At 41.5% G+C, this 142,553-nt stretch overlaps 9 protein-coding genes across 17 annotated transcripts; 6 read left to right on the forward strand and 3 right to left on the reverse strand.

The window, feature by feature from the left end:
• Nucleotides 1-11,977: 11,977 nt before the first annotated feature.
• cbfa2t3 (CBFA2/RUNX1 partner transcriptional co-repressor 3) lies at nucleotides 11,978-55,680 on the forward strand. Of its 6 annotated transcripts, none has more exons than XM_069173454.1 (12): nucleotides 11,978-12,803; nucleotides 34,954-35,109; nucleotides 39,177-39,418; nucleotides 39,765-39,854; nucleotides 40,616-40,797; nucleotides 43,203-43,486; nucleotides 44,424-44,509; nucleotides 45,636-45,927; nucleotides 46,394-46,462; nucleotides 47,221-47,274; nucleotides 48,957-49,147; nucleotides 50,058-55,680. In XM_069173454.1, exons 1-12 carry the CDS (start codon nucleotides 12,539-12,541, stop codon nucleotides 50,439-50,441), a joined length of 2,295 nt encoding a protein of 764 aa, XP_069029555.1. In that variant the 5' UTR covers nucleotides 11,978-12,538; the 3' UTR covers nucleotides 50,442-55,680. The 6 variants fall into 6 exon arrangements, with proteins under 6 accessions (XP_069029555.1, XP_069029557.1, XP_069029556.1 ...); XM_069173456.1 differs by having other exon boundaries at nucleotides 45,636-45,771; XM_069173455.1 differs by having other exon boundaries at nucleotides 44,427-44,509.
• A 2,400-nt stretch (nucleotides 55,681-58,080) lies between these two features.
• On the forward strand, nucleotides 58,081-61,908 carry pabpn1l (PABPN1 like, cytoplasmic). 2 transcript variants are annotated; one of them, XM_069173703.1, is made up of 6 exons: nucleotides 58,081-58,369; nucleotides 59,277-59,397; nucleotides 59,927-59,994; nucleotides 60,078-60,184; nucleotides 60,294-60,381; nucleotides 61,214-61,908. In XM_069173703.1, exons 1-6 carry the CDS (start codon nucleotides 58,298-58,300, stop codon nucleotides 61,541-61,543), a joined length of 786 nt encoding a protein of 261 aa, XP_069029804.1. In that variant the 5' UTR covers nucleotides 58,081-58,297; the 3' UTR covers nucleotides 61,544-61,908. The 2 variants fall into 2 exon arrangements, with proteins under 2 accessions (XP_069029804.1, XP_069029805.1); XM_069173704.1 differs by lacking the exon at nucleotides 59,277-59,397.
• A 35-nt stretch (nucleotides 61,909-61,943) lies between these two features.
• Nucleotides 61,944-64,154, reverse strand: trappc2l (trafficking protein particle complex subunit 2L). The gene is made up of 5 exons (XM_069173705.1): nucleotides 64,073-64,154; nucleotides 63,596-63,768; nucleotides 62,545-62,632; nucleotides 62,202-62,281; nucleotides 61,944-62,105 (listed from the first exon to the last, which is right to left on the reverse strand). The coding sequence occupies exons 1-5, from the start codon at nucleotides 64,103-64,105 to the stop codon at nucleotides 62,060-62,062; spliced, it is 420 nt and encodes a 139-aa protein (XP_069029806.1). The 5' UTR covers nucleotides 64,106-64,154; the 3' UTR covers nucleotides 61,944-62,059.
• Nucleotides 64,155-64,607: 453 nt separating this feature from the next.
• Nucleotides 64,608-82,833, forward strand: galns (galactosamine (N-acetyl)-6-sulfatase). Of its 2 annotated transcripts, XM_069173706.1 has the most exons (14): nucleotides 64,608-64,744; nucleotides 64,900-65,023; nucleotides 65,531-65,605; nucleotides 65,751-65,853; nucleotides 66,561-66,704; nucleotides 67,523-67,589; nucleotides 68,582-68,709; nucleotides 68,821-68,960; nucleotides 69,062-69,165; nucleotides 72,119-72,261; nucleotides 72,978-73,080; nucleotides 77,077-77,198; nucleotides 80,936-81,053; nucleotides 82,303-82,833. In XM_069173706.1, exons 1-14 carry the CDS (start codon nucleotides 64,637-64,639, stop codon nucleotides 82,387-82,389), a joined length of 1,566 nt encoding a protein of 521 aa, XP_069029807.1. In that variant the 5' UTR covers nucleotides 64,608-64,636; the 3' UTR covers nucleotides 82,390-82,833. The 2 variants fall into 2 exon arrangements, with proteins under 2 accessions (XP_069029807.1, XP_069029808.1); XM_069173707.1 differs by lacking the exons at nucleotides 80,936-81,053; nucleotides 82,303-82,833 and adding an exon at nucleotides 78,965-80,927 and having other exon boundaries at nucleotides 77,077-77,193.
• Nucleotides 82,834-82,907: 74 nt separating this feature from the next.
• On the forward strand, nucleotides 82,908-84,889 carry LOC138212965 (proteolipid protein 2). Its single transcript, XM_069173708.1, has 4 exons — nucleotides 82,908-83,348; nucleotides 83,844-83,999; nucleotides 84,141-84,236; nucleotides 84,495-84,889. The coding sequence occupies exons 1-4, from the start codon at nucleotides 83,289-83,291 to the stop codon at nucleotides 84,603-84,605; spliced, it is 423 nt and encodes a 140-aa protein (XP_069029809.1). The 5' UTR covers nucleotides 82,908-83,288; the 3' UTR covers nucleotides 84,606-84,889.
• An 85-nt stretch (nucleotides 84,890-84,974) lies between these two features.
• cmtm3 (CKLF-like MARVEL transmembrane domain containing 3) lies at nucleotides 84,975-90,226 on the forward strand. Its single transcript, XM_069173731.1, has 5 exons — nucleotides 84,975-85,278; nucleotides 88,096-88,251; nucleotides 88,363-88,458; nucleotides 88,616-88,733; nucleotides 89,527-90,226. Exons 1-5 carry the CDS (start codon nucleotides 85,162-85,164, stop codon nucleotides 89,553-89,555), a joined length of 516 nt encoding a protein of 171 aa, XP_069029832.1. The 5' UTR covers nucleotides 84,975-85,161; the 3' UTR covers nucleotides 89,556-90,226.
• A 1,368-nt stretch (nucleotides 90,227-91,594) lies between these two features.
• cmtm4 (CKLF-like MARVEL transmembrane domain containing 4) lies at nucleotides 91,595-110,815 on the reverse strand. The gene is made up of 4 exons (XM_069173730.1): nucleotides 109,901-110,815; nucleotides 100,917-101,093; nucleotides 94,288-94,386; nucleotides 91,595-93,814 (listed from the first exon to the last, which is right to left on the reverse strand). The coding sequence occupies exons 1-4, from the start codon at nucleotides 110,084-110,086 to the stop codon at nucleotides 93,650-93,652; spliced, it is 627 nt and encodes a 208-aa protein (XP_069029831.1). The 5' UTR covers nucleotides 110,087-110,815; the 3' UTR covers nucleotides 91,595-93,649.
• Nucleotides 110,816-112,935: 2,120 nt separating this feature from the next.
• On the reverse strand, nucleotides 112,936-127,720 carry dync1li2 (dynein, cytoplasmic 1, light intermediate chain 2). Of its 2 annotated transcripts, none has more exons than XM_069173435.1 (13): nucleotides 127,592-127,720; nucleotides 126,748-126,821; nucleotides 126,204-126,320; nucleotides 125,845-126,075; nucleotides 121,515-121,678; nucleotides 120,000-120,093; nucleotides 119,664-119,799; nucleotides 119,291-119,402; nucleotides 119,093-119,152; nucleotides 118,578-118,622; nucleotides 118,334-118,451; nucleotides 117,254-117,382; nucleotides 112,936-116,416 (listed from the first exon to the last, which is right to left on the reverse strand). In XM_069173435.1, the coding sequence occupies exons 1-13, from the start codon at nucleotides 127,672-127,674 to the stop codon at nucleotides 116,304-116,306; spliced, it is 1,476 nt and encodes a 491-aa protein (XP_069029536.1). In that variant the 5' UTR covers nucleotides 127,675-127,720; the 3' UTR covers nucleotides 112,936-116,303. The 2 variants fall into 2 exon arrangements, with proteins under 2 accessions (XP_069029536.1, XP_069029537.1); XM_069173436.1 differs by having other exon boundaries at nucleotides 116,205-116,411.
• A 4,157-nt stretch (nucleotides 127,721-131,877) lies between these two features.
• Nucleotides 131,878-137,049, forward strand: LOC138213161 (protein bangles and beads). Its single transcript, XM_069174081.1, has 2 exons — nucleotides 131,878-132,044; nucleotides 134,639-137,049. The coding sequence occupies exon 2, from the start codon at nucleotides 134,647-134,649 to the stop codon at nucleotides 136,474-136,476; it is 1,830 nt and encodes a 609-aa protein (XP_069030182.1). The 5' UTR covers nucleotides 131,878-132,044; nucleotides 134,639-134,646; the 3' UTR covers nucleotides 136,477-137,049.
• Nucleotides 137,050-142,553: the final 5,504 nt, after the last annotated feature.

Here is a 142,553-nt window from a genome sequence, read left to right on the forward strand (position 1 = left end):
CAGAAATGCTTAACTGCCATACCTTTGACAAGAATATCAGTAACAGACTTCAACTTTTGAGTTAAATTAAAATCCCAACAGTCTCCTCTCCTCTCCTCTCCTCTCCTCTCCTCTCCTCTCCTCTCCTCTCCTCTCCTCTCCTCTCCTCTTCTCTCCTAAGGGAAGGACATTCAGGGACATTCAGATTCCTCTAGTGATGGCTGCCTCTTCTCCTGACTGCAACCTTCATGGCAGTTTTTTTTTGTTTTATCTCTCTACTCCATGCGGGGTATGCTGAGGGGCTCGAGGCGCACTATGCTGCATGCCATGCCACGAGGTGGGATAAGGAGCAAACAAACACATGGGCAGTGCAGAGCAACCCAGATCACAGTGTCTGCCAAGGTCCTGATAAGCTGACAGGCAGGAGAGGACACCAAGAGGTGGAAGGAGATGGTTGTGGGGACATAAGGCTCTTGACAAAGGAGGGTACTGTCTGAGCATTAATGGCCATGAATATCAGGACAGCCTCCCAGAAATATTTATTTATATTCAGAAGGTCCTGTTTCATACACAGAGAAAGAACCCTGTTTCTAAATCATGTGTCCCTGATTTGCTGTCTCGGAGAAAAGTGCATTTTAGTGCATTCAGATTGAACAGTGAGCACATTTTCCCCTCACTTCATTTTTGCGGAAAAAGATTACAGTGGCAGTTTTGTTTATCTGTATGTACCGACTGTATTCTGTGGGTTTGGAGTTTTCCTGTCTGTGTATGTTGCATCATCCTCTTCAAATATGAAAGTGATAAATGACTACAGAATATATGCTAACATCTTCCCCTCTGCAGTAGCAGTATGTAAATATGGAGAATGAGGACAAATAATTCATTAATGACAGATATGTTATAAATGCTTGCATTACACGCCAGTCCATTCTCATTCACAGGGCATCAAATACTGCTGTTTTGTCACAGCCATTGATCAGAGAGATACACACACGCAACCTCGGCGGATCAGAAAAGGTCATGAAACAAACTAAAAAGGGGTGAAGTCTGTGGAAGGAGGAGGTTGTGGGTGGTTGAATGGAACAAACTAGACTTTCACCCAAGAAACTGCTGTTTGAGTCTGTGATAAAATAAAACTCAGCATGGGTTTCTTATAAGCAATCCAAACCGTCATCTTTTCCCAAGCCGAAACCAAGTCGTTTTTGTGCCTAACCCTGAACACACGGCGACTGCCTCACATTTAACCAGTGGTGGCTGGTGCTAAAAACTTTTGGGGAGGTACAAAGTTGGGGGGGGGGGGGCAACAATCTAAAGCCAGACTTCAGCTAAGTCAAAAACAATCCAAAAACCACACAACACACTAATGTTGCCTAAACACTAGCCAGTAGCACTAGAATATACGTTTTGCCCTCCTCTCCTTCTGGTCTGCAAATATATCAATGTCTCTCTGGTTAAAGTCAGTCATCTCAGTCACCAGCATCTTTTCCACTGACAGCATGGTCAGTGTGTCTCAGGAATAGACTATATGCTGCAGCTCTGTGTAAACGAGGAGGCGGGGCTCTGTGTGTAGCTGCCCCGATGTGTGCACACAGTTAGTGTCTGTTAAATGCCTTCATCAACACAGATATTGACACATTTACTCGGATGATTTACTCATCAAAAGTATTTTATCCGTACCGAATACTTGTTTCAACCGAGTACTCGTCTCATCCTAGTGATAACCGAATTTTCCGCAGTTCCACTTTAAGCTGCCGGTCAGACAGAAAGAAGCAGGAGTAACCGTGTGATTACATAATGGAAGATATGAAGTGAACTCAAAAGACCGGGTCGAGAGTTGTCCAATCACATTAGACAGAAAAAGGTAAAACAATACTGATTCGCTGCCAGTAAAAGAGGGAGGGTCCGGAAAAACTGATACAACCAATTGAAGAGCAGCCTCTGATCCCGTGGTTGACAAAAGTTGAAGGACTTGCATTCACTGTCATTTGGCCGGCGCCCTGCACCGGGAAAGATATGTATTTACACAGAAAATAACTAACTACAATTTGTAAACAGCTTTTATTGAATGCTTATAGACGCTGACAGACGATCATGTGCACCTTACAAGCAAACTATTATTATATAATTCATTTATGTTTTACATGTTAAAGTAGTCTTTTTCTCGTCATTGGTGGGGGCAGCACCCCGTATTAACAAACTGTCACTGCATTTAACCCAAACCATGATCTTTTCTGAACCATAACTAAGTTGTTTTTTGTGGCTAAATGTAAAGCACCTTGTGTGTCTCATATAGACGCCGAGGGGCACAACACCTTGTGATTCTACATGACACCACAATGGAGCATCGTCTGTGCCTTTATGAAACGTCAGTATTTGATGCCTTGAAAATGGCATTATTTGTTGACGCACTGGGAATGAGAACACGTTGGCTGAATGCAAAGAGACCAAACTTGAACTAGGATGAATAACTTCACTGCAATTATTACATTTCAGATTGGTCACCCTTACACGTCTCATTACCCCCCCAAAATAATCACATTACTGTCAAGTGTTACCCAACACGTCAGCTGAGTGAATGCTAAGAAAGTAGAAGAATTTAATCTAAACCACAAATTTGTCTTCCATGTTTTTACCATCACTACATATTGAACTGTATTGCAGGGTTGGCCTTGTGCCTGTTTTTATCTTTAGTGGGATTTAATCCTGTTCAATCCTCTTGTGATGTCTCATTTTTTTTTACATGGGACATTTTTGTAAGACACAATTTCATGAAATTAGGTAAGATTACCTCTTTCCCTCCTCACCTGAATTTAACCTCATTGCAGTGCCCTACAGTTCAAGAGTTATACAAGCTATGTAGTGTACCCCGCTGGGATATTAAAGGATGTGTATATTTCCCACAACCAAATGCGAATTTTCATTTTACTGTTTAACTATCTGAACATCTGCCTGTCTTTTGATGGTTGGTCAGTCCATCTGTCTGCTGATTAGTACACATCTGTCTATCTGTCCATCTGCCAGCTTTTGGAGTCAAGGTGTGGGGGACATGAGCAGCATCACCATCCTGGTATACAGCAGTGCAGAGAGAAGACAGAAGAGGATGAAGAGAGTGACGCATAAATAAAAACTACTAGAGGACACCTGCACAGCATGTTTTTTTTTCCCCATTTCAATTAGATTCAGACACATGTTGCACACAACAGGACACCGTCTGTGTCAGATGTGTTCTTACTTTTCCATTTGGTTTAGGCGAGGGGTGGCGATTGAGTTAGAGGGAGAACATGATGCAAAAAGGACATTGGGGAAACTAAACTTCAATAGCACCATATTTTGCAGTTGTTTTCACTCTGGATTTTTGTGGTCAACGACTGGATGGCGATGCCCTTTGAGTGCTTTTAGTTTTCTGTTCACCTGCACTTTGACTCGTATTGTGCTGCAGTCGCATAGCCATATTGGTCATAGACAAACAAGTCTCTTGATGTCTCTTGAATTTGTCTGACGATCTGAGTGGTGGCCCTTATGGACAGAAGTCCCTGAATCTCGCCAACTCTTCAGTTTGACATTTTTGTTTAAATGATTAGTTTTCTTCCCTGGACAAATGTGTGGTTACCCTGACCTTGACCTTTGACCTTTCTTAAGATATTGCGTTCACGAGCCTTTGATGTACGTGTGTACATACATTCAAATGGACAAAAGGACAGATAAGCCAAAAACAAAATGTCTGCGGCCACATCTGTTTCCAGCACAGAGGCACCAGAAATCTTTGTCCATCTCACTGCCTTATTAAATTTTAATCTTGAAATTAGATCGGTCTTATATTCTAAAGCCCTTTACACACCAGGCGCATTTTTTTCATGTGATTAATTCGCACGTCAATATATTTTTTTTTTTTACATTTTTGGCCATTATCCCTTTCACACAGAGCATGAATATTGCACTCACAAAAAAAACATTTAATTTTTTCAGAAGGAGGTCGATCTGTCTGAGCTTTTGCACCGCAACAGATTGTTCATCTGACATGACTTCTTGTGTTTTCACTCACACACACACACACACACACACACACACACACACACACACACACACACACACACACACACACACACACACACACACACACACACACACACACACACACACTTAACCCAAAATATTTCCCTTTGTAGAGCACAGCATGTTGAACTGTTGTACATCATGTTATAGCATCTTTGTGTCAAAGAAACGTTTTCCTCCTACAGTGGAATCTTAATACCTTAATACCAGCCATGCCGACCTTAAAAATATATTTTTGGCGTTTTCAATGCATACATTTTTCTGAAGAATGAGCTGATGCAAATTTATTTGAACTTTTTTTGTTGGAAAAAAACTCACAACTGTCGCAACATTGTGACATTGCTGCCGGTGCAAATAGTTTTGATGCAAAACATTTGCCAGTGAGTATTTAGCATTTTTGTGTTGTTTATTCGTCACGGCCCCGATGACCTTTATTTCCGGTGACCATTATTTATTTAAGAAAGCAGTGTTGTTTGCCAAAATGTGGAAGTATTACAAAAAAAAAAAAAGACATTATTCATTGAAATTTTGGCAATAATAATTTAATAATAATAATTTTCCAGGAACTATTATTTCCCAACATGTATGAATTTCACAAAAGCACTGTAGTTGTATTTGAGTGTCCTGAACATGTGTTTGTCACTCTAGACAAACCATATGACTCTGAAAAAGAATAAACAAAGCACAGAAAGTATTTGCAAATACTATTTGACCCAGGTCTGTTTACAGATCAATGAACCTTAATTGGCATTGTCTGCCCGTGGCTCACTTCCAGCCTATCCATTTCAATACTGAGACAATAACAACATTATGGAGCTCAATGGCTCATATTCCTATGTGGCAATAATATCTAGATCCCGCCTCTTCTCTGTGCAAATCAATGGAGAGAGATGGCCTTTGGCTTCATTTTTCATCTTTAATATTGATTGCTGTTCTACTTTGGAGTGCACTGTCAGTCCAATTACAGAGAATTTAATTGATTTTTCCTCACAAGCTGGGCTAGATTGGATTGGTTTATGTAAAGCAGATCAAACAGAAGTACTCCCTGGACTCCCTTCTATGTGTAAAATACAACTCTAATGAGCAGGAGCATCCCGACACTCTCACATGTCACCCCACTGTCCCTCTGATTCTGTCTCTCAGCACGAAGTGATGCGCGCACACACACACACACACACACACACACACACACACACACACACACACACACACACACACACACACACACACACACACACACACACTCCTAGATAACAACATCAACTCAGTGTAGCAGCAGCAGTAAAATATTGTAAGAAACCATTATGATGCCAACATTGTTACATGACTAATCATCTTCAGTAAAGTGTAACTGCCAAAAATCATCATGTTCAATAGAGTGGATGGCTCTAGACTATCCCTATTGTATTTCCCCCCAGAGAGAGTTGAAACTTGGGCAAAGAGTTGATAATTCATACAATTATATGTGATGAATAAAGCAGGTGTCTCTTCATTTGAAAATTCCACAATGACCTTTACAGGAAGCCTCCTCTCATGAAATATACATGACCCTGAGCACAATATGTCAGACAGCTAGACAAGGCTAATTAGCTGCAGGTAAATTCTGAAAGCCTTGCTCTCTCTTCTGCTCACATGTGCACACACACACACACACACACACACACACACACACACACACACACACACACACACACACACACACACACACACCTTGGTTCAAAGCACTTGGATCCTCGGTGCCATGTGACTGTGACTCACAGGTCTGGGAGTATTGACTTCACAACATTTTAAAATAGTTTTGGTTGCCAGCTAAATAAGATTTTGATCAGTAAATGAAGTCCTGACAAAGAAATTGTCCTTAACATAACCTCATTTTTGCACTTCATGAATTAAACAAGCATGATGTAGCACGTTAATTAGTGAGTGTTAGAGGTTCTGGTGATATTGTTATGTGCAGAGGGAGTCTTGCTGTTTACTCCTGTTTCCAGTGTTTATACCTGGCTTAGCTAACCGGCTGCTGGCTGCAATTTCATATTTATCAGACAGATAAGAGAACGGAATAAATAGTCTCATCTAACTATCAGTAAGAATAACCATACTTCTTGAAATGTCAAACTTTTGCTTTAAATGCTAAGTGAGATGGAGAGTTTTAGTAATCTTATAGTGCTGAAAATGGCTATCTGGAAATTTTTATAACTGATTTAACTGCTACATAGTCACAACAGGATATTCCTACAGTACCCAGAACCACTTTATTTCCCACTTACTTATTATTTGCGGCAGATCAATCTGCTAATATTTGTATAAGTCTTTTTCCCACTGTGGGATTAATAAAGTCTTAACCTATCTTATCTTATCTTGAGGCATGTGTTAGTGTCTCTATTTGTTTGGTTGCCATAGAGCAAAGGAAATGTGTTGCGTTATAGCTGTCTATTACTTGTCTCCTCACTTAAATCTCTACTTTCACATTCCTGCAGGCTGGTATTGGAGCTAACACCCCTCCTCTTTGCACCTTTGCACAGCCTGTGAATGTGTGTGTGTGTGTGTATGTGTGTGTGTGTGTGTGTGTGTGTGTGTGTGTGTGTGTGTGTGTGTGTGTGTGTGTGTGTGTGTGTGTGTGTGTGTGTGTGTGTGTGTGTGTGTGTGTGTGTGTGTGTGTATTGTGGGGTGTGTGTGTGTGTGTTGTGGGAGGGAGGGAGTGAGACGGTGATGGTGCTGTCTTCTGTTTCTCTGGGTGCCCCCTTGCTGAGCTGTCATCACTCCCTGGCACTGGGTACACAGCACAGCTGCAGGGGAACCACTCTGCAGGGAACCTTCGTTTCCATCTGTCTCCAATTCACAGTGGCACCTATTTAGAGCAGCTCAGCGGCTGTGCATGCCACAAGCCACAAGAGAGGGTTCGACTAAGGGGGGTCAAGAGAGTTGGGCATCAATAGATCACATGTTGGAGTTTAGGGCAATAGGATTACAGGGTTATATTTTAATGAGGCACAATACATCGTTTATATAACTAATATTAATACAGCAGTCTCAATGTAACATTGTATTTTTCATTTATCATCAGTTTGTCATCAGATGTCAGTTATTGTTTGAGAGTCATGAAAGGAGGAAACACAACTTTCAAAATAAACTGACTGAAGAACAACACAGTACTTTACTGCAGTCAAAACAGCCTACATGAAAAAAACACATGCATTATAAACAATATCACCAGTAACCCTATCCAAGCCTTATCAGTTTAATATATCTGCATATATCAGCAGCTCCGTGTCTGTGAACACAATTATGTTTGTCCAGCATGTGCGTACTCCTGAACTTGTGTTTGTGTCTGTGTGCGTATGGAGCTCGGCTTAATTTAGCAGGTGTGCTTTGACAGTTCTTGAATGAGTGCCAAGTCTGCTGTAAGAAGGATAGGAAAGAGGAGGCGCTCAATGTGCATCTGTGTGCAGCTCGACTGTGACAGATGGGGACGGTTTAACTTATAGAGTTCTGTTAAGATCTGGAGGTTTTTCTGAAGCTGTCTATGCCAAACAGGTGTGTATTCTAAACACGCCGCAGACAGAAAAGGTGAACATGCCTCGGCTGACTTATTTGTCTGGTAGTGATGTTTCCATTGACAGAAGGAGGTTGTCGGTGTATTGTGTGTTTTTATTTTACTCCCATTGTAATACGTCCTTGCCTGTAGCATTTTCTCATTCGTCCTTTCTCACTGTTAGCTAATGAAAACAAATCCTCCATAAACCGTTTACTGTCAACTGAGGCTTTAGTATAAAAAAGTGAATTGCAACGTATCAGTTCTGAGGGAAGCAACGTGATTTTATTTAGACCATCTGAGTGTTAAGATAATGACGAATTTTAGCTTCAGGTTCTGCTCACAAGAAATGTCTTCATAGGTAGGTAGGTAGGTAGGTATATACTTTATTAATCCCCGAGGGGAAATTTTTTTCGCCACAGCAGCATACATACAGAAGCAATAATAGAAACAATAGAATAAAATAATAGAATAGAATATATAATAGAAAAGCAATAAAATAAAATAGCAGTAAATAGCAGTAAAAAATATAAATATAAAATATAAAATGCACAGTATATACAGTATATATACAGTACATTAAATATCTATATATATTATACACAACAAACCAATAAACACAGTCAACATATATATATATATACATACAGTACAGTATATATCTATATATATAATATACATATAATATACAAGCAACCAAGAAACACAGTCAACAGTGTTATTGTACTGTGATGGATTTTGCCAGAGGTGAGTTATTGTAAAGTCTTATGGCAGTGGGCAGGAATGATCTCCTGTATCTGTCCTTGTGACAGCGGAGCTGGAGGAATCTTTTAGAGAAAGTGCTCCGCTGTCCCTGCAGCAGGTGGTTGAGAGGGTGGACAGGATTATCCAAGATGGACAATAGTTTGTTCAGCGTCCTCCTCTCCACCACCTTTTCCAGACTATCTAGTTTGTAGCCGATGATGGAGCCGGCCTTCTTAACCAGCTTGTTAAGTTTGTTGGTGTCACCAGCTCCAATGCTGCTCCCCCAGCAGACCCCAGCGAAGTACAAAGCACTGGCCACAACAGACAACAGACAACAGACATACACAGTCTTATATCAAGTGAAGATAATAATTCCAAATATCGTTGTGATATTAAGATGTGAATTCATCAAGTGGGTCAGGTGGGAATTTGTTCCATATTCTCCGTTGTACAATTAGTTTCAAGGGATTTTGTGTTTCCTGAGTCTGCGTACAGACAATAAGAATATGTTCTATCAGAAAAACATTTAACAAACTTCAAATGTTGTACAACACTGTAGGATCTGTTGGCTCCAAATGCTATAAGAATGGCTGCAGAGTTGAAAAGTTCAGCCTGTTAGTGGTGGCCAGGTGGCAGGCAAGACGCTTCACCATATGGCTGCTTCTCACCACCAGACGCCAGCCGTCCCAACCACTGACTTTCACATGCTTTACTTTTGCTGTAAGGTGAAGAGTTGAATCCTGTCTGAATGCTGACCAACATGCTGTAAGAAACTCTGTGTATATGTGTTTAAGTTCACCAAGAAGAGAAACCTGTTCCATCAGCGTTTGGAAAGTGTGTTGGTATTTCAATTGGACAATAAATAACCTGGCGAGAAAACAAAAATGACAAATTTGTATGCATTCCCACCAGTTTTCTGATACACCAACAAAGTTGCAGATTATTTAGCTTCTCTCCTGCATGCTGATTGGAGTTTTAAAGAGGTAATGAAGTCCTGGTGTGTCCTCCTGCTGCGTTTGTATTTGGTGAGGGTGCCTGTGTGTCGCTGATAGAGGGATCTCTCTGACACGGCTGCTCTGGCCCGCCGCATCTGGAAGCCAGTAGCGGCAGCCGCTGGGGGGAGATAAGGCGAGGCTAGCCGTTCGCCTGTGACTCACGTTTTGCCCCCCTCTGCCCTGTTCTCCTCTCCTCCTCTGCTCCTCCCTCCCATCATCCCCCTGACCTTATCTCGGGGGAGAAGGCACCACTGGGTCGCTACTGTGATAGCACCTGCCAGAACCAGAGCTGGCCTCTGGTGATTATGGGGGAATCATTATCTCTCGCTCCCCAAAAACTCATTTTATACCTGCCAACATCTGAGGGGGGGAGGGGGAGGGGGGCAAAGGAGCAAAGGATTCTATAACAGGTAACGCACAGAAAATTGTGTGTGTTCACGTGTATCAGGAGAGGAGGTTAGGTGACATGAGGGAAAGGTAAAAATACATGCAGCAAAAACTCTTCATGGAATTTAATATAAATGTGATTCGACACAGATTAAGTTTGATGCTGGTTGATCTTGTGTTTCAGCCTGGTACTATACATGCTTATGTTATGTAGGCCTATTTTTTATGGCGGAGTTACGTCATTATCGTCATAAATTAGATTTCTAAGTTCAGTGAGGGTGAAGCAACTTTTGTTAAATCACGTTCTGCTTGATGTAATTTTGGATATACGTGACAGATTTAGTTTTTTTAATTTTCAGTTGATATGGACATTCCACTCTGCTGCTTTTACTCTGCCATTATTTGCTGCCTTTGATTAATTCAGCTGCTCATCTTTGCTCCTTCCTCGCATAGAAATTAAAGGTCCTACAAATCATTTTAAAATGGTGGAGCCAAATCCCTCCTGGCTCACATCATCCAATCAAGAGAGCTTAAAACTTTCTGTCCTCTCCATACAGTGATCATTATGTCCCTAATTTCTGCCCCTTCTCTGACATACCCCGTCATCTTCTCCTGTATCTTTTCTTGTAATGTTCCCAAATTAGTGATGAACATCCATTCTCCAACCACCCTACCACCTCATATGTTCTTACATCACTTCATATCCTTTAATAAGGAAATGTTTTCATTTTCATTTTGTCAACTTCTGTAGGGCTTTTCCACTTAATCATAAAACATATTCCATACCAAAATGTTTCTTTTGTCAGGGAATTCAACTCCTAAATTCAATGTAATTTACACTTTGAATTCGGTATCATTTCCCATTTATATTGACTTAACAACTGAATGTCCTATTCAGGGACATTTGTAAATGTGGGAAATCCCAATGCTGGGGGAAAAAAAACACCTACATTCACAAGCTCCAAATACTGTGGCTTTACAGAGAAATCACTCCTCTATCTCGTTCTCTCCATCCATCCCCCACGCTCAAAGACAGAGAAAGCAACACAAGTTTCTCTCACTTCCTCTCTGCTGATGACCATCTGTGTTGGTTTCAGCCAGCCACTTGGCACATCTGTGTACTCACATCCCCTCTCACTTCTCTCATCAGCACACTACTTGCACCAACAAAAATGTGTGTGTGTGTGTCCGTGTGTTGCTGTGAGGACACACACATACACACCGGCCACTCTGTTAGGGTTAGGGCTATTTTGAGTCCTGAGGGGTCAGAGGTCAAGGAGGTGACGGCTACAATGTTGCTAGAGTTTCATCGCTTCTTCTCTTCTTAGAGCTGGCAGCTTGCTATCAAACACTCAATGTAGTGTCGTGGAAGTGGATGAAAGTTAGTGGCTTATCTCATCAAAAAGTTGTCATGACCCGATCTTTGATTAAACCAATCACACAAAGGACACCATCTTTTAAGCATGCATACCGGCAAAGAGCATATTAACACAATACACTTTTTTAGTCAGACTGGCTGTGGTGGCTACGCTAACATTAACTCTGTTAACTAAGGACAGCTGTAATGCAAGTTGATGCAAAGGATCATTGTTAGTGAAAGGCAATAACGATGATATTGAGAGCTTGTGGAGTATATCGTTGGTAATATGCTAACTTTGAGGATGCTATTGACTTTATAATTGGTCAACTGACACTTGAAGCAGGTGCAGTGCACTTCATACTTAGAGGAGGAAGCCTGTTGTCCTGTGCTGTCTCTCTTTTTATAAACGTATCTCGAATTAATTAAAACATTTAATTTATATTTTGTGCGCATCATTTTTTGTTGTCTCAATGGCCACTCCCGGGCTCCGTACTCACACACAAACCCAAAGGATAAGCAGAAGGATGAACAAGAAGGATGAGTGTTTGGCTAAGGGTCAACAGAAAGCATCATTATGGCCACCAGGCAAGGTGCGCAGAAGTAAATACAGAGAGGTACCTTCGAACGGAGGATGCAAGAGGGGAAGGAGTGGCTGCTGGCCGACACAGCTGGTTCCTGACAGAGGAAACCCAGATGGAGGCCCAGGGTCCTGCTGCTGTCTGCCGCTATCACCGCAAGCAACATTGCTGCTCAGCCTCCCCAGGGGCGGCAGCCCTGCAACACCCAAAAAACACACCCACACAAACTGTAACACCCAAACACACACTTCTCTTTTGAGCTGCAGTGGCAGGCAGAGCAGGAGGAGGGTTCAGACAAGAGCACAACCCCTCAGCCAGAGCCACAAGACAAACTGACCTGCCACTGCCACTCACTCACTCACTCACTCACACACACTCTTGATTACCTCACAACCACTCCGCTGGAAAGGAGAGAAGAGAGATCGGAGACCCAGGCCAACAGACCAGAAAAAAGGAAGAGGAATTTACATGCAAGATGTGCTGAAAGGGGCCTGCCAAAGAAACTGTTCTTTGTGGGTATTAACTTACGACTTTAATACATTTCACCAATGCAAAACTGTAAGCAGACGAGAAGCATAAAGAAATACCAGAAGATTCCAGGAATAATACAACTAGGATACAATTCTTCAGTGAGGACGTGAAAGGAAGACGAGGAAATACCCCTGGCTGTTTCTTTTTATTTCACTATTTGGAGCTTTAAGTGCAGCAAAGTCTTTATTCTTAGCAGCAGTTCAGTAGGTCATGTAATGATCTACTGGGGCCTCAAAGGCGAAGAAGGTGACATTTATAAAAAGAACCATGGAAGGCCTTAAGCACACTCGATGACAAAAAACATTCAGCAAGAAAATCTTCTAAACATTTGGCGCTAATAAGGATTTTGCTTCCCTATTTGGACCTACGAGTTGCCAGCATGCACCACAGTGTCTCAGTGTGTCACTTAAGCTCCAAGCAGGAGCTAGGAAGTCCGAACATGTCTGCAGAGGTCCATTTGGAGCGGCAGAAGAAGGCCGACATGAGAGCTGTGTCCTCCTCTGCTCCGGCGCTGGCTCCACGGGTCCCCACGGTGACACTGATCAGCCGTCGGGAGCTGAGGGATAAACACGGTGCCTACAAGCTCCAGCCTGGAAGCCTCAGTCACAACCTGGCAGCCAGCAGCCATTACAGATGTAGTGAAGGTAGGAGCTTGTCATCTCACAGGACCTGTTTTATGAAATCCTTTGGCAGTGTGTTAACCATGATGAGTGATGGAGGGTCCCACAGCTGTCAGGTCTGCTCATTAAGTTGAAGTGATTGATGGATAATCAGTTTATGTTGACTTTGCGCCGCATGCTATAAGGGCAGTGTGAGGTTTCTTGCAAGTAGACCTGCTATTTAATGACTGAAGGAAGGGTTTCAAGGTTACGATGACATCAAACAATACCATCTAAATTACTTTTATTGTCTATAATGATTATGTGCATCATGGCCTTAGACTATTTTTGTAGTGCATTTATTGAATATATATAAAAACAAATTCACTTTAGAGATACATTTCAATCACGACGTTAGGATTAAGTTGCCCTCCTTAACAGCATGCTTTTATTGTCATGTCTTCATATAAGCTGTCAAGCACAAATAAACTTGTCATTATTGTTAACAAGCCCAGTGGAGCACACTTGTCCTGTGGCTGTGGAAAGGAAAGGGAAAGAGGTTTTTAGAGTATTGGGTGGGTGGGGGATCTTCCTCTGGGCTTCCCCATACAGCTGCGGGGAGCAGTACTCCATTCTAGAGTTTCACTGTTCGGTTTCAGCAGTTTTATAACACACACACATGCAGGTCAATGAGGGTGCATCACGGTTAATGACTGAAGGAAAACTTGACAAATGAGGAATACTTGAAAGACACTGAGGAAAAAAGGAAAAGAAAATGTAATTGATTCATAAAGAAGTGAAAACACTGAAGCAGTGCCTTGAGGTAAAAATGAAAACCTTCACTTAAATCAGCAAAGTGTTTGAGCAGGGAGATGCATTAGGAATCAGACATTAAAAGCCTAATTTTATAGACTCTAAATATGTAGAAACGGTAAGCCAGTGCGAGGACTAATACCCAACGTAGTGAATTACCTGCAGCGCATACCGTCTCTTGGCAGTAATGAGCTTTGTGAACGTTGCACCGATAAGGCCTCTATAATTAGGCTTAGTCATAAGCATCCCCCCTGTAATTCTGTGATAAAAACCCAGTAGAACTCTGGCGTTGGTGCTCCAACCCATTCATCACACGCAAACACACATGCATGGACTGAGGAAATCAAAATGTGCCATTGAGAAATGTAAACACAGCTTTTTGTCTCGAGTAGTTTACCTGATGTAACTGTATGTGTGTGTGTGTGTGTGTGCGTGCGTGCGTGCGTGTGTGTGTGTGTGTGTGAGGGGGGTGTACAGTCCAGCAATATGTTCACACTGTATGGAGAAGCAGCAGTAAAGCGCGTGTTTGTGCATGTGCTCATTGTGTGTGTGTGTGTGTGTGTGTGTGTGTGTGTGTGTGTGTGTGTGTGTGTGTGTGTGTGGTGTTGTGAGCCGCAGCATAGGCTTCCTGTGAGGGAGCAGATGTCGCAGAGCTCAGGCACAGCTGCGACGGGCGATAACCGCGGTGGCAAGAATATGTCGGCACGCTGGCTCTTCTCCCTGGGTCTTATCAGCCGCACACAGCACACAGACTCACACACATATACACACACACACACACACACACACACACACACACACACACACACATACACGCGCGCACACTCGTATAGAAACTCTACAATAAGGAACTGCCACCCAGCACTCGCACACCCTCGCAGCAGGCCCAGATAGAGCCGGCAAGGCAAGGAGAGAGATGGAAAGAGGAAGAAAAGGAGCAAGGACTAAATCAAGGGACTTTGATGGAAAAGGTGCAGAGAATCCTTAACAAAGCCTTGGCTCGTGTCTGCTGTATCATAGACTTCATAATTTTGTGCCAATCCTAATCCTCTATAGCTATGAATAGGCTATTCTTTACAATTTTCTCTGACAAAAAGAGGCATGTCGCCAGTAATAACTTTCATATAACCATACAAGTACATACCTTTGTCCCTTTCCCCATCTTGATGACACTCTGGTGTATCATCAACATTGTGTGTCCAGGTGTGCAAAGAACTGTTTGCACAATGACTCATCTAAAATAGACTTTTAGATCATAAATAATTTGTTACCAGTACTCTTCATCTATAAATTTCTTCTTCTTTTTTTTTTTTTTTTTTTTTTTTTTACCAAGTTCAAGCTCATTACAATCTCACAAATTTAGGGGTTGGAATAGCTATCAGACATTTTTGAGCACATGCACAAGTTTTATAGATCTGTGGATGATTTCTTCTTTTTTTTTCTTCTTCCTAAGTGCTTGGTCTTGCAGTTTTGCCATGTCAGTTTTATCTCAGCAGTTTAGCTGATTAATAATGTTATGACAACCAGAGTAACAGGGTGAAATTCGACACGTTTTGTAATAATACTTTACAAATTTACTGTACACAGGGAAATGTTGTGTCCACTTTTTCACTGATTCATTGCTTAATGATTACATCACTGTATGTCGGGCTCACATATGAGCAAATGAAATGTAGCATTGATCATCCAAAATGTGGGAAAAGATGGATGTTGATAATGATGCAAGAAGAGGGAATGTGAGTAAATAAGGAGTGGAAAAAAGTGAGGAGCATGTGTGGAAGGAAAAGCAAGGTGGTGATGAGATGTGTGTGTGTGTGTGTGAGAGAGAGAGAGAGAGAGAGAGAGAGAGAGAGAGAGAGAGAGAAAGAGAGTGAGCAGTTATCCTCTTTATTTCCTCAGCACCAGCTTTGTGGTTTCTATGAGGAACAGATGTTCACAACTTGATACAGTGCCTCATCCCCCTCTACTCACTATCTCCTGCGCCAGCACCACCAACTGTCTGCACACACACAAGAACACACACACAGACACACACAGACACACACACACACACACACACACACACACACACACACAGACACACACACACACACACACACACACACACACACACACACACATATTGTCTCCTGGGAAACACATTCATACAGTATATAGCTTGGATTTTCTCATGTGAGTGTACAGGGCGTACTCACCTGCATGCAGAGGACTTTTTCCTGTCCGTTTCCTTCTGCGTTCGCGCTGCGTATCCTGTTCTTGAGTCAACACTTGATTTAATCAGGTGTCACTTCCTCCTTTGTCAGTTTTCACTTCTGTTGGTCAGGTGTGACCATGTGCTCACTGCTCTTACTCAGTCTAGCCGTCTGGTCAAAGAAAACACACAGATCATCTCAATATTTATGCCAGTACGTAATTTATCCTCTGTATAACCCTTCTCATCAAAGCGTGTCACGGTGTTTGCTTCCTATCACCTTATTTAGTAGGAGGGCTATAAATGCATATAATACAATAATTTAGGCTAAATTTCAATGCAATCAAACCTCATTTTCAGTGTTCTACTTCATGTCTTGGGAAATAGGAGATGGGCCATGAATGTCAAATATTTCAAAGGACATTATTGTACCTAGAGCATGGATTGAATTATAATTCCCAACATGTGTGGGTGATTCAAACAGCCGACACTTTGCTGTTCGACTGCAAACAAAATGTCAGTGGGTCTATGGGCGCAATTTGTAAAAGCAGCATTCCAGCGTGTGTGCTTGAGTGGGTGGGTCAATGATCCGTTACACCACGCCATATTACAGTAAGACTCTCTCTTTCCATCTCATCCTCTTTCATAATATAATGGAGCAGCTTGAGGACACGCACAAACAAAGGATGCTAACATGTAAAGTGAGAGATGAACATTCTCTCAAGTGCACTATCAGAATTTAAATTCATATTTAGGGAGGATGCACGTGACTCAAAGGGAAATTTGTCAATACAAACCCAATCATTACGATCAGTATTTCAATCAGCATAACACAACACAGTTTTGTCTCTCTTTTTTGATCCAGTGAGATGTACTCTTTCCCCTTTCATGACCGCCTGGAACCTACACGGTTGACGTTAATGGCAGCTCCGTAAGAGTGTGGTCTGTTGAATGTGCACGAGAGAGGAAAGGATAGTAGAAGAGAGAAGAGCGCAGGAACACAATGGGTCTAACGTTCCTTTCAGTCGGCTCAGGGCCTTATCTCCTTTCAGCACACTAGCCTGTGACTGCCACTATAGGAAAGGATTTACAATGTGTGAGTGGAGGAAAGGCTGCAAACTTCTCTCTTTCTCTGGTGCTTTTACTCTGACACACATATATATACACACACACACACACACGCGCGCACACACACACACACACACACACACACACACACACACACACACACACACACACACACACACATGCAGAAATAGTCATTTCCATAGCAGGACAATGACCAAACCTAGTTCTTGTATCTCAGTGAGTGCTCAACCATCCAGGAGATGCTGTCAACATAATAGAGTCCAGAGCAGGGTGGGGGTGTGCTTGTGAGGTGACAGAGAGATAGAGGACTGAAAAGAAAGGGGAGACAAAGCTGTTTTAGTCATTAATGCCATCAAAGGGACTTCCAGTCACAGTATTATGGCACAGAGAGTTCATCGAGGCGAGTTCCTACCTTGTGTGCGTTTCATTGTGCAGTTTATCAGGCCGGCCACATGGAGTGTAAGAGGTAACCTGGTGGCTGCTCAACAAAAGGCCAAATTAAGAGGAGTGAGAGGCTATCGTACGGGGAGGCTGACAGGTTGACTGACGCCGTTCCCTAGGAGAATAGCATCCTGTCAATCTTGGAGCTGTCACCTTGACAGGAATCCGTTCTTTGGATGCAACCCCCATCGCCAACCTTTCTGTCACTCAAGGCCACACAGACACACACACACACCTCTTCCATTTTCAGTACATTGCACTGTGAGCAAATAAGCCACCTACAGTAACATACTAAGGAGACGCATACACAATGCTGCATGTGTACAAAGCCACTCAGAGCTGTAACCCTGAGAGAGAAATACAAAGAGTGACTTTTACACTCCATCTGTTTGAGAACTGTACTTCCACGGTGGTGCACTACACATTCTGATAGATCCAGCTTGTAATGGCCTGTGCATCTGATTATGTGTGTAAGTGTATTTCACTGTGTGTATAAGTTTCTGTTTGACTGGCAGTGGTTCGAACAAAAACATTGGCACTGGACCTGAAGTTACCTAAAGTTACACCTTCTCGTTGGCCGTGCAGGAAACTGTTTGGTTGCAACCAAAGAGCTGTGGGGCTCCCCCCTGCACGCTTGTTCACATTATTTAATCAGCACTGGAGTGGTTTTCAGAAGTCCTCCCGTCTCCATATGAAGGCAGCATTTGTGTTGAACGTCAGCGAGGCTGGTGAGACTGGAGTCGGGGCACAGCAGCTGTCTGTGTGTACTTTACAAGCTGGTTCTGTTTGTTCTGTAGACACAGGAGGGGTCAGGAGGGTGTCAGCTTTGTCTTCTGTCCCTTCCATGGTTATGTGTGTGTCTGTCTGTCTGTCTATCTGTCTGTGTGTGTGTGTGTGTGTGTGTGTGTGTGTGTGTGTGTGTGTGTGTGTGTGTGTGTGTGTGTGCTACAAGGAGAGAGAGGACTGGTGGGTGGGGCAAAGGACAAACAGACCCGTGTGGACAGGTGTAGGATTCTCACCAGATGTACTGTACCTGCCATTTTCTGTCTCTTTATGCATTTCTGTCTGCCAACATAAGTTTTTTTTTAATCAATACTTGTTTATCTATTTAGAGGAAGTTCACATTAATAAACATTCTTGTCAACAAAACTTTTGTTGACTAACGGGAAATTAAATTTGAGAAGAAAAATGAAAAATCCATCGCTTCCTCCAACCTCTCAAAAGGAAGAATTTTTGGCTTTTCTCAGCTTTATAACTTTCAATTTTGGACACATAATCAAGAAAACTAAGAAATCTAAAGGGCTTCTCTTGTCTCTGGAAACTTGTAACAGGCATTTTTCTGAATTTACTGACATTTCATCGACAAAGTTTTTTTTAATTATATGCATCCTAGTAAAAGAAAAGTAGAAGCAGTCATTTAAACTTTCAGCAATAACAAAATGGAAATATCAGTGTTATCAAACACAATAGTTTTTCAACACTGTACTACAATAAAAACGAGCTGCAGCATATGCTTAAATTCTCCATCTTTCCATCTTCAAATCAGTCCACCAACCTGACTACCCGTAAAAACAAGGAAAACGAAATATTGTATTACTGGTGCATGTTCACATGCTGACAGACACATTATTTTGCATTTATTGTATTAAGCTATCAGAAAGCTGTTCCTGTATTTTGTCAGGAGTTAAGTAAAGTAAATGAAGTCTGCAGGATTCTGCTTTCCGTGCTGCCCTCGTCGTCCTGTTATGAGGAAACAGCGGCCCCCACGGGCAGACAGGGGGACAGTCAAACAGTTCACTCAGCTCTCATTGCTTTTTGATTGGAGCCGTTTGGTTTCTGACATAATACGATGGGCTGCAACTTGTTTGTTTGTAGAGTACACACAGCCACATCATTTATACCGTTTGGACTGCTTATTCTGCATTTTGTTTTTTACATGCATTTTATTGTAAAAAAAAAAACCAAAAAAAACATTTTTTTTTTTTAAAACCAAATTTCACTGATTGAGTCCTTCAGGCACTGGTGCAGGTAAGGTTCTGTAATATAGTGCGGAATATGTCTGCTAATTCTAATCATTTTGTACCAATATGGGGTTTGTACTCTTCAAGTTGGATGTTTTTCAATTTCGAAAGGATTCCGGTGCGATAGCTGCCAGCTCTAGTCTCTGATGGTACCCGAGAGAGAGAGAGAGAGAGAGAGAGAGAGAGAGAGAGAGAGAGGTTAGGAGCTCCAGATGGTGTTTAAACGCAGACAGAAGGCTACAGCGAGGACAGAGAGAGAGAGGAGGAGGAGGAGAGAGCCGCGGTAACTGTGCACAGTGGGCCCGGAGCTCACTCATCAGTGAAGACAAAACAAGTCCGACAAACCCAAATTGTGAATTTACTGGGAAATGAAACCATCAAACATGCTAAGCTGAATGTGATTTTCTTCTGGAGAAGTGAAGCTTTTGCAACAACCATCTGAAGACTGCTCGACGGAGGATCGGCGGCGCGTCGGAGAAGTACCGTACACAGAGAAACGTGGTGGTGGAGTAGCCTGTCCGCAGGCTGTAAAGAAACTGTGTCTAAAACAACAACAAAAAAGAAGATACCTTTATCTCCTCGGATGTAGAAGGACTTGCTCCTGACACCACGGACTGTGGCTGAACTGTGAACTATAGAAGAGGGTTTTAAAGTTGTCACTGGAGGAATAATAGACGCACCCTGCAGACCAAAGGATCCGCATCTTTAACAGACAGAATTTGAGTCTTTGCATGGGGGTGTGCGAGGATTTGTGGACTTACAGTAAGAAATAGTAACTGCTTCATAGTTTTGTCTAATTAAAATAACAGGAAAGACTTTTTTTGGCAGTTGAAAGTGTACTGTTTTTTTTTTTGTTTTTTTTTTGTATTCCTCTGTCTCGGATGGTTAAAATGAGCAAGAGATCGGATTTACATGGCTGGGACAAGTTCTGATTTTTTTTTCAACACAAGAAGCTGATTGCTTTAAAAACAAACAAAAAAAACTCAGACTTCAAAACCAAAGACGTCAATTTGCTTAAGGATCCAAGCGCCCTGGCTTTGATTTTATTTCTTCTTTGTTCGATATAACTGAGAAGAGAAATACCTCATAATTTATTAAACCTGGAAAGTCAAGATCCAATTTAAACTCCCAAAGGAAAGTTAAAATGTTTTTGTTAGACTGTCTCTCTTTCCTCTGAATATTTCAAAGACAGAAAAAAAGGAATAACACAGCAAAGGCTTTCTTATTTTCTTTCCAAATGATGAGGATTGAGACGATATAAAAACCTGTTGTAGAAACCATTTGGTGTGGATTATCACCACGGCAGTTACCTCAGCTTGACCTCGACCTTCACAAAGTAAGTACAATCTGCACACTCGCCTGTATTGAAACAAATCACGCCAAAATATTCAGCTCTTTATTTGTCTAAATTGTTTTTAATTGCACCAGGGGTTGGCAGGAACATACAGAAGATGTGTTTCATATTTGGAGGCTTAGACTGGAAAAATATCTTCAGTTTTAACTTTCATATTCTGATCAACATTGTGTTGCTTTGTGTGTGAGGTCTGTTATTTTGAGGGTGGAGCATTTATCTGATTTGAACATCTTTATTGTTGCTTTCTGTAAATATATACATGTGACTGTCATTGTTTAAGTCTTCTTCAGTTGGTTTGGGATGTTTTATATATAAACACTATGCAAGTGAACGTTTCTTATTATTTAATTGTTGCTTATAAGTGATAAAGAAATATGACTGGAGAAGGCATATTAACCTGTATCTGATAAGAGAGAGGGACAAACAGAAAAAGAGACTATAATAACAACAGCATTTATAAGATGAGGTGCACTTATCTTTTTTCACATATCTTTTTTTGTTACTTTTGTAATAGCAAGCTATTTTTAAGCGCCGAGGTAGTGAAAGAGAAAAAGAGACATGGGGGTGTAGTGAGGTGTTTGCCCCATGAGTCTGTGCCGCACATCAAAGTGATGTTGAGACAAAGTGATGACACACAATCTTTGGTCTCTGGGATTTTGGTGTCCATCTGGACTGGATGAAGGCGACGGGTGTGAAGGGATACATTTAGACATTTAACCTCAACTGAACTGAGCTGCGTGGTGCCTCAAAATAGCCTCTTCACCTTGTTGCACGATACTACAGTGCATCCTCAGCGTCTGCTTTTGTGTAAGGAGAATGGAGAAACTTGAAGACCAATCCTTTCTGGTGAGGGCAGGGTGTGTGCATGACTGTGATTATACCGTTTTGTGGAGACGTTAAAGAAGGATGTAGCGGAAGCGCTTATTAGGAATACTTTGGCAACCAAAGCAAATAACCACAATTGAAAAATCTGAAATCATAGCGGTTGATTTATAACCACCCTTGTGAGGGTGGAGACGCTCCCTCAGAAGAAACAAGTCCAGTCAAAGGTTTCTACCCGCACTTGAACAGCCTCAGCAGCGCACTCTTCCGCATGTGAGTGCAACAGTAAAACACTCTGGCCATTTTCTCTGCAGGATACGGCCCTGTATAATTGGCCCTGGTAAATATCATCTGAATAATTGAACAGTTGATAATAGTCCTGAACAATGGATGGGGGGTTGCAGAGGTGAAACCGCAGTGCAGACACCCTGCCTCACCGCACATTATATCTCCATCACCACCAAGTGAGCAGCTCGTCCTGGCTCCTTCCAAAGGTGGCCGCCCCACTGCTCTGATCAGCAGGGCCTGCCGCCTGCTCAGGCAGATGTCCCCACTTCATCATTAAGTAGCTCTCCTAAAAGGCAGGCCATTCATTATGACCCCAGCCTGCCAAGTATTTATTCACTTCCCATTTACCACAGGTGCATGGGATGTTTTCTGTTTTATATACAGAAAGAAACATACCGCAGAATGTGAGGAGTAGATTCTGTTTTCTTTCATAGACACGCCATCAAGCCAGCAGAGAGTCTCTGCTGCTCAGTGACAAGTAGAGGAGACACGCACTTTACTTTCCTTTACTTCATGATGGGTGTTTGTTGTGGTTTTTTTTTTTGTGTGTGTGGTGTATTGCTGCTATTTCAAAGACATCATGACTGTTCTGCCACCTAGGTACTTGCATGACCCAGTGTTAACTAGATAGTTTATCAGAGAGTTACATATCTGGACAGCAGAAATGAGGGAGATGGTGAAAGTCTTGTGCAGGTGAAAAGGCTCCCCGTCTACACTGTCTCGATGCTGCAGGATCAGGGAACAGCTTACATGTTTACTATACGAGTGTGTGGGCTTGGTGAGTGTGGTTTGTGCGAGTGTGTGTGTGGTAATTATTGTGATCTAAATGTGGGCAGTGCAGGTGAAGCTGGCTGTCTAATTAATGAGTGGAGCAGATGGCCTCGGGTGGGCGGAAGCTGCGAGCGCACAGCGAGCCGGTCAGGTGGTCAACACGACACAGACACCTGGGCCATCACAGACAGGACAAGTCAAGCAGCTGACACAAGCCAAAGGTATCAGGCCTGTGTGTGTGCAACTGTTTACATGTCTGTGTATGTATGGCCCTCCTGTAAGTCAACAAACAGATATGCACAGTATTATATCTGATATCGTTTGACCCATTCAAGGAGAGCAGTATCTACTCGCAGCCCCTCTTCGTGTGTTGTACATTTATTAGTTACGAACCGTTGAACCAAATACGTTTAAGCAGTTTAAACTATACAGGAAAGAGAAAAAATAAAAACATTACAGAAACGGCAGCTTGAAAAAAAATATACAATTTTATGAGACAGAATGTTTTTTATTGCTTTATTGATTTTTTGCCAACCACTTATAAAACCCCGACCCCCAAGTTTGAAGCATTAATGTAGAGCATGTTTACATCACTGCGTTCTAAGTTCTAACAGACACAAAGTTAAACAGTGCATGTGCAGTCTATTATGATGTTTATATGTATGAATGACTTCCTCACTACAGAGAACCTCTGCTTACATATTACCTTAATACAACCACTTCAATAACACTTTATTCTTTATCAAACAGGATACCAAATGACTCAAAACTAGTTCACAGTACAGACTTTTTATATGAACTGTTTGACATGTGTAAATATGTTTCAGGTATCAGTACAACACAATTGTTGTTTCTGTTTCTGTTGTCGAAATAGTCTACTTATTTGTGAGACAATTCTTCTCTGAAGAACAGGAGACTATTTTGTCTCTGATTAACCGATTGTAAGAAGTCACAATGACTTCCCTCCAGGTTGAGAAAATCATCCTTCATAAAAGAGGGCAGAGTACACCATCTGTTTAGTTTGTTTATGAACAAATAGCTACAGTAGCACACAAACTGTAGAAGCTGCCAAAGCCATAATTGTTGGGAATGGAAGTGTTGTAATTGTTGCAACCCTGTTGCCCGTCTGTGTGTTTGTTCAAGTAGTGCAAAGCACGGAGGTCGATTGAATGGGGATGGTTTTCAAAGGGGAGATTTGTGTGGTTCATTTTACTGTTTGTTGTTCTTTGGTTGTTCAGGAAGAATACATTTCCAGCAGTCATTAGCAGAGCTGATGCTGACATCAGAAACACAGTGTCTTTACTCTACAGTTAAATTGAGTTTGATACAATCAATGTGTAAATTTGTGTATTTTTAAGAGCAAGCGACAAAGTAACTTTCACAGTGCAGAGTCTAAAACATAGTGGGAAAGACCAGTGTGGTTCTGGCTGCCTCCTGCTCCTTCCTCCGTCTTGTGTGTGTGTGTGTGTGTGTGTGTGTGTGTGTGTGTGTGTGTGTGTGTGTGTGTGTGTGTGTGTGTGTGTGTGTGTGTGTGTGTGTGTGTGTTGGTTTGCTCTGCCCTGGTCTGTTCCACATGTGTTTGACATTACTGTGACAAGGCAGCCCAGCCTCTCTGGGGAGATGGAGAATGTCAGAGACTAGAGTCGAGAAGCGAGTAGCTTCCCAACATCTGATGGAATGAGAAACACACTCGCTGGCCGGCTGACGCCACAGCGTGGGAGCAGAGCAGAGGGTGGAGACCAAGTAAAACCACAATTGTGTGTTTGAAATATCACTCGTTCTCTTCCCTACATGTGTACCTATCCACTCACACTCTCAACAATAAAACCCACACACTGTCCATGCTTCTTCACTGCTGGTATCAACAGTTTTCGGTCACTGGATTTAACAGATGACTTTTCTCCAGATTTCGAAAGAAAAGCAAATTAAATATCAAATATTCTTCTCTGTAACATTCAAGGGTGAAATCTCACCTCTTATGGTTGAACCTTTCTAAAAATTATTTGTTGAATTGACTCTTCAATTTACTAAAATGCATCAAAGTATACAGCATTGACAAATTGCACCCTCGATTATGTATTTCTATAGTGAAGCACATTCTCAGCTCACAGAAATGCTCAGTCATGAATGCAGTTGCAAACAAATGTCATGTACAATATGTAGCTGAATTGCTGACAGCTACAACGGAGAAAAAACACTTCCTCCTCCTCCCTTCCTTGTCTTGTGCCTATTTCACCTCCTGCCCTCCCTCCTCACCTTTTACTTCCCCGCTTGCCCACTGACCTCTGACCTTCGTTTGACCTTCTTCTCTTCCTTGTCCCATTCTCCCTGCTGCACCTCCTCACCTCCCACCCCTGCTACTTCACGGTAGGAAGTGTGCTGAGATCGGAGTTAGACACAGGAAACAGCTGGGCTAATCTACAGTAGCGCTCAGCTCCGTTTTAATCAAGCCAAGTGGACAGGCCAACAGAGAAAATGGGAAGTACATATCGCCACCGCTGCCTGATATAATGAATCCCTCCCTTTCCTTCTGCCCCACACCGAGCCCTTTATCACAGGCACGGAGTAAACAAGCACAAAGGAACACAGACTGACGTTATTAAGGCCTCCACTCCAAAGCCGTCCTCTCTGGACGTCTGGGGAAGTGCTGCAGCGGAGGAGCGTACAGGCAGAGATTGGGAAGGAAGGCATGTCTCTCACATTTGCTCTCTCTCTCTCTCCTTACAGTATTTGTGAAATTATGTCGTTATCTCCTGGAAACAGATCCTGTACCACACAGATGGTTCCGTCTCTCTTCAAATGGGAGGCTGAGCCACTCAGTGCCGTTGTGTTACCAGTTAGTTGTTCAGACCTTAATCTCGGCTCCAGCCTTCCTTCCTCTTCCTCTCTGTGTCTCCACACACACACACACACACACACACACACACACACAAATTCGACCCCTATAGATAAAAGTATTGCTCGTGTAAAGTACAAATTTTGCTTGGAAATGGATATTTTAGCTTCTCCGAGATATTTGAAGTGTAGAGAGAGGAAGGTCAGAGATGTTCTTGATATGTCAAAGAGCAGTGGTCACTTTGAGGAGCGAGTTATCGCTGGACATTTCAAGTCTCCAGCCTCAGCGGGGTAAAGGGGTTGTGTCTGATGGTTTCCATTCAGTCTTTCAAGTACTACTTCAGACAGAAATCATTCCATTAGTAAAATGCTCTGACCTCTATGAGTTGTCATTAGGGAGGTCTGTACATACTTCCATAGGTGATGTGTTAAATTACGTTTGTGACGGTAGACTTAAGTTTTGTAAATACAGGACCTTCTGTTGATATTAATCACAGGTTTGCGAAGCATTGAATTGGAACTCCTGATCATTCTGCATCAATACATGAGGCAAATAAACCTCTATGGATATCAATAGATGTTTTTGAGAGGCTTATTATGTTGGAGGTCATTATTTAGTTTGCTATACTAGAGGAAAAAACATCATTACTCAAAATAGTACAACAAAAGATGTGGGAGGATCAAATAGACTGATATCACTCACTAATCTTTTCAAAATCCTCAGGAACAATAACGAATACAAAATCACATTTTCTATTTTTCTAAACTTTATTCCACAAGATCTCTTTGAAGCATTTATCATGTGGTGTCGCTAAAGATTTAAACGTTCACATGCAGAATTAAAATGAGAGACTAAGGGATCTTTTTGTTATTGTTAATTTATTTGGTGTGTTCAGATCTTGTCTGCAAGGTTGAACTATACTTACATTTACCGTAGCTTTTACTGGCAGGCATTAGAGAAATTTTATTTACTCATGATTTATTGGCAAAGTTCATATCTTTAGTCTTTGAAATGAAGGAAATTGGCCATTAAGAAAAAGACAATCAATATTAAGTGTAGCTGTTTGTCTTAAAATGACATTGAACCCACTAATACAGTAATGGAATTTCTTATATTTCTATCATCACTGCCATAAAAGATAATGCCAGTGAAGCATAGTACATTTTCACTTTAGATTCACCTAAATCACCAAAGAACAGTTCCTTTAGAGCATACTTACTTTCCACTTTCTTTGACCGTGACATGACAGCAGGTCATCTTAATTTGCCAATTAGCTCACATAATCAGCATGTTATTGGCACAGCAGTCGCTCTCTTTCTTCATCCAGCCGCTCTGTTTTTGTGGCGGCGTCCTGTAGTCGGCTTGTGTCCCAGAGGAGTAGCTGGTATTTATTTCGGCAGCTTCCAGCATGAGCTGGCTGTAGGCTAAATGGAGAAACTGTCAAAGCTTCTCTCTAACCTGTCACATGAATGTTCCCCCCTCCGCCACATTCGGTTTCCCAGTGTTTTGTGTGTGTATGTGTGAAGCCTATGGGGTCCTGCAGGATAATACAGAACACCCTCCCCGTGCCTGGCTAATGTCAGGAGCTTTTGTTGCTGTGCCTGCGGGCCAAATGAAGAGGTATGAGAGCGCTGGCAGGCTGGGGAGCAGTTCAGGCTACAGACAGTTTTGTCAGCGCTGACAGCTCCATAATGACAGAGCAGACATTTAACACTGAATGAAATGAAATACAAGACATCAAGCAGGAGAATGACTAATCTCCTGTTTGTTTTCCTATCTTAGCTGTAAGTGACAGCTCAGTGTCAGGATTGTAACGATGCACAAAGCATAAGAGTGAGAGACACGGGAAGAAAAATAAGCAGCCACTGCGTTCTGTTTAAGGCACATAAATGCAAAGAGTCAGGATCTATGACGAGGAAGAGACGGAGAGGCTGCATTTGCTGTGGTGTGTGTGAGCGCATGCTGCCAGGGTCAAATCTAAGTCTTTTGTGCTCCATAAATCAGCAGGCAGTCGCGGTGACGTAAGAACAAACAGAGCTGCTCTATGCTGCAGCTGGCTGGACCGAGGGAGAAACAGGAGAGAGGAATACAGAGAGGGAAAGAGAGAACAGGACAGCAGCTGTCAGGCCTCCATCGCACACCTGTCACACAGGAAGTGAACGCCGGCCACCGTTTCCTGGATACACCTCCTCAAACACTGCTCCTGGAAGAAATGGAGGGAGGACATCTGCTGTGGGAGAGAGACAGACAGGCAGTCACACACATACTTTAAAAGATCAATAGATAAATTTGCCAAGTATTAGGGATAAATGTGTAATAACATGAGAAGAAAAAGAAATACCGAGTTTCCCATGCCTGTGTTGCCTTTCTCATGTCACCCGCCTTTCAGTCTTATTTGCGTGTGTGTGTGTGTGTGTGTGTGTGTGTGTGTGTGTGTGTGTGTGTGTGTGTGTGTGTGTCCAGCCTGTACAGTTAAGAGGATGTTTGTGTTATCGCAGAGCTGTGACAGACAGGTCACTCTGCGTAGACTCCAGCCTAACTCTCCCACAAATACAATAAGCCCACATGCCCTAAACTTAACAGTGGGACATTCCCACGCTAGCTCCTCTCACCCACCCCTCCAGCCTCCAGCCCACCCCAGCCTCTCTCCCTCCTGTGACCAATATGAACTAATCCAGATGTAGTGTAGCCACTCACAGATGTAAGCATAACTCACTTTACATGGCCCTGCTCCTTTCTCCCCTCAGCTCCTTTCCCCAGCCTCCCTCATCACTCAGTTCACAGTCTCGGCCTCCAAGCCTAACCGATCAGAGCAGGAAGTGATGTCACTCGGTGCTGCAGCACTGCTGATGAGGCACATGGAGCTTTTCTGTCTCCAGTTTTGCTTCTCCTCCCAGCCTCCAGAGCTGCTCTGTTGTGGCTGCTGTTGGTAGCAAACCTTCTTTTTGTTTGTCAGGCTTGTCAGGCTGGGTCCTCAGGAGGCCCCCTTGCCCTATTCCCAGGCTGCCCTTCATGCTGCCTGTATGCAATTAACAGAGTAATTAAAAGCCTGATGAGCTAATTGGTGCTGGGTGAGGCTGCAGGTGTTTGGATCTGGCAGCTTATCAATGTGAGCGTCCTTACTGTGACTATCTGATAATTTTCAAACATGCTTTTCTGTTTTACTGTAATTTAAATATAGGAATTCATGGCATTGGTAGTTAATCGTCATTATAATCAATGCCAGAAACTTTAGATGATCCATATCCATATGACCCAATGTCATTTCTTAATTAGATCTATTCACAGAGTTCTGCTCCCTGACCCAAAACCAGACACTTAGCGGGACCTTTCATGCTGTGTCATGCAGCAGAACTCTTGTTGTGTTCAATCTCAATTTACCCTCGCTCCATCTCTTTCTTGCTGTGCCAATCGTCTGAGTTGATGCATGCTACAGGAAAAGTTCTAGGCTTCTGCAGAACTGTATTTCACACCAGAGTACTGATATTAAAATGAATTATGTCATTTCTGATGGAGCCCAATAACTGAGCTCATCAGAAAGACGAAAGAAAGTCTGATCTGATGTTGCTTCGTGGCAGCCTGAGGCTAAGCTCTCAGCTGGCAAAATTAGGCACACGGCTGACAGGATGAGGAAAAGAAGATGTCGATGAGTGGAAACAAAGGAGAGTTTTCAGGCAGAGCAGAAGCCACATGTAAATTCTTCTCTCTGCTCATGTTGGCCTGCCTGTGTCTGGCCCATTCCCAGATGTACAGTACATGCACAGTCACTTCCTCATGTGTGTGTCTCTTACTTGTCTCCTACTTCCTCCCCCATATCTCTGCTCTGCTCTGCTCTGCTATCTCTCTCTCTCTCTAGCCCCGCCCCCACCCCTCTATCTGTGGCAGCTGTGCTGGTGATGGCTGTGTGCCCATGGTGCAAGCTGGCTGTGGGGTCCCAGGTGGCCCACATGACAGTTATTGATGTTCAGGTGTTCAGCTCCTCTCACACAGGGACCCTGGAGCCACACACACACACACACACACACACACACACACACACACACACACACACACACACACACACACACACACACACACACACACACACACACACACACACGCATGCATGCAAACACAGACATGCAGAAGCACAAAACACATGCATATCTCCCAGTGTAGTTCACATGCATACACATATACGTGCAAGTAGTCATGTACTTGCACAGTTTCCCATATAAACTGCGTATTACTCTATTGTTTCTGAGGAAGTGTAAACAACACACTAACAAGTACAACAGAGAATTTGTGCATACAGCTGCTGGGCTGTCTGGAGAGCAACAAGACTTACAGTTTTCAATGTGAGATGAAAACAACCAGCTTTGTGATGCAGTCTGGTTTATATGTGTCCTATGACCTGGTATTTGGGACTATTCTCTGTGTGTGTATGTGTGATGGGATAGCCAGTGTCAGTACCAGTGCCCAGTGCAGCCCTAACACACTCCAGATGTGTCTGGCTAGCCAGAGAGTTGTTCTTGGCACAGCCTGCCCCGGCCGAATGTCACAAATACTTTCCTTTATTTAGGAATGGCTCTGGGTTAGTGGCTGGAGAGAAAGTCGGAGGCGAGGATGGATGAATGGGGGGGGGGATGGGGATGGGGGGGGGGGGGGGGGTAAGAGGGGACAGGAGGGGGGGGAGCAAAGGGAGGAGAGCTAGATGAAAAGAATGAAATAAATAATTAGCAACATAGAAGGACAGGAGAGAATGAAGAGGAGGGGGGAGACTAAGAGAAGAGATGGAGAAGGATAGAAGATGGAGAGGGAGGAGAGAAGGAGGCGGGAGTGAGGCAGGAACAGCTCCAGTCTAGCATCTGGATTTTATTAGCAGCCGTTGGGAAAATCTGAAAAGGAAGTTTTTTCTCTGTGAGCACGTCGGCAGCAGTGATATGCTGCACATAACCACTTCACTGCCGACGAGAGGAGCCAGGCCCTCCCAAAGGAGAACAGATGGTCGCTAGAACTTCAATACAATTACATCAACAGCTTTCACAGATATAAGCTGTAAGACAGGATCCCTGCAGCTCAGAGAGACAGTAATACAACTCCTCTAACCTTAGCACCTCTGGCCCTGAATGAATTGTCTTTTATCCATCCTTGCTCCCTGCTTGTCATCAAGTTATTGTTGCTTTTCTCGCCAGTTTAACCATTTAAAAGGAAACATTGATGCTTTTGACTTTAAAAAGCTGGTGACCTGTCAATGGTTTGCTTATGGTAATCTGATCAAAGACAGGATGGTTTTTGTCAGCGCTTATTAAGGAGAAACAATGACCTCCCTCCAACCCCTGCCCCTCATTCCCCATTCCCCAGTTTGGTTTTCGTTCAACATGTTTGTTCAGCGGTCATTGCATGTGTACGATCACAGAGATTCTCAAATAACATAGAGGAAAATGTCTGCGTTTATGTCCGCAGCGTGAACATATTCATTCTGCAAACTTGTGAGCATGTGTGAATGCATCTGTGTGTCTGTTTCTGTGTGTGTGTTCTTGCTCGTCTGCAATTTGTGAGGACAAATTTAAGTTTTAGACCATGGGGGTGAGGACATTTCTGCAAAGTGAAGACATTTTGCGGCATCTTTAGATTTACCTTCACAGGGTTGTTTGAGTGTTAAGACTTGCGATTACAATTAGATTTAGGTTAAAGTTAGGGCAAGGGGCTAGGGAACACATTATGGCAGTAAGAGTCCTCGTGACGATAGAAGCACAAACGTGTGTGTGTGTGTGTGTGTGTGTGTGTGTGTGTGTGTGTGTGTGTGTGTGTGTGTGCACTGTACTGGCCTCTGTCTCCCACCCTGTCATTAGTGAGGGCTTCAAAGCCTCTGAACTCTAAATCAGCTCAAGATGAAGTGGAGTCTGGGATCTGTCTGCAGAAGCAGCCTCTGTGCTGACACACAAATACAAATATACACACACGTACACACACATTTTCATCTTACCTGTGACACAGTTCACGCTGACAACGAGGCAAATATCAAAATATAGGACAAGTAGGCACACAGACTGAAAACATCGTCTTGGTTTGTTCTAGGTCGCAGGAAGCTGACATTTACTTTATGTTAATGATGTTAGCGATCTTTCTTTTGAATGGTGTATGAGCTGGTAGTATGAGAATGGATGGTGCTGTATCCCTAAATCCCAGGTCTTGGGGCACAAGACTACAATCCCCAATGTTTTGATATAAAGGCCTGGTGGGGGGCTGGGGGCCAGGGGCTCAGGCTCTGTTTGTGTGGACTCCACAGCGGCCTGATAGGGAACAGATGTGGAAAGGCAGGCGGCTGGGCAGCCAGCCAGAGCAGCTGGGAGAAATTAAAAACAACAGCATTCCTGGAGACTGGGGGAATTACAGTGGGAGGGAGGGAGCAAGAGACAGAGGGAGAGTTTTAGGGCTATGTGGTCACTGACGAGAGTCTCTGCGGAGTAAGAGAGATTGAATAGACAGGGGGGATTTAAGGGGACTGTGGTTAGCTAAAGCTAATAAGTTGCAGCTGTATTTCCAGTGGAAGCGCAAATGCACACGCAAACATTCATATACACACAGTCAACACAGACTTATGCCAATGTAAAATGAAACCAAAAATGCACTAAGAACATCTGAATGGCCCTTTAATATCTTGGTGGGATGTATTTGTGTATGTATGTTTGTTTTAAGGGGCTTTAATGAAAGCGTACGTCCTTAAATCTATAATGACACCCTAAAAGGAGTTTAGAAAGTTCGACAAACCGCTGCACTGTGTATGTGCGGTTGTACAGTATGTTGTCGGTGGTTTGTGTAACTTGCAGTGAGTTGTTTTTCATCTTGTTTCATCATGGCACAAGGGGAGAGAAGAAGACAGGGAACATTTTTAGAACTCCGACTGGAGACTGTTTCTTTGGTGAGCAATCTTTTAGCCCCGATTACATCAAACATACAGACATACAGCTGTTGAGAGAGTCTGAGAAACAGACAAACACACCCAGACAGCAGCAGGCAAGGTGGGTAATGATTGTATCATCTTTTATTTTCACCAGAATATTCAGTAGTATTTAGGATAGACAGCAACCCTGTACCCTGAGCAGATCTATTCTCAGCTGTATTGTTCCCAAAGTGGCTCCTGTCAGACACTCAGATGTGTGGGGAAATAACAATTTACAGACAGTAGTGTAGTCCAGACTGATCTCTGTCTTTATACTTCTTTTGGTATAAATGTTTTGTCCTTCAGCACAAAACACAAAGGGAGGACAGATGGTCACAGATGGGGTTGCAGACCTAACAGACTTCCTAATGTATTAAAAGTAAAATCCTGAGCATGGTGTGTATGTGTATGTGTGTGCCCTGTCCCTGTAGCTGGTCAGATTAAACAGCTGTCCATAATCCCACGGTGGGAGCAGACAGACAGCATGGTCCTCTTATCATCCTCCTCTCCTCTCCTCTCCTCTCCTCTCCTCTCCTCTCCTCTCCTGTTTTTATGTCCACCACTTTTCAGTATGAGAGGACAAGTGGACTCTACAGTCTTGAAAATAACTTATCTGACTGGTTATCATAATGTTTGTCAAGAAATGTCATACTGTCCTCCATTCCCCACTGCATATAGAGGCCGAGTATATTTGATGAAAGAGGAGGCTTACAGAAGCATATAGCTGCCTCCATACTGGAATTAGCCCACTGATTCAGCAGCACGGAGAGCTTGTTTGTGTGTCTAGAGATCTATAGAAGAGATGGTTGCATCTATTTATACCACACCAGCACCATCTGACTCTATCTACAACCTTGTGTGTTTATGTTCAGAGCGTCTGGCATGGGGCAAACAGCAGAGTGCCCCTCGTGTTCTCGAGGATCACTGTGTCAATGGCCCTCGTACAGCATACTCCAATGTGGCACCCTTTAAATACAGACACCAGCTGTTGAACGCTTCTACATGAGCTCTCAGAAATAGGCTAACACCAAGGACTGAGGCCAGCCGAGGCAGGGTTTGGTGGAGAAAAACATTTCACAGGAATGAAATTAAAAAAACAAGGGATGTGACAGTGATTTGATATGTTACCCAGTGCAGTTACCCATACAATGCATGGCCACAGAGGGCTTTCAATTTTACTTCAGGGGGTACAGTTTCTATTATCTTTTATATTCGTAGTACAAGACATTTTCACTTGTAACTAAGTGGAGTCTCAGGACGCAGCTGTAAAGGCAAGAAATGTTTGTTTCTCCTGTTTTCCTCCTCTAATACGTTAAGAAATATCTGACGAGGATGCAGTAAGAGTTATTAAGAATCAACGAATGCCACAGAAGGTCTTCAGTGTGGTTTACATCCACCTCAAGTATAGAAGAAGGCCTTCTCTCCTTAGTCTTTTATTATAAATGTACTTGTTTGCTATAGAACAGAGGTGAGTAGTACTCAAACAGAAACACATTTCTGTACTCGTACATAAGCTCTGTGGCATTTAGATTTCATTGTGTTTCATTGCATAGTGCACATTTATTGCACTATGCAACTGCCAGTTATACACATCCTTAAAAGCGATCTTCTCACTGGCTGAAAAAGTCATCAGACTCTCAGCTCAGGTTTACATTGCAGAAGGATCTAGTTCCAGCAGCTGCAATGACAGACAGACGCAGAAAGACAGTCAACACTCATACATAGAAAGATAGAGTCTGACTTTTTACATGCAGTTTTGTGTGTGACAGTGTTTTTGTGGAAAACACTGCATGAGTGTATACATTGCATGAGGCCCTCTGCCTCTAGCACACAATGTAGTACATCAGTCCTCACACATGCTTGTGGTCACGGCACATCCACCCAGTGTCGTGTTGTCTTCTCATGTCCCTTGCTGTACCATCCATTCCCTTCATGCTACAGAGCTTGGCCTTGCCTTGTTTGGTCCTGGTGGGGTGTCTGGCAGAGGACAGTGAAGCCTGTGGTAGCAGGACAGAGCTCTGCTGAAAGCCAGTCCACGGTGACGGACAGCAGCAGATCCAGCTGCACTTGTCACTGGCTGTCAGGCCGGCTGTCTGAACTCGGGGAACGAGAAGGGACAGGCGGGCAGGACTGTGTGCATGTGAATGTGTGTGTGTGTGTGTGTGTGTGTGTGTGTGTGTGTGTGTGTGTGTGTGTGTGTGTGTGTGTGTGTGTGTCAGGGGGGGGGGGGGGGGGGTTGGAGGTTACAGTGGAGGGGCACTGATTGGGATGTCATAGCTACATGGATTGTGTATGTGTAAAGGAAAGAGAGCGAGAGGGAAGAGAAGGGGGATCTCAGTCAGCAGCAGCTGAGCAAGTGAGCAGGTGTTACTGTATGTCTCCCGGGCCCATGAATCTCCAACAAGAAAGACAATACAAGTTTGGATTCATTTCCACTCAGTGCATTGATTTGTTTTGGTTCTTTATATGGGGCTTTTGTTTTGAGGAAACAATCGATGGCTCCCAGGTGAAAATGTCAGTGCTCTGTTCCTTAACCAGCTGTCTCCACTTTGAAAGTTTGATTTTTTTTTTTTTTTTTCTTCAGCTGCAGCTCTGTCTTGATAACTCTCTGCTGTCTCTGTCTTTTTCTCCTTTCATGTCACAGGTAGCAGAGTGCAGAAGGTTGGAACAATGCCAGATTCACCTGCGGATGTGAAAACCCAGCCCAGGTCCACCCCACCCACCATGCCTCCTCCACCCCCGGCTGTCAGCCAAGCAACCAATCGCAATGCTTCTTTCACCCCTACCACCAGTAAATCAAGTAAGGACCCTTTGAATTTCTAAGTAAGAATAACGACACATTAAGTCAACATAAACTGTGAAATATACAGTATATGCATTTACTATTTTTGTTGTCCATGTTTTCTTTAACTTAAAGATAATCCTTTTGTGTTGAAGTGTCATGTCATCAGGCAGTTACCCGGGCAGGTGTGAGAAAAACATTGAGCTTGGAGGCATGCTGTATCAGTGACCCAGGAGGAACAGCTCTAAGTGTTCCTTTTCATTGTGGGCATTCGAAAAGATGGCAAAAGTTGTGTAAGCTGGTATCTACAGCAATATTCCTCCATAGAGCTCGTATGCATATTTAAGCATAGATTTAGTAATTTGTCAGTCAAATGGGATTTTGGCATTCAGGTTAAAACTTTACCAAGCTGAGGCAACCAAAGGTTAAGATGTAAATTTTATAAAAAAAAAAATAAATTTAAAAAAAAGATGCATGTAATATACTGTGATCACAATGTTCATGTTTTGATTCCTGTCAGGGACTTTTGTTGCTTGTCATTCTCTGTCTCTCTCGCGCTCATTTCCTGTCAACAACTCTTAACCGCCAAATAAAAGCAAAAGTCTTTGTAAAAAAGATGGTAAAATGGTTTTAGATTTACTTGATAGAGTTAGTTACATGCAATTCTTAATGCAACTGCATTTCAATAAAAAAAAATGTGCCCTGTGTTGAGACCTGTTATATGTTAATGAAATTATTCACCAATGTCTTTGTGTTAAATTACACAACTTGTTACATTTCTGCAGTACCTCAGAAGTCATCTACAATACATCTACACAGCCATGTGTTCTTCTTATATCAACTGTCACTTTATATGCTTGTGCAAAGGGAGAGAAATTCCAAATATGTGTTTCTCCCCTGTTCTGGTGAACAAGTGTTGAAGTCACTTGTGTGTCAGGTGTGTGTCTCTGCAGGCATATGTGTGTGTGTGTGTGTGTGTGTGTGTGTGTGTGTGTGTGTGTGTGTGTGTGTGTGTGTGTGTGTGTATTTTGGTGAGCATAACGCCCTTGCTGGCTGGACAAGTGTCTTGAAGTGCATGCATTAGTGTGACTGTGGCACTGCGCAAGCATGTGTGTCTGTGTTGTTTACCAGCTGGTCAGGCGGCGGTCGGTAGAGAGGACATCAGCCGGGATGGTGTTGCCGTGTGTAGACTACTTTCTTCCCTATATAGCAATGACAGGCCATGTTGTTTCACCTGTTGTGGCGGGCAGTCAGCAGTGAAGCTCTCTCCTTGCACCTCTCCCTCTCTCTCTAAAACCAGAACACAAGTGCTGCCTGTTGGGATCACATGGGTTAGTCCATATGTGTGCAGGCCCTCGACCCATGGATTAGAGCAACAAGCATGCCAGAGAGGAACCACAGAAACTGGACCAGTGGACAACTGAACTGCTTTTAGTCTTTGCTTTATTCATGTATGAGGACCAAGTATAGCTTTACAATCAACAGAGGCTCTCTGTAAAGGTCTCTAAATACATTTTGAAATGATTAAGTTGCTGCATCGGAAATAAAATTATACTTTGAATGCTGTGGTCAGAGTTAAGTGCCTGCATACTGTAGTCTGTTATCATGAAATAAGTTATGATGAAATTGAACTCCAGATATAGCAGTTCACACAGAAAGAGACAACCATGTTACATTTTGTCATCATTAGTTACTCCAGCACACATATAATGCATGCAAACACACACACACACACACACACACACACACACACACACACACACACACACACACACACACACACACACACAAAGATATATGTTTATTTACATACTACAGTGGTGTGAAAAAGTGTTTGCCCCTTCCTGATTTCTTTTTTTTTTTTGCATGTTTGTCACACTTAAATGTTTCAGATCATCAAACAAATTTAAATATTAGTCAAAGATAACACAAGTAAACACAGAATGCAGTTTTTAAATGAAGGTTTTTATTATTAAGGGAGAAACAAAATCCAAACCCACATGGCCCTGTGTGAAAAAGTGTTTGCCCCCTAAACCTAATAACTGGTTGGGCCACCCTTATCAGCAACAACTGCAATCAAGCGTTTGCGATAACTTGTAATGAGTCTTTTACAGCGCTGTGTTTTTAAGGTCATGCCACAGCATTTCAATAGGATTCAGGTCAGGACTTTGACTAGGCCACTCCAAAGTCTTCATTTTGTTTTTCTTCAGCCATTCAGAGGTGGACTTGCTGGTGTGTTTTGGATCATTGTCCTGCTGCAGAACCCAAGTTGGCTTCAGCTTGAGGTCACGAACAGATGGCCGGACATTCTCCTTCAGGATTTTTTGGTAGACAGTAGAATTCATGGTTCCATTTATCGCAACAAGTCTTCCAGGTCCTGAAGCAGCAAAACAGCCCCAGACCATCACACTACCACCACCATATTTTACTGTTGGTATGATGTTCTTTTTCTGAAATGCGGTGTTACTTTTACGCCAGATGTAACGGGACACACACCTTCCAAAAAGTTCAACTTTTGTCTCATCAGTCCACAGAGTATTTTCCCAAAAGTCTTGGGGATCATCAAGATGTTTTCTGTCAAAAATGAGACGAGCCTTAATGTTCTTTTTGCTCAGCGGTGGTTTTGGTCTTGGAACTCTGCCATGCAGGCCATTTTTGCCCAGTCTCTTTCTTATGGTGGAGTCATGAACACTGACCTTAACTGAGGCAAGTGAGGCCTGCAGTTCTTTGGATGTTGTTGTGGGATCTTTTGTGACCTCTCGGCTGAGTCGTCGCTGCGCTCTTGGGGTAATTTTGGTAGGCCGACCACTCCTGGGAAGGTTCACCACTGTTCCATGTTTTCTCCATTTGTGGATAATGGCTCTCACTGTGGTTCTCTGGAGTCCCAAAGCTTTAGAAATGGCTTTATAACCTTTTCCAGACTGATAAGATCTCAATTACTTTCTTTCTCATTTGTTCCTGAATTTCTTTGGATCTCAGCATGATGTCTAGCTTTTGAAGATCTTTTGGTCTACTTCACTTTGTCAGGCAGGTCCTATTTAAGTGATTTCTTGATTGAGAACAGGTGTGGCAGTAATCAGGCCTGGGTGTGGCTAGAGAAATTGAACTCAGGTGTGATAAACCACAGTTAAGTTATGTTTTAACAGGAGGGGGCAAACACTTTTTCACACAGGGCCATGTGGGTTTGGATTTTTTTTCTCCCTTAATAATAAAAACTGCATTTTGTGTTTACTTGTGTTATCTTTGACTAACATTTAAATGTGTTTGATGATCTGAAACATTTAAGTGTGACAGACATGCAAAAAAATTGGAAATCAGGAAGGGGGCAAACACTTTTTCACACCACTGTATATGGCATCCGATTGAAGAAGAGCATTTCGGGGGAAAGGTCAAACGTGAGTGTGTGAGCTCCTGTGTATTTATGAGTTTGTTTGTGGCTGCATTAAGAAGAATATGTGAGTGATTATATATGTGTATGAATGCTGTGTCTATTCTGAAGCTTAAAGCTGGAAATCTACTTTCAGCTGGTGGACATGTGCAGGGCCAGATTTAGCTACACACCTGCTACTGGAATAAATGTAACACAGGCCACAGGACTATTTTTGGCACCTCTTTAACAAGTTCCTCTTATAGTTGTGTCCGAGTGAGTGAGTGAGTGAGTGAGTGAGTGAGTGAGTGAGTGAGTGAGTGAGTGAGTGAGTGAGTGAGTGAGGAGCAGGGTGGAATAGACTGATACACGGGGAGATGGGGAAGGGGGGTGGGGTGGGGTGGGGGGCCAAATGGTACCACTTGTGAGACAGCTGAAGTTACTGCAAACACACACACACCAACACACTTGCAGCCCTCAGAGAAACAAACAGAAAATTGCATCACTATAGCCAATTTGTGCATCAAATATTGAAGACATGGTGTCATAATCTATTGTGTGCTTTACTCATTTTTCATCTTAACAACACACTCTTTTATCAGCAGGATTTAAGGGCTTCTGCCCTCGTCCTGTCCCCAGATCTGTCATATGCCCCTCAGGCTCCTTCAAAACTACTGACCCAATTCACTGTTTCATCCTTCTGTCTGTTTATCTGCAGTGCTGAATGGGAGCAGCCACTCTCCCACATCATTAAACGGTGCCCCTTCCACTCCTAACGGCTTCAGCAACGGGCCAGCCATGTCCTCGACAGCCTCGTTGTCCAACCAACAGCTCCCCCCAGCTTGTGGCGCCCGGCAACTCTGCAAGCTGAAGCGCTTTCTGACCACGCTGCAGCAGTTTGGCAACGACATATCGCCTGAGATTGGAGAGAGAGTGCGCAGCCTTGTGTTGGGACTGGTGGTATGTTGTGATTATGTTTATCTTTCCAACAAGACTACAGTCCACCCACTCGTAGCAGCTCAGTATCCTTGTATTTTTTTTAATTCTTTATCATAGCATTAGGTTAATTAATGTGTTGTAGAATATTTTACATATTCTAAATTTGTCTTTTACAACTAGCAGAACTAAAACAATCAACAAGCAACTTGTCAAGATATTTATCTTGGTCGAAGTTGTGATAATAATAACATAAAGAAATTACATTTTGGGGAATTTGTATAGCTCCTGTTATTAAAGTTATTGAAGTTTGCTTCTTGGTGGCCCTTGTTTCCTCTCTTTCTCAAACACTTCCTGTTGTCTTGGACAGAATTCCACGCTCACCATCGAAGAGTTTCACTCCAAACTTCACGAGGCCACCAACTTCCCTCTGAGGCCTTTTGTCATTCCTTTCCTAAAGGTAAATGCCTGTTTGAAGATTTTCTGTAAAATAAATCAAGCCTGCTGTCTTCCGTTGACATGCACGAACTTAACCATTCCATATGGCCAGTGTTTTTGTGTGTGAGTGGATATTTCTTTCTACTGTGCTCCTTCCTATCTGCCTCCAAACAGAACGGGTTGCTAGCGAGGTGGGAAGGGAAACCTAGTCTTTACTGGAAATCTATAGGTGTCAGTGTGTTAGTCATCATATTGAATTTAGATAGTGGAAGGATGTGCATGTAAATATCTGGTAAAAAAAAATAAAAATAAAGAATGTGTGTGAATCTGTCAGACCTCCTGGTGTGCCATGATCTTCCACATCTGGGACATTGCAGGAATAGCTGTGTTATATCAACCAGACAGGTCTGAGAGAGCTATTTGACAACACTGTTACACACACACACACACACACACACACACACACACACACACACACACACACACACACACACACACACACACCTCAGAGAGAGCGTGAGACACATGGTAGAGGAATGTGTCGAGAGACCTGTCTTATCTCATCCTGTCTCTTCATCTATCACTTTCTCCCCCCCCTCATCTGGCATTATTTCACTCTCACCCCATCTATCTATTGTTCCACCGTGAGTTTCTATCTCTCCTCATGTCCACTTAACACTCTTCTCTACATTTACATTGGCTCAATAAATCTATGTCCGTCCTACAACAACTTATTTCATTCCTAATCAGAGATGTCTGTCTTTCCTCTTTTTACCACTGAAGGCAAACCTGCCTCTGCTGCAGAGAGAATTGCTCCACTGTGCCAGGTTGGCCAAACAGACTCCAGCTCAGTATCTTGCCCAACACGAGCAGCTACTCCTGGACGCCAATGCCAGCTCGCCCCTCGACTCCTCCGAGATCATGCTGGAGATGAATGAGCATGGCAAGAGAAGGACCCCTGACAGGTAGCATCTCTCCATTAAACTCCGGAAAACACAGATGTCAGAAGTGCACATACATTGGCAGACTCTCACACAGACTGGTATATGAATTATTTTAGGGTATTTCTGAATGCCAAGCGACAAAAGAGGCTGCAAATCCTCTGTGCGGGAGGCGGAAGTCTGGACAGCCCTGATGCCAGACTGGCTCTGCCAGCTGTCTGGGAGGGTGGAGGGAGATAAATGCAGAGTAGGAAAGGAAAAAGAGAGGCTGAGCAGCAAATGACAGAGACAGAGCCAAAGATGAGAGTGCAAGGAGCGTAGTATAGTAGGTGTCCTCAGCATAACCCAAACACAGACAAGAAGACCAGCAGTGCAAGGGTTTGCTATTGTCCCACATTTCTCCCGAGCGCTCTGCTTTATTCTCGCAGCTAAGAAGTTAACACAAGAGAATTAACTGGCATTTGTCCTTTTTCATTTCCTCCTTCTTCTCTTACTGGCGCTGTCCTTCTTTTCTCTTCACTTCTTCACCCTTCTCACTCGCCCTCCCTCTCGCTCCCTCCGCCTGCCTGACCTGTGGGCTCCCAGCAGCTGTCCATATGTCAGGGATGTGTCCAGATGGTGATGTGGTGACCGTAATACTGAGCACATCCTGAGCTGGGTGTGGGGAGGTGGATGGTGGCGGTTTGTATGGAACTTGGGGTTGGAGCTGGATGTGCAATCCCACTGTAATCCGCACACCGCCGCCTCCCGACCTCTGGTTTATACACAGCAGGCAGGACTCAGTGGAGGAGGAGGGTGGGGTGGGGGGTTCAGCTGGGGCAGGGCCTACGTTGTGCCAGCTGTTCCTCTGATTTGTTGGTGACTACAGCCAGAGATGTGGATGACTATATGCACAAATATACACATGGATAACCGAGAATGAGCCACACACTTCACACACATCATCAACATGGGGTAGTGTTGCATTCATTCGCCTTTGATCCCCGGGAAGATAAAGAGTGATTTCCATCTGAATGCCTGGCAATAGCCATCCAGCTAAACAGATTAATATCAACACTCCCATTTAAACTGTCCAGATGGCTAGAAAACACAACCTCTCACACAAGCACAGATACACACTCACTTAAAGTACACAGACACAAATGTGTGTTACAAAACATCTGGCAAATGCACAGCATTCAGCCCATATTGCCCCTTAAGCCCGAGAGCAGGGTGGGAGGGAGAGGGAGAAATACTTGCAAACTAAGAGTAGGCCGAGGGATATTCAGATTAAGAGCTTGAGATGCAGGGTGTACAGTTGGACTTGGTTTTGTTTTATACATATGGTGTACAGCTGTGCAAAAGCTTTGGAGAGGCACTGCCTTACTGTAACTGAACAACAAGCAGCTCTCAGCAGGGATACATAAACATGTGTATTTGTGAGTAACTATGTTGGTATACATATGGGAGTTGTTGAACTTCAAAAAAAAAACTTGTGTTTTGTGTTTCACAACATTCGATGCTCTCGTCTGTAACTCTTGAACGTTGTCTTTGTTTAAAAAAGCACAGCTTTTCATTTCTACTCCTGAGTTTCCTTTTAATAATCATCCATCTTAGTTTGGAGTTGTTACCATGTGTTACTTTACAATATACTGAATACACAGAAACTCTACACTGGTAACAGACGCAGTACTATCATGATATCATGACATGAATCATATCGGCCTATTTGTTTTAGCGGTAAGAATTTTCCCACCTTGCATGTTTTTCTGAACTATGAAGTCATACACTGGCATTGTATAATTAGCCTGGTGAAGCCATCGCACAGTTTTCACATCGTGGTCTGACGAAGACAGGGAGGGACAAACTGGAGAAAGATCCAGTAGGCTGCTTAAAAGTTTATATTCTTCCTTCAGACGTCAACGTGGTGTTAAAACTTAGTTGTAAAAATCGGAGGCAAGAAATGTTCACAAATGAGGGTAGTCGTGTTAGCAGCAGAATAATTTCTAATTGGTCAAGCATTTGTCTAAAGTTGTGTCAGCATGGCTTATGAGCCTGGCTGTGCAAGGCCACTGAATATTGGCAAATAAACACTAAATTGCACAATAACAATGTTTTGTTGTAGATCATTATATACTATGCATCCCACACTTCCCACTGCAGGAAAACCCTGCAGGCTTTAGTCTCTAGTCTGATTTCAATTCTTCATGGGATGTTTCATTTCTTTGTTGACACAGCAGTTTGCTTTTTCATACTTTATACTGTAAACTGTGAGGTACTGACATTATCCAGGACCTGGATACATTTTCTGATTCCAAAAAAATAGTTGTTGAACTAAATAGTGCTGTTGTAAACAACAACATTATTTTTGAACTCCATTTTACTTACAAGCAGCTGAGTGTGTTAACATTCAGTCGTGTTTTAACGTATTCCCCTCTCTGCCTCCACAGGACCAAAGACAGCTCAGAGAGAGATGGGTTGCATGCGGAGCACCTGGCTAAGAGACCCTGCACCATCAGCCCCAGTCAACGTTTCAGCCCCAGCACGGGTCTTCCTGCTCACCCGCCTCCCAACGGCCTCTCCACGCACCCTCCCAATGGGCTGCCCCACCCACCCAACCCCCAAGTGGGACCCCAGCACTATCGTTTAGAAGACATGGCCCTGGCACACCAATACAGAGATGCCTACAGACATAATGAACACCGCGACGCCCGAGACAGGCACCGGCAGACAGGTAGGACAGCTGTAAAGCACTGTTAGATGAATCTATAGATCTACAGTCACGTAGTACTCAGTTATATGGTCAAGACTAAATGAACTTGAAGTGTATATATAAGTGGGGTGTATGTAGAGAACAAAGGCCAGTTGTCAGTTCAGTGAGAAAATCCTTGTGGCAGTGCATCTATATAAAGACCACAGCCATACATGCCCATGTGGCCATCTGTGGCACCCATATATGCCTTCCTTCTGCTTTCCCAAAAGGAAAGAGATGAATTCTTAGCCAAATTGTCTCACTCATTAGACATGAGGCTGTTGTATAACCACGAGTGAGTCTCACTTTCTATTTGGTTTTAAAAAAAAATTAATAATAAAAAGTTGGATGGATGCTGGAGGTTTTATTCATGTTATATTTGGAAAGCCTGGTGCAAATTCTCAATAAATTACATAGATATATAAAGCATATTTAAAGCAAATAAACTCAGTATTCTTTGCAGCAACAAGTAAAATAGCATGTATAGAAAAATATAATAAATTATATTCAAAAGAATGTAATCCATCCATCCTACAGACACAGATATACATAGTTGGTAATCAAAGGCTAATTAAATCAAGAAGTTATTGGTTTATCATGTGGACACAATCATAAAAAAATGTCCAGGTTATAAAGCCGTTTGTTCCAGATGACACAACTATAGTAAAACAAACAAACTCTAACAATATCTATGTCTATGTCACCTATTTGATGATATATCTGTGAAGATTGTCATTGCTCCGGGTCGTGGTCAATGTAGGTGTTATTGAAAGGCAACTGGGCAACAGAGACCACAATGTGACACAAACTCCCTCACAGTCAGCACTGTCAGTGTTCGGGGTTAGAAATTGTCAAAAGTGTGTTTTAAACTGAACTGCGCATGAGTTTACCCGAGTTGTCCCGTATGTTTTTGTTGCAGCAGTTCTTGGAGCTCGCCAAGAGGAGGTAATCGACCACCGTCTTACAGATCGAGAGTGGGCAGAGGAATGGAAGCACCTTGATAATGTAAGTATCTGCATGGTAGCCGTGTTTAATATCAACCACCTCTTTGTTTCACTCATATTAAGCAGTGTAAAAAGAAAAAGGAGCTAAGAGGGTCAGCAGGTGATTAAAGTTAGTTTTAGTGCTAAGGATGGCATGCAGATGACAGGGACAGGAACTGTTGACAGACTGAACAGCCTTCGTCCCAGCTGAGTTGGCAGTTGATGGACAGCTGACCTTAGGAGGTCTGTGTCAGTGCGGTGCATAAACAACTGACAGATACCTATCTGGATTTCCAGCACCCAACTCCATGAAGAGAAAATAAGACAGACACACAAACACACACACACAGAGTGAGTGAGAGAGAGGGAGTGAGGGAGAGAAACAGAGCCCCAGATGGAGCTCAGGACCCAGCAGAGAGGAGCTCCAGCTGGGGAGAGCAGCTGAGACAAGAGCTGCAGTCATGGAGAGAACCGGCCAGGCCTGGACCCCTGCCAAATTAGAAACACTTCACTGAAATAAATATAGCTAACTCAGAGGGGAGGGAGGTGGTGGAGAGAGAAAGGAGGCAGTGACAGAGAGAGGGAAAGATGAATGGGAATAATGATATGGATTGAATGTCAACCATGTTAAACCCATTTAGTAAACCTTGCCGGGTCTGGAAAGACTGGCCACTGTGGAAAAAAGGGACACTGTTTACAACGGGAGGGGAAAAACAGAGAGGAAATCTGTTGAGTTGGCAGGGAACGGAGCAGAAGGGTGGAAGAAATTGGCTCAACTTTTTCATCAGCAGCCCAGCTGTTACCTTATCACTGTTGTAATGCTCTTAGACACTGAAATTCACTGACAAGCATACAATCCATGAAGCAAGACACAGTCACATGCAAACACACTCGTCTGTTAGGTGAGATTTAAATAATGTGTAGACTTACAGACTCGTTTTGTTCCCGTGATCTTTGGATTGATCAAGTTTTGTTCATTTCAAACTCTCTACTGTAGAAATTTGAGCTTTTTTTTAGATCGATTTGTAGGAACCAGAGAATGTGTTTGTGGAGAAAAGATTTACATTTTTAAAAACATGGAGCACTGCCAAACTTCTCCCTACTTTCATTTATCACTTTAACATAGCCTTAATCTTTTGCCTTTGCAGCTTCTGAACTGCATCATGGACATGGTAGAGAAGACGCGCCGCTCTCTGACAGTGCTGCGCCGCTGCCAGGAGGCCGACCGGGAAGAGATGAATCACTGGATTCGGCGCTACAGTGACGTAGAGGAGATGAAAAAAGGTGGGAGCAACGGACAGCACTGCCTTCCTCCTCCTCCTCCTCCTCTTCCTCCTCCTCCTCCTCACCACAACTCCTCCTCCAACACAGCTAGCAGCAGCGAGTCACTGCCCATAGGAACTTCCTCGGCTGCTGAAAGGCATTCAGGCAGACAGACAGGTAGACAAACACACACAGGGTATGTTTGGCAAATCAAAACACTCACAGCAAGGTAGGGCTTACTTGACATGCTGAAAATGCCTTAATATATCAATTTAAACATAAAAAGTCTGTTCAATGATCATGTTTTTCTGCAGATTTACAAATTCTAGCTCATACTGTGAAGCAATACAAATCTAGTTGCAACATCTTTTAACCAACTGATTGCACTCTTATGTCGACAGCATGCTCATTCATAATTAAGATTTGTATTCACTTCTAACTCCCGTGTTCCCATTTCTTCCCAGAAATGGTTGAAAAAGTTGATGACAGCTTATTTACCGATGTTGCCACACTCATAGTTCCCAAAAATAGAATTGAAACTGCAGGGGAAACTTGAATGGATGTGTGTTCATGCAGATCAAGAGTGTTGTCACTGTGTGCGTGTAACCAACACCGAGTGTGTGACCGTGTGTGTGTGTTTCAGAGATCCACCGAGACTTCTTGCACAGGCCTCCCTCAGGGTACCTGCCAGAAGAAATCTGGAGGAAAGCTGGTAAGAGCCAGGCATCCCCTTCTTCTCTCTATTGTCTTCATGATTGACCTCACACAGACTAACAAAACACACACACACACACACACACACACACACACACACACACACACACACACACACACACACACACACACACACACACACACACACACAACCACCATCATCAGTCTTCATGGCCCTCACCCTGGCTACCAACACACAGACAAAACAGAGGCCTTACAGCTGTAGGTCCATCAGGCCAGAGGATTGGAGGCCCTCTGTGTCATTAGGGCTAAATGCCCTCCATCTGTCACCACTATGAAGGCCACTGCAGTTAAAGCTGCAGTGAAAATGCAGTCACCGGGCCTACGGTAGGCCACAGCAGCGCTGCACAGGGTGGAGTTAACTGTCCTGAAAAACACATAATCTCAAGTTTCACATCACGTTTCAAACACAAACCGATGACTGAAATAAATACAGCACAGACACATTAGAGAAACAGACCAAACATATTGACCATTGTTATTATTTTTGACTCTGTACGTGAAGCAGGTGGTAGCGTTGCATTGCACGGGCCTTCTCGTATACTGCATGTTAGACAGAGCCCATCCCAGGAGTCGTCTAGTTCAGCCCTTGTTCCACCTCAGTCCCAGCTCTATTATGTTGCACTCATACTCCAATACCCTGTGGAGGAAAGATGCTGCTGCTGTCGGCAAAATACTCTGCTGCATTTTCACCAGCAGAAAAAGCTCTTTTAATTTCAGTTGTTTTTCATACAGGTACTACAAGCATCCCGCTCTCCCCAGCACTAAAGCACCTCCAAAACAAGCAGGGTGAGTAACATATCTAACTCCCAACATCTCACCTCCAGTGTTTGTGTCTGTGTATGTGCGTGTGTCACCTCTATCTCGGCAGCCAGGTAGCATGCCTGGTGAAGCTGCAGCACCTCTTGCTTTTAATTAAAACCAGACACGTATTCTCTGGTCTGGTTCAGGTTGAGAGACTGCGGTGCTTTTGAAAAATAAGATCTGAAGTGTGAAAAAGCAGACAGAAATAACACGTCTCAGGGACTTGCCAAATCCCTGTGGAATTAAAACGTTAATATTGCTGCCCCCGTGTTTTCCATTAAGTGCTAATTGCCCCAGCATCTGCTATGCAGTCTCCTTGATAAGAATTAATTAAATTTGCAAACTAATCTTAGTGGTGCATGCATTAGGCCAGATAATTGAGAAGCTTGGAATAATGCAGATAGTGTTTGCAAGAGAAGAAGAAAGAGGCGGGGAAGGAGGAGAAGTAGGAGGAATAGAAAAAAGGAGTAGAAATGAAATGAGGGACAAAGGTAGGAGGGAAACCATCGAGACATGCGTCTAAGTGCGACTATATGTTTACAAGAGTGATAGAATGCTAACTTTTTAGCATATGAGCATAGGAACCAAGCATGTGCACAAGCTCACATAGACATATGCTGTGACTGCACCCACAGCCATACACACAGCAGAGTGTGGATAAGGCTCCCCCCACCACCTATCTTTTTGCACGGTAGTTTGAAACAACTGGAGTGGAGCGGCGAGGAAAAGTGACAGTTATTTATGAGTTCCCTCTCAAACAAACACTGACTGGAGGAAATGGGGAGCAGTGGAGAGAACAGCCGCAGCCTCACCTCCTACTTGGTTGGTCTAACACACCTGGCAATCCACTCGTATGTGTGTCATTTGTGTCTTTATGTGTGTGCGTATTTGTGTACTTGGCACATCTGGAGGAGATTGAGCAAGAAGGACGAATCTTATTTAGTGATGTTGCTGTCTCTGATGGCAGACCTTTTAGAGGAGTTTATATCTCGTGATTACAACATACAGCATTAGTATTTGATTTATAAATCGTGTATATCTGGCAGCCTATATTCTCTGGTAAATCAAGTCCTATGAGAAATCGTGCTGTGCATTTGTGAGGCCAATAATGAAAGACGGTAAAATGTAATCACTCCTGCCTCCTACTGAGAAGGGACTACAGGAAGTTTCTATTTTAGACTGCCATCTGGAGAGGAGTCGACACACCTGCCTGTTATAAAACACAGCCTCCTCACTCATACAGGGTGCTTGTGCTAGTCTAGTGATAAAAATCGACATTGTGGGAAGTCCTGCAGTGGAGACACTGGATGTGTTCGCTGCTGTGAAAATAATTCACTTTTCACTGTCAAACAAATGCAATTTAAATTATTCTCATGACAAGATGGCAATCATGCAAACAGAGAATCTCCGGATGTTGAATGAACAGCCAAGTTGCTGACATCTGCTGTTGTCAGCACTGAAAATTATTGTGACCACACGGGTTTGAATTAATCATTGAAGTCTGGCTGTTTCACTTTTCTGGCAGAAAGTTTTAAATCTTAGATGATGTACATCTGTTTGCTGAGATGCAACAAGATGGCAGCTTAAAGAGACTTAATAAAGGATGACAGAGCAGGCAGGATGGGACGATGGCCATAAGCACTCACACCTCTCTTTCTCTCTCTCAGAGGAGGCAGTGAATGAGGTGAAGCGACAGGCGATGTCAGAGCTGCAGAAGGCAGTGTCAGACGCCGAGAGGAAGGCTCATGAGATGATTTCTGCTGAACGCTCTAAAATGGAGAGGGCGCTGGCCGAGGCCAAGAGGCAAGCCTCAGAGGATGCACTAACAGTCATCAACCAGCAGGAAGACTCCAGTGAAGTGAGTATCACAGACTCCCCACAGATGTTTTGCCTCGTTTTCCTCTTACTTAATCTGTAATTCCTTACTCAGTCACTCACTCAGAGTTTCTTGTAAAGGCTCCCTTCGTCCGTTCATAAGGGGACCAGATCACAAAAGGGTAAAAAGTATTTTTGTAAGGGACAAGTTTTTAATTTAAAAAAAATGGTCTTATTACCACAGTCTGCTGACCTGTATGATCAGGAGTGCTGCACAGTGTGGTTAACAGTCTTATTTCAGCCGCTGTTTCCTTATCCATCTGGCAATGACTTTGGGGTTTTAAGTGGGAATGTTGAATGAAAAAAAGACTTTTTTTAAGAAAGCGTCTGTCCCACAGTGCTGACTTTTGAAAACTAGAGCAAATAAAAATGTTGATAATCGTCCTAATAGATGGGATGCAGGACAAGGGATGAAAATGCTGTGCAGTCCCACATAAAGTTGGACACCTGGTCACCCTATTTGTCCATTACCCTCCACTTTGTTCCCTCCATCTTGTATTGTGTAATCCATGCAGCTGGCTGCTCTGGGTTTGGTGCTGCAGCATGTTGTCATCATTATTGCAGAAGCAGTCCAGTTGTCTGTGTAAATAAAAGCAGACAGACGCAGATGGTTGTAGCAGAGTGCCAGGTTGAGATCATTACAGAGCAGTTGACCACCACCTGCTGGTAACACAAATGAGTGGCCTTGGACCAAGACTTTAATCCATAACATCTAATCCCTCTGCAAAGAGTAACAGGAAAATGAGGGTCAGACACATGAACTAGATTATAAAAATGACTTGTTTTAGGTTTCAACATGTATTTATTATTTTATTTTATTTAAAACTCTACTATCCTGGGTCACAAAAGAGACTTATTTTTATCAACCCACTCTCTCCCTACTGTCTCAACAGAGCTGCTGGAACTGCGGGAGGAAAGCCAGCGAGACGTGCAGCGGCTGCAACACAGCTCGCTACTGCGGCTCCTTCTGCCAACACAAAGACTGGGAGAAGCACCACCATGTCTGTGGTCAAGGCCTACAAGGGATGCCGGGGGGCAGCAGTGTCCCTCTAGGTACCCCCCCCTCCTCCTCCTCAGCGTCCTCCAGTGCACCCCCCACCCACTCCGAGAGCACCCCTCCAGGACCCCTGTCCCTGGCAGGCCAGACCAGTATTGCGGGAGGGGCTGGCAGCAACAGTGGAAGTGTCTCCGCCAGCCCCAAAGAGAGCAGTTCCAGCAGTGCCTCTCGCTCCACGACTCCAGCTACCCCCGCCCTACTGGACGCCACCTCTCGCTGACGTCTGACCCTCGTCCCCTTCCTGACAGTGCCCACACTCCACACAGAACCAAACTGAGGAATCTTCATCGCACACTGCTCCCTCTCCTCTTCCCCTTCTTCAGTCCTTATTTCCTAAGCTCTTCTGAAAATCTTCTCTCTACCTGATAACAGACTGGTTTTCTCACCTTGCCCCCCAAAATACTTTTTCTGTCTCTTTCACAACTGCAGCCACAGACACAAAGATTCCTGCCCTGGGTTCAATGTAGTGTAAAGCATGAATAGTGCAGTGTCTCCTATCTCTGTAATAGAAACATATCAGATGTGGTTGCTGAGAACATGAGCTTTGACTTGAATATGTGCCCTCAGTAATGTAAGCACGGTAAATACTGTCCACGTTAGTATACAAGATAAGGGCTGTGAGGCAGCATTGATGGGGGGGATGACGAGGCCGATTAGCACGTGGATAGGATTTCCCTTTAATTTAGCACCAATGAAAGAACAGTACCCAGTGAGATGTGCACTAACAGTACAAACAGTTCACTGATGTGGCACTTATGTCTACAGTGTCCTAATGGAGATAGGCAAGGAACATAATACCTTTTTTTCAAATGTGAGGGAAAGGGTCAAACCTGTGATGCGATTTATTCCTCAGAAACACAGCTTAGTATTTATTAAATGTTTCTTTCTGGCTTTAAGAAAATAAAGAAAAATCCAAATATTCTAAATAAAGAATAATAGTGATGATGATGATGATGATGCTGATGCTGGTGATAACAGTAATGATATGAGAATAAATTAATTTTAAACTGCTAACTACCTTGCTAGCGAGCCAAGAAAATCTACACCGGACTCACCTCTCTGCACCATTATGAACCCAAATGAATTCAAAGATGAAAACTAACATTATCCAAACCTTTGTATTACACTGCCAAAGTGAGTAAGTAAGCGATAAAGAGAAGCACTCATCTTATAACCAAACGCAAAGCAACATCACCTCCTCAGCAGATAAGCCAGCCCTGAGAAGACCTTGGCTGCAGAGGAGCTGCAGAGCGGGAACCAGAGTCAGACATTTAAAAAAAAAAAAAAAAAGGACTTGTTTTGACCTGCAGCTGCCTCCTGCAGCCTGGACACAACTACAGCGATTCCTCAGTGATGGCCCAGACTCGTGAATATGGACAATGCTGTGAACTTGCCTAGAAGAAAAGACTCAATGAAATGGATGGAAACCCTGCCACAGTGTGGTTTTTTGTGAATGGTAGAGAGGACAAATAGAAAAAGAGGAAAGGAAAAGCTACACAGCCTCAAAGGAGATGAAGATACATACACGGCAACGGAGCTTCCAAAAACCTCAACACAAACTTGAAGGCATTGCGTACAACGGAGACGTATGGGAAGATTGTTTGTAAGTCTTTTTTTTTTAAAAGCTTCACCAACGAGGAGATATTTCAAGGAATTGCTCTTACCTTTACATTCACTCCCTCCTTTTCCAAAGCATGATAAACAGATGACAGAGACTAGTAAAGGGCGGTGTAGACTTTGTTCTCCTCTCTCTTTCTACCTCCCCTTACCTCACACCTCCCTTCTACTCTCTTCCCCAACTACATGACTCATGTCTGCCCCTGACTCCCAGCCTGCTTTGGACAGAGCCCCAGAGCAGTCACATGGGTAGGGTTGAACCTGCTTGTAGATATTGTTCTTCTTTTCATTTTTCAATAATGTCTCTTGTTGCTGATGTTCACCTGTGCTGCCCTTGTGTATATCCAGAAAGATGGACTTGATTTTGGTTTTGTTACCTTTCATTTTCCTCCTTTAAGTTTGGGCTGAGCAGTGAAGACAGAGCAAGGACGCTTGTTTATGAGAGGAAGCCCCACATTGTACTTATTGTTTGATTTGTTGTATCTATATTAATGAGATGAAACCCCTCTTGTAGAATATTTTGTATTGCTCGCATTGTAAGACAGTGAGAGGACGGAGGTGCAATATGAAGAGAATTCAGCTACTGAATGGAACCTCAGCAACTGCCCATAGGGTGTCATATAATATAGATACATATAAATATATTTAAAGTAACATCAGTAACTTAATGTGAATGTACATAGTATTTAAAGAGGTCCAAAAATGTGTTTGCCAAATAACAGAAACCTTTAAAGTTTAATGTCCAGAATATGATTTTCTCACAGTACATTTGTTTCTAAAAATTGATCAACTCCTTCTTTTCTCTCATACAATTTTCAGCCAAATCAAAGTGTCATGTGACCCTGAGTGGAGGAGACTGTTGGTAACGGAGGTAAAGTAGCTCCAACCTACAGGAGGGGACTCAACAGTGTGTTGATATAGAAAGGCCCAGTTCACTCAATAGTTTAGAAAGGGTTAAAAGAGGTGGTACAGTTTGAAATAAGTTCATCCACACCAAATTTAAGTAATGTCAAACTTGACATTTTCAGCTCAAGTGCTGCTGTAGTGATCTTCTCTCTTGGTCCTCATCAATTTGTGTGTGTGTGTGTGGTTAAGAGTGTTTGTTTCCCCCACGGTGCAGGACAAGCCATTACTGTAAGATTAAGTGATATGCCAGTGTTAAGCTACAGTAAACATCAAAGCTAATTTTAATACCCAGTCTTTAAATGTTGTTTCTTTTGCAGCTGATTATTGTTTATTTGTAAAGATGCAATCAGAGCGTAGGCTGAAGATCTGGGAATGTTTTATTTCCAGGCCAAGAGAGTAGCATCACCTCGTTCAGTTTGTTTATTTATGTATTTTCAGCGTGTCCCACATGCTCCAGCAATAACCTATGGTAAACACATGTACTGTATGGAAAACAGTCTAAAGGCCTTTAGAAATTTGTGAGAACATTTTATATTGATCATTGTAACCCCGACATTGTTGGCCTCATTCACACTTGGACCAAACTTGGGGAAAAAAAGGTAACTTTGTTATTTGCAGGAGGGGTGGGGGGGGGGGGCATGGGAAAACAAAAGCTCTTCTCTTGCTTTTTATTCATCAACAGATTGATTTTTTTGGACTATAATTCAAGTGAGATAAGCTGGTACCCCTGCATCTGTCTGTAGCATTTATGTATGTGTGTGTTACAGTTACTGTGTTATGGTGTTGACCTCAGCCTTTTTGTGAAACTTGCTCTTTTCCCCCCTCTAATACCTTCACCACAGACCACTCTTCACAACCCCCCCTCACACTAGCTACCTCCTGTGACCATACAGCTAACCACCAGGAGAGTTTGACCTGGACTTTGAAAAGCTGGGTTGAGAGCAGACTTGGACACACACACACACACACACACACACACACACACACACACACACACACACACACACACACACACACAAATTCAAAAGAGATCCTGTGAATCTGTCTGAAAATGACAAAAAGAAAAGCGTTGAAAGGAACTGTCATCACCCGTGATGTGGTAAAATATTTATTCCCGCCAGACCTCACCTTCTTGATCACATCTCGCAACCAAAACTGATACTGCTGGAATTTAGTAACAGGCACACATACAGTCAGACCTGAATATTACCAAACTGAACACAGAATTAACCATTACATGCCATTTGTTGTCCAAAACCAATAAAAGCACAGACCAAAGTACTCCTGCATTGCCATAGTAGGCTCTGACATGGTGTGTATGAACAGACCAGGAGTAATAAGGTTAGAGCTCCACTACACCAGTTAACCAAAGTGTCTGAAACACACACATTCAGAGCCCAGGAGTGAAGAGCACGCTCAATGAACCGGCTGAGTTTCAGATGTGTAGAGTCCTTATTCAAGCAATCAAAGCGCTTGTTGTCTACATATTGAATAGTGCTTCTCTAAAAACAGTAGAAGTGTCTCCTTTGAAAAAGCCTACTAACTGCGTGTTCTTACAGTTACAAAGCCTTGCAGAGATAAAATGAATGCATGGTGTGTGTTTGTGTGTGGATGATAGTGTGTGATTTTGTAAAAAAAAAAAAAAAAAAAAAAAAAATCTTTTTTTTTCTTTATGTCTCTGTACAAACTACTTGAAAACTTCAGAGCTTTAATGAAAACATCCCAGACAGACTATAGTGGTACATCAATTCACAAAATGTAGCAGCAGCTTTGTGCAGTAAAGTACCATGTTTGTCTGTACAATAACCACATCAAAACAACATGGTGATGACAGCTCCATTCAACTCTTGAGTGCTTTGTGTGTGCGTCTCCTTGTCTGCAAGTAAGCCCTCAGATAAAATAAGCAAAGCCAAACCCAATAGACCACTTATAAATGACCAAAATACAACCAAAAGCTACAACGTTCTTCTTTGGATTTCACTTTGGTTAAGGTTTTGTGTCATGTCCTAGCTTGGTTGCTTGTGTGGGATATGAGGCTGCAGTCCTACAAAAACAAACGGTGCTGTAGAGGAAAGAGCAAGCTGTCCTTCACTGAGATTCTCCCTCCTGATTTCACTGGACAGCACGATACAAAAGATCAGATCAATGTTCTGTTCAGCTGGGTTTAAGATTCATTAAGTCATGAAACAAATGCAATTTGTGCTGTGGTGTCATTTACTTTTCTCTGTGAAGATATTATAGATGGCAAACGCATAAGGGCTCTGCTGTTGTGAATACCATCCAAGGGTCTCCAAACACTTTCCATCAGCCAATTTTCTATTTGTTTAACTATGTACATGATATGGGCAAAACACGTTTAGAAACGGCAAATATTAGCAGGTTGGCATATGTCTCTACCCCCGCCAGTAACTCTGCCAATGAAGTTTCAAAGCTGATCCGATGTGATGGTGACGCGTCCTTCCTGTGAAACAGGCTCCGATGAATAGTAGAAAGCTAAGGTGGCAAACAGTGAATACAGCACTTGTTTTCCCAAAAGCCATGGCTCAGGATGGTGTTGTTTTTACCTTTGCATAAACTGAGAAAAAGGTTTATGGTTTTATATGTGTAGGGAAGCATTCTATACTGTATTGTGCAATACATTATTACAGAAAAAACTTGTTTCTGTAGGAAAGGTTGGCGCTTTGAAGATCTTTCTCCTTATGTTTAATTTTTCCTCTTCAAACGGTCCTGTTGCCATTTTTAGATAAAGTAAACTGTGCCAGAAGAATTAAATTCTGATTTGTATTTATTTCATGCATGCTTTCCTCCCTGTTGCTAATACCGCTCTTTAACTGTTCGCTCTGTTGGATGTGTGAAGCTGTAAAACATTCTAATTCAGGTTATTGTCTGTGTTGAACAATGTAACTGTGTAATTAAAACATGAAATGACGTATTCATCACTCTAGCAGCTTTTCTTCTTTCAATGCAGGCATATTCTAAGAAGACATCCCCCGAGAAGGAAAATGATCAATTGTTATTCAGTCGATACTAACACAAAGTTATTATGTACTGTATATTTCAAACATCACACCATTGCACTCCCTCATGTACACATGTATATGATTACAACAGATATCTAAACATACCAAAAAAAGGGATGTAACTGTCAAATACTGTATATTACAGTAGCAACATACAATTTTTTTTTTTTATCATATACCACACAAACAAGATCCGCCCATGTCCTTGTCCTCGTGTAACTGTTATAAGTATTTACACATTGACATAGCCTAATTAAAGGTGTAAGATGTGAGATTTAAGTCATGTCTTGTAATACCACTTTGCACTTAAAGAGCAGATAGTGAGTCACTGTAAAGCATAGACTGTATAGAAAAAGTGGACATAGTTTCAGAGTCAAAAAAATGAGACTGATGCAGAAGTGCCTTTAGCTGCAATACCACCAAGTGCCACCAGAGGTTGGCTCCAAAAAGCCAAATACAAAGTCAACAAATGTTTTCCATAAGTTGAGGGTGTCGTTCCTTAAAGACGCTCCTTCTTATTAGTTTTCTGATGGTCCATCTGAAAATAACCCTGTCATTAATTAGGAAATAAACCTCAAAAAGCGGTGCTTTTGTGGGCGTGTCTGTTTGATTGACAGGCCTGTGGTGCAGTCAGGTTATGGTTCTTGCTGGCAGGATGCACTATCGTCGCTTATTCAATCAGATCGGGTCAGATGCTCTTCTATGGTCACTTCAGGCTCCAAACCGATCTGAATTCCTTTTTGTTTGTTGTTCTTGTAACTGATGATTGTAAAGTTACATAGTGGATCAACTAAATAAATGGTAATCAGTCAAGCCTAGTTATAGCTCACTAATATTCGTTTTTAGCAAGACCATAGCAGCAAGAACACAGCCACAGCAAAACCATATATCAACACCATTTGGTATGTTTTTTCGTAGTTTGCGTTGTCTGCAGTAATAGTTTGTTTTCTGCTTAAATTTGCCTCATTTTGGTAGATAGCTGGATAACCAGCTAATTAACCTAGATGCATACAGCTAACTTAACATTTTAACACTGTCAGTAGAATTATACAATTAGTTAAGCCAAGGCCAAAGCCAACATTGGCACTACCAGCTGTTTACTTATACTTTGCCAGTTCAGCATCAAACTTCATTCGTTTACTCATCAAGAGCTGTTAGAAAAGCAATGGCAAAGTTAATCTGCTGATGTTTCGCCAAGAGTTTCAGACGTTGTTGTGTTTACTGTTTTATTCAATATACCTAAGCCGTGTCTCAAATGGCCGTATTTTCCCATATAGTACTCTAACATGTTAGTACTCTTATTTATGTAGTAGGGTTATTGCATTTTGACAGTGTTGTCTCACATCGCACACTGTCATTCTGTATTTACTGGAAATAAGTAACATGTGATTGCTTCACCTGCCAACATATCTGCAGCCCTTATTATTTTACCCAGAAATTAACGTATTTTCATGTCCTCTGTTTAATACACACAATAAACGTACTGATGGCTTACGTCCAACAACCGTATAGAAGTAGCCACTCAGTAAAAAATAAACATGTTTCTGTTGTGTATAAAATGATAGCGAAGACATTTTGATAGTGATATTTCACTCATTATACACATCTTGTTACTCCAATAAAGAGTTGGGACAAGGGAGAAGGGGAGGCAAAAGGACCATAATGTTAAAGGGATCACCAGACAATTAGTAAACTCCTTTTCATTGAATTTCCTCAGGTTTTAAATCACACATTTAGCAAAATGCTTCTGTAATTATCTTATTATCTTTGTATTCATACTATAATATTCTGTTTTCAAATAGTGTCTTGACAGAAGTCAAGGCTCCTTGAGTATAACAATGCAAAAAGAGGAAGCACTTTTCACTGCAGACTTTTGTACATATTACACTTCACAGGCGTAAAAAATGAAATGAATAATGACTAAATCTCATTGAGCTGCTTCAGTGGTATCATGGATGTTGGCTCAAGTCCCACTGCCATAACTTTTTTATACACTTAAACAAAGTAGAGCTATCATTATGTTACTAACATCTAATCCATCCCTTCAGGTACCATAGACACTGATGCAGTTTTGCAGTATTGCCCCCTTTCCAAGGGTGAGTTTAAATGCTCAAATGATCACGCTATTTTAAAGTTCAAATATGAATGCATGAAATTAATTATGTTTTAAAGAAATCCCCCATCTACATTAAATGGATGTACATTTGTTAGGTTATTTGCAGTTGTATTTTCGTATTTGGGGGGAGGGGGGTAATGCAGCCTGCAATGGGCAGCAGGGCCCCACGCGGGGTAGATACGGCACTGGGAGGAAGACACCCTCCTCCAACACCACTCTCACGTGCGCTCCACTGTCAATCAGGCCAGCACGTCATGATGAGTCTCATTCACAGGTGATTTCTATTAGCTTTCCTCATATGCTGTCAGGTGTCTCGTCTGTGGACCGTCAACCCGTTTCCTTTCGGTGAGAGGTATTTTTGCAGCGGTTTTGGTAGGCTGCAGTCGGCTTTGCAGATGCTATGTTTGAGCAGTGAGCATGGCGGAAAATCATATGGAGTACGGCTACCCGGAGGGCGAGTCCATCGGAGAGCATTTCGCCGAGGACCCGGTAAGTATTAATTGTGTTTGTGGTGAAGCAAAAGGGTGCTGCCACGTTTATTTCTATGTTTGCACGCACCCAGATGAGGATCGTCGCGCTCCACAAAGCGCAATCGCAATCGAGGTGGCGTTGTGTCATTGATAAACGTTATGAGAGAAGAACGACATCAGTGAGGCACATCACATACAACATGCTGTAGGACCAATCAGTGTCCGCAACACAGTGTAATTAGAACCACATTTTATTGTGTCGGGCTTTGAAGTAGCCTCACTTAGAGTAGAACCTCCTGGGTTGTTCTTAGGTTATTGGGTTATCCAGAAATCTCCGGACGTCTCTAATTGGAGATATTTTGGGGGCTATTAGTGCATGTTTGTTTAAATATGTAAATACGCAATAAATATTGGCCACAAATATTCTGGCCAAGTAGTCCATCCCTCTATCATCCATCCATCCATCCATCCATCCAGGCATCCATCATCCAGGCATCCATTCAGCTCATAATAAGTTCATAACATTGTTTAAATGTACAGCAGATCATAAGACAAAATTAGGGATTTCTGCAATACAGTAGCTAAACAATTGATTATCTCAAGTTTCATATCACGGTTAATAAAGGGATTTCTGACCAATTAAAGCAACAAGAAATGTCTTTGGCATGTACCCAAAAGATGAACATGTTCCCTAATGTTGTTGTTTGATGATGCTCTAAACCTCGGTTTTATACACCGCTCCAAATGACTGACATACCGTCTCTGTAAGCCACTCGGTGACCCTCACGGCCTATAAGGAAGTATTCTCATCCATTATGTTTCTGGACTCATTTATTTTGATTTGTCTCAGGATTTTTTTTCCCCAAATTTTTTTGAGTGTATTACGTCAGTTGAGTCCATCCATGTTCTCCATTCATGTGTCTCAGGAGCTGATGGCCATCAAGGCCAGGGTTCAGGAGCTGGAGATGGAAGAAGAGACCGAAAGATTAAAGGAGGAGGAAGAGAGGTGTGATACCATGCAGCTCCTGACCAGCAGCCCTCGGCCTGGTGAGACAGCTCGTGTGTCTTGTCTGGAAAGTAGTTTGTTGTTGTGCCACACTGGTGTAAGCTAAATACTGATTGTGCATTCGGGAAGCCTCGCCGGCGTATTTTTAGCCAGGTGTGTAGCATTGCGGCCTCCAGGCAGGTGAGGTAACTGCATCCTTCACCATCTGGCCAACACCTGGGACACTTCACTGTCGTCACAACAGTGTTCACATGTGCCTCATCACTGCCCAATGAGATGAAGCAGTGAGAACCAGAAGTGTCCTCTGTGCTGCCTGTGGCTATTTTTTTTTTGCCTTTGTGTGTCTCCTCATCCCTTTTCACCCTCCTCTTCCTCCCGTTCGGTTCATCCTCAGCAGAGATGCAATCGGAGAGAAGACAGGTTCTAAGATGTGTATTGTCATAGCTGATGCAAGAAATCGATAAGTGATTGGGTTAATTTCACCTGGGGTGTCCCCCTGTGTAGACAGCACATTCTTTATACTGCATGCTCAAAAACGGTATATACGGTTTGTTTCTGTTTCCTCCACAGGACCTTTCTACAATATGACTCCTGAGGAGAGGATAGATGCAGACAACAGATCAGTCTATGTGGGAAATGTAAGACTTGTATATTTAGTCTTTTCTTCATACTTCATGTTCTTTTGCAGCTTTGATCTGACACACTGTTGAACAAATCCCAGGTAGACTATGGAGCTACTGCAGATGAGTTGGAGATCCATTTCAATGGCTGTGGTCCTGTCAACAGAGTAACCATCCTGTGTGACAGGTTCTCTGGTCATCCCAAGGGGTGAGCTCAACTTAGACCCTTTTTAAAAAAAAAAAAATTTTAGAATACAACAATTTTTATTCAAGCATGTTGGCATCCAAGTTAAGTTTCTGTGTCCTCCACTTCCCAGCTTTGCTTACATTGAGTTTTCGGATCGAGACTCTGTGCAGAGCGCCATTGGTTTGCATGAGTCCTTGTTCAGAGGAAGAGTTCTTAAGGTGAGGTGCACTACACTATATGTTAGTCTTGTAGGAGAATCTCCAAACTCATTAACATACTCGTATGTCAAGTTACAGCCTGTTGCACCACGGAGAGATGGTTTCATACTGCCAGCTTTGAGCCACCTTGCTCACTCGGGAATAAAACAATGACTTGTGGTTCCAGAGTGACAAAGTCTCAGGAGGCAACACACTTGGAATATACTGCAAAAACTGCCTTGAGAAATTTAGACACGTTCTACTGGGCAGAGAAAGAGCTTAGACGTTTAAGGTACATCAGCAGCCCAGAGGACTGTCGAGTAGCAAGATCTTCAGTGGGAGGACCATTTACAATACAGACAGGACTTAAGTCAATGTATACATGTAGAATTGGCGATTAAACTATTACTAGCTTTTAGGCTCGATAGACATGATTTGGTGTGAGGGGAAGGATATAAGGAGGGTGTGATAAAATGACATGTTGACTGGTATTGCTCAAATGATGACCATTTATAGCCTACAATTTTTAGCACTTCTCTGGACATGATTCCTCACTATTGAGAAATGGAATTAGGCCCCAAGTACTGAAGACAACCCAACTCCCTGTTTGGAGGTAGAAACAACATGAAAGGTTGTGTAATTTAATTTAAGTTTTCACTACAGTGATGATTACTTTGATGCAATGAATGTCCATTTAAGTCTTCATTTTGAGTAGGTTTCTTAAATATTAGTAAACAGCACTTCTCTTTCATGCATCAAGACTTTGCATTTTTTGTTCCGTCACCGCTGAATTGTAAACTTTTTTTTGCAAAACAAATCCGCTATCATCAATGCAAGTATCCGTGGCTTGCAGGTAATGCCTAAGAGGACCAACATGCCAGGCATCAGCACCACAGACAGAGGAGGACACAGAGGAGGCCACTCTAGAGGCAGAGGCCGTGGCTACCGTCCTCCCAGATACCACAACAGCTCTCGAGGCAGATTCCGCTACCAGTCAACAAGGCCACAACATCAGACACCCCACCCGTACTACGGCGGACCCTCAGTGGGCAAGAGACAGTGGGGACACATGGACTACCACGAACAGATGCCTAAACGTTACCCATGTCTTCTTCTCATCACGCCGCCATCAGAGGAGTTGGAGGCAGAGTCGAGTGGACAGCACTACCCCCAACAGCGCTAGCAGCACCCACTGCATACACAGCAAGTGGGTGGATGGAAGAGGACATTTTAAACGGCAAATGCTTTCAGGTATTACTGAGCTGACTGCGGAGATGACCTTTTAGGTCGCACCCCTGCATCAGTCCGGCATCCAGGTGAGATGTGAAGAATGCAGACTGGGGTCAGTGGTGTTGCATTATAAGCTTGCGTTGCTGTGAATGCATGGGACAATTCTCCAATTGTTATGCAGTTGCATTTCTGTTTTTACAAATTGCCGCGAATGTTTTGTGTCGCTGCCTGCAATGTAATGTCAAAATCACCCCTTTATGTATAACTTAAGTTCTTTGCTATGTAAGTGATTAAATAAAACAATGATCTGGTGCGCCACTTGTAGTAAAATAACACACGTAGTGAAATCCAACAGCAGTCAAAATTTTTTATTACAATTATGCACTTCAATAATCAAAGCAACACGTAAACAAAAGAATTTAAGGGGGTTATGTACAGTGAAGGGTTGGCAGACGGGGTGGAAGAGACGTCAGCCGGTTTGTACCATCATTCCAGAAACGATCCCATCGAAGGCCCTGAAAAATTATCGGCCAACGGTTGAACACCCAACTGGACCGATTTCAGCTTCAACTAAGTCTCGGCAACAAGCATTGTAGTAAAAATAAACTCACTTGGACTGAATGGGGTCCCCGGGATTGTGGAACGGGTTGCACATTACATCAGTAAAAGAGTTGTGCAATTTTCTGAACATCTGGAAAAGACCACAATATATTGAATGAACCTGAAATTTGAGTGCATGAGCTCTTTCTAAATCCAGGTTTCCTAAATATTTTCTGTACAAAAAGCATTTACAGCAATGTTTTAATGAGGAATCTATCTGGTAGTATCTGAAGTGAGTAATATACAGAGCAAAACGGCACTTGCATTACATTAACATTTTTACAAACATATTGGAGGATTCTACTTATTAGGCTCCGTTTGAACATGTTTAGACATTTGATAGTCTCCACTTACACTTCTTATTTCATTGTCCCGCAATGATGTATTTGATGAATCCACAACAATTACGAATTTCACTTTGGAGTTGGTCACATACCCGTATCTATTTTACCAGTCAAGGATATTCAGTTTTCTCCTCAAGCAACCAAGAATAACAGACCCACTGACCGAGACGCCATTTGATTCTATAACCGAGAGAATTCATTGGTCTACATGTTTAATAATATGGATGTATATAAGGGGCGATCAAATATTTGCGAGACTGCTGCTGTTGCATGCAAATGGCGACCAACACTGATATGCATGTCACAACATAGTTATACACGTTTTTGTTACAACTGCCACATGTGCATTTGGGATTTCACCATGGATTTGAGCTGAGCATGCAAAATACATGTTTATCAAACTCAGGAAATCAGCAACAGGAGATCCTTGAAATACTTCAGCATCTTCAGCCCTTCAGGTTCAGACTGTCAACAGAGTTCCACTCTGACTTCTGAGGCATCTGACAATGTGTTAAAAACAGAAGTTTCTTGCCCACGAAAACACAATCGTCATGCTACAACACCCGTTCATGTCAGATTTCACTCCCACTAACTTATTTTTGTTCCTCACAAATTTGACAACATTTGATGTGTGGTCTCTGCTCAAGCTTCAGATCATACTGAAATTTGGAGGTGTTGATGTTTATCAAGCCAAGAAACTTGGAATACTTGCAAAGACTTTTGCTCTCCCGTTCTCCACACACATTACTGTACTCAGTTGGCATGCAACAGGAACAGTCTCAAACCTTTTGATCGCCCACTGTACAAGAAGAATCTCGGCATCATTTCTGAATAGTAGCAGGGTATATTTATGCTCCTCCGATGTAAAGAAATGTGTTAATTTGAATCTGGTTAAAAATATAATTAACTTACCTCCTGATAACAGTCTAACCTCGGTCAAAGATAAATCATTTAAGTAAAAGTCAAGCACTTCAGGCACTTGTATTATTTGCTTCCTCAGCTTTTAACCTTAAAAAAAAACAAAAACAACAAAAAAAAATAGTCCTAAAAATAAAGGATACACTTTATAGTCTTCAGTGGGGTAGAGCAGACCCAGGTACAGCTCTCTCTGGTCTCCCAGGGACTTGCCCACAGCCGAGATCTTCTCCTCCACCACGTCCAGAGAGGTGTGGACCGTGTAGTGAAACTTCAGCTCATTTTGAGTCGGCACACTGCGGATGTACAGCGGGTAGTTCTGGGACAACACATTCAGGAGAAACAGACATACAAAAAAAAGAGGGAAAAAAAAAGGCACCTATTAAAAGCAGCAGCCTTTAAGCATTTACACAGAAGCACTAGAAAGGTGTAGCAACAACAGCAGGGACAGCCTGAGACGATGCTAATGTTAGCTGTGTCGCTGGTATTTCAACCTGCAGGACATCGTGGCGTTCACAGACAGCTGACATTTACCTACAGGTACACGTGAGACTACGAGGAACCTTTTATCAATATAAAACAAGCTAGATAAAAAACCTGGGGTATTTAACAACAGTCATTACCTCTTTAGCGATCACTGCTATACACACCGCCATGTTGGTGTTCCTCCTCCGAGCTGTCAGCTGCTGTCATGTGACGCGTTGCATTCAGGTGCAGTTGGAAAAGAGATCACAGCGTAATTTGAGTACCTGATTCTCATGTGTTATACGTACTATAGCTGTATTATTATCAGAATTCACTGATATTTTGAGGTTTTTTTATTTTATTGATAAAGTATGTTTCAACGAAATATCACTTATTAAAAATTATTTCCAACCGATTTAAAGTAAGTTTCGCACGTACAGCGTTTACCAGTAGTCCCTGATTGTATCACGGGTAAACAAAACATGCAGACGTACCATTTTTACAATTTGACGGTTTAACCTTAGTATAAAACGCGATCATATTTACATGTCAGTGAAAAACAAAGACTAAAAATGAATTCATAATCTACATTTATTCAAGAAAACACTTAAGCGCTTGTCTCTCTATGCGCATGTGCTCCGCTGAAGGCGTGCACGAAGGCAGACAAACCACTTCCTCGAAGTTTATGTTCACATGACTCCAGCAGCTGATCAACGGGAGTGATGTTTGCTCAAAGTCTCACACTCCTTAATGCAATAATATGCTGCTCCTTGACAGAAACGCGTTCAAATGTTTCATCTCCAAACATTATCATCATGCTCATGGATGACGTAAGTTACTGTTTGTGTGTTAACTTGTAACCTTTGTTCATCACATTGAGCAGCGAAAGAGAGAATGCCTTAACTATACATTTCTTTGTGAAGCTGGTGGTATTAAACATATGTGCTTGCATGGTCTGGTTGATAAACTATCCTCTGCTCCTCAGATGGGTTGGGGGGACTTGGGGGTGTTTGGCCAGCCCTCCAGAGAGACCCCCAATCTGGATGCCATGGCAGCTCAGGGCATGCTCCTTCCAAACTTCTACACTGCCAACCCACTCTGTTCCCCATGTGAGTAAGCACAGAATAGGAAACAGAACCTAAGCCTGTAGTTCCTGTTTTTGCAACATATGGCCATCTCTATCTCTACCACACATTAATTGTTAAATAGAGGATATTGAATCTGCATGTCAAAACTGAGAGGAAAATTTGTAATCTTTAATGTACAGTATGTGACATTAGGTTAGGTTAGGTAGTTACTTTATTAATCCCCGAGGGGAATTTTTTTTTTCGCTACAGCAGCATACAGGAAGCAATAGATAATAATAGGATAATAGAAAGCAATAGAATAGCAGTAAAATAGCAGTAAAAATATAAAATATAAAATGCACAGTATATACAGTGCAGTGTATATCTATATATATTATATACAAACAACCAAGAACACAGACAACAGTGTTATTGTTGTGTGATGGAATTATTGGTGGAAGAAGACTGGAGCACAATTCAGTGCATTTGTTTGTCAGTGATTTAGAGGAGCAACATAGCATTCCTATTGACATTTAATGTTGCCCACAGCTAGAGCTGCACTCCTCACTGGGAGGCTGCCTGTCAGAAATGGATTCTACACCACTAATGCCCACGCCAGAAACGGTACAGTCTCACTATGTCCTTACTGTGCACATCATTCAGCTGCAAATAATTTATTGCAGGTGTCTCACTACTTTGTCTGCAATGTGCAGCGTGCAATTAAGTCAAAGAAAGTTTTGTATATTTGATTTGGATCTTTTTTTTGTAGCATACACACCTCAGGAGATAGTGGGAGGAATCTCCAAGGACGAGATTTTGTTACCCCAGATGTTGAAGACAAAGGGCTATGTCAGCAAGATAGTTGGCAAGTGGTGAGCTCTTTATCTTTCTCCACGTTTTTAGATGTTTCTAAAGTTTTTGAGGTTATGATCAGTACTGGAAGGAGTATTTAAATAATTTAACAAAGTGGCAATACCACAACACAAAGTATACATCATTTCTGCAGTGTACACTGGTGCTTGAAAGTTTGTGAACTCTGCATAAACATGACTTAAAACATCATCACATTTCAACACAAGTCCTAAAAGTACATAAAGAGAACCGAATTAACAACCGAGACACAAATATCATACTCTGTCATTTATTTATTAAAGGAAAATTATTCAGTATTATATCTCTGTGAGTGGCAAAAGTATTTAAACCTCATGTGTCTCATTTGTTTAATTTAATTTCTGTTATTTATATTGAAATATGGAAAGAAAATCACAAACTTTCAAGCACCAATGTATTTCTTTATTTTTCAATGTGCTTTCCTACTCAGTGATTTGTTTAATTTCATTGTTCTATGACTATCAGCCAAAAATTAAAGTAAGCATGCTGTACTTGTAAAAATGGTGTGTATCAGGGCAAGTATACTGTATAGGTGACTTGTAAAGGTAGGTAGGTAGGTATTTACTTTATTAATCCCCGAGGGGGAAAAAATTTCCCCTCGGGGATTTAAACATCCTAAAACATCTGGGATGATCCCTTTGTCACTTTAGTCCTATAGTATGTGAGTGCACTTTATTTGTCACTTCAGGCATCTGGGCCACAGACCACAGTACCTTCCTCTGGAGAAAGGTTTTGATGAATGGTTCGGTGCACCAAACTGTCACTTTGGTCCTCATAATAGCAGCATCCAACCCAACATCCCCGTTTACAACAACTCTGAGATGCTTGGCAGGTAGTATCACACACCAGCACTCAGATGTACATAACAGCACATAGAAACAGCGGCTGAAAATCTATAAAAATCTTTTTTCCCCATGACTCTGAATAGTTTGGCTGTCTGCTCCTCTGGATGAGTTGAATGTCTCCCCCCCCTTCTTCCTTTTCTGTACCAGCTGTGCTTGTGTATTCCATTTTCCGCCCATTTGTTTTCCCCAAAACAGCCATATGTGTATTCAGGGTCATTGGAACTGGCAGCCGGGCGTGTTTTTCGCTTAGCCGTGGGTTTAATCAGCACTGCATACCTGGGCCCTGGACAGACGCGCACACACACACACACACACACACACACACACACACACGCGCGCGCGCGCGCATAGGCACGTATAGACAGAGATACACACACGCCCTCAAGAGACGGCAGGTTGCATTAGCCGTGTACGAGGACACCTGGAGGAAGTGAAGCGTAAGAAAGAGATGCCTGTCACCGCTTCTCTGCTCGCCACGCCACGCTTCAGCAGCACCTCATAACAGTTCCCTCTGCTCAGCTTTGCTGAGACTCCCTAAATATGCCTTTCACCGAAATGTCCCGCAAACATAGTGAACAAGAGGGAAATTTACTTCTATTGTCTTAATGTTATTATCTGCAGTAGTTTCAGTCAATTTAGAGGCTGATTGAAAGCCCTGACGAGGCAATAAGGTCACTGTGAAAGAACCATGTTACGCACTCGAACAGAAAAAAAGAAATGACTTGTAGCCTTTGCAGTTCTTTAGATGTGATTATGGCTAACTTATAGTGTAGCCAGTAAATCACGTTACTCTCTTATTTTTCAGATATTATGAGGAGTTTAAGATTGACAGAAAGACTGGAGAGTCAAACCTCACACAGATCTTCTTGATGGTAAGTTTAGGCTCTCCTCTTCTTTCTAAAGCTGCCTCTGTCTCAGATGATACGGAGCAGAGTGGATCAGGTACACCGCAGTTTGTTTCGCAAATTCTTTTCCAAAGCAATTAATAGAACATAATATAACGTTAATGTCCGCCAGACTGGAAAAATTATCTTTAGTTCTCCAAAACATAAAGGCACAAAAACATAAATCATCTTTGACAAATTTAAAAAATGCAATTAAAGCCTACTTTGGGGTCTTTGATCATTACTGTGCTCTCACCCACTGTAGTTGTTTATTGACTTTTTCGCACTGATTATCTCTGTTGCCTACGTCAGTCCCTCCCATTCGCTTCTTAACAGGATCAAAAGATGCATGCAGAGAGACACTGCATGCCTGATAGGTAGGATCAGTCAACACAAGAAGAGGAGGGACTGTCGAGCTTTCTGAAGCTTGTATTAATTATGTGTGAGGAGACTAGATTGTTTTCAGTGATGCAGTTTGTTTTTAACAAATCAGTTAAAAACTGATGCAGAAGATAAACTTTGAAATTTTGGTTTAATATCCAAAGTTATTACATTGTAAACCATATTTCCAAGTTGAAATGTATTTATTTAACATATAACTAGTAAATGGTTTTCCCATGTTCTCATTACTCAGTTTTAATGTTGACATTTTTTGGTGGACTTCAGTAATCTCTCACAAAGAGGTTCACACTCAGTTTCCACTTAATGATTAATAGCTAACACCAATTCAGTCTTAAACAACTGTGCTGCAATAAATAAGCATCATAACCTTCATGAAAGTGGGACTTATTGCACGACTGTCTGACTGCTTATGTTTTAGCTAGGTGTACAAAAACTGCTAACTCAAAACGTGGCTTGAATGAATATTTTGTATGCAAATTAGAAAGTTGTTGTTTACTTTTTACATCTTGACAGCAGCACTGTGAAATAAGTCAGTCTGTTGACATCTTGTGTAGTAACAGTTTCTCCCACCTCTACAGGAAGGTCTTGACTTCATACTACGTCAGACTAAGGCCCAGCAGCCCTTCTTCCTCTACTGGGCAGTCGATGCCACCCACTCTCCCGTCTATGCTTCCAAACGCTTCCTAGGAAAGAGCCAACGAGGCCGGTACGTAATATACATCCATACTGACTCTTCTAATGAAGTCTATCACATGCATAAGATCATAAATTAATGCATTTCTGACCGGGACAATGATGTGAACTGTAATTGCTGTAGTTATGGAGATGCAGTGATGGAGCTGGACTACAGCGTCGGTCAGATGTTGTCATGGCTACGAAGTCTGGGCATTGAAAATAATACATTTGTCTTCTTCACCTCGGACAACGGAGCAGCTCTAATGTCTGGCCCAAAGGAAGGTCCGCGCTAAGTTATTTGTAGATTTAGAGCTTTTTTGTATTAGTTTAACTCATTTTCTGTCCTGTACGTGTAATGTGCTTTATGGATTCATGTGCCTCAGCTGGCAGCAATGGGCCGTTCCTCTGTGGGAAGGAGACCACCTTTGAGGGGGGCATGAGGGAGCCTGCCATTGCCTGGTGGCCTGGACACATCAAAGAAGGCACAGTAAGAATACCTCACTCATGTGAAGCTTTTGCCAAATAAAGCCTCTAAAATATCTAAAGCGATCATTCACTGCAGTAAATCCCCAGCAAACTCTTCAGAGACTGTTGCTCCCTAATGTTGGGCTCATCAACATGTACCAGGAGCTGAAATGTTCTCTGAAAAGCTGCAGGCAGTGTAGAGTATTGTGAATCAGGTTGAGAGTAATGCAATAATTATTTCACTAATCCTGTCTTTTGAATGACTGTTGCTTTTTGTTTAATTTGTGTGTCATTTACCACTTTACATGTGCACACTCTGATCCATTGGCACAGTTACCAATTAATCATGACTATGTTTAACTTCTGTCAGGGGATTGAATTCCAGAAGCAGTAAATAAAAAAAAAACAGTCTGATTTTGGCCACAAAGCGTGTGGGTGCTTTTTCCCTCTGTTTCCTCAAATATTTTTGGCTGGAATTAATGCCCCAACTCTCTTTTTTTTTTTTTTTGCCTCCCATTCCCCAATTTAACCCCCCCACCCACACCGTGATCCCCTAAGCCTGTGCGTTCTGCAAATGACTTTTAATTGTATTAGGGGCAGCTGTGACACGGGGCTGTGACGCAGAGGGATGTTGTGGAGGAGCGAGCGGAGGCTGCAGTCTGCAGTAAGCCTTGCCCCTGGCTCATCTCACAGGGTTGTGCTGGGGCCTGATAGCACAGCAGAGTAGCGAGGGAGAGGGGGATTGGGAGCGTCTTAAGCGGCTAATCTGTTTGTGTGTTTGCTGAGGTTGGATTGAGCCGTAATGAGGACTTCAGTATCTGAATATGCCAGGCGCTCAGGATAAAGGAACGGGAGAGTGGGGGGGAGAGGGAAGAGGGGAAGGGGGAGGTGTGCAGGGGGTGCAGGAGAGGAAGCAAGGAAGACGTAAAAGAGGTGGCTGGTGTAGAAAAGAGAAAAGGAGGAACAGTGCTGAAGACGCAGGCGCTGCCACGCTGCCTGTAACGTTGTTGTGTTCGCAGGGCTTCGCTGCACCTCTACCGTGTTATAATTGACCAGCGTGTCTGCTGGTGCAAGGGTGCAGAACATGTTTGTGTTATATGCATAATTTTTTACATTTGATCAGTTCTTTGTATGACTGATAACTTTCTTGACCGTTGGAGGAGTGACACATTACCATTAGTAATATTAGTACTCCACAGCTCTGGATTCATCACTTTGTTCTGGCTGGTAAGGTGGACAGACCTGACGCTGGGTTGCCCCCTCTAGTCCTCTGAGATCTGTTGATCCGTACATTGAAAAGTCTGTAAGCTCTTGGAGCAAAATTGTGGAGACAAATAATAGTCATGCAAGCTTTTGTTAAAAGGGGATTTCAGCAATTTAATTGTATTGACTGAACACAGATGCATCTTTTCAGACGAGGACACAAGTTTTAGGGAGGATTGGAAGTTGGTGATGGAAAGACTTGAGTGTGTATTTCTACATGTCGTAAACACACAAAAAGGTCTTTATCTGTGGATGCATGTGAGTGATGAAACTTGAGTCTTCAGGCAGTTGTTGTCAATTAGTCAGTCACTCATTTAGGAGGATGGAGGGAGGTGTACTGGAATGAAGGAGGGCTGCCGGTCCGAAGCAGATGCAGATTCAGCATTCTCCCGGTGCCTGATGGGGATGGGGGTGGGGGGTGGGGGGGCTTAATGGGAACAAAGATAGGGAGGTGGGTGGGCTGTCAGACCCACAACATTGTTGAGCACCACAATCCCTTTTGTTGGGTTATCAGGCAGCAGACACACAGGCAGAGTGGCAGAGACAGGGGTAGAAGCACTGCCTCCTCAGATAACCAGCATCACCGCTCACAACACTGAAAGAAATGAGAAAGAGAATGTGACATTAATAGAGAGTGATGAGTCAGACAAAAAAGGGAAGAATGAAGGTTGATAAAAGAAAAAAGTTCAGTATAGACTGCAAAAGAGGGCAGAGCTAATAAAGGAAGGAAAGAAAAGATGGCAACTCAGGAGATACATTTTGCTGTCAGACTTAAAGTTTGGGTTTTTGGTGGGGCAAGTTATTACTAACTAAATGTCAGTGTTGCTTCTCCTCTTGTCCTTTTCTCCTGTCTTCTTTAATGGTCTGTGTGAGGGAGACTTAAAAAAAAGAAAAACCAAGTAAAGGACTAAATCTGTTAGTGTTTGTGTGTGAGAGAGAGAAAGAGTGTCTGGATGTGCAGATAGATCATGGAATGCATTGCAGAGTCTTTTCTCTGGCTAGTTCTGTGGATACAGAAGAAAAGGGAATTCATTTCAGTGCTTAGGAGCTTGTGTGTGCGTCTGTATGTGTGCTTGCTGCCGATAGGAGCACAGCGGCACATGGTGGTGCAGCTGCAGAGCCCTGATAGCGCTATCTGATTGTGAGCGTGCCGTCTCCCTCTAAGGCTCGCTCAGGAGAGAATGGAACGGAAGATCAAGGATGACAGCGAAAAAATGGCATTTTATCTGAAAATAGTTCAAAGTTTATAAATAAAATAAAGCTTTTCACTGGGACTGGGAGAAGGAGATAAAACACCAGCTCGCTCCAGCTTCAGCCGCCTGCTTGCAAGGGCCTTGTCCTCTCCCTACTTCCTCTCCTCTTTTTCTTCGCTCCTCCTTTTCACTCCCCTTCCCCCCCAAAAAAAACAGAACTCGTTTAGAAGGAGGGGCATTTTGGAGTTTTTATAATAAACCTGTGTGCAGAGATTAGAGAGGAGACTGAAGAAATGCATCTCTACTCCTACATGTCTGCACACAACTACACATGCAAGCATCCTATCATGACTGTGCATTCCTATGTCAACCTCAGTTCACTCTCAATTTCAAGGAGTTTAGTCATCAAGTGATACATTTCTGAAGATGTACAGGAGACCAAAACACCAGTTCTAACACTAACTCGCAGGATTTGTGACGTGGCTTCTCTTACCAGTGGTTGTGTGTTTTAATTTGCAGGTGAGTTTCCAGCTGGCCAATGTCATGGACCTGTTCACCACCAGTCTGGCTCTGGCCAGCATCAGCCCCCCTGATGACCGAACACTGGATGGACTGGATCTCACACCAGTCTTTCTCAACCACTCCCACACACTCCAAAACAGGTGATTACACACCCCAGTTAGCTTGAGATTTGAGGTGTTTGTAAAGCTTTTGGGCCAAGATTCCCGTAATATTTCACACCACTTTTTATGTTCACAATTAAATCCCAGAGTGGGAGAGGGGTGTTCTTTTTGTCATGCAAGAAGTAAACAAGGTTGTCAGGTAGTTGTTTCACCATTGGAATATTTGGCAATGTGGACTGAATTATCTCAACAACTACTGGAAAGACGTTTATGGCTCCATGTGGATGAAGTGATTCATTCATTTTTTTCTCTAACGCCATGATCAGGCTGACTTTTATGGTTTTGAGAGAATCTTCTTGACAAAGATGTGATGAATTATAATAAAACTTTGTACAGTCATTTCGCCATCAGGTTGAACTGTATCAACTTGTCCAATTCTTAGATCTATGACCAAATACCAGCAGAAAAAATGGCACTCCCAACAATCTCAGCAGTATAAGTGATTTATCTGGTTTTACTGTGTGCATCTGAGGAGAATTCAACATTTCTTATGATTTGAGTAAATTTTAGGGTGTTAAAAAGGTCAAACATCTTCCCGGAATAATGGGAAAACGTAAGAATGGATAGAAAGCAGTGACTCCTAAGTGTAAGAAAACCAAGAGAAAAGATATTGTCTTAAGTGTCCACTGTAGTGTAAATTCACCTGGAAAGAGACAAATCTGAGATTTAATTCTCCCTCCTCTCACCTTCATCAGGCCAATATTCTACTACCGTGGTAATGAGCTGATGGCTGTGAGGCTTGGACAATACAAGGCACACTACTGGACCTGGAGCAACTCAGTGGAGGAGTTAAAAAAGGTAAGACTCCCTTTTAATACTTCAAATCTGCCCTGACAGTGCTTCCTCAGTTCTTGATTTTCACTGCCACATCCTCCTTCCTTTGTGTCTCTTAATCGTACTCAAACACACAAACACTGTGGCTGTTGTTGGTGTTATCTTGAAAATGGCTCATCAGTTGACTGCTGTGTACATCAGAGTGTAATGAATATTAATGAGGAGCCCCCACATCAGCGAACTTACATCATTCATCAGCCAGTTGACTTGTTTGTTCAAACCCCAGTGGAAATTTCCCCCTTCATTAATATATCCTCACTCCCTGCTTGTTCTTTTAGCATCATAAAGCTCGGCCATAATTATATGAACTCAGTGTGGATTAAATATATCAGGAGAAATGTGGAATGTGACACCTAAGAAGCAGAGAGTGGTTCTTTTCACTCCTCTCCTTCTCTCCTCGGTCCATAAAAACATGTCCTCCCTTCATGGCTATGCTTTTCCTGTGATCTAGTTTGTTTTATGCCCCATCGGTCGCTTAAATTGCTCTCTCCTTCAGGGCCGCTGAATCAATAGTAGCCTCCTTTATCAACTCATGTGAACTGAAGTGGAGCTTCACAAATAATGGCGGCTGATTGCCTGTGAGTTGCCTATCGATTGGTCTGTGTGTGTGTGTGTGTGTGTGTGTACACGGCAGACTAAAAGAAAGGATGAGAAAACATGCACATACATGTTCGCTTGTCCATACAGGTGTGTCTCTGTGTGTGTTTGTGTGTTTGTGTGTGTGTGTGTGTGTGTGTGTGTGTGTGTGTGTGTGTGTGTGTGTGTGTGTGTGTGTGTGTGTGTGTGTGTGTGTGTGTGTGTCATTGAGTGACTCTTGAGTTCCTACGAGGGAAAGTTAAATCCCAGATGTGCTTTGTGTCATTGTGGTTGAATCTGGAAATTGTTGACATTTTGGCCTTGTGTATCCTACATTTTTTATTTCATAAACATAAAAAATGTAAACAAACTACTTCTGCACTGATTTTAAAATGGATGTTTTGGAACTCGGCTTTAAAAGAAAAATGTGTCACGGTTCAAGTTTTGCTCTCTTTGGGAGGAATACGCTGGATTAATGATCATTCCTACTGTTTTATCCCCCCATATAATTATATTGACCCTAAAACTCAATGTAAATTGAAGATTAACCCGTGTTTTAGTAGAAATACACACTGAAATCTCTTCGCTGAAGTAAAACTCATGTTTTGCTGCCTTCTCCTCATCTTTGGTAATACGCTGAAATATAATTTGGCTTTCTTGGCCCGTGGTGAAAAATAAACAAGGGAAGATGTGTGTCTGTGAAGAAGAATGAAATTACAGGTTAATAGCTGCAAGACATATTGCTCTATCCTGGCTGTGTTCATGCAGCTCAGCCATGAGGAAAATGAGAAATTTCACAGGCTTAAATGGCTCTCATCAAACTCTCTTGAGGCTGCGTAGTGATGTTGATAATGTGAAATATAGTTTGTCGTGACTGTGGCTCCTTTGTATCTGGATTGCTGAGTAACCTATGCTAAAGAAGGAGCTCTCAGGGACTTTTTTTTAACCTGGTTGAAGACTTCACAAAGTGATGAATGAAACCTGACAAGGAACTTGTTTCTGAGACGCCTGTTAGTCCTGAAGTGAATACTTAGGATCAGTTCTGTAGCAGAAATTGACAAGAAATAGACTCCGTCATCAATAGCTGCTGTACTGTACTCTTTGTCTCGACTTGTTACATTAACACACTTGTTTATGCTAAATACACCTAGTTCCCTGACCTAATAGCAACAGATAAGTACTTGCTCTTTAGATGTGTGCTGTAAAATATCCTCTAGAAGCAATCAGCTCTTGGCAAGTAGTTCACACTGATGCATGAAGTATTCAGAGTCTTTATTTAAAGGACCAGTGTGTAGAATTGAGTGTTTGGTGTCGTGTTAAATCACCTGAAATTATGAAATGTTTTTATTGCCTTGGAATGAGCACTTAATATCTACATGGAGCAGGTCCTCATGTGTGGAGCGCACCACACGGCACCATATTTCTACAGTAGCGCAAACCAAACTCCGGCTTTTTCAGGAGTTTCACAGCCTCTGTAGATTCTCCTACATGCTTAGAAACGGAGGAAAAAAGAAAGTTCTGCTACTTGTTTTGTGTTTATTTTTTAAACTGTTTTTGTAAAATATTGCATAACTTTACCTGTTTAGATTGTTGAAATTATTTGACGTCAAATATCATATAAATAGAATAGAGAATATATATTTAAAGAATATTTTAAACAGCTACAGTCTGGAAAAAGTGATCCTCCCGATTTATAGATTTCTTTTCCAAAATAGACAACAAATATTTTCTTTTCTAAAATCCGTCCTACCACCCCTGGATGCTTCTGCACCTTATCTTGTAATAACGACTGTTGTGCTCCAGTTTGAAAGCAGCCTTGTTGTATCCGTAGCGTTAATGCCATGCGAGATAGGCCGTTCTTTCTGTAATATCTCGGGTGCAAGAGACAGAGTCAGAGATATACGCAGCAGGCCTTTCTTGCTGCTCCTCTGGGATGAGTTTTTATTTTTTTTCATTCTTCTCTGCATTTCTAAGCTGTTAGCTTCAAAAGAGAGGACAAGTCTGGATCAGTGGAGGCTCTGCAGGGTGGAGGGGGAGGAGGGGGACCATCCTCACTCTTTTTCTCTCCTCTATATGTATTTTATGTTGCTCTGTTGAGTGATCTCAGAGGGGGGGCAGCAACAGTGCCTTACAGATGAATGCTTTTTCAATATTAGTTGTGCTCATCAAAAAATGTGTGTGTGTGAGAGTGTGAGTGTGTGTGTGTGTGTGTGTGTGTGTGTGTGTGTGTGTGTGTGTGTGTGTGTGTGTGTGTGTGTGTGTTGAAGATAGGGGCACATCTCCAGGGGGTTCTGGAGGAGTGAGTGTGACTCAATCAGGCTGCGATCACTGCCAGCCTCCTGAGAATGGAGTCAGGGAGCAGGAGCGACGGCGTGGAGAGATGAAGAGGAGGCAGCAAAAGTCCTCTGTTGTGCAAGTGACATGAAACCCTCTGTGATGCAGCTGCATAAATAACACAACAGCTTGGACGACAATATGCATATAGACCATACTACAATGAGTTTAAGCATTCAACTCATGGCAGCAGGTGTCTGGAAGCCTAAATCTAAACACTCAGCTCTCTTCATCAGAGTTCAGAGCAGTCTTTTAAAAATTTGTACACACAGAAAAATCTTTGTTTCCATGCATTTCAACAAAAACATCTAAAATAATCAAATAAAGACAACTGAAAACTGCAGAAATGCAAAAGCATACAAGCAAAAACAGGAAGTTAGAAGTAGTTATGAAGAAGAAGTAGGAAGTTTGATGTAAGAATGTTTTTTTTCTTCATTATTTTTGTTCTTTTTTTGTTCTGCAAAAAGAGTAAGAGCAACTCCATTTCCTTCCTTACCTGTGGGACTGACCTCAAATATTGTGTTGCTCTATAAAGAAAGGCTGACCTTCATGTTTAATTTATGAAAGTTTTGTAGCCAAAACAGGGCCGCTCTGCTCTTTCCTGTCATAGATTAGTCTTATACCAGAATATGTAGAGAAGTCAGTGACCTGGAACTGGCACAGGTTTCTGGCTGAGTGGTGGTCTGTGTTTTAAGAACAGACACTGCAGCAGGTACGTGAAGTGACATCAGATAGTTCAGAAACACGTAGAGAAGAAAAAACGTCTCTGATCTCCAGGGTTCATCCATTTCTGCTCATAAGTCTTTTTTTCCATTTCCCATTTCTTTTGATAAATCTATAGATGTTTCTGTTAAAACCCTGTACGGGAGTCATCTTCATGCATGTTCCAAGTTGGATTCTTGTACATTCAATTGAGGCAAAATCCTTAACTTTCAACCAAGTCTACGTTGAGGTCTCCTAACTGATCACTGGATTAGAAGAGTGCTTATGTAACAAACATTTATCACATGTTTTAGTTAAAAATATCTTTTTGTGTGTCTTCTTTTACAGGGCATAAACTTCTGTCCTGGACAGGAGGTACTGGGTGTGACTACTCATGATCAGAAAGAGCACACTCTGCAGCCAATCATTTTCCACCTGGGGCGGGATCCTGGAGAAAGGTTCCCACTCAGGTTAGTTGCCGTGAAAGTTCAAACCTGCTTACGGCTGATTTTCAGGTGGGGACAGAGGACAAGAGAGGAACAGGAGTGAACTAGAGGTAAGACGAGAAATGCTGGAAAATAAAGAAGAACGGGATGAGAATAGGAAGGTTGTTTGCCTGTAGCATCAAATGTGTGTAAGATCAATTCTGATTCAGTGGCATGAAAAATAAGGCGGCGGATTGATCCACTCAGCCAGAGTGCGCCTGATTACACCCTTCTCTTTGTGATTGCAAACAGCTCCATAAAGATCACTATCTGGCCCTCAACCCTCCGGTGCACCGCTGCAGGTTAAAATTGCAAGATAGATTGTTCAGGCCTAAATTGAGAGCGAGTGCTGTTTAATGTGTTTTGTGTGTCTCGACTTCAGCCCCAAGGAGAGTTAAGAATTGCTTAGAGGAGAGTGACGCCAGAGGACTCAAATAGCCAAGGTTGAATTAAGATTAAGGGTGCAAAGATAGATGAGCATCGTCTTTTATGGGGTACTGTCAATGCAAAGGGGGACAAAATGGCACAGACAAACACTGTGACTAATACATTAAGATAATCTGAAAACGCTTTGATGAGGGAGTATTCCTTTTGTGGGCTTTGGCTCCCTCCTGGCACAAAACCACCTAGACTGACCTTTCTTTTCTGCCTTCTGCAGCGCTGCCTCTCATAATTTGCCCTGGCCTCACCTCCTCCTTTGCCTCCTGCTCGAAGTCCTTTCAGTTCTGGAGCAAGATTGGATGATAATTTTTCGTTTGCCCACCTTTTAGCCTTGCTATTCACTTGGAAGAATAATAATAAAAAAAAAGAAGCAAAAACCAATCAATATGCAGCCATGTGTTGAGTGCTGGATGTGTACACACAGGCACACAAACCAAAACTGCACACTTTTACTTGTGTAGAGAGGGGTCAGGGAGTTCGTCTCCAAGGTCACCTACCTACATCCAGCTGTATGACCTCTTCACTGTTCATGCGCTCTTCTTCATCGATCCATTCAAACCTGCACTTCTAAATCATCTTCGTCTCCAAACTGTCATCTTACTTTTCCCCCGGTACACCTCCACTGTGCACTTACTGTTCTTCATCTCGGCTCACTCCTCCCCACTCAGCTGCTGTCCCTCTGCATCCACTGGGACTGTTCTCTCCTCCATCCTAGTTAAACGTGTGTGTGTGTGTGTGTGTGTGTGTGTGTGTGTGTGTGTGTGTGTGTGTGTGTGTGTGTACACATGTGTGTGTGTGTGTTTTGTCCGTGTGCTCTTAGGTCCCCCAGCTGGACTGACTGCCTGGCCATCATTAATCTCTGTCGGCACCTAAAGAGCCACTTAAGATGATGTAGGGCCTGTCTGCACACATACCTTCACTACTGTCGCAGGCTGTGATATAGCGAAGAGCACACGTATACAATCCCGGGTCCAGCACAGGAAAACAGTGGATAATAAAATTATGCAATCTGGCAGCGAATATTTGTGAAGTTTTAGTTTCTCGTTGTTTTTCTTGTAACTGATGGCTACAAACAGAAGCCTTGCTACTTTTGTTGAAAATAGATGTTATTGGTAAAGCAGAGCTAGAGGATGACGAGCTCTGTGTTGGTGGTCCAGCTGTCCAAGAGGAAACACAGACCCAACCAGATCTTGGTGAGGTCGGAGCTACACCGGACTCATCCAGAGCCTTTTTCCTGCCTTCTGCTTCACTCTCCGTCTCTGCGACCCAATGCCCTGAAATTAACACATCCCTCTCTCTCACCAACCTACCTCAGCTCACGTCCCAAGAGCCCCTGGTCATCCACTGTCCCGGCCCGAACACTTCAGGCAGCCCCGCACACTCTGGCCTCATCTGCTGCCTGCCACCAAGCTCCTGTGTCCCCAATCAATAGTCCTCACTGAAGTGCTCAATTTCCACCGGGGTGGAGAAGATGGTGAAGAGGAGGGGCAGGCAGGACAGATATATTTGATTGTCTCCTCAATTCCCCAACCTTCTGCCAGTGTGTGTGGTTGTGTGTGGTTGTGTGTGGTTGTGTGTGGTTGTGTGGTTGTGTGGGTGTGTGTGTGTCTTACGTGTATGTGTTCCTACAATAGTGTTATGAATCAGTAATCAGAGTGGTGACACACCTGAGCAATGCCCCCATCCCCCTTGGGTGCCATACATTATAAATCAAAAGACTCAATTTGCATACAGCCTGCTTATTATTCCAGATTTTGCCTCTACACTAGTGAGCTAAGGGTTATAATCATGATAATGAGCTGTGCTGACTGTGGGCTTTTCATTATTTGTTTGCAGAGGGGGCATAAACAAATGATATTATTAGTTTTTGATTTAGGGGTCCGCGCTGTAAGATTTTCAGTGCATAGACAAAACAATAGAAAACTTTGTGTCTCATGCAACTTTCTCTGTACATGGCATGCTTTGCTTGCACACTTGTGTGGAAAAATTTAATACTTATAGCCGCCTGATAAATCTCCCTTACATTTACTTCTATTAAGCTGCTTCATCAGTTATCACAAAATGAATCGCAACAATCAGTGGCGGGACACAGATAGGAGGGGAAAGAAATATCCCCTCACTGATCGAGATCGGGGCGAAAGAGAATTTGCGATTTTAGATAGCTGAAGCAATTTAATCTGAATGTCTGGTTCGAAACCAAGGGAAGTAAGCTGTTTTTTTTCCCCCCCATCAGTTAAAGTCATAATGCATAGATAGTCAGCTTATGACAAATGTGGCACGCAAGAGAGAGAATAATTGCAGTCAGCACACTACCAGTCAAGTAATTGTAGGGGAAAGTAAAGAGTCAGTATCAAGGAAAGGAGCAGGTGCTGGCTGATGGAGGAAGCCTTGCTGCCCTGTGGGAGATCTAAGAGGGAGGGTAGGTGTGAGCTGGACAGGGCCCGGGGTTATTACTCTAATTGACACTTCACCTCACACACATGCACATGTTCCCTGGGGGCCAATCAGGGGGCTGGGTTTGCAGTGGAGGGAGGATGGAAGGCTGGCACAGGTGCTGCCGGCGAGTGTATCACGGGTGTAATTGCACTGCTGATATTTGTCTATCCCTGTGTCACGCCACCAGACGCCCACTTCCCCCAACACACACACACACACACACACACACACGCACACACACACACACACAGCCCATTAACCCTACAGGTCCTATTGACAGTAGCGTTCCTTTGAAAGCCTTCAGGGCCCCTGTGTTTTACACTCTGAATATAATAATGCACAGAGGTGCTCTGGCTCACTGGTGTCCAACAGCAATAATTGAGAGACAGGGGATGTGATGAGGGTTACATAGTTCACCCTGCTGAGTGTGCTTTCCCAAAGGGTGCCTGAGTGGACAGCCCGTGTGTGTTTATGTGTTCATGTTTCCGTTCTTGTTCTTGAAAGCTACAGCATGTCCTCACTAATATAATGAGTAAAGATGTTCAGCCACAGTCGTGTGTCATCACTAGATACATGTACGGAAAGCATTCACTGCAGCACTCCCTGACAAAAGGGCAAAAACATAGGAATTATCTTCAGTGTGTGTGTTTGGCTTTTAAAGTTACAATAAAACAAATGAAGCAGTTGCAAAATGAAAAAGCTTTTAGTCAAACAAAGCAAGACATCTGGTGATGTCAACTGAGGTTATAGGGACATTTATTTTTTGACATGTTCATCGACTAAAATATGAATCAGCTTTGTCAGATGACGCCTTACTGACCATGGTTACTGTATTGTGTTTGCAGTGTCTTGACTAAAGAGTACCAGGATGTTCTGAGCAGGATTTCTCCGGTTGTGGAGCTGCATAAGAAGACTCTGGTGCCCGGTCTTCCCCAGCTCAACGTGTGTGACATCGCAGTGATGGTGAGATTCACATAACATAAATGAGTATATCTTCTACTTCCGTGTTTAACTTCATTCATGATATTGTAGAATACATCAGTTTTATTGTGTAAGTATAGGATTTGCTGTACAATACCAGCTAACACCAGTACATCCAGAGGAAGAGGAACAAAAACGAGGTGCAGTTTTTACAGAAGATAACTGTGTTTTTTGGGTCAGTCGCCCCTCAAAATCTGACAGGTAGATGTAAATAAGCGTTTGTAGCTTATCTCTATAAGATCTGTATAACAGATAATTGAATACATAAGGGAAATTGATAAAGCCTTTCTAAAACAATGGAAAATCAGTCAAAGTCTCTGAATATAGAAGGTAGAATAGAGACGATCGACACCCCCCTCTCCAGCAGATTTAGCTTTTATTTTCTTGTTTACTAACATGCTTCACAACGTGTTTCATATTTGCTGGAATCATCACTTGGATCTGCACGTTTTCTCAGTGTTTTCCTGTTTCAGTGTTTCTGTGAAAAAAATCTATTGCAGAATTATTTAAGGCAGCAGAAGTGAGCTGAGGCTTTGTCTCCCACAGCACCAAAGACTCTGTTTAAGGCTTTCCTATATTTATTTGTGTGACAGCCCTGCCCCCTTGTGGTCAACAAAGTAAACACAAGCTTAAGGAGGGTTAAACTGAATCCTTAATATGCAATGCCTTTAACTTTGTGTTTGTTTTGTGTCATGCTAACATGGATCTATTGGATTTTTCTATCTTGCATCTTGATGAAGCCATTATCTGTCCGTAACATTGTTACAAAGATATTTGGGGTGTTTTTAAGTTGTTGTTCGATAAAATCACCACTGCATGATGAACTGATTAGAATTGAATACATTCTGATAAGTATGATATAATTACATCAGAATGTAATCCACATTTGAAAAATAAATCTTTAACATGCACCTCTTAAATATTGTTTCAAAAGAATAAACCCTTTTCAGTGATACATCTTCTACATGATGGGATACTATTTATTTAATGACAGAGGATGCAGAAAGTCAAAGGAAAAGACTCAGATAAGAGCCAAACATAACGGATATAAAGGATACAGGACAGGAATGTATTCCTTTCATGGCATATAGGACAGAACACAGAAATGATCTGGGGTTGTCACAACACTGACAAACAGCTAAACTTATATTAAAAAGTATTACATCTTCCTGTAAATGTACAATATCTTTGATATTCTTCAACTAACTGTGATATTCCCTCTCATTTCCAGAACTGGGCCCCTGCTGGTTGTGAGAAGTTAGGAAAGTGTCTAAAAGTGCCAAAGTCTGAACCCTGGAAGTGTGACTGGCCACACTGAGAGCACAAGTGCAACCAGACAACAAAATGAGGAAACAAAACCTGAAGATGTGCCTTTACTACACAACAGCAAAAAAACTTATTTTAAAAGAATGTATTTTTAAAAACTCTTCTTTATGTCAAGCGTTGAAGAGAATAACGTGGGATCAATCTAAGGGAATTATGTTGACTTAACAACATAACAGAATTATGCAAACAGCCTTTAAAGCTGTGTGTTAATTGAGACAATACCAGTTCTACCTGCAGTGGACAAATACTGCATCAAGACTCATGACTCATCTTAAAGTCGTAGAGCATTCAGGGAGATGTATTTGTACTGATCGGGCCTAAAATGTAAAATACAAAAGTTGCATTGTTGGATTCATTTTGTATCTTTTACACACACTTGCAGATGCAATTATACTGCAAAAAATGTTTTTTTTAAATAAAAACCTTTATTATGTTGTATGAAGACTGTGTTGGGAACTTTTGTAAATACAGTTAATATGTATGCATGTACAGTACTGTTTGTACTGCATGTACTGTGCATACAGTAGAGCTGCATACATTATGTGCTCACAAGGTAAAATATGTATTTGAATTACAAATTTATTGTTCTGCTTTTTTGGCTGAAAATACCAGACCTTAATCTCAGATTTCAATGGTAAAAAATGTTGTCGTTACGCAGGTTTCTGTTCTGTGTATGTTCTCATGTAAAGGTCACAGCATGCTTATTTATTTATATATTTGTAGCTTTTTTTTCCCGAGAAGAAGTGCCAACCAGCTGCCGTTGTGAAGATATACACAAATTCTGTTTCCCATACAGCTCAGGAAATTGCATGTTTCAGGAAGTAGAATGAGTGAACTGTCTTTTGCAAGTGAAATCGCATCATGTCATAGAATCTCGATGAAAAAACAACTATGGAAGTGGACACTGCTTTTCTCAGATCAAAGAGAGGAATTGTGAAAGTAGCGGAGATGGTGAGATATTTACTTATGATCATCCTAAAGTTGCACATTTTGTTGCAGGTACTCTGAAACCGCTGTAATGTTCTGGCTACGTCGTGTATACATCAGAAAGAGGAACAGAAATGGTACATGATGGAATAAAGAATTGTCATAAGTTTGCTTTATAATTCAGTAAACCGAGTTGTTACAACCAGTTGTTTGATAGCAGTGATCCACAGTAACAACAGCATTATAGAGGCTAAAGCAGCGACTCAGTTTATTTAAAGTGTAAAACACAGAGATTATGAAAACACCCAGTTCCTCTTTTTTCCACATAAACTGGAATGTGCAACATGTCCCCTGAAGTAAGGCGGTGAGTGAGTCAGAAGAACTGATGTGCAGCCTGTGTTGTAAAAAGCTCACTGCACGGTTCAATAATAAGCTCACATTTAAAATGTTTTAAGATTTTAGAATCAAAATATTGTACTTACAGTTTTTCTGTGTGTTGTGTCTCCCTTTTGGCTTCAGGTGACTCTGTTTGTGGCATTTGTGTGTTTTGCTGTTGGATCCATGCCAAGGTATATTGCAGCCACAGTGTTGGAGTTTGTGATCATTTCACTTCTGCTGCTGCTTTACCTGTTCAAACTTAACAAGAAGCTGACTTTCTTCTTTTGGCCTCTCATTGTGAGTGATGTTTTACAGCACCGCACAACACCATAATATCTTTCAATATTTCTACTATAGCCTTGTGAGTAAAGAAAAAGAAACCCTCATGTTGCATTTTTAAGATTCTTGTTCTGAAGTCTTCTCTGTTTTTCTCGATAGGATGTTTTCAATTCGATCTTTGCAGCAGTCTACTTCATCGTCTTGAGTGTGATAGCTGTGTCGACATACAATGTCACAGGCACACTGGCTGGAGGGGTGAGAACTATTTCTTCAATCTACAATTTCAATCTCTTTTGTGTAGACCAATTTGGATATGACCATTTTAGTTTCACCCCTGTACACACTCATTAACATTATTTCATTAAACTCATTTCCTGGAGACTGAACCTAAACCTAAACTTTTGGTCACTTTATAAAAACACAAATGGACACACACACGCACATACACGCATGCACGTGACATGTAGAGTAACATGTAGACCTTATTCTGATTTGTACTCTCTATATTTACAGATAGTGTGTTTCCTGTCGGTTGGGCTGCTGTGTGTGGACAGCTACACAGTGTTCAAGAACATCACATTCAACAAGCCACGAATTGAAAACCACAATCAAGTCAAAGAATGAATAAATTAAGTAGAGTAAGTTAATTAATGCAGCATGTGAGCATTAACAAACAACAAAACCCACCACTGTTCACCTATAGATGTTAGTGTGTCTGTAAACTGTAGTCTGTACTGTGCTATGTGTTAAAATTTGTTTCTGTTTCTGCATATTTAAGAATCTAGTTTTAATTCGAGTTCATGCTGCCACGTGTATTGGTGAAATACGTTTTAGGCTATTTATTTGAATTGTCATAAAACGTTTTGAAATATATATATATATCAATAAAGATTTTCTTTGCCCTGTGACATCATGAGTTGCATATTTCCACTGAGGGGCTCAGGACTGTGTTGCATGCAGCCGAGGGCATCACATTTCACATCTGCAGAAAGCAGATGTTGCGCGTTTTTGGAGCTCGCGCTGCGTTTCCGCGCTGTCATTGTTTCCGTTTCCATGTCCGAGAAGCCTCACGCCTCCACAATATATTTTTCTCGCTGTTGTTGTTTTGCCTCGAATCTGCTACGTTACGTGTAGTTTGAGCCATCAGAAGTTTGAGGAGAGTTTATACTTTTCTTCGACAATGGGGGACATCGAGACTCCCGACTCGAATCGGCCGCGCCAGACAGTCCTGCTCTCTGTTCTTCCGAGCAAAGAGTTCGCCACCTCAAAAAAAGGATTGCTGCTTATTGCTGAAGTGGTAAGAAATGACCAGAGGAATCACGTTAACTAATGAAACTGCTAGCGTGGCCTGTACATTTCACCAGATGCGCACCAACGCCAAAGTGCGCTGCGTTGTGGATGCTGTAGTCGTTGTTTTCTGGTAGTTACAGCAGCGATGTGTTGCTGTAATGCACAAACTACAACCAACTGTTTAACTGTCCTGTTTGATGACTCAGTTTCCGTTAGGTTTTAATTAGTCAAAGGATGATCCGTGATAACAACTGTGAAGTAATCTTCGGAAACTTCAAATAAACATTTATAGTACTGGATCAAGGGCACGCAGACCGCTCCAACCATCTTGTTGATCGTAATGAGTTGTCCATACTGCGAGTGATCAGGCTGAATAACGGTCTGCTTCTTTTAGGCTATCAGCGTTGTGTTCACGCATACTAAATTTCCACTGGAAATATCCAAACTTTTAAACCAGCAGTTTCTATTTTTACTGACATTTTAACAAACAAGGAACTGAAAATGTGTCTCTGTGGTGTTAGTGATGAGGAGGGGCGGGGCGGGGCTGGTCACTAACATCATGGGTTGCTTGCGGAAGGGTCCTCTTGCAGTGACTGTGTTAAGAATGCTGTGTGAATCATGTGACATCTTCCCCACAGTCTCGTCCTTCACTCTGCTGCAAACATGGAGCCTGGAGCACAATCCTCAGTGTGTGGGAATACAGAACTTCACAAACCCCCTGCTCACACACACACACACACACACACACACACACACACACACACACACACACACACAGACAGAGCGTGACTGAGGTTGTCCCTTGGCTCACGTCCTTCTGTAAAACAGAAGACTAGAAATAAGTGTTTTAAATCATTTAAGTCACAGTACGCTGACTGATTATGAGATGTGATGTGTCGGTACATTTGTGTTTGTTTGTGTGTTGGGCAGGAGTGCGAATTGGCACAAGCAATAAAGTATCATTTGATGTTGTGTGATGTATATTTTAGCTTGGTTTAAACTTGACATTTAAACGACAGCTTGGATGCCAAATCAGATGAATAGGAGGTTATTTGAGGTGTTTAAAGACTTAAAAAAAAAAACGTGGTTAAAGTTTAACTTTAATGCTCTGAACTCTACATTGTATTTGAGGGAGGGCAAGAGTCGGAGTGAAATGGCCTCGTTACTGCGTGTATCGTGCACTGTGAGAAAGGAACGTCCTTGCAGCAGCTGGGAAGCTATTGTCATTGGTCTGAAGTTGTATTATCTGTTCTGATACAACTGAAAGCTCACAGGCCGTCTAATATCAGCCCACAGTGTCTGAACTCTTAGATGTAAGGCCTCCAAACAGAAAACAGATCGTAGTTTCTTGGGAGTGTTAGTCAGCCTCATATCCTGCTGTGCATGCATTATTATACACAGTGTGTCAGACCACCGAGCATTTCTCATTAGGATTGTCAGTCTCTGCCAGCAACAGGCCTGATAAGGAATGCGAAATCCCAGGGTGTACGCTTATTGTGCTGTAAAAAGCAGGGTTTTGTAGCGTTTGAAACACTTTCAAAATGTAGACGAGGTGTTAATAAGAGGAACATGGTGTGGTTAATGTATGCAACGTGTGCCGCCTTCTCCCTGGGTGATATGAACAACAACAAAAAAGGATTGCCATAATTCTTCACTCAGTTTGTGATGTGTTTCTTGCCTCAAGGTTTACAATGTTTTTGAGTTTTAAAGCCCAGATATACGCTCACATTTCATGACTTTTATTAACTGTTCATTTTACTCATTGCATACATTTTAGGTAAATGATAAGTCTAAGCACTTAAAAATAAGGTGAGTCTTTCTTTCAGTGTTTACAATACAAGACTGAGCAGTGGAAATGATTCATGGGTTTATTGATTAGAGAATTGACTGGAAATTAATCAGCAAAAATTTGGATTTATTTTTTCCCACCGTTTTATAAAATTGTCAGGGTCCCCACTGGGTATTGAATTTAACCATTGATGTGATGTAAAATTTGTTTGAGCAATTGTGTAGAAGAGAATACACTGATCCTGCCAGCTCATCCAGTGAGTTTTTCAGTGCAACACGGTGATGATCCCGGCATCTCACAGTTTATACTTCACAAGTAAACATGCCCGAGGATCGTACCTCAGAGAAAAGTAGTTTACCTAAGAGTGCTGTCTGAAATCTGATGTGTAGATCTCTGACAGGATGCTGATTCTCAGCGGCAGTGTTTTATTAGAGCAGCAGCTGCAGTAGTTTGGGTTCAGTCAGAGGGAGTTCCTGCCCTCAGGCCAGCGTAGACTAACTGACTGAGACAAAGACAAGATGGCCGGGGCTGTTTGAGATTACAGTGTCTGGACTTGCCTTCGTTTGCGCTGACATGGTGTGTCCGGCTCTTCCAATGGAAAGCTTTAAAGACAGGGCAGGCTCACGCCACTTGAATTGTGATTCACTGCACATGCAGCTTTTAAACATCTTTCATTATTACAGCTTAGTGCTTGTGGGTGTTTGCACAAGCGTGTTTGTGGATGAGCGATACAGAGAGGGACTCAGTGTAGCAGTGTACAGCGTGAATAAACATTGACTTTTAACAGCTGTATCTCCTCACAGGAAGTGGGCCTGAAGCTGTGATTCAGCTTCAAGGCAATGTACCATTATCAGGAAGGGAGGGGTTCTGAGAAGACACCATTTTATTGTATTTGTCATGTGGATTAGAAATGTAAATTTGCCTCTGACTTCAAGAATAAATGAATTAATTCATACATGAATTCAAGAATTCAACTTTTTATTGATCTGAACTGTCACCTTCTTCTTCCCTCTCCGTTTTTATTTGTCTTTGTAGGCTCTTTCCTTCATATCGTTTGTGTGTTTCGCGGCATCCACAGCAGCAGCCTTCGTCACAGTCCCCGCGCTGGAGTTCCTGGCTGCTGTCTTCTTGTTGTTTGCTTATTCCACCAAATTCAACGAGAGGTTTAAAGGCTTCCTCTGGCCGCTTATGGTGAGAGCAGTTTCAAATACAATTTCAAACTTTGCAGCTTCCTGCTGTACATGACATGATCTTAAAATAAATTTAGATTGCATCTCTTAATCCTTTTGTTTCCTCTCAAAGGATTTCATGAGATGTGTGACTGCCTCCATTATCTTCTTCATCGTCTCCATAATAGCAGTGTCCAAATATGCAGACGGTTCCTCTAAGGCTGCTGGGGTAAAGTTGACTTTTAAACTATCTCATCCTAGTCAGCTGCACCATCATTTATTGCAATGCTAAGTACATAGAGCACAATTGAACTTAGTTTAATCTCTCTTCTTATTTCAGCAGTGTTTTTTCCTCTGTATTCATATCAGATTCCTTCTTTTCACAGATATTTGGGTTTATTGCAACCATCGTTTTCGCTTTAGATTTTTATGTCATTTTTAATGAGCTGGCTAATTTCCTAAAGCAAGGAGGGGAGTCCAATGAGGAGCCATCAAGACAACAAGGTAAAGCTCTGAATCAATGTCTGATATATGACCATATGAGAACATGTATGAAATAATACACTATCTACACTTTTTTAATATGTGGACATATAGTTTGATTCAACATTGACATGTGCAGATATATTTTTGTATATACAGTGTATGATAATTCACTATTAATAAGGGCGCATTTCATTTTCTTAATGTAGGCATTTACCAGATGATCCACAGCCACATAGCCCAGTTTGTTTTGTGATTTAAAAAAAAAATTGGTTCAATACATGCACATACATGAATATTATTTTCACTTCCATGTTGGTGCAACATTTGGCACCAACACCTTACAAGTTGTATTCATCTGCACTACCTTTAATTGCAGTCAGAGGTGTGCAATTGACAGAATAAACCGATCACTAAACGTTCACTAAAGCCCTTCGATCCCCTCCATCAGCTTTCAGGTCTCTCCCTCTTACTTCAGTTTGATGTCTGCTTATACCACCAGGGGGAAGTGAATATGCTTTTTGTGACATGGCTGAATGAGCCCTTTAAACAACAAAATTGTATCCATCAATGTTTGCACTTGTGTGGTTTCATGAAAACAGAACCCATCATTTTTTTTTCTGCCATATCATGACTTGATTTCAGATAGTTTTATCCGTCGTGTCCTCTTTTTGTTTCAAAGAGAACGTACTTGTTATAAAGTGCACCCTTGTTTTGTCCATGTAGACTTATCAAAGCTACACATTTATGGAACTGGTCCACTGGGAAGTTACCCTAAATCTGACGCTCTGTCTTTTTTCCTTGTGTTTTCTAGATGACTTTTCAGACTCTGACTCGGATTGAAACCACAGGGCTCACTTCACCAGCAGATCGGTTTGATCTTACAAACGAAGCCTTTGCAGTAGAGCCGACCCCTGCTGAGCTGCCATCTGCAAAAACCTGCAAGTATTTAATCATTCCACAAGGTTACATTAAAACTGTGTAGAGTAGAAATCACATCAAGGTCACATTGAATGTTTGTCAATTACATGTGTTTAGCTGTAGTTGTGGGACTCTCCAAACATGTATAAAGAGGGGGGAAACAAATCCTCTGAAAAGTTTGCTCTGTAAAGCAAACTAAGGTGGGGCACATTTCAGGGGTTTATAATGGCAAGACATTCAGGAAGCAACTTTAACCTGATGGGTCAAGTAATCTGGTTTACTAAATAGATGATAACATTTTGCAAAATGTGCCTAAACTCCTATCCAGTGTCTTAGATGATTTAAAAAATGTAAATGCCACTATCAACCTGATACTTTCATAAAGCTGTGAAATTATTTTGTTTCATTATCCTGAGTTCTTAAAAGTTTTTTGTACGATCTAATTGTGGGAGCATTTGTCTAAATCTGAATCCAATGACTTCTGTGAATTTAAAGACATGTCAGACTAGAATACTAAATTAATCACCTGTTTACTAACAATGAATTTGCCTTCTAACAAAGATATTAAAACCTTTTAAGTGCTAGATAAAAAATGGAGCCGTACCCAGGTGGGATATCATCATTTATAAACGTACTGTAAAAACGTACAGTGTGTAATAGTAGGGATTGGTTGGCTGGTTACAACCTCTTCTGTCTTAATTCCTGTTTCTGTGATGGCAATATTTCCAGGTTGATGTTGTTTAAATGTCACAGGATTTTAATGTTTAAAAGTTATTGTGAATTTAAGCCACAGAAATTATGCTGCATTTTCAAACTCATTCATTTAACCCAAAATTTGAGAGACTCTCTGCGCTTATGTTCCCTTTGTCTGTATCTTTAATAACCTGTGTGTGTGTGTATAACAATGCATTCATTCCACTTAATGCATTATTACCTTGACAAATTCTAAATATCAGCTATGTGAATGTTTTAAAAATCAGCTTTTTATTTTATATTTCTGAATGTTCGTTTCCTCTTTTCGTCCTCTGCCACTACTGAGAAATTAGATGCACTAGAACGCCTCAGTGACTGTTTATGTGATAAATACTGCACTACACGAGTGTTGCAACAACAAATGAAAACAGATGACTCCAAATTGGCATCAGGGGCCATTAATTCCCATCAGGGGCCATTAATTCCCATGTGGATTTTTAACCATTGTGAGTAATTGATGCCTTGATAGTTATGTGGCTTCATGAAGAATAAGGTTTTAAAATTAAGACAACAAATTAAGAAAATTAAATGTTAAAAGTTAAATGTAGACACAACTGTAATGCAAAAGAAGCAGCCTCGACTGTGATGTTATGTACTTTCTTTGCTGTCCTATCAAAAATCACAAAACTCTAAAACATTAACTTTTAACAACCTATGAAACTAAGAGACTTTGTCATAATATATTTTGCAAACTAACCAAAAGGGTTTTCAATGATTTATTTACTATAAGAAGTGGGAGAAACATGGTTTTCACTGCTGAGCAACAAAATCCAAACACACCTAATGAAAAAAATCTTAAGATCAAGATAAACAGGGTGCCATTTTATATGCGAGACCCCTTTTTGAACTATTTCAGGTAAAATGGTACGCGTCTCTTTTACTGTTTTGTCTTTTTGTTCAAAAACTTGGAATAAAAAGTTATTTTCAATAATGTCACTTTATTTAAATTGTCACTATAAACTGATGTGAAGCCTTTTGAGAAATGTTTTAAATACAAAAATACAGCTGAGAACGGCTCCATGCTGTACAACAGACTTTGTTGTAATCATGAACAAAAGCACACAGAATCAAAAGAGAACAGAAGCACATCTAATTTTCCTCGGACTAATCATGTTCGCCGTTTATATCAAAATCTGAAAACTAGCAGAAAGCCTTTCTTTTCCGTCTCTTTGTAACATATTTGTAGCACAGAGAGAGCTGCAGCTGGATAGCTTTTAACAAGTATGGTCAGTTTATATCATCAAATGGCATAATGCACTTCATGATTTTGTTGCTGTACAAAAGTTTAAGTGAACATTGTTATAGAATCACTCAAAAACAAATCCATCAATGTAAATTACAGACATAAATACAAATGTGATTGTCTTCATAAAACTGCTTCAGTCTCCAAACCAAGAGAAATATCAACTGAATATAGTATAAGTTACTTAAAACATGAGAAATGCCTGATCCATCAAACCTTTTGTGGCTGTTTAAGAAGTTATACATTATTTCTCATGTTACCCCGAATACATTTCTGGTCCTTCATTTATACACACACTTCTGTAATTATCTGGCTGTACACTCAATCCACTGAAGTCACAAGAAATGCATTTTAGATGACGACCAGGAGATGGAGCCATAGAGTCCCAGGATAACTTACCCGAAAGAGGTATAAGGTTTAACTGTAGATTCAATACATTAGAACAATGTAAGACACCAGAAATTAAGTCTATTTTTTTTTTCCTTCATCCTAAAAAGCAAATGTGATGTTAATTTTCAAGATTAAGTTTCCTTGTTGCCGCAGGTTCACTGGTCAAAAAGAAAAACATTAAAAGGGATGACCAGTTTTAAACTAGAAACTTTATAACAGCTGTAATGTGGAACGATAGAAATATCATGATACAACAAGTGTGTGATAATATATTGTAGATAAATATACAAACATTGAGTGAAAACTGTGACAAAGGCAAATGTACCATATTTCCATGTTACTGTGTCCACTTTCATTCTGTGACAGTCCTATCGTCTAATAATAAGGAAGGCATTAAGAAATACAGCGTTCAGGTCGAGGCACCCTGTGATTTCATTTTAAATGTTTTTTTTTAGATTCAGAGATGGAAGGAGTGTCATTACCTGAGATACATTGTACAAGCTAAGGGCATTGGTCTTTACAGAGTCACCTCCTGGTGTTTGTTTAAATCTCACTGATGTTATGTTAACATTTGTGTTACCTGAAGCCCTGAATAAGTGCAAAAAGAACAAGATACCAATTACCTTATTTTTACTTCATAGAACACACTGCTGGCTCGCAGTAATGACCTCACACAGATCTGACAATGAAATTTTTTAGGAATGCTAGTGAGAGTATTTTTTTCAATAGTTTGTGCCCAACCTTGGATAAAACAGATGGAATGAAGTAATGTGACTTTTACTTTTGTTTTGTGTCAAACTCATTGGATGTATTTGTGTTGCAAAGAAGTAAATCATTTTTACTCTTTGAAAAATATTTACCTTACTGTATATTGCCCGTCTTTATTGCAGTTAAGAATGACCGTCCTGTTACTATTATAATTGCTGACAGTAAATATCTTGTTAGTGTCCAAAGGTCAACATTTTAAAGGCCTTTGTAAAGTTAGCCAAGACAAAGGAGAAACTTTTCTGACAGCAAATATAATGTGTAGAAAAAAGATGTAATGTCAACCTTGCTGACAGGTGGAACCAAAAGGCCGTAAGTGAGAACAATAAAGTCGTGCTGCTTCTGCTTTACTGCAGGTTACTACATGTTGCTGGTCCAGTGGCATCCTGGATCCACGATCACATACTTACCACAGACAACAGCATTACATAAGCAAACTGTACAAAAGCTGACCTTCTTTTCCTCAACTTCCTTCACAGTGACAGATACAACTTTCTAAAAAGTCAACACCCACGAGCTGATGCACAGTTTTTTGTGGCTGTTCGAGGAAGCTGTCCTTCACACGGATTTAAAAAGATAGGTGGATGAAAGGATTTAAAAAGCATAACTTCAGTCCTTATTGTTTTACCAGGAGCAGTCAGGATGCCACAGAGCTCACCTGTGGCTATGAAATGGAAGATTGATTCAGTGGCTGGGCTCGACAGGTAAAAAGCACAGCCCGCGTCAAAAGCATGTGGTGAGCCTGAGAAGGCCGCTCCACACAAGACTTGAATGAAATACTGTTCTGAAGGCAGAGTAGTGTCCATCTCTGTCAGCTGCAGGTAGTGTGGCTTTCTCTCAGTTTGTCTGATTGCCTTGCCGGCACTCACGCAAGCTCAGGTCGTGCCTCCATTTCTCCACGAGACGCCGTGCGTGCTCGGATGTACTCGCTGGTCTGAGCCGCTCCCTGACACCCATTGCCGCGGCGCCACCTCCGCACCGCCAGGAAGGTGTTTATCCCATACACACCGGTCACCAGGAAGCCAAAGATCTGCATACAAGTTCAAACAGGAAGCAGAATAACAACAAAACGCTGCATGAATAAACAGTTCCTGAAATTTGTCAGCATTTCTTTTTCAAAAGGCGTTTGTAGTGAAATCACAACCATGTGAAAATAATGTTATTACAGCGCAATAATAAAATACTTAAAAGTTTACTTGTTTTAAAGTGCATTAATATAATAGATTGAGTTTAATTATGTTTGCTAAAAATGAACATAAAACATATAGAACTGTCTGATGGTGAAAAATGACTGTTCAGATTTATGTGTGAGTAACTGGAGCTACCAGGGAGCGATGGCAGTCAAGTAATTCAGAGGTCAGTTAATATAAAAACTAGAAACAGTCCTTCAGTCACCACTGCAAAGGCATCAGTATACAGTGTATATACACACATGGAAGCGTCCTTTGTTGTGTACTTTAGTTGTACCAGTATAACAGACTGGTTGGTTCTCCGACTACTCACCACTGCTGCTATTTCAGCTCCAGTGTTGTGGTTGATGCAGGCTAGCACGAGAGATGACAAGAAGAAGAATAAGGTGCTGACAGCGGTGTTGACGAGGTCCTGCAGGCAGACACAAAAACATACAAGATAACATCAACCCAAGATGTGCAGCACTACTTTTCAGGACCAAGCAGCTGATGCAGAATTGACAACTTTTACTATGTTGTTAACAGTAAAGCAAGAATTATTAAACAGCTAATAATAAATGAGAGGTGCAGCAATTAGTTGATTGACAGAAAACAAATCACCAACTACTTTGATTATTAATTTATCATTTTCACTCATTTAAAAAAAATTACCAAGTTCTAAAATTCCTTGATTCCAATGTCTTGAAAGGGAATATTTTTGAAAACACTAATCACAATTTTTTTTTTTCACCAATTTGTGACATTTTAAAAGGTTGATTTAATAATCAACAAAATGTTAATTTGCAGTCCAAACCAAAACAATAGTTTTTAGAAATCTTGTTTTGGAGGAACATAAACATCTAGTTTTAGAAAAAAAAACATCTGACAAAAACCACAAACTTCTCGTACAAATGTTTTTCTTTTAGTTTCTTGAACTGGCAAAAAGACTGTAATGGTGAACAACTGGACCCCTAACGTCCTTCCTCTTTATGTTTATGTATACTCTCTTAGACCAATCTGGAGTCGTAACAATATACATCAAATATCTATTCCTATAGATGGTTAAACATAACACTTTAATGTAAATCACTTGAAACACGTAAAGCAGCAATGATGCAACAATCACTTCCTGCATTCTATATTTCTACATCTTTTAACACAAAAAATAAAAATAAAAAATTTTCCTCACAGCAGATGTTTGTTATCCCAATCCTATCATTGAAAGTATTAAAGTAATTCAATTTCAGCATTTTCTTTTTTTAAAATTTCATTTAGGTTCAATGGAGCTGTATAAATGATATCATATGAAGATGATCTAGTTTAAACTCAAATTAGTCTCAGGGCCGAGGCTGACTTCACAGGTAGGACATCCTGGATGATATACGATGCTGAACAAACTAGGAGTTTACTCATACTCTTCTAACCAGCCAGACTACACCCTCCTGCTTCACTCTCAGTTTAAAAATGCAGGACAGCTCATACTTAAAAGCCACCTAGCCCCTGATATTACACACACTCTCTCCACACACATTACACACTCTATCCACCACCTTTTTACATGAGAAGGATGGAGATACTCCTCTTTCAAGTTCTGCTCTCCTGTTTTCTGCACTCCAGGCAGTTAGGAAAGGGTTAATAACCAAGCGCTCAGCATGACTGGGGCACAGACCTCGTGATCAGAGGCATGATTGCAATCATTGCAGACATGGTCTCTCATATGACACACTGGGCTCATACAATGGCGACGTCACAAACCCCGACCAGACTCACACCTACACAAAAGTGCGTGCACGCAGGGAAGAGGAAGTACACAACTCGGCAGGGCATAGAAAGTCTGATAATGTGCTACTGATCCCGTGGTGAAATCAGTAACAAATTAATATCGAACCATAACACCATTCTGACCGTCACAGTCAATGAACACACACTGCAAACACTGCTCACATCGCACACACACTCCCATCTATCTTGCCCAACTGGTTTAACAGGATCACGTTACGATGTCCTCCTGCAGAAAAGCTTTTAGATTCCAGATTCCCTCAGGATCCAGTCAGTTCAGTCCCACAGTAATTAAGCTGACCCTCAGCCTGTCCGCTTTACTCCCACAATTCACTGTTTAACCTCAAATAAAACAAGCACAGACTGGACCAAACTACTCTCAGGCTCATCATATCCAATCATACACACCAAGTTTCAGAGCTTTAAAATAATATATAAATATAATAAATTAGATTAAAAGAGCTGTAAAGTCCATTCTTGACTTTTGAATTGTACACTTGAAAATACATGAATTCACCCCTTAGCAACCAATTACATTATCACATTATTACAAACCCTCAACTCTGTCTGCATAACATCTCCAAAATGGGTCAACATTAGCTTATTTGTAACAGCACTGCATTAAAAGAATATATTATATATAAAAAAAGAAAACATTTTCACTGTTTGTGCCTCGGTATGTAAATATGGGTCTGTATGACTAATGTAATAACTAATAACAAACTCAGACATGTTCCCTTGGCAAGATCAGAACTGCATCAGCACTGGAAACAGGGTTTACAAACAGGTTTCACAAAGACCTTTTAGACAGGTTGTTAGACCTGTCTAAAGTTTGCTCTTTGGGTGATGCAAAGACAAATCAGTTTAACAACAATAAAGACCCATATTTGTGGTTTGCTGATACTTTTGTGAAACTATGAGAAGGGAAATATATTTGAGACCGCTGTAACCCAGTGGAAACTTACTGGTCGTCGTTTTTTCCAAATCAGGTTTTGTTTGTACTCTCCCATTATTTGCTCAATGTTGCCAAATAAATATTCTTACAGCTGTTTAATTCCTTTGGTTTGTCAACCAAGTTGTAATTTACCCAGAATTCCTAGTGAATTAGTCTTACTTAAGAGACAAACATCGGATACACGTCTAACTAAAGCCTGATTTATGAGCTTAATCTAAGCCAATGTAACAATCTGTGTTTGAGAAATCGGCCCCTGTATCCATTCTACTTTGTAAAAGGGCAGATGCTTTGTATATTGTTAATTAGCAGTACCATGTTGCCGTATGTGGTCTGATGTTTCTGTTGTGCTCTCAAGCTAGCAGGTAGAAATATCCAGTGACGTGCAACTATGGAAACCCTGGAGGGTGCAACAGAACACATTACGAGATGCATTCTCTTGACACATGCAGCAAGCCACACACGGCCAGAAAGATTCATGCAAGAATAAAACGCCTCTCCGACTTTCACGTCTACGCCTGATTCTCTTTGAAAGAGAAATAAAGATAGAAGGCCAGCACTTCATGTCTTTTGCCTGCCCGGGTGGCAGACTTCAGCTGTCAAAACCAAGAGAGATTTTATTGGATTTCACTTGTAGGTAAAGTAAATACAGCAGGAGTAAAGTGGTCTCTGGTCTGAACTGATGATAGATTAATGACTAATGCTAAAAATAACCACAACCCTCTGCTGTGTGCAGATTTAGCAGAGAGATGGAGGTCATTACTGGCAGAATAACACATGGTCAACCAGAGAAACAATTAACATACAAATACATGTAGAAAATGCACATATAAACAACTACTGTATGCACTGATGTGGAATTTCAGGGTCATTAACTATATACAATATCTATTTGTTGTGGTCCATATAATAACCAATACTATTGCTCTTACAAATTCAAACATGTGAACCATTTTTCACCATCTCAACAATAAGAAATAGATGAATTTATCATGAATGTGATTTCTAATAGTTTATACATTAAAAAAAATAGGCTGCTTATGTCAGATCATATCTTCCTACTGATGTAAAGAAACCCACAGCGAGCAGAAAGAGAGAGGAGCTGGCTGATCTTTCCCTCAAAGGCAACCATTATATGCAATAATGAGCTATGAGCATGCTTGGTGCAGAAATGTTAAATGTGTAACATACTGGCGTTAGTGGTGAAAGGGGGACTTTGAGTTGAATGAGAGGCGCACGCTCAAAGATTTCAAATTTCTACAAGTTCATCATGTGCTGCTTGTTGAGCAGATGTTTGATTAACTTTTTGTACCGTCGTCTTTACTGGCACACCGAGTAGATAATGATCATGTTGTGGTTGACCTGAGCACAGTAACCCAGAGTGTGTTCTATTCTGTCTTCACTGGATATAGACTATAAAGTAGTGTCTGCAGCCATGCTGAAACTTCTTTATCAATTCAACAACAATCATTTTATTTTATTGGCCACTGGTCACTGAGACATAGTGCTTCAATATAAACAATGTCTGGGTATTTGAGGGGGATTCCTGAGGGAGATATTTGGCTCTGTAGCAGCTAGATGTTCCACTATGATCACCAGCTAGTTGCTCACAGGTAGTCCAACTACTATGATGCCATTAGAGCAGTGAGACCTAAAAAAGTAAGTCCAGTTGATTGTTGTCGCTACAGAACTGATGGGAACTGCTGTTAATTAAACCATAATTACCAACCTACCACCACTGACAACTCCGGTCAGGACGCAGCACGAGTTTCCCCGGTGAAGTACCAAATTAATTTATGTATTAACTGTGATTAAAAACTTTCTATTCTCAGAACAAAACAAGCAGAATATATTGGGCATGCTGACAGGGTATTGAAACTGCTGCTCTCCTTCTAAAAAGAGAACAACAACATCTCTCTCTCTCTCCCTCCCCTTTGGGCTCTGAATTTTCTAGTGTGTCTGTGTCTTTAGTGTTGCCCTGTTTCTGTCCCAGAATCCCTTTGCGCAGCCAACAGTTATTTGGCTCTGAATTAGGAAAACAATTGAAAACACCAAGTAGGCTGCCTTCAAAATCTAAACCCTCAAGTTAATCACGTAAAGTTACCAAGTGGCTTTACAACAAGGTCCCAGGGCTGCATTCATTTCCTTGTGGAAGAAGAGGGAATGGGGTCAAGGCTTGTGTTTCCCCCTTTGCGCTGCCAAAGTCATCATAGAGGGTGAGCTGGAGGAGAAGGGATCATATAGCACATAATTGTACCATCAAAAAGCCTTCTATTGACTCTCCACCAAATTGTACAACAGCTCCCTCCACAGAGGAGTATTGTCGGCGCCTCTCCACGGTTTGTAGTTGGGGAACGGAGTAAGTCAGCAGAAGGGTTAATAGTTGGTTAACTCTGAAATGCTTACTCATGGTGAAATTCCCAGGGGCCCAACGTGACTACAGCAGCTTTGAACTTGATAGACTTAAACAGCGCGAGGTTGAGCCGACACTGTGGAGAGCCACCGGGCATCGTGAACTTGTTAGCTACCAGTGGGGGCAGCGACTGTGGAGTCTGGAGAGCAACACCTACTATGAGTGTCTCTTTGCAGCAGAGCAGAAACCAAAAAGCCATAATCACAGAATTTGTTACCCTCCAAATATTTAATCTTCAGTTTTTTTTTCTTACAAAACATGAAAGACTTTGAGCACAGCAGCATGATTTCCAGCAATTCAAATGAGCCAAACCACAGCACATTAAAGTCAAACCTCTTACTTCAACTCAAGCCTATGCACACAAACACACAATTCATATTAATTATATTTTTCTAGACTATTAATCACATAAGTGGAAAAACAATTAACTAGTCCAAGCTGACATAAGAGGCCAATGAGCCTGAGAATAAAAGGACCAGAAAGTATCAGAAAAGAGTGAACAGGAGGATTTTAGATTATAAGGACTCTAATGGTCACAGGTACCTGGTAGAAGTTCCTAAATCAGCACTCTTTAATTGGCTTTGGCCTGTCCAAGACTGTAAAAAGCTTTCATTTGGTGTTGTTTTGCCAAAAGCAGAAGCCAAAGGCACGCCCACTCTTCATGTTTGAGGTAGAATACTGTACTGAGGACACTGTAAAGGAATCTGATAGCTATGGTTGGATTTGGACATCTGGTTTAACATCCACTGCTTCACTATGATACGCGCTGTAAGCTGTGTGGCCCCTGGAAATATGGTTAAAGACATTTTTTCAACACCACCGTCTGTAAAAGATACTCGGCTGCAGCTCAGAACACCCCAACATGTGCATGTAGGCAAATACTGAGAGGAGGCCAGTATCTGCTGGAGAACACCCACGAGCTCATTTGCTTACAGCTGACAATGCACATCCTGGTGGTAACACTGAAACCGTATGCTCTCCCAACCAGTCCAACGTTCACTGGAACGAGTTTGTGTTAAGCTTCGCCCTGATGATACACACCTTCAACACAATTCAAATAGAGGTTCATGTGGAGCTTCTTTTGTTCAGTTTCTACTGGGGAAGGATAGATACATGGCTTCATTCAAATTACTGCTCCATAGTTTAAAATTACCATAAACTAATCTGTGATAATTATGATTATGATGATGACTAAGGAAGAAAATAAAATCAGGAGTGATACGCATAAACATGGTGCACATATTTCTGTCTGTTAAACTTTTCAGAGACCTTTTCCAATATAAGTTTGACCTCTAAATCAGAAAGATTTTGCACGTTTTTGCTGTTACTGTTGCTAAAATTAGTAAAAAAAAACAAACAAAACAAAAAACACAACTTTTTGCTTGATTCCCACTTTTCTATTATAAGGTGAAGTATATTTCTAGTTTTCCATGTGCAGGAAAGCTATAATTTGAAGGTCAGACAATAACAAAACATATCACTTTGTGAAATGTTGCTAAACCAAAATGCTTCGACACAGCAAAATGACGTTTCCAAAAATTCCCTGTTGCTTTTGTCATCTGTTGTTTCATGTGTAATTGACAAGTAAATTCCCAGAAGATCTGCAGTACTTTGATGACTTATGCTAACACTTCCCTGCTGTGCAATCTTTTGTGTGCAAACCTACAATCGGCTGTACGTTAGGTCGTCGCTGCTGAAATCACATATTTTTGCTACATTCCTTCACTGTGTTAAAAGGGGGGGATTTCCAACATTAGCGCCCACCAGTGACGGAGTCCAGAAGAAAGTAAGAGACACCAGTGTGCCTCTGTGTACGTACCGTTAGGCTCCAGTTGACGTGGGGCACCTTGGTGTGCAGGTTGAGGCTGAAGATCAGGAGGAGGATTCCCGTCACCACGAAGGCACTGCAGCTGACGAACTCAAAGAAGTAGACCCCTCCACAGGGAGAGCACATCATGATAGTCTCTATGCAGATGAATCCAATGAGTGACAGGAGCTGAGGTGGGAAATTAATAGGAGAGACAAGAGTGACATGTTGAGTGTTCCGTGTAGAGTTGCATCGGCAAAACATTATGCCAGAAACAAGTTACACGATTGTTCACCTGATTAATGAATCATCTCTCCTGGTTGGAAAACTAGGTCACCATGAACAATCTGCATACATTATCATGCCGTGAAGTTCATTATTAAAATTATACGCGTCAAACTCTTCCCAATTACAATTACAGTCTGATTTTCATGTCCAAAGTCTATACAAATCTGGAAGTGATTCAACGGTTGAGCTGGTTAACAACTAAAAGACAAAACAAGTCTATGAATAACGTATAAATATCATATAATAACATACATTTCCATAACAAGTGCTTGTTAAATTCGATTCGATCCAGATTTTTGGATTATATAAACAACGTTGCGTCATTCATTCAGGATAGGGATATAAAAAAATGAAAATCCTAAAAACCTAAAAACCTATAAATATAGGCTTAGTGGTCACACTGTTCTGAATCATAGAGGGTACTCTGAGTTAAGCTATTTCTGTAACTTTATGTGAGTTTTTGTTCGTGGTTCCAGATTATGAAGTGATTGTCCTATGAATAGACCAGAGGCCATGAGCCCATCTCATGAGTCCTGCTCCTGGCAGCCCGTGATGATGCCTCCCTGCAGCCAACATCCATCAACGAACCACAGTATGGGAAGAATTCTGCTATTTAGGTGTTCTTCTGCCATCCAGACCCCGACAAAACCACACACAGATTACGGATACGCTCAGAGCTGTCCAAAACCCTGAGACATAACAGAGCCATGAGAATGCCACTGCTGAATATTACTGACCTGAAGCAGCTGAAATCAGGTCAGTTCAAACCAGATCTGATGGTCTAGCAATGCTGGAATAATTCAGCATTTTGTATCAATGATGATGTATAATGGCGGATTTAAATTGAGGGACGATTGGAGGTTAAACTGTAAGAATATAAGTTTTTTTGTTTCACTTTTCTAAATGGTAAAGTCATTCAAGACTATTTTTACTTGCAATGTACTTTTACTAGGAAGATCAGTTTGACAGCAGCTGTCTGTCTTATCTGTGTTTCTTTCTCCTTTATACAGTTGAGGTACAAAAGGACTGGCATGAAATGACATTCAATTTGATTACTTGGGATTTGTTAATGTTCATGCAAACACTAAGGCCCAGTTTTGAATGAACAGATGTGGCGTGAAAGGTTGTTTGATTTTCTTTCTCCTTCATTTGCAAAAGGTACCTAGAAGTTCCATGTAATCTCTGGAAGTGTAATTTAATGCAAACTAAATCTAGAGCCACAGCAGACATAACAACACAAATAGTGAGTAAGCACAGCCTACGTGGGAAAGAGTGAGAAACTGACACGCTTTCTCTAAAGATTGGGAGAGTGTCAATTAAAAAATATACCAGGTATTTTTGTACAGTTTCTGCCAAGTTCCCAAATTTACAGAGGTAAGAAAAAGTAAATGAACCCTTTGAAATGATCTGAATTCATGTATTAATCTATTCTGCATATCTACAGTAAACATAATCAAATCATCATCTAAGTTACAGTTATGAACAAACACAATCTGTTTCAACAAATAACACACAAATCATTGTATTGCTCTGGCCACACTGAAGAAAACATTTAGACATTCAGTGTTGCTCGTCTAATAATACCAACAAACCTGATGTCTGATCAAGTAAGAGCTACATTGTCTTATAGAAAGTGCTCGAGAAGCATCTGCTGACATGAAACCTGCCTCACTAAAGAGCAATATCAGAAGACTTATGATCAAAAATTGCTAAATTGCACTAAAATGGACTCAATACTTTAGATTATCAGTCCACAGTTTGACAAGTTGTCTGTTATTGGATGATTTAGTGTTGTAGCACCTCTTTCTTGGACGGGTAAAAAAAAAAAAGAGCCTCAGAGTAACAGCTGAAGGCTTAAAGGAATCGTCAGAGCTGGTTAACATCTGTTCACGACTCTGCCAAACAAAAATCTTTAACTGGGCAAGGTGTCCACACAGGAAGCCCGTACTCTCCCAAAAAAGACCTGAAGTTTGCCAATGATCACCATGATCTGCTGGAATATTACTGGAAAAATATTTTGCAAACCAATTAAAGTGAAGTAAAAAGAAACTGTATTCCAACATGAAAACATCATCCCAGTAGTGAAGTGTTGGCGTAAAGAGGAGGGGGCATCATGATTTGGTGCTGCTCAGCTGCCTCAATAGTTTATCACCGTCAAAATGGAAAATCAATTTCCAATTTTATCAAGGTATCTTGGAGGATAATGTCCAGGTGGCTGTCAGCTGAAGCTCAGCAGAAGTTTGGTGATGCAGACGGACAATAACACTAAACATGGAAACACACCCAATAGAGAAAGTGTAGACTGATGTCAAGTTCATACCAGACATCCGGAGATTATGACAGAGCTGAAGCTCTTCTATGAGGATGGATGGTCCAAAGTTCCTCCTGAACATTGTGCAGCTTTGATCTACTTCTACCAGAAATGCTTGTTTGAGGTCATTGCTGCCAAAAGAGTTTCAACCAGTTATTAAATCAAAGGGTTCACTAACTTTTTTCCAGTAGCACTGGGACTATTTAATCAGAATCAGAATCACTTTATTGGCCATGTATGTTAACACATACAAGGAATTTGACTCCGGTTATAGCTTCGCTCTCAGCGTCCAAACAAAACAAAACAGACAGACATATAAAGAAATATAAAACATAAATATACATATTTACAGCCTAGGAATGAGCATAATAAATTAGTTCAATAAAGACATGAAGGATAATAACTTATTTGTCTATATTTCTAAAGAGTTACAATAATTTATTTTTTCTCACCAATGTATTCACAACACAGTGAAGAAAACATGAGAACAGTAAATGTCAGTGTTAAGTTTCTATTAAGCTGCATGTAGAGTCATTCCCTCTGTAAGCAGACGACTGAAGTGCTGCTTTATTAGCAGCTTCTTTTAGGTAATGATCTGTTTTCTGATGATATTAATTTTTTCAGTAAAGTTAATTTAGTTATTAGCAGAGTCTATGGGACTCACACAGGGAGGCTCAGTGACAAGTTTAGCTGTATTCTAAAAAAAAAAAAAAAAAAAATTGGGAATAGTTTTTTTTTTGTTTTTTTTAATAAATGAAACTCCCTCGCAAGAACAGGTTTATGTAATCAAAAACAATCATTTTAATTGATATGGCAACCTCAAGCTTGGCTGAACACCATTTACACTCAAGTGGGTGACTAGGACTCAAAACTTGCATATTAACGTTAAATCATGGCGCCAATATCTTGGAAATCCTCTTCCTGTTTGTCATTGAGGAAGAATGTCATGGGAATTGCACAGACATGAGTTTAGGGAAGTGGTCAGATTATCTAAATTTGTATTCTGGTGGGCAATGAGAGCAGGAGGAAGATTAGAGTGAGGCTGCTATACATAGGGTAACTGACATAGGAACAGAGAAGAGAAACTGAATATGATATCAGCAAAATGGCTAAATAATGCAGAAGGAGGGAGTGGGGGAGTGGGGGTTGGCAACTGAGAAGCACCAAGGCCATGGAACTAAAAGTATGATCTCAACCAACTTTTCAATAAACACACAAGAGAATACATTATTCCATAAATTCCTATATTTGTCCCATTAATTCATGACATAACACAGTGTATTATAATGATGGCTCCAATATAAACATAATAATTTCAAAAGACTCATCAAATCCTTACAAATGTTCTGCCTCCATGAAAAAAAACTGACAAGAATAGATGAATACAGTGAAACAAGCATGAACACAAAGACATATCATTGAGCTTCTGTATGTGCTCACCACACAAAGCTGCGATCAAACTGCGATGGAGCTGGTTCTCTAGTAAGAGCTGTCACTTACTGTTTGTGTGTGTGTGCAAAATAGGCCTCAGTTATAGAAGGTATGGGAGGCACAATAACTTGCAGAATCAGTGCTTCATTATACCGTGTGCAGTCTGGACATGGATCACAAAGTCCATCCTTGAACAAGGAAAATGTACTTGCAAGATTTTGGTAAGACTATTTGAGACACTAGACTCAAATAAAGTTATTTGTTTGACGTTAATATTCTAAAGCCCGAACTATTGATTTACTTTACTTGAATTTCACCACTTTTAAAACAAATCTTCCCCTTGAAATAAAACATTTGTCAATTTTCTTTTGCAGAAACATCTCCAAGACACTCAGAAGTTTTCTATCTAAAACTTTGAACCAGCACTTGACTCCAAAGTGTCCGTATAAAAAAACCTATTAAAGTTAGAAAACTGGGGATTGTTAGTAAAACCCGATAAAGTTTTTCAAAATCCAACTTGAGTCCTGCCTACCTAGTTTCATCTTATTGTTAGATACTGCTGAACTGCTCCAAACACACTCAACAAAGAGCCCAGAAGACTCCTCTTCCTCCTCCTCTCCCTCAGCTCTCAGCAGCTCAATAGACAAAGCCTGTTTATCCCGTTTAATGAGCTGGGCGCTCTGTTTCTGGCAAGTGGTGTTGTTCGCTGACTGGCACTGGTGAACTGGGAGAGGACAACTCTCCTGTTTGTGATGGACAAATGATTCAAATGAGACGTCACCTGACAAGAAACAAGGAAAAGTCCACAGAGAGTGATGCATAAATGCAAAATCTCCAACAGTCCCATTATCAGTGAAGCACTGCAGCAAAGACAACAGAACGCATATCCGACTATAACTGGGACAAAGGTTGGTGCAGCTGTTGAAGCTTCATTAGTGCATGTAGTTGGATAGCAGTCCGTCTGTTACTGCAACGCAACTAAAAAAGGTTACACCCAAACAGGAATGGAGGGCTGCTTGAGCTGAGAGGTGATGTCATGTCTCTTTCACAGAGCATATTGCCTCCCCGAGGTGCCTTGTGTAGCAGGTGTCAGGCAGTCACGGGGGAGCAGGCGGGGGATCACAAGCACCATACTGGGTAATCTTGTAAGTAATGATTTTATGTCAACCTTCAGCCCGGTTCTTTGTGTGTGCACACGTGCACGATCATACACATCAACTCTCTTTGTCTTTTCTCTCCCACAAGCAAGGACATCTTTATCTTTGGGATTATTGCCTTCAAGGACGTCTTGGACTCAGATCCCCTCCTAATAGACCATCTGTTGTGGACAGAAAATTAAAGGACGGGAAAATAGGCCTCACTGTGGAAACCATACGCAACAGTACATGCTGTCCTCCTACACCTATGAGACCCAATGCCAAAAGAAAAATCCCCCAAAATATTGAATATGCTCTAGCGGGAGCCCACAGTCATGACACTATAGGAGATGGAAAGTATAGCCTGAATGCAGGTTAGATTTCACCCAGAGGATAAGTTAAGTGTGTGCTGCTGCGTATAGGCAACAACATGCATGTTTCCCCACATGCATGCACAACATTCTTGTTGTCTTTATGTCTCCTGACAAGTTCTGAATAAGTAATGTTTCAACCACAGGAGAATGAAGCACATGGCGTCTCTCTCGGTGGAGGAAGTGAGTGCTGACATTTGGGAGCATCTGGTAACTTCATTACACAACAGCCACAGAAAGAAACACTAATGTTTAACTACCACTTGATAGAATAATATTCTTTGAAAAAAAAAGAAAAGAAAAGGGGAACAGTGTTTCACACACCGTCACAAATAAACTGCTTTTTATCACGAAGGCAGAGGGCTTGCTGGGAAATAAAGGCCGTTTGATAGATGCACTGTAAGGCCCTTAGAGGTATCAAATTTCTGTGAGCGTGGAGAGGCACATGAGGTGAATATCGATTGGACTTTGTTGACCCAGTCACAGTAAAGAGACAAAGACAAACGTGCTGTCAGGATGAACACACCTCGGTCAGGTTACATCCCACTGCTTGCATCTGATAAGTACAGGATCAGCAGCAGCCCGTGTATCCATTCATCCAAAGAATGACAAGTTGACTGGCTCATTAAAAGCCTGTGCACATGCATTTTAGTGCTCCGGTGTGAAACCACTACACGGGTCTATTAGCTCTTAGCACTTAGTGCCGATCTGCAGAGGGAAACAGAGAATTTCTCTGTAAACGTGGGTCAGTGCAAATGTCAGAGTGGTTTTATAACTACCTTAGAGTGAACGTGGCCTGGGTGTAAAGGTGATATAATAAACATTTCCTTAAAAAGGGTCATAAGGAAGTATGGACAAAGGCCAGAAGGGAGGGGCGAGGCATTTAAACCCAACTACCCATTCAGTGATGAGTGGCAAAACTGCCATTATCACAAAGGTTTTACAATAAACTTGCATTTCATAAAGCATAACTAGTTATTCCTCCATGTTTGCAAAGATGTGCTCAGGATCTTTAAAGAAGTGTGTGGTACAATGCAGCATGTATTCCACTCTACCATCCATTTGCAGTGGTGGTAATCATTACTCCGCAGAAGTGATCTCTATACAAAGATGATCTATTAACGACACATGACTGCAGCCCTTTAAGCCACAGAACCACTTTCTCTCAACATATTTGTGCAAATAACAAATAAAACACTTCCCTCGCATAGTGCAGACACGGTGCTACATTAGGTCCTTTTAAAGTGCATCACCATGAGCAGTCACCTTCGCATTGTCATCTATTATTCCTAAAAGATCATCACACGCCTTCAGCTGGCACACAGTGAAGCAATTAGAAGGACAGAGCAGTAAAAATGAAAGCCAGTGAAGCTATTAATGCTTGGCAGACAGCCTTGTACGCCTCCTCTGAGATAGTGAACGTAAACGTGGATGACTTTCATTGGTCCTCTGCATGCTGGCAGAAGAGATATATGACAAACAGGAAAATGGGTATCGGGGCTCAATAAACCATTGAAGTAAATAATGGCATGATCTTATAGGGTCTAAGATCATGCTTATTGGCTTGCTTGGATGTACTCGAGGTTCTGAAACCAAGGTTTGCTGGGTATTGAACCAAAGTTGTTTTTTTTGGTACTGAGCAAAATGTTATAACTGTCAAGTATTGACAGCTGGCATCAAATGCATCTTTTTTTTCTTATTCAAATGATCAGATTGTATCTCAGTTAAATTGTTCTTGTACCAATTTTACACAGTTTTTGAAGGCATTTGTTTTTGGTACAGCTGCTTGTGTTTAGACAACACTTGGTATTTAATAAATTCGGTTTATATCGTTAGCTGAAAAAAAGGTTTGCTGAAAGAGCTATTTGTTTCTTGATGCAAGGATAAAATAAGTATTATATCATTACTGAATTTGTAGGGACACAAATATAAGACATTTTAAATTTCTTCAGCCCTGCTTGGCCCAAATCACAAAGGTGTTTCCAGACAGGAATAGTACTGTTCATTAATTTAGCTTATTATGTGCATATATCGGTGATTACATTAAAACTATGAAGCCAAGCAGCAAGCCAACATATTTGCAACCATGAATGGCATGAATATAATTTGTATGGTGTTACATTTTTGTTTATGAGGGGCCTCAGCAGCTAGATGTTAAAAAAAATATGGAGTAAAAGTTATTTTGTTGAGCTGCCATGTCTGAAACGATAGTGCAGTTTTCGCTGTGAAACAAATGAAGACCATCAATATGAATCTTTTTAGTTGCTGCCTCTTCCAAACTTCTCCCACGCTGATGACAGATGGCTTCCCATCTTTACTTCCCACATACACAGAGGTAAACATTGCAGGTGTGAGCAACAGCGCAGGCTGACTGTGATCTTCTCTCAGACCACTGGGACACACAGCCACCCACAAACTGAAAAAAGATTACAAAAACACTTTTTCTACAGGTAGACAGACGTTGTAGAAATAAAGCACAACAATATGCAGTATAATCATCTGACAGTGTCGACTCTTAGGTTGCTTGCGCTGTCCACTCGCTGTGTTAGAGGTAACTGCTGTTGTGGACACATTACTTCATGCGTATTTGTGTGCAGGCCTGTATCAAGTTTTTTGGCACCAGAAGAAGAGAAATGGCCGGAGCTTGATAGCGATTTCCTCCTCTGGAGAGTTATCAGATCTTTGGGACCCTTCATTTAGCTTTCTTGTTGCCTCTTATCCCAGTCCAGACATCTGGTTTGGGTATACTGGTTTAAAATAACGGCAAAAATGTGTTTTCCAGTGACTACAACGCGAGAAGAAATTCAGATACTGATCCTCTCTCTTTCCAAGACCAACCCAGGATCTAATCAAATACACAGGTATCACCAGGTGCAATGTTGAGTGCATCCACATTTGCAGATATATTTAAGGGCTTTGAGAGCAGCAGCCGGAAGCAGTCACACATTGGAGAGGACATTTTTTTTTTACATATTTACAAACATGCAAAACAAAAGTTACTAAATCCCTTGGGAAATACTAGAAAACCCAACAATAGCTATAACATGGGACCATAACAACTAGATTTACCAGTGGAATACTGCCTCATTTGGTTAGAGGCAGCATGTATTCAAAATAATAATTGCTAAGGTATGCAAGGTATGGAAGAGACCTTCACTTGTCATGTTAGCCATGACGACTGTGACCACTATTAGAGATGTTGTGCAGGTTTATCTCCAGTATGGCCACATCTTCTTGAATTAACCATGTCAGTTTATCATAGAGATCTAAGTCAGAACAGTAATCTTTTAATTACAACCGGTGGTTTCCTTGGACAGATAGTAAGCCTGGTCTGTCCATATGTTACTGGCTGCTTGGTGGATGTTATCCTCCAACGGTGCGTCATAGTTTGTTTAGGCTACTTTACTGAGGCTGCATATCTTTCAACATGTAATAATGTGTCGTAGTGCTTAAACTTACCACTTCGACCACCTTCAGAATCCCAAAGTAGGACTTGAGGTACTCCAGGTCGCACCTTATTCCCCCCAAAACGTTTCGCGAGAGGACGGGCTCGGTGGTGGGCTGATAGGGACTGCTGGCCCCGGAGATCATGGAAGTGTTGGAGGCCTCGCCGTCAAAGCCCTCAGTCTCCTCGCTGGTCCTCATGATTTCTTGAGAAGCTGGACTGTTGAGGAGAAATGATCCTACATATAAAACCCACGCTGACAAACCGCCTGGATCTACCTCGCGGCGCAAGCTATGTGACAGAAAGCACACTTTGTTCCATGCACGCTGGAAGTGGATGGAGAAAACCAACCCGACGGTCCACTTTTCATAGCCACCCCGCGGTGAAACAGCCGCGGCAGTAGGTGCTCTTTAACATTACGCACAGGGAAAAAAAAAAACAGGCTACTATCCGCTTAATGCAGCCCCGCGGCGTTTCCTCCTGATCACTATGTTGCGTCTATCTCGAACAGCCGCACTTCGAACTATGTCAGGCGGGTCACTTGTTCGAGTCCCAGTGTCACTTCACCATGGACGATTCTGGTTAGTTGGGGAAAAAATGCCCGCCTGGCTGTGTCTCTGCGACCGAAAAACATCCAGCCATTATGGCCCAGAAGGACCGAGAGAGATCCTTGTTGTTTCCTATTGTAAACTTAATTGGGCAGCCTCCACAGCAGCGCACAGTGAGGCTGCCTGTAGACGCCGCTTTACTCGCTGTGTGGATGGAAAGCGAGATTGTCTCCGCCCCTCTGAAAACGGCACATTCTTGAATGTGCTCTGCGCCCGTTTTAAGTATTCCCAAACAGCCTGCAAAACGAATCCAGCCGGAACCACGCCGACAGGACCGAGTCCTGCTCGGCTGCGTTTTTTTCCAGCTCTTCTCTTCCTTTGTCTGTTTGGTTTTCATCGTCGATGTTCGTGCCTGATGAAATGATTTATTTATCCCCCAGGGGATTACACTATAGGTGCTACTCTCTTGTATACTGTCCATTATCTATCAACGTTTGCTGTATTATCTGTAAAAAAAATTAAAAAAAAACATTGTCAGCCTAAAACAAAACATGAAATATCTATTTAACCCGAAATAAAATAATTGCTTTACGATCTGAATAAAGGTCAGAATAGTTCAACCAAGTTTTTAAAACAAAACTGTGCTGCTTCGAAAGAAAGCAATGGTCAGTCATACAGTCGTATTTATCAGATGTCAAATAAACTTCAAGAATTTAGGGATAGGCCTAATTTCCTTTTCGTAAAATAAACTCTGCTTCCCTGAAGCTTGCTGCCCTCTTACGGTATTTAGTGGCATTAAAGGTTGCCAAGGTGATAGCAGATGTCTGAAGATGCTGGAAATGTCTATCTGATGCCTGAATGTTGCACCCATTATCCTTCACTCAAGTGGGGGTTCAGTTCTGACTCTGCTCAAAGTGCAGATTGAGCCTTACACAATGTTTCACAGTAGTGATGGCTCAGCTCAGCCCTCCAAAAAATGAAGTGCTGCACAGTGCCACGGCTTCAGCATGAGACTTTGGAGCCGTTGGCTGGATAGAGGCAGTAAACATGTTTGAAAATGACAAGACTCAGGTGATTATACAAGAATAACTTGTAAAATTACTTGCAGACTTACATGAAAACCTTTTTTCAACCTGTCAATATTTGTTGCCAATAGAGATCATTTATTGTTTTATGTACAACCGCGTTTGCAAGTTGGGACGCTGTGTAAAATGTAAATAAAAACAGAATGCCATGATTTGCAAATCTCATAAATCAATATTTTATTGTATTACCAAAGACAACGTATCAAGTGTTCAAATTGAGAAATTGTATTGTTTACGTGAAATATATATTCTTTGAATTTGATGGCAGCAGAGTTGTGTGCTAAACTGACCTGTCTGCTGTCCAGACCTGTCAAATTTGCCGCATCATGAAACAAAAAAATATGACAAAGGAGACCCTGAACTGTTGAGCAGCTGAAATCCTATTTCAGGCAAGACTGGAACAACATTTCTCTCAGAACTCCAGAAACTCTTCCCTGAAAGAGACGTCGTCTGGATGGCAGCATATGTTGCTCCAAAACTTGAATATATCATTCAGCATTAATGCTTCATTCCAGATTTTCACGCTACCCATGCCATGTGCACTAATGCATCCCTGTACCATCACAGATGCTGGCTTTAGAACTGAGCTGATAACAAGCTGGATGGTCCCTCTCCTCTTTAACCTGGAGGATGCAGCGTCCATGATTCAGAAAAAAAAAAAAAAATTTGATTCATCAGACCTCAGGACAGTTTTCCACTTCGCCTCAGTCCATCTTCAATGATCTCAGGTCCAGAGAAGGCAGCGGTGTTTCTGGATCATGTTTCTATCTGGTTTCCTCTTTGCATGGTGGAGTTTTAACCTGCATTAGTGGATGTGGCGTTGAACTGTGTTCACAGACAATGTTTTTTCAAAAGTGTTCCTGAGCCCATGTAGTGATTTCCCCAACAGATTTGTGTCCGTTTTGAATGCAGTGCTGTCTGAGGGCTCAAAGATCACGGCCATCCTCTAATGGTTTTCAGCCTTGTCCCTTGTGTACACGATTTCTCCAGATTCTTTGAATGATATTAAGTATTGTAGATGATAAAATCCCTAAAATAAATTCTTAAAATTTTTACATTGAGGAACATTATTCTTAGATTGTTGCACTATTTCTACATTTACATGTTGCTGTCATCAAATTCAAAAAGAGCACTTATTTTTCATAAAACAATACAATTTCTCCATTTCAACACTTGATACATTGTCTTTGGTCTATTTGCAATGAAATATGGGTTTATGAGATTTAAAAATCATTGTATTTGTTTTTATTTACATTTTACACAGCGTCCCAACTTTTTTTAGAAACGGGGATGTATAATGGTAAGCAATATGCCATGTGTTATTGTTTCTGTTTGTAATTTAAAGTGGTAAAATGTTATGACGTCACAAGAAAAATCAAATCTAGTATAAAGAGACACAAACATGTGAAACTCAACCAAACTTTGGATTCTTGGTTTTATTGAAGCCAGGGGTCTGATAAACATTTATCTTATCTTTGTCGGCGTAAGAAGCTAGAATCCACATGGCAGCTTAGAGGCTACAGAATTGTGTTAAAGACATACAATCAAACTTCTGAATTATTTCCAGGACACAAAAATGCAGCCAGCCATGTGCTTACAATGTCTTGATATCCTGAATACAAAAGGACTGGAAGCAGAAGCTCAGAGTCTCGTAGTAGACTGTCGATAGTGGTCGAAGGCAATTCAGTAAAGGTGAAGAGGCAGTCGCTTACGACTGACATTTGAGTACAAAAGTTACAACAACGGTTCATTATTCAATTCTGGGAGTAACATCCAATCTTTACAAAGAGCAAGTGCAACTTTGAAACCCAGCAGCATGAGAGCACTTCATTCCACTCAGCTAAATGCCAAATTTAACAAGTGTGGCCACGGATTCTCAACAGAAATCAATGAGGTTAGTGACATTTTGAAAAGCCTTGTAAACAGGGGCAAAAACAACATTTGACAACAACAACAAAAAACAGGCTCAAGGGGGATATAAACACAAACAAGGGGATAAGTCATGAGCAAAAAGGACAAACCTGAAAATTAATGGACATTTTTTTGGGTTTATCTCCTTCAAGATGTGCCAAAAACATCCATAGCAAAGGTGTCATGAAAACGATTACAAGACTGATATTAAATTTGAAGGGGTTATTCCATGAATCGCCACCAGGGGCTCCTTTAATAGCTTCGGGAGCAAATGCAGGTAAATAATGCATATTTACTGTGCATGTTAACCTATTGGTTCATTACTAAATGCTCTAAAATGGCAAGGCAAAAGAAAATATGCATTGTGTATATTTAACTGTAGAAACAGGGAACTAATATAAGTGTCCAAGGAAAAGTGCTTATTTCAACATGTGGCAGGGTGCTGCTCCGGGCTGCTCTTAAATTGTTTTCCATCCCCTTCAGCAAAACAACCCTCAGGTTCACATTCCACCCGGTCACCAAAAAAACAAAACGAATAAAAGCTTCATTTTGATCAAAGTAAATCCATCATTTTGACAAATGGATAAAACAGACTTGTTGTCATTCCCTTACAGAGCAAAAAAAATGTTAAACCCAAATGGCAATATATTTGTAGAGCAGTTCAGAGAAATTACCAAAACCTACTGTAACACAAGTATGGTTGTTTCTGTCCCGACAGACTTGAGTAGCCATTTCTATTATTTTACAGTGTTATGCAAAACAAGGCAGGTCTGATGTTTGGAGTGCAAGGGCTCCATGCAAACACAGGACAAAAAAAAAATGGCTACTGGTTAATCTTATGGATGTCTACCGACTACAAACGCAGAAAATAGAGACTAATGCATCTTTGGTTCCATGTCCCAATTCACTCCAGGTTCCATTTATTTTTGACATTATTGGAATAGCAAATAGCTACTCTCCTCAGACTTGCCATTAATTCTGTAAAAGCTACCGATGTACACTATCCATAGGATTAAGTAGGATCTTGCAAACAGACTTAAGAATGACAATGTGCACTTAATTAATTCTGATCACGGTGTCATGAAACCATAAATATTATTACAGATTATTTGATATGGTACAGTATAATTGCTTTAATTAAAAATAATAGAAATGACATGAGACAATTAAGCAACCCCTTAAGGACACAAATGAGTAAAGAGCATTCCTGTGAAGGCAGGGTGCCTAGAGCGAGACAAACTGTTAGCTGTACATTGAAGGCAAAGGTTGTCATTTTAAAGGGCACTAAAAAAAAAAGGGCCAGACAAAAAGACCTGACTGGACAAATAGGTTTCCTACAGGGATGTTTCTACAGCTACTTCATGTAGAAACTGGGAATGTTTTAACTGACATGTGAAGTACAGTGTGAATAAAACATGAGAAACCAAAGGACAGTGATGTCAAACACTGGAGGATACAATATCTCATTTTGTACGAACCACAGTAAATAGTTGTGTATTTTGGCTGCAAAACGAGTGGTTTCAACCACAGCAAGTCAGGGGGAACTCAAAAAGTTCCATCATGTGGTTTCTTCTTAATATTAGCAGCCTTTACAGTTTGTTTGAAGGCATTCAATCTATTAAACACTATCAACTAGGCCACAGAAATCGTATTTCTGAAAAATAACAAGAGACCACAGGCTTGTTGTACATTAACAAAAATGTAAAACGAAATAAATTATTTGGATGACAAGAAGTGGACAAACAACCTTTTAACCGATGGTGCTACAGTGCATTTCCTCTTGCGCAGACAAGCACCTCTACTATGACACAAACAGCTAACTGTGCGAGGCACTTAGGAGTTACAGTAGGAAAGATGCTGCCCTCCCCCCTCCCCCAAATATACACACCAGTAGCTAAAGAAGCAATTCTGCTGCAACCTCGAAGCCTCTCAAATCCCAACCAGTCGCATTTAGTCAAAGAAGCTATTTTCAGAATTTGGACAGAAATGCATTTTATACAAAAATCAAGTTAACCTGAATATTTTTTTTTTTTTATTATTATGTATATTTACAGAATCCTTCGAGATGACTAGGGAAAATTATGATACGCTATCAGCTAAGTGGACATGTCATATTAGTGTCATGATGTCAATGGCATTTTAACACGTCATGTGATACAGATGAATGTTTCCTTAAACCAATAAATGGTGCACAAAATAAAATAAAAAAAGGAGGAACTTTGTATAAATACATCAGCATCATATCCAACATTTCTTTTTTTTTTTTTTTTTTTGTGTGCAAGTATTTCAATTACTTTTCTCAATGAATAGATTTTATGTTTAAATAGCTTTCCAATCGCAACCAAATTCCTCCCATGAGATAAGCTGAACCAGAGGCCACAGGACCAGTATACATTTACCATTCCTTGAACCCACTAGGAGAGTTTTGCCCCAGAAACTGGGGGGCCCGCAGCCCAGCACATCGGGCTGGCTGCCGGGGAGCGTGCACACTTTTCCATAAACTGACATCCCTCACAAAATAACATTTAACAGTGGAAGAGAGGACAGAAATAAAGCCAAGCCTTCAGCACCTCTCATCTCATCAACAGCTCCGTCTCCGTTCTCTCTTTCTTTCTTTCTTTCTTTCTTTCTTTCTCTCTCTCTCTCTCTCTCTCTCTCTCTCTCTCTCTCTCTCTCTCTCTTCCCATCTCACCAAAACATCTGATAGCATCTGAACCTCATTTGGTGAAACCACTGTGTGTGCTGACTGATATAGGTGTTGGGAATTTGGTCAATTTTTTTTTTTTTTTTTTTTTTTTTTTTAATGCTCACATGTACATATATGTTTTTCCAGAGTATTAACGCAGTGGACGATGCAGCTGTTTTTGTTGCCTTCACGCTTCGTTCTCTGTCGGCGGTGGTATGTTGTTAGCTGAAACCATGGAGTCTTGTTTGCGAGTCATCCTGTCCAACTCAGCCTGGACATCAGTCAAACCCGGCTTCTGCCCTTGGAAAAAACAGGAGACAAAGCCCAAAAGTAATCTCCTGTAGCTTCTGTGTGTGTTCATAAATGAACAGTTTTCTATGGGCAGCAAGCAGATGGATGGGGGTTGGATGGCGATGCGTTTCCATGCTGGTGATTGGCGGCTTGTTGCCACGGTTAACACACACATGCAAAATGAGTCAAAGGGACCATGTGCTCATGCGTTATCCTTTCAGCTGGGTCTCCGAGATGTTTACAATGCTCAGTGCCAGAACCAAAGGTACATGTCAGTGGTCACAGGCAGACAGATGAGTTATGCGATCATTTCTTCAACATTTCGCTCCGTACATTCACCGATTTCACAAACAGTATCTAGGTTAAAAAACAAAACTAATAACAACTGTTGACATGCACAACAGCTGAGGTTACTCGAGCAGAACAAGAGGTAAATTAGTTAAGCAGCAGAGCTGTGGGATATGGCATGGTGTGAGTGACATTTAGTTTCATGGGGGCACTTATGAAGGGTGGTTTGGTTCATACAGGCCTGTCACAAGTTTCCTCAGCTGTCAGAAGTTCAGTCAAAGAGGACAACTTTTCTTTTAACCTTCTCACTCAGACTGTAGAGATAAAACTCCAGACAGCAAAATGGTCTCTAACAACAAAGGCCTTGTTTTCTAACTTCTAACCGTGTGCTCTGAGATGAATCTAAATGTGCACGATGCTGTACTCTACAACACTCATTTTCCTTTATAACTGCTTTGGTAAAAACTGACAACCTGTAAGAAAGAAGGTTTTTTAAAAACGTGAGGCTGTCATTTTCACTGACATCAGAGGTGAAACCACTGGAATAAAAGGTTGTACCTGTTTTCTTGGCGGACCCTTGCACGCCAGCTCCAACTGCTCCAGCTCCTGGGCTCCCCGGGGCTCCGGTCTTTTTACTCAACAGACTGTTGAAGAAGTTAGCCAGCACTCCCTCATTGGCAGCCCCCGCTGCAGGAGAAATACCTCTGCATTAATCAAATCTGAATTTCTTATCAAAGAAAGCTGGATGGAGAAAACACCTTTTTAATGAATAACTTTTACACATTCTTACTTGATACAAGCTTTCACCTACTACACTTAATTACTGAGCAGCTGGATACCTTCTCCAAACTAAGACCGCTGAGAACACAGGCTGATGATTTATATGTTATCTTGATTTAATCATTAACATCACCTCATGGTATCATGCCAAGTTAGTACTCTGGGGTAGCTTCAATTACTTCTTTCCAAATACACATATATTATTCCTGAAGTTGAAGACAAAATCTCTAACTCCTATCATGTGGTGGGGTCGAGCATTCATAACACCCTCTCTCTGTAGATCTTTGATATTAATAGAGAAACACTTCCCAATATGTCCTTTATCAGGATACAATGTGTTGATAAGCTGCTACAAACACAGACAACTTTACTTTGTGAGCTCTAAGTTTCTTTATTCAGAGTAAAAAAAAAAAAAGCCCAAAAATCCTTTAAAGTATGAAACTTTAACTCCACTGGCATCACGAGCCAAAACCACAACCAATGAGGATGATAACACTTCTATTAAATCTAGTAAAAAGTTGTTGTTTTTTTTAAGTTAGAATACACAAGCATTTAATAATTGACTATTTCTTCCTTCTTCTGGCCAGCACAGGAGATGTACAGGAACCCACTGGTGCATGAATTATTCTAGTGTTACCTCTTGGGGGCAGTGGTGCATCACTAAAGGAAAACTTTGTTCAGCTGAAAGATCAAAGATAAATGGAAAGGGCTGCAATCAAAGCAGTTTTGGGGGGTCCAAACACTGGTTTCAATGATGAATATAGATGGTGAAAGAGAATCCTGAATTCACAGAAAAGGACTGTGCAAGTCCCTTGAACAAACTCTCCGAACTAGGCACTTAAAAATAAATTCCCTTACCTTTCATGTTGGGGTCAGGCTTTTTGACGGCAGCCATCGGTGAGCCGCTGGTTACAGTTGGTTGGCCGGCGCGACCCGCAGGCCTGGGAGACCCTGAAGCTGTCCGTCCTGGAGACTCCTGAGACACAGAAACCAGAACAGTTACGTTTGTCTGTCTAGAACAACAAATATAATGTGCCAAATTGAAAAAATAAATCCATCTATTACTTAAGATTCCACATTCGAGGGATCTGAGGACACTTACTGTTGCTCCTCTTGTTGGTGTGGCTGGCTGCTTTGATAACAAAGACTGTAAAGAAAATTTAAAAAAAAGTTCACAGTGAATGGCTTGCTTTAGATGTGACTTATAATTCCAACAATAAGTTTTTATATATTCACAGTAACCGATTCACTTCCTGGGAAAAAAAAAAAAAAACTCATTTGAACTTGATGCAAAGAAACTTAAACAAACAATATGGACAATCCTCTAAAGTGCAAAGTGGAAGCTTAGGTTTTTTTGTTTTTTTTAAACTGGCCTTCCTAGTTTATTTAGCTAAAAAAATAGGAAGTAATGTTACTCGTCATGACACACGAGTGCAGTATACAAATTTGTTTGCAAAAATGGCCATTCATGATCACCACAAAAAAACCTGGTCCTTTGATCAAGCAGTTCACCACATTTTAGCCAAATCTGTTTGTAGTTTTTGTAATGTATCTTTGTCACAATCTCAGCGGCTGCTTACAGAAATCCTAAAATCCACAACAAAGACGGACACATACCTGTTGCTTCATCAGGAACACCTGCTCGTCCTCTGCATTTATCTCTTTGTCATGAACCAACTGTGAGGAAGAACAAAGCAGAAAAAGAAAGCCATTCAAAATAAGAGGAGACTTAAGAGTTCAATGGAAATATGCTCTGAAATACTTACTGCTGTAATGTTTTGATGTTAACCTTCAAGTTTATTTACATTGCCATACCTTTCGTACTGGAGGATTTGTGATAAAATCTTCAAATGGATCTTCAGGTTTGACTGTTGTGAGGTTTTCATGCAAAATCCCAATTTTCTTCTCATTATCCCATCCAGACGGACTAAGAAGGAAGGAAGAGGCCGTTCACATGCAGTGGGTGGAATGAAAATCTGTTGTACATTAGTGAATACTTCCTTGGAATCAAAATGAGAAAAAGTTTTTGGTGTGCCACAACATCTGACACAAAGAGGGCAACGCACACATTGTGTGGTTAGAAACAGTAACATAAATGTTATAATTATGACAGTCCTTTTTGGGACAGCAGTGAAACCATGATGAACTAAAAAAAAAAAAAAATGTACAAATCTCCGGCTTCACTTACATGAACACTGCATCCTTCTCCACCACTAAGGCAGGTGTGATGAACTGAAAGTCATACAACTTATGTACTATATATTTGTAAAGCAGGCCCAGGTTCTTCTCCTCTTTGACTGACGTATAGATCAGGCCAGCTCCATCTATTTAATTCAGTTAAGGCAACTGAGCAGTTGTTTGGGCAACTTCATAGATGGTAGATTGAAAATAAATATCAAGGGCTATAAAATAAAAAAAATTAAAAAAGGAACTGAAATATGACCCGTTTCTGTTTGAACAGTCCATGTTATAAATATAACGAGCACTGTGATACAGTTACAGACCATTATGCATGAAAGGATACATTGTAAGCAGAACCGCCTGATGTGGGACTGGATGAAATCGAAGTGCTCCTCTCTGTAGTCATGCTCCTTCTCTAGTACGCCGACTGCATCACACTGAAGAACGAAAGAGTAAAAGAGGCAGAGAGATAAATATTTTAGTGACAGAGACAATAAAATGTTCCCACTATCGAGGAGAGACACAGGCGACACACACATCGATACATTCAGCTTTCAGGGCTGTCTATATTCTACATGCTGCTTTTCAGTCAGTAAGACAGAACTCTGATAAGCAGAAGATGAACAGACCAACTGTTTTCTTGTTGTTTGTGATATCAGTCTGCCTGGTGACGAGCGTTTGGGCAACCACCGAAAGTTATCTGGTGCTGACAGTGACAGCAGGTGAGTGAGGTAGGGCGGGGCGGGGCGAGGGCGTGCAAATTTGCAATTGGAAAGCTCTCAGACAACATTTTCATGTGTGCTGCCTACTGAAACGTTCCCTCGGGGTTTGAAGTGGTTGTGGAGCATCAGAAACATGATAAGAAGTCAGAACATTTCATGTTTTTTTTAAGTATCTATTGCTAAGATGAAGTGGTAAACTACAAATAAGGGTCTTAAACAAAGACTTTTTCTACCAAGCTGATTCAGGTTTTTTTCTATACAGAGAAAAAAAAGGGGACATTCACCATTTTCTAGTCACAACTACCATGTGAAGCTCTGCTGACGGCAGTGCAGTACCTTTTAGCACAGTCTTAGCCCGGGGGGGGGGGGGGGGGTTAACTAGCAAGTATAATGGCAGCTTTTTATTAGAGGATACTGCCTCACAAAGCGCAACATAAAAGTAAAAGCATATATATAAGTTAACGTTAATGTATCAGTGGGGGAAGGATGGACTCTATATAGGGTCAACCTGCTCACCCTGTTGGCATTTCAAGAACCCATCAAATGAAACCAGGAGTGAGGGCAGCTGTCTGGTTGTTAAAGAAGACTTTGTTTGTCTCAGGCAACCAACGGCTAGTTGGAGACGTACGCATCTACTGGCCAGAAGGGGGTTGTAAAAGATAGTTTAGAAAATCTATGGATCACGACTGTAGGTGGTTCCAAACCCATGGTCTGAAAATATCTCTGGACTTTTCTGAGGTTGTTGTTGAAGTAACAGCACTTTGAGGAGCTCTTTGAAGCAAACGGACAAAAACCCTCTGAGCAGAAAGCAACGGCTTGTTGTCATGAAAACAGATTGCAGGTATAATTCTTTAAAAAAAAAAACTGTAGCGGCTGCATGGACACGCATACAAACAGCAACCAACTTTTTGTGTTAGCAGAGGTTGTTGTCTTATGTAGCCAAAGGAACAATATTATTGTCCTGCAATAATGATTAAGTATTCCACCCTTACAAATGTCCTACCAAAGACATCTCTGAAAAACTTTGATAGATTAGTAAACCTTTTATAGCAATGCAAAAACACCAGTTGTGTTTAGACAAGAGTTTAGGGCTTCACACATAATACCTTTTGGACTTAAAGAAGGGTTTACTGTACCTTTGTGCAAACTATTAGCACTGGAATGCCCAGGTTGTGTGTGAGTGTGTTGTCCCCAAGTGGTAACACAATGGCCTCGTCTTCCCCTGCTGGTGGGGCCCGTCGCTGTGGGGAGGATGGGGAGGCATCCTCTGGTTCCGTGTACTCTTGGAAGGCTTTCACCACTAGGGGAAACACAAAACAACTTAAAGATTAGTGAACAAGGAAAAATGAAGATTAGTTCAGTTTCCAATATCTTTATCTGCCTCGCCCTTTCTCCTCTCTGATTAATGATCATGCTTTGTCTTATAGGCTTAGTCATCATGGCCATAAGCTTTTTCACCCGCTTTTAATGCCACAGTTTTTATACAATAAATGAGTTGGTTGTTTTTTTTAAGTGTATTTTTTAATACAAAAGTTTTTTATGTCAAATGTAAATATATATATATATATATATATATATATATATATATATATATATAAAGATCTCATCCAGTTCCAGTAAGCAGAAATAAAGATCTGAACCAACAGTGGTCATGAGGAGCAGGGTCAACCTGACTCTCTCCTCCTTGCAACAAAATAAAAATGCCCTTCTTTCAACAATTGGTATCAGCTTGTCTGTACTTTTAAATGCATTCAATTTCATTACAATAATAAGATAAAAACAGAATAACTCTCTTTCAGAATACAACAGAAAAGCAAAATGTATACAAAGTAAATGATGTGCAATTAAAAATATGGATAACACAAAAACCCAGAGCTGACCTTAAAGTTCTGATGGTCTGTCTTTAGCGTCTCTGTAGCTCCCACATGTCATATTTTAAGGGCCACGTGATCTTTGCTGGTACCTTTGGTGAACCTACTGACACACTTGGGGCTTCTGCAACACCATGATGCAGAACTATGAACCTGGTTTCATAGAGCAGCTTTGATTGCTGTGCACAGCCTTAAAATACAGTCTGTCCCCCAGATTAGATCATAGCGTCAACACCACATAAATGTCACTTGACTGGCAAATTACAAAATGACAGCTTCTGCCCAGCGACTTTCCAAATTTAAATGTGTGTACAACAAGTAATTGCTGTATGTGTATAGCGTAATATCACTGAAAGATAATGTTACATTTCCACAGTTATTTTACAGGGTTTGGGTATAAAGTAGAAAAAGATAAATAAATGGCATCCTTCATGCTTCTGTTGTTCTGCCACAGCTGTCCAGACATTCACAAAGCTGCAATGTGAGGCGGTGGGGGTGGTGGGGTTATGTGCAGGAAGCTTTGGCCTACTTCCTTAGGAGCTTTGAGAATGCAGTCAGGGACACCCACAAAGCCAAATTGAGTTGCTGTTTTGAGTCAACCCTTTTCCTTCCAGACATGGGATTTTGTACATGGGACAAGAAGTGGTGCTCTAAGCAATCTAAAGAGAACCCCTCGTGAGATACAGGATTACACAAATCCAGCAAATATGCACAAATAGGCTCAAGTATGTACATTAAGGCACATGGACAGTAATTACATGCAGATTTAACACCATCCAAAAGGAGGATTTATGAAAAACTCTGGATATTTTTTTGTTTTGTTTTTTTACCCAACCAAAGCTTAAATGCAGATATATAAAGTACAAAGACTGACACGGAACAGAAAAAAAGGGAATGGCCGCTAAAAGCAGCGAGACCTTCATCTCATCCTTTCTGCTTCATAGACATGGAGCCACACGGGGAACGATGACTGTAGATGTGGCACAAAACTAGGAAATACTGAACGGAAACAAACAGGAGACCTGATAAATAAGGCGTTAATCAAAACATAACAATGTTCACTTTACTGACGGTGTTTTAGATAAAGCCGTATTTTGACTGGTCAGAAAAAAACCTGATTAAGAAAGATTATAGTATCTACTAGCAAACACATCCAACATTATTTTCAGTAGTAACCCTGGGGCCTTGTCTCCCCCACAGCAGTGTCTGAGGAAGCAGTGGATTGTGTGGTTGGTTTAGTAGCTTTGACACGTGTATTCACCATGATTTAAAACCAGCACGGGGTGAGTAAAGGATGTTAAAAAGAGATTGAGCGCCGAGTGTCACTTTAAAATGAAACAAAAAAAATTCACAGACAGACTTTGCCCCACTAGGACCTACTTATCTGCTCCACAAACAAAGGTGAGGTCAAAATACATCGGCGCTGACTTCTCAGCCTTCAATAAAATAAATATTCTTTCTTTAGCAAACGTACCTCGAAGAATATATATACTTTATAGAAACAAAGGACTGGACCTGATGTCAATAAAAGTCTTTTCTGGCCAACTCTGTGTTTAATAAGCAAATTTGAGTCTTTTTGCTGTTTTAAGGCAAACTCAAGTTTTGCATTTTAAACTGTTTACTACTTAATAATACTGCTTCAAAACAAAGCAGTCCAGATGTTTGCCTTCACAGACTAGCTACAGAAACTGCCGCTAAGAAAATGATTGTCTCGTAACTTCCACACAAGCCACTGAGTCAAATATTTCTCATTCAACATGCAGTAGCAGCAGTGGGTTGATCCTGTAATTTGGCCTGAGACGACTCCAGGAACCAACCTACTTCAGTTACAGCACAGCAGGACTCAGAACGTCCAGCCCACTGACTGAAATCAGACCAACTCAGCTTACGTCCTTTCCTTTTCCTGGCGCTGCCGTAGGAGGGGAGGGAGCCATGATGCAAGACGCCTGCAACACTCTCTGGACAAAAGCCACTCAGACACACTTCCAGTCTGTCAGCTCGTCTCAGTCACTACACACTCATGTCCACAAATACATGATCTGACTGGGTCTCACCAATCTGCTACTTTAATTAGAACCGACATGCTTAAAGACGGTTTAACAGGATGACGGGACTCGGCTCAACTGAATGTCCGACCATGTCAATGGGCGGAGTCTAAACATTTGGCCAAAGAGAGGAAGTAGAAGGAACTCTCAGGAAATCTGACAAACCTAAAGTTAAGCTTCAAAAACAGACCAAATTGTAAAGATAAAAAAAAAAAAAAAATTTTTTTTAGAGTACTGACAATCAAACAACAACATTTCTAAGCAAACAAAGGCTCAAGCTAAGATCTACTGAAAACTACGCTGCATTGTATCTGTCAATGTTAACAAACACAGTTACTTGAAGTGAAGGAGATTAGCACAGCAAGTTCAAAATGAGAACCAATCCTAACTCCTTATACCCAAAAGTGTTTGTAGTTAGGAGTGCTTTTGTCACCACTTGGTGAACAGCTTCATTTTTCCTTCACAGATTTTGCAGCAGGCTACTTGTTCGCACTCGTCTCCGTACGGGCGTGTTATATGTTGAAAACACCGCTGAACCTGTGCTGTCAAATTCACCTGCAGTCATTAAACAATTAGACTTCTCTGTGCAAAGTTCTCTCAGACTTTTAAGAGTAATAAGTGTTGAGGCAGACAAGAAGCTTCTGCACAGCCCTGCAGGCTGAACTGACTCCTCTAAAGAGCAACAATCTTTCCAAACACAAAAGTACTGTTCATAAGCGAGCGATGACCAGTTCTAAAATTAACAAGGGAACAACATCCGAGTGCATCACCCTCATTGATCTGCAGAACTTGCCTCCAGCCAGAGCACACAGCTGAGGATCATGGGCCTCTCTGAGGATCCATGACCATGTGTAATGTTACACAGTGTTCGTCTGCCATGCAAATCAGCAACCAAGCTCTCCTTGTTCCCAGCAGCCAGTCAGCAAGGAGTCTGGAGCTGATTATGCAAGACTCCCATTGTGCCCACTCTGGGATGTTTCAGGCACCTTTGCTGTGTACTGCTTCTTTTTAGCTCTTTCCTCTAATAGACAATTCAGCAAAATGTATGCATGTGATGTTTCCATTTTGAAGACATAAAGACACTTTACATCAATCTGTGGCCCGCTTTAACAAAACCAAGACACATTCAGATTTATGCTACCTCTTACAGCATTTTAACTCACAGTTATCAATCCATACATCAAATTCAATTCAATATTCTGTTTTAGTATTTTATGTTCAATTTCAATTAAGAATGGTCAACCAGGGAAGAAGCAAGCTGTATGATAAAAAATGTACATAACCTAATCTGGGAAATTCGACTACTACTGAACCGTACAATAAAAACCGGATATCTTAGAAGTACCCTTGACCTCTGAAAATGTGACTCATCATGGTTAAATATCCAGCAAGAATAAACTTCCGCAAACAGGAGCTACGTTTTCAAAATAAAAGCCTGGTGTTCACTATCAGTGCTCACATAATCAAAGCTGTGTTAAAACTGATGTTTCATTTTGATAACATCCACAAAGTTAGTCAAGTGTGGGTGCAGAAAGTCAACCACTACTTACTCTTCTGCTCCAATTCTCTCATGTCCTCTGGAGGAATCTTGAGCTTGTCAACATGGTCACGTAGCACGCTGGCCCACTTCTGCAGCGACTCCATAATGGTCCAGGGCCGCGACATGTCCGCAACAAACACGGCTAGACAGTCGGGTAGTGACTTAGTGGTAACCGCAAACTTAAGAAGGCCTTTGTGGTATAGATCCCCATCCAGGATCCAGACGTTACAGCGAGTAAAGTCTGCAAAAAAAAAAGAAGAAGAAGAAGAAGAAAGAAGCAGGTAAATAGAAGCAACACCGTTACCGTTTGAAAGCACTGTTATATTGCCGAGGCTACATCTACAGAAAAGCTGCTGGAGGTGAACTCACCATCCCGCTCCTCATCGTGGACATTTAAGTACAGATACTCCAGCCCCCTGCCTTTCTTGTTGTGTTCAGCTTCTTGAAGTTTGGCCATGAGTGTTGATTTTCCTGATCCATCCTCACCTGCAAGATATTTTATTTATAATGACATCTTAAACAACAGTAATTGTATGATGTACCAATGTGACAATGAATAATTCGCTTTAATACTCCTTTGTACTAGGAAAGCATATCCGGACACATTCATTCAAATGCATAAAAAGGGCACACTGTCACACAAATCATCTCCGTCAAAATCGGTGTTTCTCACAGTTTTGGGCCCATCCCAAATAAACACCACCCCGCCCAAAACCACTTCTCATTAATGTTGTGTTCATTATGTCTTCGGATCAAAAAAAAAAAACGTGGATTGCGGATTGTTGAATAATTAGAGACATTTAAATATGCAGTGATTCCCTTGTGTCCGTCCACTCCTCTTTGGGTAGAGCCCCGCAAACACACAGCAGAAACACCCGACTTTCACACCTGTGGTGTTATAACCAATACTCACCGAATACCAGGATGTTTTTTCCTGATGGCAACTTTGAACTCGATGTGGTGGAAACTTCACTCAGTATTGAGGTCCTAAAAGAGGAACGAGACTTTATAAGAAAAACAGGCCGATGTCACGTGTGAGTTAGATCACACTGACAGCTCCGCATCCGGAAACAGAAGTGGATATCAAACAGCGGCCGGTCAGCTGACGTTAACCGTTACTTTGTTGTTGGCCCGGTGACGAGTCCACGACAACAACAACAACAACAACAACAACAAAAAACAAACAGGAAATGGTAAATCCTCTCCACTTGACCGGCGCGTTAGAATTAAGTAGCTCATCTGAATCCATGAAAACATGACAAGTTAAAGCAATAACAGAGGACGGTGGATAATGACCCACGCTTCATAAAACCGATATTATTATTTCAACACGTTTCGATTAATCGGTTACGCTGTCGGCTAGCTTGTTAGCTGGCTGTACCCTTCATAAAAGGAGCCTGCAGCTCTCGTTTTAGTCACGAACTGTCAAAAGCCCCCGCTGGACTCCGAAAGGCTCTCTGGAGCTCGGGACTCGCTCGACAACATTTACTGTGTTTATATATATATAAAAAAAAAAAACTCGCCCGACGAACAAGTTCACCAGGTTAAACTACAACGCAGCTTCGGCTAATCAGCGGCTAGCTGACCTGCTAACGTGACTGCTAGCCGGGTGGCCGGTGTCGGAGAGGCAGCAGCCGGCGGTGACAAAGCAGAACCGCGGCGGCTGCGCTTCTCCCCCCCCGGAGAGGGGCTCTTCGACAAGGCGTGAAGTCGTGTTAAAAAAAATAAATTAAAAAAAAAAGAGTTGCAGAACTTGCCAAAGGTTTTGTCCTTCTTCCTCTTCGTTGTTATTTTCTGCCCCAGCTGCGCCCGGGAGCTGTTTCTCCAGAACGGGAGCCATCTTCTCTCTCGACAACCACAAAGACGAGGCCCCGCCGCTGCTCGCCCGCCGCTAAGCACCGCCCTCATACAAAGCGGCGGAAAGGGTGCGTTAGATTCGCTGACCGGTGCGCCGCGCCGGGACTCAGAATACACTTTTTGGACATTCGACTATTAGTTTTCATTGTTTTAATAAATATTCTTACGAAGACATACTTTTATGTTGTATCGTAGTAATTACATGTATGTAAAAGATTATTTGGCTGTTTTTATAGTTCAAACATTGAGGGGTGGTGGGGGGGGGGTCAAACCATCGAGCGGTACCTCTGGCCACATCCCAATGCATGATGTCATAGCTTTTTTTTTTTTTTTTTTTTTTTTTTTTCCCTTCTTTTAACAGCTGATAGAGGACACCGTGATAATCATTACCTTGTGGATAAAATACTTTCAAGCTCGGCTCTCTATGATTCAGTGTGAATTGAAACTGTAATTTTTGTTTCTACAAACGTATTAGTTAAGTCAATCCATTCAAGTGGCATTTTGTGCTCTCTTCAAGCATATTTGTATTTCTGCTAGAAAAAAAAAGCAAGGAATTGGGGGTTTGAGAGAGGTTACGAATGTCCATCAGGCCATAGATACACCTGAACACATCACTGATTCAATAATATAAGATGTGTATGGGGTTAAGAAACATAAGTGTTGCAGAGACTGCACACACTTTGGTTATGTGTCACCAGCTTTTTGTTCAGTTCTTTGGATCAAAATAAATCCAGTAATATAAATTTGACCAATTAATTTGGAAGCTATCCGAAACCTTGTAATACGTTTTATTGTGCCAATCCAATTTCCACTAACCATCAGCCTCCCAGAAGAAGGCATTGTTTTAACGCCTGTTTTGTGACACATAAGACCATGTCATGCCAATGCATTTGCAACACAGAACAGAGAAACAGGCAATAGGGATGAGTTATATCAGCATTGTTGGGCCTGAGCTTGACCAACACAGTCTTCCCAAAACGGCCAAACAATCCAGCGAATAGGCTATATGATCATTTTGTGACAAATAAATTCAATGCAAATGTTGTAAAACAATAAGTGTCCAGTAGATGGTGCTATTGAAGCCTGATTGGGCAAAAGTGCGTCTTCACCTATTTTCAACCTCTGTTTTGATCATTAATTCTAACAGATTAACTAATGACTAGGAGGAATTTAATTCAGAAATGCCATTGAGAAAATGAATAATATTGTAATTTGTCTATGAAGACGATTAGGAAAAGGAAGTACAGGCCTTTTTCACCACAAGCATTTTGAATTGTAATAGCAGGAATAATCAGACCCACCAGACCACTGGTATTATGCATGCTGTTCTCAGCCATACCTTATTGAGGCACAATGCAAAAAAATTGTGCAAGGTTAACAATACCAAGTACCCATGGATAATACCTACTTAAAACCATGGGACCAATAGGCCTATTAACACTGCTGACATTTTTACTTGGAAATAAGCAGCCACTAACATGTACAGCACAGTTAACACCCAACTCTGATAAAAACTCATGGCTGTCATGAGGAGAATATCATTACATTATGTCTGTGTCAGACCCTTTATACACTTAAGTTTCAGGTATATTTCACACAGTTTCTTAGAGTTGTGCTGTTCCCATCATAATAACCATGTAAAAAGTGACTGTAAATTTTCAAATGAACAACATTTTTTATTTCTTATAATACATTTCACTTTTGTCAGTTAATTTATATATTTATGAAAAACATGAATCTGTTAAGAGTATACTCGTCCTCTCCTTTGGAGCTGTACACACACACACACACACACCAGTTTGGCACAATCCTGCACACACTCGCTCTGGTGGTGAGCTGTTGGCCAGTTGTGTTTTACAGCGCCCAGCACCTGTTTCTCTATTTCTTTTTGTTTCTTTTGTTGTGTCAATCTAGGTCAACTGGCTGAGGAGTTGCAGACAGATGAGCTCTGGACATTAACACAATGACTCTCAGGGATTTTTCCAAGGCCACCCCACATGTGTGTGAGTCCTGTCTGTGTGCAGCAGGGTGGTTGGCTGGCTGGGATGGTGGTTACACTCCTGGGAGTGCATTCCAAAGATTTTGCATCATGTGAAAGTCAGTCTTTGCTGCCCCTTTGTCACTGTTTAGCTCTGCTACCAGCAGAGAACACAAACAAGGCTGAGTTTATTTTCTTGTTTTCTTATACAGCTAGAAAGCACAACTTTGTGTAGTCAGAAAACGTAGATAGCAAAGCATTTTAAAGAAGTTATATACACATGTTGTACATCTAACAAGATTGAATACATACTCAAAGTTGTTTTTTCATGTTTTAAAAAAAAAAATTGTTTCTGTTGCAGTTACAGTTGTCTTTAAAGATATTTTCTTATATTATTGTCTGGATTTTTTTCTGGTCAAATATAGTTCACTGAATGAGGGAAGAATATTTAGTATCATCAACAGAAAGCCACAGCATTTTGTTGAAAATCTCACAAATCACAAAAGACACTAACTATATTAACACTACAATTTTGAATTGTATTTGCTACATCTTAAGTGTTTATTGCATGTCATTATTTTCTTAATGTGTTCTGCATCTCTGCAGATGTAGTGTTGTGCAATTTAGCTCTTAGAACAGGAGATGGGGCTGTCTCCTCAATAATAATGTCTGTCTGGTTTTAATTCTGTAAAACATGAGTGAAAAATGTAATTATTTAAAGATCCCTCCATGGGAACATTGGAGGGAGAAAAGAAAGAAAACAAAACAAAAGAAAACAAACAAACAAAAAAGACATCGTAAAAACTGAAAAATAAAACGTTTAGATGCATTCAGACAGAGTTGCTGCTTTAATACCACCTGTTTTGATGCGTCAAGAAAACATTGCTCTTTTCATTATGTGAATATTTCCCTCGAGCAGACCTAAACCATGACTGACCTGTTTGCCTGCTTTTCAAGTCATTTGTGATCAAATAGCAGGTTGGGCAGTTTTGAGGGATGTAATAAAATCATCAGTCCAATTGTTATATGATCTCTGCTGTCTTTGTTCCAGTTTCACTGAAAGAAAAGGTAAAGAAAAGCATGTTTGTGTAAACTGTCAGGAAAATCCCATCTCACCTTTCTGGAAGTGAGGTGAGGCTGTTTGGCTGAGCATGTTCTCGCGGGTGTTCACAGCTAATAGCACTTCACACTTCTTGAAGATTAAGATCATGTTGTAGAAAGATAAAATGCCTTCATGTCCCTTGTTTATTTGATGAATATACATTGTAAATTATCAATGCTTTTCAGACATCTCCCCCTAATGTGTTAGAGGCTTGGTTCTTCTGAATGCAACAACATGTTTATCTGGAAGGGTCAGTTTTCATGAAGTGTCACCCAGACTTGCTTTGCTCCATTAACACTTAGAAGCCAAATAACAAAGAGGCGCAATGCTCCAGAATATTTTGCATATTTGCAGCAAATATTTGGTCCCTTTTATATTACCAATAAAACCAGCAACCATATATTAATTTAAAGCAAGGCATGCAATAACACATACTGTACATACTCATGACAGACTGCTCTGTATATGTTTATAATGTCACATGATTAAGACTTATTAAGCTCACAGTCCAAACACTGAAATATCAATATCTACATTGGCTATCTACAGTTTACAAATCTAGAAATTTTTTCAGTCATGTAGACTCAGTTATTAAACAAAAATAAAATCAGTTTGCTTTATATTTTATTTAGAACCATATAACAGCATATATTGCTGACAAACAAAGGAAGAAAAAAACCCTCAAGGAATCAATGCAATGTAAGCTACTATGTTGTGTATGTGTGTGTGTGTGTGTGTGTGTGTGTGTGTGTGTGTGTGTGTGTGTGTGTGTGTGTGTGTGTGTTCGGTGCGCAAGTGGTTTTACCGACATAATGCTTCTTGTGCATAATTTATATTAAATCAATACCCCTGTGGGGGGACCGCTAACATGATTTCCCATAGAATTACTTTTTGGCAAAGCAAGAGCAGGGGAAAAATGTAATTTTATAAAACGTAATAAGTGGTGGTCGGTTCATAAATCGCCCTAAAGTCCCCAGATGTATTTCTGCAAGGGGGAAATATGCGCTGTAGTGGGTGTGTGAGGGAGGGGAGGGGTTAAAGATGGGGAGGGTATAGATTGCAGAAGGAGCAGGATTGGGGTTGGCTGAATTGTGATAGCGACAGATGTCTAGAAAACGGTGAGGGGCACTCCTCAGTTACAAGCCCAGTCCCAGACTGCACCTCGGAGAGCAGGGGCGGAAACTGCAGCTGTCACTCCAAAGGTTTACCTCCATTATCACATCCAGCCGGAGACTGGAAAAGAAGCCCAACTGATCACTCTCTAGAAATACAGGTCAGTCACGTCTTTTTGCTTTATTTTGCAATTGAAACATGCATATCGGCAGGTATTGTGGGTAAAGAGAAAGAAAGAAAGAAAGAAAGAAAGAAAGAAAGAAAGAAAGAAAGAAAGAAAGAAAGAAAGAAGCCTTTGAATTGCAGTTTATCGATTGTTCTCTCTCCTCGCCTTTCTCCTATTATGCATATTTTTACATTTGAAGGATGGCATAGTAAAGGCAGGATTTTCCCCCCAATGTTCTCAGCGGTTATGTGAACGGTTTGGTTCGTCTCCTCAGGCAGCAGCGCTGTTTAAAGCAGGCAGGGCGATACAAAAAAAAAAAAAAAAAAAAAAAAAAATTTGAATAAAAAAAAAAAAAAAACAAGAACAAAGAAGCTCAAAACAAAGTTGTGCTACAATTAACACGCTGTTGTGGCGAATTTGTCTTTGTTTGACATGCTGGTGTGAGCACGACATTGTCAAATACTCGTGAACAAAAAAAGGGCAGAGCAGCTGAGAGGAGCAGCAGTGGGTGGGTTGAAATGGGGGATGGAGACCCCTCTCCAGCTTTTATCCTTCAAGTGGTCGTGAGCAGTGTACAGTTTAATTCTCCATGCATAGTAACATCCAATATACACTATTGTACAGCTCTATATCAGTGTTTGCTGCCAACTCAGCCCAAACCCATGAGTTTAGTCAGCGAGGAGCTGCTGGTGAGGAATCTGTCCTTTGTTACCGGCACATGCTGCCGTGGGCTGCATCGCCGTGTCTGCTTCATCTTTCCAATATCAGCGTCAAAAATTGCGTCCAGCTGAGACGTTTACTTGGAAATTGGCTTGACGTCTATGTCAGTTGTAAAGCCCCAACGATTTTATCTTGAAATGTGAAGTTTCCTCTTCCAACTGTAGCTCCATCTTTGCTTTGTTTGATTGGGAAGGCCGGAGACAGTCAGTGGGGTATGGCGAAAAAAAGAGGGCGAATTAGAAAACAACCATATGAACAAAACGTAGCCTATTAGTTAGAAGCGCGTCCTCAAGCAGAATTAAATAGACGTGACTCTAAAGATAATTTCTTTTCTCTTTTTTTAATGGGCGGCTTTTAGACTGTAGTGGGTGTAATGGGTATGCAGCCTATCCCAGGCTGGTTTGTGGCGCATCCTGTCTTGATTGCTCCATTGCAGCACTATGGACAGTTCCCGGATTGTTCGTACCTGTTCCCTCCTGCTGGGCTGCAGGATAAAAGTCTTGCTTGATTTTGGTCAAAACAGAAGAAAAAAAACAGCCCATATGCTCAGTGGTGTTAAGCTGCTAATGAAATGATGAGACTATGGCATTTGATAGCAGAACAATTTATTCATTGCATCAAATCGTGGCATTACTGTACTCTCTTTTGGATAATTAAGATCCAAACAGGTTGATTTGTTCAGGACTTGTGGACATACGAGCACTGAGTTAAAGTTGAACCTCCTGTTCTCTATTCTGTTAGGGAAGTCACATTCTGTAGCAATCATCACACTACACTTCCCCTGCAGCTACAGCAGTACTGAGACATTACAAAGACCTTACATGGCTATAGTGCAGAATATGCTGATTATTTGGGTTTTACACGTATTTGCATTTTGTAAAGAAGATCCACTTTTGTGATTTAGATGTAAGCTCAATGTAACTAAGCCTCTGAATGGCCTCTTATATGTGTATGTTGAGAAAGCCATGCCACTATACAGTATAGCTATTTTCTGCTTGTCATATTGACATAATTAGGTGTACATCGAGGCTACTTCATAGCTGTTCAGCTCAGGGTTGGAGCATTTGGCACCGAGCCTCACTAGACATTCCTGAAAGGGTAGAGAGCCTGTGGGATTGTCTGATCTCAGTAAGGTTCCCATGCATTAACATTTGTTTTCCAGCCAAACAGTTTTTGGCAGAGAGCAGTTTCCTTATTGAACCTCTGTTCACTCAGACAAGAGACTACTCTCTTGAAGTGTAAACTCATTTACATTTGAAGGAACTGCATTAAATCCATGCTGCATTACACGGCATCAATACCTGTACTGTCATGACTCAATTGAATGTAATTTGATATGTCTCCATCACTTCTCTGTAAAGCATGTAACACTGGAAAACACTATTTTATCTTTCCCTAAATTTTAGAGTCTTGACATACCACTCTCAGTATGTAGCATATTTATTTTGTGCTTTGCTTTTCTTTTATATTTGATAGAAGACAGAAAACCAATGAGATGAGATAATATTCATAGACAAAGTATGAGATAGCACAGACCTATTGTTCCCCTGATTAAACTTTAACTACCTACCATAAGTAGACATGTTTACATTAAGAGTATCATTTCTATGCTAGAGAGGCATAGTGGCTCAGTGGTTGGCACTGTTACCTCACTTTAAGAATATCTTGGGTTTGAAACCAGCCAGCTATGGCCTTGTAGTGAGAAGTGTTCATGTTTTCATTGTGTTAGTGTGGGGTTGGTCCCACAGTCCTGAGACATGCACATCATGTGAATTGGAAACTTGAACTACAGCATTTTCCAGAAAGTTTAAACATTTATGATTGAAAGAGAAAAGCCACATTAAACAATGTGTTATTTGTTCCTATAGGATACATCATGGGAGGCAAACTGAGCAGGAAAAGGAAAGGATATGACGTGTCTGACCCCAAAGACAAGAAGGATGAAGATGGAGCCTCACCCACGGTGGCTAATTCGACAGCTGAGGGACAGAGTTTGATAGAGAAATTTGCTGTGGCTGCGGTGGCAGCAGTTAATGAAGCCCCACAAGCTCCAGAAGAGCCCAAATCTGCAGCTCCGGAGGAACCAGCTCCTGCAGTTACAGAGGAGGCTGCTCCAGAACAGAAATTTGCTCCAGTAGCAGAAGAGTCAGCTTCAGCTGCAGCGGAAGCAGCTCCAGTTGTAGAGGAAAAAGCTGCAGCAGTGGAAGCAGCTCCAGTTGCAGAAGAACCGGCTGCAGTAGCAGTGGAAGCAGCTCCAGTTGCAGAAGAACCGGCTGCAGTAGCAGTGGAAGCAGCTCCAGTTGCAGAAGAACCGGCTGCAGTAGCAGTGGAAGCAGCTCCAGTTGCAGAAGAACCGGCTGCCGTAGCAGTGGAAGCAGCTACAGTTGCAGAGGAAAAAGTTGCAGCAGTGGAAGCAGCTCCAGTTGCAGAAGAACCGGCTGCCGTAGCAGTGGAAGCAGCTCCAGCTGCAGAGGAAAAAGTTGCAGCAGTGGAAGCAACTCCCATCGCAGAAGAACCAGCTTCAGCACCAGCACAGGAAGCAGCTCCAGAAATAGAAGAGCCAGTTGTAGTAGCAGAGGAATCTGCTCCAGCCATAGAAGTTGTGCAGGAACAAGCTACAATCAAGCTCCCAGCTGCTATAACAGCAGAATCTGTGTCAACTGAGGTTGAGCCTGAGTCTGCACCTGAAGCGCTCCATGAAGAAGGACCTGCTGCAGCTGTAGAGTCTGTGCCAGAACCACAGGTTGTTCAAGACAGCACAGAGGCAGCATCTGAGGACCAAGAGCCAGAGCCTATCCCAGAGACTGTTACTGAGACGGAAGAGATAGTGGTGCCTGCTGTTGTCCCTGAACCTGAGCCAGTGGCTGAGCTGGCTGTAAAGCCAGTTCTGGAGTTAGCCACCGAACCAGAACAAACCCTAGAAGCAGAGCCTAAACAAGAGCCAGAGCAGGCAGCAGAGACCAAGGCAGAGCCAGAGCAAGAAGCACAGCCAGAGCCAGAACCTAAACAGGAGCCAGTTTCAGTGGAAGCACCTGAGCCAGAACCAGAACCAGAAAAATCACCAGAACCTGAGCAAGAGGCTGAGGCAGTGAAACCTGCAGCAGAGGAAGCGGTAGAAGAAACTGAACCAGAAACAAGTGTACCTACATCTGACATTCCTGAACTTGAGACAGTGACAGCAGCAGCATCTGAGGTCTTGGAGGCTGCAGCGGAGGGAGTCCCCACTGAATATGAGCCTCCAAAAGAGGAATCTGTTGTGTCCAGCAACGAGGCAGCAGCCGAGCCACAGTCAGCAGAGCCTGTCTCAGAGATTGTCATCTCAGAGTCCGTGTCTGCCAACGAAATTTCTGCTGAGTCTGGCAAGGCAGCTGAAGCCTCTGTGGAAGAGGTGCCTTGGCCAGAGCCTGAGATAGAAAGCAAGATGGAAAATGGAGATTTAGAGAGTCCTTCTGTTCCAGAGGAGGTGGCTAAAGTGGATGCACTTCCAGTTGTGAATGGGGAGTGCGGAGATCCTGCTGGCGCTGCGGCCACACATACAGAGGAATGTGTTAATGGGAGTGAAAAGCCCGAGAAGACGCCTGTCAAGGAGCAGATTGACTTTGAACTGAAAAAGGACGTGAACCTGAGTGGGGATGTCCAGGAAGTTCCTGACGCAGTCTCAGATATGGTGGAGGGTCTCAGCACTGAGGTCACCCAGGCAGTCTGAAAAGAAGCCTTCTTTCAAATCAGTGTGAATTAAAATTAATCCCCCGATGGTGCAAGAAAGCCATCAAGGTATTACAAACACAGCTAGGCTTTCTGAAATGCTGTAACCACTGCAATGTCTCTAGTGGTAACTCACGCAAAAGGATGTTTTCTCTTGAGTAACCAAAAATGACAGGCAACCACTTCAGGATAGAAAGAGACAGACAGGTAGACAGAGATTAACAGTAAGTGATGTGAAAGTGCAGTGAAGAGACTTTGAGTTGGGAATTTGAATGCAGACAGACAATGAAGCTGGACAGCATGGCAAAAATACCGGGCAGTAAATATGATATTAATGAATTAAATAAAAAAATCTGTCTTTGTGTGTGAGGCTGACAAATAATTGAAAGTGGTTCATTGGAAAAGCATTCATTATCAGTATATTATTTCACTTAGAATTTCATATATCCTTTCTATTACTATATGCAGTGACATAACATAAGTGTTTTGGCCTTTTATAATAATGGTACCGATGAGGACTGTTCATTTTAAATTGATTGTTCAGAATAGAGAATAAAAAGAGATTATTATAGTCTACGGTGATCTTCCTTTCTTTCCATGCATTCCCTCAGCATCAAGTGTTGTCTGTGACACTAGGTTACTACTAAGATTTGTGATTATTGAATCAGTCAATCGTAATCCCTCTATATACAAGGATATTTTCCCTTAAGTAGCTTTAAGCTTGTCAAAATCTTCTTAATCTTCACTGACTGATATTATCAGCTTGATTCAACTCTTCATTAAATCCATATCAAGTTTACACTGAGAAAAATATTCATACTTCAGCTTTTGATGGATACGAGCTCCTTTTATAAGTGATTTATATTTTCAAACTTGAACCCCCACTTTGTCTACTGTGTTTTTATCAACATGCCATCCAATAGAAACATTCTTATAAATTATTTATATAAATTTCACCAGAATTTGACCCAATCTATTTGGTATCTTTGGAACCTGCACTAGAATTTACACTTTAGCTTTTTTTGTGCTTGCTTTGTGGGTTTGAACCAGGTTTAGATTCACAGTACAGTGTAAGTTTGTATTGACCAACCCGCTATCTCATTTTCAAACCATGAAATCCACCAGTGACTTTCAATCATGTTGCTGTCTTTTCAAGAGAAGCAGAGCAGCATTATTTACAGAGCATCAAGGCTCTGTTAATTTCAAACCGCTTGTTGACATCCACTGCCACGACAGCTCATATCAGCTCGAGTGGGTTCGAGTTTAGTTGATTATTCATGGTAACAAAGAGCAATGTCCTTTCGGTTAGTGGACGATTCTTGGTTATTCTTGGCCATGGGCAAACAAAAGGATTTCATCATACCAACAGAAATCAATCCATTTTCTTAGGTAATCCTCACTTTTGTCCCTCTCACAACAACATGCCCGTTTCTGAGGCTCGATGCCACAGCAGCACACCCTGCTAACATTTCACAGATCCATACCGGCAAGGGGAGCTAAAGGGGGGTGAGGGGGTAGGAATGCTTGTAGGAGGCAGAGAAAAGGAAGAGGGGGCAGGGGAGGAGTGTTGCGGGATGAAAGCAAGTGCTATGATGCTGCAGAAAGAAAAAACACTCTTCGAGCTCTAGACATTTTCAGACTATTTACAGAGTAAAATTAGACAAGTGCTGGGTAAACTTTAATGGTAACTGGTGGGGATAAACATGTTTTGACACCTTCTTGAGGCTTTCTTGCAGAATGCTGCCACGCCTGCTGCTCACACTACTGTCTGCCTGGAGGGTCTTTGTCATGCAGGTGCTAACGCACATACATTAACAGGAGGGAGTAAAATGATATTTGTTATTTTGTGCATCTGTGACTACATAAGGGAGGTGGGTGAGTATTTGTTTGTATGTGCATATGTGTGTGTGCGAGGTGGAGGGGAGTGTTAGCACAGTGTAGTGCTCCAACCTTGAAATAACTACTGGACCATGGGTCAGAGCATGAGAAGAGATCCGAGAGTGATAACGGAAACCTCCCATCGAAGCAGCTCCATAATGGGTTCATCCGCATACCAGCACTCTCTAGTTTCTTAAAAAAAATACTCCAGCACTGCTCATTTATGACAGGAATGTTGTGGACAGGGTTTGCGGGCAGAGAGGGTGAACTCACTGGCAAGTTTTTCTTCTTTCTTGCAGAATAATTTTGTCAAACACTTGCTTTGTATGCGTTTTGGTTGCTGGTTTTTGAACAAATTGATCACATCCTCTATGGGGTTGTGAAGCAAACGTTTCTTTCGAGAAATAATGTTTTATTCAAGTAATTCAGGCAACAAATAATATTTCCTGCAGTCACATTAAAAGTATCTATTTCCTTTTGAATGTCACTCATAATGTAACAACAACAGCGGGCCTGGCTAGGTTCTAAGATCTAAATAGATAACTATTTATATCTAAGGGCTGTCATTATTTACAGGACTGAATCTCTGAAATCCTCCACTGAGGGCTCATCATTTCCCTGGCTTACTTTCCGCCACTTTTTGTCCCTTGTATGTGTGTGTTTGTGTAGGAGAACAGGGTCCTTGTGCTTTGGATCTTGATTTAAACAGTGCCTTAAAGTTGCATAGTTGTGAAAGGCCAGCTGCACTGCCTGGTTACCCTAACACTATGTGCTCTATATGCAAGCTCCTGCACAAAGCTCAGACTGTGTTCCAGCTTCTTTTTACCCTGTGTGAAGACTAGCCTGCAGGCTTTCGCCATCCCCAAATGATGCCTTTGAGAAGCAAAAGGAAAAAGAAAACGTGAACCAAATCCAAAAGCTGTATTATGAGGATGTGTGAAACAATGAACTGCTGGGTCAAGTTTTCCCTTTTTTTCCCCTTTCTTTTGGCCAGCGCATCGAAGAAACTGGTCTTTAAATAACTGTTGATGGGTTGTTGTTTTTTAACGATCTTATTCATGATCCGTACTGTGTAAGTGTGTGTATAAGTGAAAGATATCGGGAGAAATGAATTACCAATTAATGAATTAACTAATATAATCTGGAATATCCCACAACACTGAATAATTACAGATTCTTTATAGTCCCTTTACATTTTTGTAAAACACATGTAGAAATGAGTGAGCATTTAACTGACATGCGGTACAACTACACGATTGTTATAGCGTATAGCAATGGGATCATATTAGCCATGTTATGTTAAATATATCTTCAGTCAATTAAACACAGTCAGTCATGTTTTTTTTAAAGACGTATTACTAAGATGCTGTGTCTGAAATCACTTGCTATTTACTACATATTGCACAGTGGTGGAAGAAATATTGGAATACTTTAGTTATGTTTGAAAGTAGTATGAACCATCTGAAAGGTTTAGAAAGGAAATCCTCCACTAACAGTTCTCAGACATTAAAACAAGTAACTTGATCTTCAACAGTGCACAGCAATTTATGCCATTCTTATATATTTGTTTCTGTCAAACCGAGAGAGTGAGCTACTAGATAAATGTAGTGCTGTATGAAGGACAGCTTCCGTCTGAAAAAAAGGGAAGTAATAGTCCTCAATTAAAGTACAAGTAACTCAAAATCGTGCTTGAGTACCGCACTTGAGTAAATGTATTATTATCATAAAGATACTGCACCATATCAACTCTCTACCATTTTATTTGACAGACAGACAGATGGACAGATCACTGCATATAAGTACAGTGATATTTTGTTTGGCAGCAGTCCTCTTAGCAGATAAAATATATAAATATAAAAAAAATATGCATGTTTGTGTAGAAAAACTATGAACACTATAAATGTTATTGCACACACATTGCAATAGGAATGGAATGAAATAAGGAGTGTCTATGGTATGTACAGAATTTCTTCAAATACACATATGGAGAAATTACTGTTGTGTAACTACACACCCGTCAGCAATGGTACAAACTGATGAAGATCAGTAACTTCGATAAAATGCGATTTCAAAGCCTGCTTTATTGTCCAGAAGATTGAGGTGTCTCATTCTGCACTGAACTGGCTCATGACAAACATGCCTGAGGTAATATTCAACACGACTGTATCTACACATCTTTTCCTATTGAGAGCGCAGTAATATAAAATTATTCCGACACTGTGCTTCTGGGAAGACATTTTTTAGTATCATGTTTTTTTAATTATTGAGATAACAAACAGGGCATGAAGAGAGTGAGAGGCATGAAGGAGGGCTGCTCAGACTTCAGAAGTCCTTTCTGATTTAAGAGATACACTCATTCCATCGACTCAGCTGGCTGAGTAGATAATAAGAGTCAGGTGGCCAAATTACAGCAACAGCTGATCACTATTTATTATTCAAACAAGAGGGTGTCAGAGCAGAAGTACAGACAGGAAAATACACATGTGACACGGTCAAAACCAAACAAGTCACTCTTCCTGTTTTACTTTCTCTCATCTCACACAGACACACATTGCCCGATGTCTCATCCTCTCATTATTACGGCTGTAAAAAGACTTCCTCTCGTTCACTTCATGTTCTCAAACGGTCAGTCAGATGCACTCAGTAACCCAAAGAGCAGCACAAAGTGTTTTAGATCCTGCTTCAAACTGTGCTGACATAAGCAAACTATGATTTCTTTAATTTTTCTGTCTGTTGAAACCTCTCTGGCTCTCTTCCTCTTGGTGTCTATTTTGCACACATTATCAGCATTACTGTCTCTGCATTCTTTCTCCTCTGGACCTGTAAATCTTTTTAGCCTCTTTATCACACTCTCTCTCTCTCTTGTTCTGACTGTGGTTCATCTTCCCACCCCTGAATCCATCCATCCGGACATGTGCGCTAATGCTGTCATTGTATCAGTGCGGCCAGAAGCCTATTAGAAAGAGCTCGGTGGTAGTAAGAATCAATATTGATCCATCGGGTTTGTCTAATGGATGCTGAGAGTACCAGTGATTTCCCCTTTGTCTACTCAAGAGATCCCATCATCCTTTACTCCTCACACATGCGCACTCTCTCCCTCTCTAAACCACACACACACACACACACACACACACACACACACACAGTCACACACGCACACACACACACACACACACACACACACACACACACACACACACACACAGACACACACACACACACACACACACACACACACACACACACACACACACACACACACACACACACACACACACAGTCACACACGCACACACACATAAATACACTGCTTTCTATTCTGTCTCACTCTGCTGATGCAGCTGCTGCACAGTGAGCACTTTACAGCTGCCCATTTTCTCTGTGTGTGTGTGTGTGTGTGTGTGTGTGTGTGTGTGTGTGTGTGTGTGTGTGTGTGTGTGTGTGTGTGTGTGTGTGTGTGTGAGAGATAGAGGGGGTGGGGCTATATTAGAGTCTATGTAAACAGTACGTAAACATATAAGGGCCTATGGTTTCTCCAACGAATCTATATGTATTTCTCTTTAGAACGCGTCCACACTACTAAGACAACAACAACCAGATTCAGAGGCACATACACACGCACATACACACACACACACACACACACACACACACACACACACACACACACACACACACACACACACACACACACACACACACACACACACACACACACACACGTGTACACAAGCATGCACACACTGCTGTGGTACCAAGTGTCAGCTGAAACAAGCACAAAATGTTGTTTTTTCAGAAACCTACTACAGTCTTGACATCACAAAATGAAGCAGGTATCAGTGTGGATGCCATCTTGGTTTTCATTTTGGCTCAAACCCTGCTGAGATTGTCAGTGCCCATGGCTGTTGTATCAGCAACTCCTCAATGTCACCCGGTTTGCTGGGCAGCACCAAAATGAAAGTTGAGATGGCAACCACAACTGCTACGTCCATCATTCTTTGAAATTCAGACACAATAGGCCTTTTTTTTTTTTACAGTAAACATTTAATGTGTCATAGTAAGCAATTCTCTGAATGACAACAAGACATGGGATGAGCAAGTAAGATGGGTTTTAACTTCTCTCGTCTTGTCTCATTTCTATTACATCTTAGCCCCTCTTTGTTATGGTCACTCCAGCTTCAAGAGTGGCCTTTTGAAACA

Source organism: Embiotoca jacksoni, unplaced genomic scaffold (genome assembly GCF_022577435.1).
Source record: "Embiotoca jacksoni isolate LCO1_2020_lvr unplaced genomic scaffold, fEmbJac1.0.p SCAF_6, whole genome shotgun sequence".
Taxonomy (NCBI): Eukaryota; Metazoa; Chordata; class Actinopteri; family Embiotocidae; genus Embiotoca; species Embiotoca jacksoni.

Excerpts from the sequence above, each read along its gene's own strand:
- cbfa2t3 (XM_069173454.1), top strand. The coding sequence starts at position 12,539 with ATGCACCACAGTGTCTCAGTGTGTCACTTAAGCTCCAAGCAGGAGCTA. Across the intron at positions 40,798-43,202 it reads AAGAGAAGGACCCCTGACAG|GACCAAAGACAGCTCAGAGA; the intron begins GTAGCATCTCTC and ends CTGCCTCCACAG. Across the intron at positions 44,510-45,635 it reads AATGGAAGCACCTTGATAAT|CTTCTGAACTGCATCATGGA; the intron begins GTAAGTATCTGC and ends TTGCCTTTGCAG.
- pabpn1l (XM_069173703.1), top strand. The coding sequence starts at position 58,298 with ATGGCGGAAAATCATATGGAGTACGGCTACCCGGAGGGCGAGTCCATC. Across the intron at positions 58,370-59,276 it reads AGCATTTCGCCGAGGACCCG|GAGCTGATGGCCATCAAGGC; the intron begins GTAAGTATTAAT and ends CATGTGTCTCAG. Across the intron at positions 60,382-61,213 it reads TCAGAGGAAGAGTTCTTAAG|GTAATGCCTAAGAGGACCAA; the intron begins GTGAGGTGCACT and ends CGTGGCTTGCAG.
- trappc2l (XM_069173705.1), bottom strand. The coding sequence starts at position 64,105 with ATGGCGGTGTGTATAGCAGTGATCGCTAAAGAG. Across the intron at positions 62,282-62,544 it reads GGGACAATGAAATAAGAAGT|ATGTTCAGAAAATTGCACAA; the intron begins GTAAGTGGAGAC and ends GGTCTTTTCCAG. Across the intron at positions 62,106-62,201 it reads GGGGACCCCATTCAGTCCAA|GGCCTTCGATGGGATCGTTT; the intron begins GTGAGTTTATTT and ends ATAATTTTTCAG.
- galns (XM_069173706.1), top strand. The coding sequence starts at position 64,637 with ATGTTTGCTCAAAGTCTCACACTCCTTAATGCAATAATATGCTGCTCC. Across the intron at positions 69,166-72,118 it reads GACACATCAAAGAAGGCACA|GTGAGTTTCCAGCTGGCCAA; the intron begins GTAAGAATACCT and ends TTTAATTTGCAG. Across the intron at positions 81,054-82,302 it reads TGTGTGACATCGCAGTGATG|AACTGGGCCCCTGCTGGTTG; the intron begins GTGAGATTCACA and ends TCTCATTTCCAG.
- LOC138212965 (XM_069173708.1), top strand. The coding sequence starts at position 83,289 with ATGGAAGTGGACACTGCTTTTCTCAGATCAAAGAGAGGAATTGTGAAA. Across the intron at positions 83,349-83,843 it reads TTGTGAAAGTAGCGGAGATG|GTGACTCTGTTTGTGGCATT; the intron begins GTGAGATATTTA and ends TTTTGGCTTCAG. Across the intron at positions 84,000-84,140 it reads TCTTCTTTTGGCCTCTCATT|GATGTTTTCAATTCGATCTT; the intron begins GTGAGTGATGTT and ends TTTTCTCGATAG.
- cmtm3 (XM_069173731.1), top strand. The coding sequence starts at position 85,162 with ATGGGGGACATCGAGACTCCCGACTCGAATCGGCCGCGCCAGACAGTC. Across the intron at positions 88,459-88,615 it reads GTTCCTCTAAGGCTGCTGGG|ATATTTGGGTTTATTGCAAC; the intron begins GTAAAGTTGACT and ends TTCTTTTCACAG. Across the intron at positions 88,734-89,526 it reads GGAGCCATCAAGACAACAAG|ATGACTTTTCAGACTCTGAC; the intron begins GTAAAGCTCTGA and ends TGTGTTTTCTAG.
- cmtm4 (XM_069173730.1), bottom strand. The coding sequence starts at position 110,086 with ATGAGGACCAGCGAGGAGACTGAGGGCTTTGACGGCGAGGCCTCCAAC. Across the intron at positions 101,094-109,900 it reads TTCTGAAGGTGGTCGAAGTG|CTCCTGTCACTCATTGGATT; the intron begins GTAAGTTTAAGC and ends TTCCCACCTCAG. Across the intron at positions 93,815-94,287 it reads GAGCTGAAATAGCAGCAGTG|ATCTTTGGCTTCCTGGTGAC; the intron begins GTGAGTAGTCGG and ends ACTTGTATGCAG.
- dync1li2 (XM_069173435.1), bottom strand. The coding sequence starts at position 127,674 with ATGGCTCCCGTTCTGGAGAAACAGCTCCCGGGCGCAGCTGGGGCAGAA. Across the intron at positions 121,679-125,844 it reads GAGAGAATTGGAGCAGAAGA|TGGTGAAAGCCTTCCAAGAG; the intron begins GTAAGTAGTGGT and ends TGTTTCCCCTAG. Across the intron at positions 119,403-119,663 it reads GAGAAGGATGCAGTGTTCAT|TCCGTCTGGATGGGATAATG; the intron begins GTAAGTGAAGCC and ends CTTCCTTCTTAG.
- LOC138213161 (XM_069174081.1), top strand. The coding sequence starts at position 134,647 with ATGGGAGGCAAACTGAGCAGGAAAAGGAAAGGATATGACGTGTCTGAC.